Source organism: Halichoeres trimaculatus, unplaced genomic scaffold (assembly GCF_033239565.1).
Source record: "Halichoeres trimaculatus isolate MK-OKI-2021-1 unplaced genomic scaffold, fHalTri1.1 fHalTri1_scaffold_2, whole genome shotgun sequence".
NCBI classification, from domain to species: domain Eukaryota; kingdom Metazoa; phylum Chordata; class Actinopteri; order Labriformes; family Labridae; genus Halichoeres; species Halichoeres trimaculatus.
The window spans coordinates 17,406,042-17,540,799 of NW_027437180.1; the positions used below are offsets into that span (position 1 = coordinate 17,406,042).

General features: G+C 40.1%; 9 protein-coding genes across 11 annotated transcripts; 3 read left to right on the plus strand and 6 right to left on the minus strand.

Moving 5' to 3' along the window:
- Positions 1–858: 858 nt before the first annotated feature.
- LOC141810813 (nucleoredoxin-like protein 1) lies at positions 859–6,828 on the minus strand. The gene is made up of 4 exons (XM_074698635.1): positions 6,578–6,828; positions 2,834–3,099; positions 2,618–2,707; positions 859–2,422 (listed from the first exon to the last, which is right to left on the minus strand). The coding sequence occupies exons 2-4, from the start codon at positions 3,067–3,069 to the stop codon at positions 2,044–2,046; spliced, it is 705 nt and encodes a 234-aa protein (XP_074554736.1). The 5' UTR covers positions 3,070–3,099; positions 6,578–6,828; the 3' UTR covers positions 859–2,043.
- A 4,647-nt stretch (positions 6,829–11,475) lies between these two features.
- Positions 11,476–26,109, minus strand: LOC141785719 (procollagen galactosyltransferase 1-like). The gene is made up of 12 exons (XM_074664161.1): positions 25,557–26,109; positions 19,677–19,787; positions 19,476–19,593; positions 17,669–17,803; positions 16,105–16,309; positions 15,882–16,001; positions 15,054–15,130; positions 14,855–14,961; positions 14,367–14,499; positions 13,816–13,943; positions 12,409–12,615; positions 11,476–12,316 (listed from the first exon to the last, which is right to left on the minus strand). The coding sequence occupies exons 1-12, from the start codon at positions 25,772–25,774 to the stop codon at positions 12,046–12,048; spliced, it is 1,830 nt and encodes a 609-aa protein (XP_074520262.1). The 5' UTR covers positions 25,775–26,109; the 3' UTR covers positions 11,476–12,045.
- Positions 26,110–37,292: 11,183 nt separating this feature from the next.
- On the plus strand, positions 37,293–40,558 carry LOC141785153 (nuclear factor 7, brain-like). Its single transcript, XM_074663311.1, has 6 exons — positions 37,293–37,384; positions 37,470–37,706; positions 37,785–37,807; positions 37,883–37,983; positions 38,064–38,272; positions 39,164–40,558. Exons 1-6 carry the CDS (start codon positions 37,328–37,330, stop codon positions 39,914–39,916), a joined length of 1,380 nt encoding a protein of 459 aa, XP_074519412.1. The 5' UTR covers positions 37,293–37,327; the 3' UTR covers positions 39,917–40,558.
- A 182-nt stretch (positions 40,559–40,740) lies between these two features.
- LOC141807423 (long-chain fatty acid transport protein 1-like) lies at positions 40,741–48,247 on the minus strand. The gene is made up of 14 exons (XM_074693442.1): positions 48,122–48,247; positions 47,873–48,047; positions 47,631–47,769; positions 47,298–47,553; positions 47,038–47,205; positions 46,335–46,404; positions 46,028–46,119; positions 45,060–45,169; positions 44,742–44,951; positions 44,530–44,656; positions 42,063–42,200; positions 41,383–41,547; positions 41,149–41,295; positions 40,741–41,070 (listed from the first exon to the last, which is right to left on the minus strand). Exons 2-14 carry the CDS (start codon positions 48,040–48,042, stop codon positions 40,913–40,915), a joined length of 1,950 nt encoding a protein of 649 aa, XP_074549543.1. The 5' UTR covers positions 48,043–48,047; positions 48,122–48,247; the 3' UTR covers positions 40,741–40,912.
- A 1,359-nt stretch (positions 48,248–49,606) lies between these two features.
- adgre5b.1 (adhesion G protein-coupled receptor E5b, duplicate 1) lies at positions 49,607–70,337 on the minus strand. Its single transcript, XM_074682138.1, has 17 exons — positions 69,858–70,337; positions 64,034–64,108; positions 63,432–63,581; positions 63,225–63,353; positions 60,689–60,832; positions 58,352–58,395; positions 58,068–58,178; positions 57,820–57,973; positions 57,608–57,727; positions 57,323–57,519; positions 57,059–57,226; positions 54,818–55,012; positions 53,002–53,219; positions 52,691–52,849; positions 51,510–51,678; positions 51,264–51,362; positions 49,607–51,193 (listed from the first exon to the last, which is right to left on the minus strand). The coding sequence occupies exons 1-17, from the start codon at positions 69,886–69,888 to the stop codon at positions 51,152–51,154; spliced, it is 2,205 nt and encodes a 734-aa protein (XP_074538239.1). The 5' UTR covers positions 69,889–70,337; the 3' UTR covers positions 49,607–51,151.
- Positions 70,338–88,103: 17,766 nt separating this feature from the next.
- Positions 88,104–91,240, minus strand: sid4 (secreted immunoglobulin domain 4). Its single transcript, XM_074663101.1, has 8 exons — positions 91,083–91,240; positions 90,305–90,451; positions 90,086–90,220; positions 89,547–89,719; positions 89,277–89,463; positions 89,006–89,185; positions 88,654–88,920; positions 88,104–88,560 (listed from the first exon to the last, which is right to left on the minus strand). The coding sequence occupies exons 1-8, from the start codon at positions 91,129–91,131 to the stop codon at positions 88,556–88,558; spliced, it is 1,143 nt and encodes a 380-aa protein (XP_074519202.1). The 5' UTR covers positions 91,132–91,240; the 3' UTR covers positions 88,104–88,555.
- A 718-nt stretch (positions 91,241–91,958) lies between these two features.
- LOC141785476 (pre-B-cell leukemia transcription factor 1-like) lies at positions 91,959–114,306 on the minus strand. Of its 3 annotated transcripts, none has more exons than XM_074663818.1 (9): positions 114,176–114,306; positions 111,169–111,516; positions 109,823–109,896; positions 98,044–98,288; positions 97,677–97,867; positions 97,457–97,592; positions 96,648–96,795; positions 95,728–95,817; positions 91,959–93,295 (listed from the first exon to the last, which is right to left on the minus strand). In XM_074663818.1, exons 2-8 carry the CDS (start codon positions 111,351–111,353, stop codon positions 95,771–95,773), a joined length of 1,026 nt encoding a protein of 341 aa, XP_074519919.1. In that variant the 5' UTR covers positions 111,354–111,516; positions 114,176–114,306; the 3' UTR covers positions 91,959–93,295; positions 95,728–95,770. The 3 variants fall into 3 exon arrangements, with proteins under 3 accessions (XP_074519919.1, XP_074519911.1, XP_074519926.1); XM_074663810.1 differs by lacking the exon at positions 114,176–114,306 and adding an exon at positions 111,856–112,141; XM_074663825.1 differs by lacking the exon at positions 114,176–114,306 and adding an exon at positions 111,856–112,141 and having other exon boundaries at positions 91,960–93,295; positions 95,728–95,814.
- A 1,817-nt stretch (positions 114,307–116,123) lies between these two features.
- Positions 116,124–123,153, plus strand: mvb12a (multivesicular body subunit 12A). Its single transcript, XM_074695329.1, has 10 exons — positions 116,124–116,246; positions 118,084–118,173; positions 120,344–120,427; positions 120,525–120,624; positions 121,023–121,152; positions 121,248–121,388; positions 121,604–121,713; positions 121,794–121,852; positions 121,956–122,021; positions 122,102–123,153. Exons 1-10 carry the CDS (start codon positions 116,124–116,126, stop codon positions 122,186–122,188), a joined length of 990 nt encoding a protein of 329 aa, XP_074551430.1. The 3' UTR covers positions 122,189–123,153.
- Positions 123,154–125,030: 1,877 nt separating this feature from the next.
- Positions 125,031–133,737, plus strand: LOC141785803 (transcription factor AP-4-like). The gene is made up of 7 exons (XM_074664327.1): positions 125,031–125,409; positions 127,602–127,767; positions 127,906–128,004; positions 128,945–129,115; positions 129,874–130,020; positions 130,216–130,383; positions 131,088–133,737. Exons 1-7 carry the CDS (start codon positions 125,321–125,323, stop codon positions 131,241–131,243), a joined length of 996 nt encoding a protein of 331 aa, XP_074520428.1. The 5' UTR covers positions 125,031–125,320; the 3' UTR covers positions 131,244–133,737.
- Positions 133,738–134,758: the final 1,021 nt, after the last annotated feature.

Here is a 134,758-nt window from a genome sequence, read left to right on the forward strand (position 1 = left end):
CTCATTGCCTGAGTCTCCTTCACCTTGATAACTGCTGCCTCCCTCCTCCTCCTCCTCCTCTGTGTCCCCTCGCTCCACCTCCCTCCTCTGTCTGAGAGGGCAGGATTGAACGACAAGGTGACAGAGGGACAAGGGACTTAAAGTGCTCACAGTGTGTGTGTGTGTGTGTGTGTGTGTGTGTGTGTGTGTGTGTGTGTGTGTGTGTGTGTGTGTGTGTGTGTGTGTGTGTGTGTGTGTGTGTGTGTGTGTGTGTGTGTGAAGGCACTGACTGCTGAGCGAGAAAGTATAGAAATTACAGAATGAGAGACGTGCTTGAAAAAAAGAAAAGGCCTTAATGAAGTGAGCCACAAAGAGACTTTTATTATTCAGTAACTAATGGAGGAGCAAAACCACAGGGACCGTCTGGTTAGTGATAGTCTGCTCTACTCTAATGGGAACAGCACAATATGTCCGTGAAGCCACAGCAGAGACATGCACATTATTTGTATTTGCAGAATCGGGAATTCAGTGCTCCATGGAGATCAATACCACATATTGAACTATTCAGTCACAAAATAAAATTCATCTCAAGTGCAGCGCCATATTAAAAAGAAAAATAGCAAAAACAAACTTCTACCAGTGAATGACATACACAGATTATTGATTATGTCAATGCTAAAACACCAGCAGGCGCCTGCGCCTATTCCAGTTTTAAGCTGCAGTTATATCTTTGCTCTGTTTGGGGCATTTCAGCTGGAAACATCTCAGCTTTAAGAAACGAATAATCATCATGAGCTTGGAGACATCTGTGCAACATTTGTTTTATTTATTTTTTATCACAACCAGTAGATACAGAGCCACATCAACTGTTTCTCACTCACTCAGTAGATTTAACTCGTCTTGTCTTGACTCTTGTTTTAATCACTTTTCACAAATCCTGCACAAAAAGCAGAGTCTTGTGGATGTTGGATCTGAAGCGTCAATGCAAAACAGCAACACATGAAAAATGAAGACATGAGTCCTTTGTGGCTCACCTCTGTCCGCACCGCAAGAGACAAAATGTTGGCTATCACTCGTCAAGCTCTGAGATTGTTCTCTCTTGCGCTCTGGATTGGTCACCATCGACTCGAGGGACTCTAACCTCAACTACGTACCAGGTTAGTTTTGATCTGTAGATTATTCAATGAATCTTTTTGGCCTAGACAGCTGCCTGATGTTGAAAGTTTCTGTAAACTAGACTTTCTGTAAACAATAAGCTAAACAAGTTGAGAAAGAGCAGCACAGTCAGGTTTGTTACGTTTCACTACAAAAAAGTTCATTATCGGCGAGTATTCATCCATGGAGTTCATATTGAGAATATGGGTCTTGATGCTTTAAATCATTTGAAAAGTCATCTACAAATACATGTTTGCTTTTGTGTTTGAAAACAGCAGCATCTGCTCGAACCACTGACAATATCCTCACTTTTCATGCATGTTTGAGAAAAGAGGGAAAGACGTATAGCAAAGGGTTTGTGGTCAGACAATCCAGCAACCACTGGGATGAGGATCCTTCCTGTATACACTTTAATCACTTGTGAAAACCAGCGTCCTGGCGTCTTTGCATTAGGAGTTTCCATAGAAAACTTGACAACAAGTTGTTGGTATTGGGCTGGATGACCACTGGCAGCTATAATAATATCAGTCCATGTATTCATCCTTTACTTTTACCACTTAACCTCAGGAGATTTTGGTATTTATGAGCAGTAGACTCTTCCATAAATAAAGTATAAAATGTTATTAATAGAAACTTGTTTCTCTGCACTAAACTTTTATAGATGTTTGAGAATTTTGCTTTATCCTGACAGTAAAAGCCAAAATAGTTTACTTCTTCAGAAAATTCTTCTGTGCAATCCACCGCAGGCAGAGAAATATTTCACAGTGTTTTTCTAAAGAGGCTGCAGCTTCCATAACCAAGAATGAAATATTTATGAGTTTCCACTTGCTGTAACACAATCAAAACAAAAGGTTTTGCCTTATAGACATTTATATATGTTTGTATTCACAGACTCCCTTTGCTTTCTCTTCATCTTCTCCTCCAAAGTCCATGGTCTCCATCCTTTCTCTTCGTATCCCAGTCCTCATCTTTCTCCTCCTCCCCTTCATATGCATCTTTACCATTTTTACCCCAAAACTTCCACCACCGCTTCTTCCTCTTGTCGTCTTCTGTCTTGTACTTGAGTCTCCTCACAGGGTCGGTGGCACTGCGGGGGTTCAGGTTGTCGTACTCCTCGTTGAACATGAAGGTCCTCTCTATGAGCTCTGCTGATTCCTGCCAGTCCTGGAAACAGTCTGAGCCGTGTTGACAGATGTCCTGCACGGCGTTTGGGGAGAGGACGGAGCCATCCGGACGAAGGACGATGACTGTGGGCACGTCGCTGACTTTAAACATGGCCTGTAGTTCTCTGAGGGGCAGAAGAACACATGGACTTAAAGACAAGATAATATTTAAGTATGTTAAGTTAAAGCATGTTGATTTTTCATTGAGTGTAATGGTTTTGTGCCTTGAAGAATGGCCACACAGACTCATCCATAGCTTACCTGTATGCCCAGTCATACACAACAACACCACAAACAAATACTCCTTTTAGCCCACTTACTTCCTGTATGGGTCCTCGAAGGCCACAAACAGAATCAGTTTGTTGAGCTCCTTGAGGAATCTGTCCTGCTGCTCCTCTGATTGGTCCAAGCTGGAGACAGGAGATGGAAAATGGAAAAAATGGAAATCTCATGAATGTGAAAAAGAACAGCAGGAAAGTGAGTGTATGCAATCACATGTGTGAATCAAAGAGATAAAGAAAGAAAGAGAGAGAGACCTGATGTAGATGAGTGCGAGCAGTTTGGGGTATTCGATGTAGGCTGGATCTTTCAGTCTCTTAAAGAAGTCGTTGAGAACAGGTAGGAAGTCCTGGCACTTTTCACACTCAGCAGATGCAAAGAACAGCATGAGGATGCGGTTTTCGAGGATCCCCGTTATCTCCCGCTCTGTGTTGAGCTGATCTTGATCCCAGTTGTTCTTCACCAGAACTCGGTCTAAGAATAGGTCCACCATGATGAGGGGCACAAACGTGGAAATTGTTGTCTGTGGAGGGACAAAGGTGAAATACAGACGAGTTTACCGTCGTGCATGAAAGTGTCTGAAAATAACAAAGATATGCTCACATTTCTGTAAAGCATGGAGGGATCATCACAGATTTTCTGAGCAGCTTCACCGCTGTAGAAAGATAATTATTTCAAAATTGCTCGACTGCACACTGTGCCGGAGATGCATTGTGGTTTATTAGCCCTAGGACACTTGGTTTCAAATCATATTTCTTTGCTGAATTAAACATTCATGACTAAGTGAGCATGAATTTAAATTTCACATCGGGGGAAACATCTCTGGCTAACACTTATTATAAGTTTTACTACAAGAACTCTGCTTCATCAGCACTGACGAGACGTAGCTTGAAACACATACATATTTCAGAAATCCAACCATTATTTTTCTCTGAGGAATCACCGAAAGCATGCCCTCACTTCAGTGGTTTGCAGAGTACAGCCAAGATGAATAAATGGATATCTGAAAATTCAAACTTTACAACCAAAATTCAAACCTCTAAGAGCTGAGAAAAGCAGAACAGTTAAAAAATGTAACAAACACAAACAGAGAGTTTTGTATCATGGTTATAAATGGACCTCTGATAACAATCTGATGAGTTTCATAGACACAAAATGGACATGCTCTGAGAGATCATGTCATTTTTACTGTTTGGATGTGAAACTTGGGCGTTAGTTAAATGTAAATGATCACCAATGGACTAGTTCAAAAAGAGAAGTGAAGTCAGGTGGGAAATATCTAGGTGTAACTTTATAAATAAGAAGAAATAAGTGACTGCATCATGTGCAGCTGTTAGTGACAGCAAACATACTTTTTCACTCAGGATGAAGTGATGACTGAAGTGGTGTCTCTGTTATAAATCTGGGGGTGTAGTGACAAACTGAGCGTTTACTGAGTAAGAGCAGCCACACAGGCGTGTCTAAAGATGATTTTCCTGTTGTCCTGGACAGACATAAAAAATACTGAATTATCAGTTTCCAACAGAGAAGGGTAAAATTGTTCTCCACAGAGTTTCATGCTTAAACTGAAGAGAAGCTTTTTGAACGCAGCAAGCTTTTCAACAAAATAGCTTTTATGGATTGTGCTTAAGGAGAAAACATTGGTGAGAAAAACCTTCGCTTCATAAATGAAGGTACTTTTGTGATAACCACACATCCTTACAAAATAATGGGACTAAAAAAAAGTGAAGTGATCGCCTTCTTGGATTCAAGGGAAACAGTAATAATAACAATGTCCGGAGTCAGAAGCAAACTTTACAAAGGATTGAGGACAAGTACAGGTCACAGGCAACAGGATTTAGGACTCTGTTGGTCTTTACGCTAGGCTAACATTTGATTTGTTTAAGTCTCTTCTTATTTGCCTTTTAAAGTACACCATGAGCCAAGGATTTAGTTATGCTTTGCAATAGCTTCTCTGCAATTCCCCCCCACAAAAGTTTTTTTTTTTTTTTTTTTTTTTTTTTTTTCAAGCCTAAGGCCTTGTACACACGTAGCCGGTATTTTTGTTAGTTATTTTTAACGATACCTTCATCCACACACGCAAATCCACCAGTGAGTGGGGCTTGAAGCGTGCCCAACTCATATTAAGCTGTGTTTTCAGATGTAAAACCCATGCGATCCAATCAAATAAACCCATGTTATTCAGCTGTGACCTTTGAGAAATCAAAAACTCTTTTTCCCGGCGTACAACAAAAACCATGGAACAGAAGTTTTCCACTTTGGCCAGCGTTTCAGAATATATCATTTTAGTTGAAGTAAAACTACTGATTTGTGTGGATTATGGGTCTCAGTGTACAAAGATATATGTGATTCCCCAGATACCCTGTCATAAACTCATAAAGCTCTCAACGATTGTGTACCATCATATCTTTTAGAGCTCATAGTCCCGTTATTACTCCCCTAAATCACTAGCTTTCTGAAAGACAGGCCTAGTTATGGAGCGTTGGGGGACAAAAAATAGTATAGGAGGTCGAGCTCTTAATCATCAGGACCCCTTCCTTTGAAATCTACCCGCAGGGGTCCAGGAGACAGATACTCTCTGTTCTTTCTAAAGTGGGCTTAAAGCTTTTCATAAAGATTACAGGGGCTCGCTCAGGCTTGACCCTGGTTATGTTGATATAGGCTCAGACTACAGGGTTAGACACAATGAGCTCAAGTGTCCCTCTAAACTGTTTGTTACCATTAATTTGTAACAGTTCCCATCACAGAGTCTGTTTCTGCTCAAGGTTTCAGTTCATTAAAAGAAGCATGTTCCAGCAAGTTCAGGGTCACCCCCTCGAAAAAGCGTAAGAAAGGGCATTTATGAACCTGCTCTTTGTTATTGTTCAGAGATAAGTTGTGTTTGGGTTTTGTTCAATAAAACTATCAGCTGTAGAGTTTGCTGCTCCCTCCAGTTGGAACGATCTACAGAAAGACGTGAAACTTTGCAAACTGTGCTCTCTGGATGCTTTTAAACAGACCCTGAATGATTTGGAGGCAGATTCATCCGTCTGCAGTTGTCTTGTCTGATGTATGATGCTATGAATCCTTGAGGTGTTTGTCATGTTTACATGTTGTGTTGTGTGTGTAATGTGCATTTGTGTCTGTGGTAAAAATGTAACTGTGCTGCTGCTGCTGCCTTGGCCAGGACACTCTTGGAAAAGAGATTTTTTATCTAAACCAGTCTTTTCCTGGTAAAATACAGGCCAAATAAAATAAATACTATAAAACTAAAAACAGAACCAATTGAGAAAAAGCCCAGCAGCATCTCTAGCTCTGTATTTAAAACAGAAAATGCTCTGAGTAACAAAACCCTTTGTGTGAAGGAGCTTAAGTGTCCTATTAAGGTTTGTAAGCTGCAGTAGTGTTGTAGACAAAGGATTGTCTAAATACAGAACAACAGCACAGCCAGGATCAGCCGGTCAAGATGAGTCACTCATCCATGGGACACTGCTTTTAGATTTGCAGACTTCTGGCTCAGAACAAAAAGCCGCAGAAGAAATAAATTTCAGATACAGAAATAAAGTTGAGGCCTAACAGCTCAGAGATGTGCTTTATCTGTCTGAACCAGCTTGTATTTCTCTGTCACAGCAGTCGCTGCAGGCTGAGAATTGACAACGATAACCTCACAAATGAGATTTGGCTCTGTAGCTCTGAGCTGTGCCAGATCCATTTGAGACTGAAACTCCAGACTGAAACTTCCAAGGCTAAAGGAGGAGAGAAATGTCTGAAATTGAGCAGCATTGCAACTTACCTGGAGAAAAAAAAAAAGAAGTGGATTTATAGGAAGACTCAGGAAGGTCAGGGCTTAAATCCAACATTTGGAACAAGTATTTCACAAACGTTTAGTTCACTTTTTGAAACTGATCGATCACTCCTGATATAAACTAACAGTGCCTTGTTTTGGTAGAAGCTAATCTTAAAAGCCATCAATCTCTGTAGGTGCTGTGGCAGCTGCATACACCATAAGTAATTTACCTCACCTTGAAACTCCTCGACTCCTATAGGGGAAAGACAAATATCCAGTTCCTGCTCTCTTTCAGGCCATTGTCGTCCCTCTTTGATTTGCTTTCTGCCCACCTCTAAATCCTGTGAAGTTTGTTTCTTTTGGTGGCACCTTTCACTGCCTCTTCACCCTTGTCTCGCTGTAATTTCTTTACTCTGCACTCTGCGGTCAACCCAGGGAGATTACAGATAGCTGGAGGTGTGGCACTGCTGTAATTCAGAGGCAAAGGTTGCCTCTGTGCGTGTGTGAGACAGATCATGTGTGTGCTGTGGCCACTTAGACTGCAGCTCAACAGTAGCAATCTCATTACTGCCAGAGGAAGGGAGGAGAGGAAAGTAGGATGGAAAAGTGAGACAAATTGGATTGCAAAAAGTAGACTGACGTGGGTTAAATGGTGAACGGAAAGGGAGAGAGGAAACAAAGACAAAACAGAAAGTTGTTTAATGCAGGGATCAAGTGAAGCCTCCTAATGACCTGCTTCAAGCTGTCACTCTTCCTCACCCTGAGAGCATCACTGTGATTCTTCCTCTGCTATCGAGGGGATTGAAAGGACAGGATGCAGAAAATCAAGACAATGATGTATGTGATAGTCAGGATGGAGCCTGGTTAAAGTAAAACTCCCAACAGGTCGCACTGTAGCAAAGTGACTATTGATCGTGCAGAAAATACCTGGGTTAATCTCAGAGAGAGGTGAGGTAAATATAGGGGTGGGGAGAGAGGGAGAGAGGGAGATCTAATGGGATTAGTCTGAGTCGCTCACAGACATGTGCTGCTGCATGTGGATGAGGCAGACAAACACTGCCACACACTCACACATGCTCATTCACACACACACAGGCCCTTCTGTAGCAAAACAGACCAACAGATGTGAGCAAACACATGCGTGCTGCAGCATTATTTAATTGGAGTGGCTCTGCTGTCACTGAGGCCTTCATGTCTGACACAGCAGGAGGAAATGTGACAGCTGCTATTTTCAAACAGGACCATGCTGACATGCTTTACCAATGATGATGGAACATAGTAAACATCACTGTTTGCTCACGAGACATTGTGACCTGTTTGGCCTGCAGATGTTAGCATTGAGCTTATAGCATGGTGGTGCTTATGTACGGTTTGCAGAGCCATACGTATCTGACTGCTGTAGAGCTGGAAGGAGTGGTTGGATCAGTCTCCCAAATTGTGATTTATTTACACAGTAGGCTCTAAATATTCACACCACAGGTTTCAAGTCAGCCTTTATAAGTACAAAGACTACATAGTCTGTACCAAACTATTCTACTAAAGCTCCTGTATGAAACTTTTGAAAGGTTATGAAACAGACTGGAAACAACAGTCATGTCTCTATGGCTTGTATACAGTAAGTCACCTAGTCCTTTAGCGCAGTGGTTCTCAACTTTTTTGAGTGACGACCCGATAGGCTCTATGCACATTGGCGCGAGGTTGCGTGGGTATTTCCAGTCACCAGCACAAATGTTCTTGTGATGGCAGAGATTAAATATACAGGGTGTTTACTCCAGTTTCCCAAAGTGTCGGTCAGTGATATACGTAGAATCATCCAGGCATTTAGTTCAACACCACGTAGCAAATTGAATAAAGGCTTCAAGTTGTACCGGTCTTCATTTCTCTACAACTTTGAAGGTAAGATGCTAACACTAGCTAGCTTGTACTAAAAGCTGTTTCACGTATTTTAAGTTGTGACTCCGTGCTGCTTCAGGTTAATACTTAAAAGTAAGTTTTATCGTGTGTGTGTGTGTGTGTACCAAGGTTATAACAGTTAACAAAAATGAAACTTAAAACGAAAACTAAAATTTAAAATACATTGCAGTTAACTCAAAGTAATAAAAACTAGAAACAAAACAAAAACGATAAACTAAAACTGTATCTTGTGTTCACAAAACTGAAACTAACTAGGATTTAAATTAATCCGACACATTTTCCCAACCAATTTTACGAGTTTTAGGCAGTGGTCAGTGCTGCACAGCACCATCATAGCGACGTACTGGGACGTGCTTGTTTACTGCAGTGACTGGCTGTGCTCTGTGCTGCGACGAAACGTAGCAAAACATCTGTAATAGTTTAATTGCATGTGAGTCTGACTTGAATTGTATTTGAGTCTGCCTTTATTGTTTACAGAGCCCAAGTTTCTAATTATTAAAGCTCATATTATATTGTTTTATATAATTTATGTTTATATAATTTTTATTTAATTTATGTTAACATTGTTTTTTATATCATTTATGTATATATTTTTTATACTAAGTTTATATTATTTTCTTGTGTTTAAGGCAGCAGCCAACAGTTCAGTATCAGCATTAACTGAGCAGTGAGCACTATGTTGGACTTGAAAATAAACAGTATTACAAAATATTTACTCTGACCTTTTTGAATCCTGCACCTGGTTTCTTTTGGATTTATGGAAACACAAATAGAAGCATCAGAATAACTCTTTATCATGACCAACAGACCACCAATAGTTGCAGTTAAACCCGTAACAAATAACACTAAACTTTATTTTGTCTTTTAGTTTAAAAAAACAACATTAAAAAAATACTTATTAAAACCGAAATAGAACACAGTGGGGAGGAAAACAGCCCACATTACATTTTTAACAATTACTTTGCTAAACATGAAAAAGAATGAGTCATAACATTTTTGTCTTTCTATACTTCTGGGGGGTCTTTTTAAATCTTACACCGTCAGTCCACTCATTTTGCCCCTTTCCCTGTCAAAGCTGAGCTGTTTCAGATCATACAAACTTAACTGATATTTTGGGGGGAAAAAATGAAGCAGAAAACAAACAAAACAACTCCTCCTTCTAATATTAAATTCTGTAATTTAATATTAGATATTTTGCCAAAATGATTTGGTGACCCCCAGTGTGGTGGAATTTTCATATTGCTTTATGCCTTTCCTTAGTTAATTCTCTAAATTCCTTCTGTATGTGTCACAATAACACCTGTATTTGCCTTAAAGTTATCTGTACACAGAGACAGTGTGTTTCTTAGTCTGGGTTGGATCTGATTCACCCGTTCCTATCTCCTTGAAGGCTGATTCTCACACTGAGTTCCCAAGCTAAGCTGAACCCATTGGCTCATAGATAGACATAGCAATCCCAGTCTCAAGAATGATAAATACTGAGCACACGGACTGGTCTGTTAGAATTGACTCTGCATTACACCCATGTGTACTGTCTGTCATTTTCTCCTCGATTGAGCTACATAAACTATTTCAACTTAAGCCATCTAAGCCATCTGAGTCTTCTTCATCAAGTGTCAAGATTCCTGAAATTTCCTCAACACTCAGAAAACATCTCGCTGCCCCCATTGGGGTCAGGACCCCAGGGTTGAGAATGGCTGCTCTAGTGAACAGAGTGCCATGGTCTATGATGTAATTTCTTAATGTTGATGATCACTAAGGGGGAGGGTGACGAACAAAGAAGGCGGAAACACAGAGTATTCATCGTAAGTGATATATCTGTTAAATAGCAAGATGAGATTGTTGATCAGAAAACTTGATTTACACATGTCACTTTGACCACAGGGGGCGCTACAACTGTCAGAAACAGGGAGTCTCAAAGGAACTTTGATCAGTTATTGAACTTTAAAATAATTTCGTATCTATTTGGTGCTTATGGGTGGTAAAAAATGTTAAACATCTGTTAGTTTCAGCTTATTTAATAAAACCATTCTGCTTCCTGTTGTTTAGCAGCTGAAAACTATTTCAATGTGAAAAGTTGGATTCAGCCATTTGAAGGTGTCAGTTATGATTATAAAAAATCATTATTACCTTTTACAGCTTTGTGTATTTAATGCCAGACAAAACTGTGTAATTAGCAGGAAAAAAAATAATAGCACTCAGTTTTAGCCCTGAATAAAACGTGTTTCTCAGTCTCTGTCATTCAGTGATGAGTTGTCAGGATGCAGCAGGATGAAGCAGTCATTACAGCAGGGTTGTGTTTCACAGGTTTACACTAAATAAGGACTGGTCTGTGTAAACATAGTGATGGAGGAGTGATGGCAACCTGCTGCAGCACAAACTAACCATTATGTACACACATGGCGGTCAAACAGCAGCAGGCACTAATTAGAAGAACCGTCTTGTGGGATGTTCGCATCCAGGCTGCAACAAAACTGCTATGTGCCGAGGAAAAAAGTGCAGAGCGTATTTGATGTTTTGTTCTGGCAAGGAAAGACTCACAATTTGTACAGTCTGTGCTACCATGTTCTTAAAACTGAGCTTAGAGGGACGGACGCTGAAGAACTCTTTATTACAGTCTCGGCTAAATCCACTGGGGAGAAACACAACCAAGCCTTTCATTACAAAAGTTTTTATTTTAATCTTTGGTTAAAAAAAGACAAACTCTGTGTGCCACAGAGAGACAAGACATGAAGTGTTGCTTAAAAAAAAAGATCAATGTTCATTTGGTGTTTTCTTGGATTTGCAACAAAAGCCACGTTTGGGCAGAAAACTGCTAAATGTAGAGAGGAGAGCAACAAAGACGCACTGCTGTCAAACTGTGAACAGGATTTGACAGCAAGTCAATAAAAACAATACATTCATGATTAGATTTATACAAGGTTATCAAATAACAACCTTATGCATGTTCTTAAATAACATGTATGCTACTAACAGTTTAGCTAAATGACAAGATGTTAGGTTCAAAGGAAGAAAAGCAAAAAAAAAAAGAAGGAAAGTGGTTCCCAATCTGAGAATCAGGCTGTCACCAAGGTGTGGGTTGTAAAAGAGAGAAGACAAAAACAGCAAAAAACAACATGATATATGTTTTTTCCTTGCTTCAGTTCCTGGGAAATTACTCGTTTATATCTTGAAATTATTCACAGCGCATACTTATTTTTGTCCTGAAGCGTCCCAGCCACTTGTCTCATGCAGCAGGTAATTCAGGGTCGAAAGATCAGGTTGGGAACCACTGAGTGTAAAAGAAAAACATCATATTTGTATATTTGAGAGAGTCTGCATTCAATACCCTAAACACTCTGTAGCTTTAACATTTCACTCAGTAGAGGTGTGCTGATGGAGAGCTCTTCAAAATGCTTGAAATGTAACAAGGAGTCCTTGGAGTCACTTTGGCTACATACTGTACATTTTTCAACTTTTGATTTGTGTTTCCACAAGTCGGCACAAATTATTTAAAAAATGAAACTATTTTTGGACCGTGTTGAGGTCAAACGGTTTGCTTATTATGCAATAAATAAAATAAAAGCTGCTAGCTGGCTCTTCAAGAGTTAACTACATGTTACCTCCTCTCTTCAGAGAAAGATTCAGCAGTAGAGAGAGAAACGTGCTGCTCTCCTCCACCTCTGCTTACACCTGTTCACCTGCATCCTGCTGTATTCCCTCCCCTTCCCATTCCTCCCACTATCACAGCTTTGTTCTGTCGTCCTCTTCCTCAGCTCTGTCCCTCCTCCTCGTGTCCTCTCCTCTTCGTCACAGCTCGTCTCGTGCACTCCAGTTCTCCAGCTCAGACTGAAGTACGTCAGAGTTCTGGGCCTCAAAGCTCAGCTCTCCTTGTTCCTGAGTTTTCCTCGACTTAGCGCGGTCCCAGTCGGTCTTGACGGTCTCATTGTCCCAGACCACTGATGTTTCCGTGTCACTGATGTAGCCCTGGTCACCCGTGTAATGTGTCGGATACACCAAGAGCGGCTCAGCCGAGAAGGCGTGCAGGTCCCGTTTCTCAAAGTGTTTCTTGTACTCTGAGCTGAGGGGGGGGAGCAGGGATTAGTTAAACATGAGCGCTGTGGGACAGAATCAGAGGAAGACAGAGGAATGGTCATGTGATGTTGAACTCACATTGGGTGTTTGTCATACATGACGGGGAGGAACTCATCGACAGGAAGCATCTTTGATAGAGGTTCAGCCTTGAGCAGTTTCTTGGCTCCTTGTAGAGACAACATGTAGCCGAGGGTCCAGTAGGAGTAATCTGCAACCACTAGATTGTGGATGTTTGGCACTGAGGTTTCCGGGTGGTCCACCTGCATTCGCTTTCGCCCAATATAACTGCATTTAGATGAGACAGAGGGAAAACAAACTCTTGAGTAATGAAATGAAGTCAGTTAGTTCAGGCATTACTCTAATGTTGAGATCAACCAGGCAATCTGACCAATCACCCAGCTGTTTAAAACACTTCAATCTAACAGGTCAAAACCCAATAACATCAAAACAATGGCTGTTTATTCTGACACATGACACATGACAAAGGATCCTAGGTAACATTTTAAAAGATGTCATTTCATGCCTTCCTGTGATCTGAGTATCAGAACACATTGTGGAGGATATCTTTAATAATACTCTCAGTTTTCAATGTATGATGCTTTGTATAAAAGTCGGACGTTTTTTTTTTCACCACGGTATGCATGAGATCACTGTAAGAAGAAGTTAAATAAAAACCCACAGAAACATGGAGTAAGAACAAACTTATCCAGTTTATTTCGGAGAGGTAATACAGTATCAGAAAATAAGATAAAATACTCTATCAATCGATGTTATTTTACACCCCTGGTGGATGATGAATGTCTCAAAGTAATGCAATATCCACAGGCCTTCGACACTGTTGCTATGGAAACGCTGCTAGTCAGGCTGCCAAGAGGAAAATCAGAGTTGTGGCGAATTTAAAACCTTCTTAGCTGTTATAAACATGTTTTCTGAATTTGTCCAAAATGATCTTAAATTCCTGAAGCGACCTGGTCCAAACAGCTGTATGTTTACAGACTCCGAGCACTCACATTGTTCTCAGTTCTCAGCGAGCGGCCCTGAAGCTCAGAGGTGGCATGTTTCCCATTAAAAGGCAGCTTCAGAGCTGTGGTGCTCTCCTCATGTTTTCATGAATGTTTTATTAAGGAAGCAGAAAAAGGATACTTTCTCCCACAGCTGCTCAGTTTGTATGAATTCAGCCGGGACAGTTTCATGCCTATACGAGCTTTGGAAGCGCTGTCACTCACCGGCATTGACAATGCAGGAAAAGATCTTAATTAATTCGTCCCAGTTTGCTGTTCTGTGACAGCGATCAATCTCATCAAAGCTGGAGCGGCTCTGCACTGTGATGTTGAGATGATTTATTCCCTGAGGCGTTTACAGCATCTGAAGAGAGCTGTCTGACATACCATGTGTGACAGATGGACAGATTCCTCTGCAGAGGGACGATAATCCTCTCTGTTTACGACATCATGTTTGTCTTTGGTTTGTTGAAGAGTCACTCACATGAGATCCCAGTCCAGCTTGTGTGTCGTCACCTCCTGCAGCAGCGCCTGGAGACGTCGTTTGAAGAACACCTCGAAGCGGAGGTCGTCCTCGATGACCAGGGAGGTCTGCAGACCACGATCTACAATCTAAAGACAATTATAGCAACACGTGAACATGAATGGGTTGCTGTTTGAACATCACTGCGATGGAAACTTGCCTTTGTTGGAAAATATTTCAAGTATGAGCTGAATTAACATACTAGGCATTATGAAATGTGTGAGTTTTAAATCTTTACACTGATGGTTTTGCTCAATTTCCCTCTAAATGTGTGCATTTAAGCAGCACAAGCATCAAAGCAACCATCCAAAAAGATCAGACTTTAAAAAACAGTTTGAACAGTAGGTTTACTTCCTTTTTTTATTTCTTGAAACCTCACATCACAGTGGGTAGGTCTTCATCACAACAACAGTAGAAGACGCTCACCACCCTTAACAAGCCTGCTTTCTGCTGATGTTTTTAACTTGAACTTTTTGCACATTTAGACCTTAAGATCTGCCTGAGTGTCTCACCTCCTTCCAGATGTTGTAATGAGACAGGAAACAGCCCAGTTCACCCTTAGTGAGAGGTCGACCATGATAAGGGTCTTTGTAACCCGGCAGCATCTTAATCCCCATAGACTCTACATCAGTTGTGTTCAGAGCTCTGTCAAAAAGAGGAGAGATTAAATGTGGGATTAGATGATGAAACACTACAGTATATAAGAGTGTGAATAAAACAGGTCATGTAGCTGTTAAAATAGTTTTTCAGAACTGGGTAGAAGTAAAAAAGAAAGAAGTGAATATGCATAGTATCACAGCCGATAGATTAGTTACATTTTCTTTTCAGACAGGCTGATTTTATGTGTTTCGACAATCCTTAAGTGACAGCATGCAGCCGCTACTCTTCAGCTGGTTGTTTGTCTGAGCACAGCCTCCCTTCATCAATCTACACGGCATGAAGCAGAGACACAAATCAGGACGACGCAGACAGTGGGGGAGGACAAAGATGAAAAACGTACTTGCCATCCACAGCAGCAAAAACCTTGCAGCTGAGCTCCTGCTCGTACAGAGCTCTTAGCATTCGCTTGCGGCGGTCAGCTCTCCGCACCAGATTGATCATAAACACCTGGGTTTACACAAATGCAAAGATCTCACACACATGCTGTAGTTACAGGGTTTGTGTGTGTTAGAGCACTTGTATGGTTTCTGAGTGTGTACCTCATCAAAGCCAATCTTTGTAGGCTGCTTGGGAGGAAGAGACAGGAAGCTGGAGGGCTCCAATGGAGGATTTTTCACTTTTAAGAAACAAACAGAGGGAAGGTTACAATCAGAATGATAAATGTGTTGAATCAGGGGTTCACAAAATCAGTCCAAGGATGTTGAGCAGTCCTCTGGAGCTTTTCAAGAAACTCCCAGGAGGGACTGACGTTGGTTCAACTTTAGCTCTTCTTTCTTACACATTAGACACCGGTGAGATGAGAATAAATATCTGATCATTAATATTAAAAAAGACACTTGCATTGCATAGAGAATACTATTTGTGGCGGTGTTTTTTTAAATATACCGTTTCAGTTGTACTCAGCATTTTTTTTAGGTGACCTTAATACCATATTATCTATATCTGCCATTGCTTTGACATGTGTTTTTCTTTTCGTGCACTCTTTCTCCCCTCCTGTTGAACTATCTATGTAATCTGAACAACCCTCTGTGCTTATCTGCCAACGTCTTAAAAAATCTGGCTACAGATTTATTTTCAGCGCTTTGTTTTGTTTTTTGTTCTGTTGAACAAGCAGACAGTCTAATTAAGGATGCAGTTGTCAGGCAGCTGCACAGTATGTTGCATTGTTTCATCTCGCCCATTACAACTTTAAAACTTAAGACCACTTCCAGGAAACTTGCCCTGCTTCTCACAGTAGGTGCAGCAACAACATTTTTAACAAGGACAAAAAAAATCTGTTGAATGCAAAACCTGCAACGTGGATAAAAACTGTAGAAGACACTGAACTCATTTTGGCCTTTTTGAGCACTTGTTGACCTCTTACTCACCCATGACCTCGAGCTCAGTGTGCAAGAAGCTCTCAGCCTCATCCTGCAGAGTAGCGTGGGAGCGCATGGGGACGGGGAAGTACCCGTATGTTTCTTTGTTGCACACATACATCTGCACATCTGAGGAGATAAAAAAAAAGAAAAGACAGGATGTCTAACACACACCATGCAGATAAAGATGTCTTACAAGACTTAAAGACTACCCCTGTAGCATGTAGCTCACCAGCCATGCGAGCCGAGTACGCAAAGACGATGACATCATCCAGGGTCCAGCTGTACTCGGGGTGAGGTGGATAAAAAGCCAGCTGACGGGAAGCTTCTTTCTGCAGGTCCACTAAGTAGGTAGAGTGAACCATTGGCACGGCGAAGCAGCCACGTCGTTCTTGCTTACGGATGGGCATGTAGGCTGGTGTGCGCTTGTAGTAACCCTGTGAGAGGTGCACACAAACAGAGCAAATCTGTTTAGTTTACGATGAGGACAGGGATAGAGGAAGCTTCAGGGTCAACTTGGAAATATGTGATTGAAATACAATACAGAAAATTGGAAGCCATAAGTCTCTTTGTCAGACGAAATGTTTGATTTACAAATCACAAAATATTAGGTGACTGTTAGTGACAAACGCTGAGTTATAGGAAAAGACGTCGACAGACCATGCCAGCAGCCTTATGGCTAAAGGCCCAAAAACTGTCAGAGAAGAAATGCTGTTTGCTGCGCTCAGAGATGCAGACTCTTTGTTAGAGTTGGTTTATTTATGCTGGAGGGCAGACGATGTCCGTATGTCAACTCTGATTTAATAACAAGTAAGAGTGAGATCTCTTTCAGAGGAAACTGATCACTGGCATGACGTAACAAAAGCCTGATCAGATGTGAAAGAGTGATCAGACAAACTTGTGCTGGCATAATGACTTTTTAAAATCGTACTTTAAAAAAACATCTAATGAGACCAGACCTAAAGATCAATTAGAAGAAGCTTTTAGTTATGAGGATGTGTAATGAGGAGCACAAACAGCAGATGTATGTGGAGCAGCCAGCAGTGACAGCGTGACACCGAAAAGCAGATTAAAGATAATGAGCTGCGTGGACTGAATGTGTGCCAACAATATGATCTCATACGTCTTTTTAAACCCTTTTCAGAGCTAAAATGATGCTCTGATACGTCTGTAATGTTAAGGCTAAGTTGTGAGAAAAATCTTATACAGTAAAAAACTGAGGAGAGACATTTTACTGATAACGTAAAAAGAAAATATCTCCCCTACATCTTCGAATTGACTTTTTTGCAGTTTCTTTAAGTATTATGTGGCACAAATTCATTTTCCTGCATGCAAAAACAAAAAAAATGAAGGTTTTGGTTCCTTCCAGGTGATATGTCTGTGTCATAAAGGTGCAAGAAGATATGATCCATAAATCAGCAGGAGCAAAAACCTGAAAAGTGACATTTAGGTTACTATCTGGGAGACATAAAGTCGTCTTCATCTCAATTTTCCAAGATGAAAAATGTAGTTTTTACAACAACAAAGTAAAAAGTCTCTCTTTGGATAAATCATCTTTATCTTCTGATTCAGTGTTTGTGCCTCAGCAAAACACAACACCAACTATAAACATGGAGGGACTTTATCAGGTGTAGTGACCTACAGTGTTTTTAATATGCACCCTGATCAGAAACAAGTGTTCAGTGTGCTCTGTGTATAATCTCAGGGGCGTGTTATTCAGGTGTTGATGTGTTTTCTTTTTTAAAGAAGGTGTGAATGTGTTTGACAGCATCATGAGAAAAAAAAATCATCTGCACCTGTGAAGTCATGCCGCACCAGAAGTTGGAGTACGCCGCTCTGGACTCCAGCATGGGTGCGATGATAGTCTTATTCTCCCTCATCAGTTTCCACAACACATCCCGGTTGGTGAGCAGGTTGTCACAGTCAGCCACCTGCAGACAAAAGAGAAGGGCACAATATTGACAGGTTTCAGGCACAGACATGCAAGCACACACAAAATGTCACCCGCTGACACTAAATGATTGATTGAACCTCAGCGACATGGTTCGATCACAGAGGAGGGTGAGCAGCTCCTTCCTGAAGCCTTTCATTTCACAGCTGCTCTGCTCTCTGGTCAAACAACAGCTCTGTTTCCCACGTTTACAGGGAAACGTTTCCCAACAACAAAACTCTACTTTTTCATTTAATGTTCCTGACAAGACTCGACAACAACAGCACCGATGAATTGAGGCCCTGCGGGTTCACAGTTATCCTTCAGCCATTATTTTCATCCTGGTATTTCAAACCCTGCAAATTTAGGGCTGTAGTGTTTCTTGGGGTGACATTTGAAACAGTGCATCTAAAATGTGACCAAAAAAAGTATTTTTCACCTGAGCCTGTCTAGTGTTCCGCCCAAAAATGCCAACTTAAAAATGTGTTTTGCAGTCATGATAAGCTGTAGCCAACAAGGGCAGATGTACAGAAATAGTCATTAAGATTTCTGTGAGGGGTGGCGGCCAAAACTCAAAATGGATTTGGGAAAAAACAACAATGAAATCCCAAAACAAATATGACAAAAGATTTGTACCACAAATGGAGAAAAATGCTCCAGAGAGTGGGAAAAGAACAAAAATGTGCTGTTAATACAAGACAAAGTAAAAATCAAATAAACCCAGAAACAAAACACAAAAGGAAGACGCTGCAAATCCAGTTACCACCACCAGAGTGCAAAAGGTCTGTAGGAGGCGACTGACACTGAGAAATTTCCCTGGATCAGTATGATATTCAGGGTTTTTTTTTTCATACTACCTACTACAGACTGAATTTCAGCCAAAATAGTAGTCACTACTAGCGAAGTAGGGGGTTTGGAAAACAACCAGTGCCCTGCTTTTAGACCATTTCTGAGAGCAAGGGGCTCACTATGCACAGACATGGTGAGAATTGTAGGGTGAATGAGGAGCTTTAAATTCAAAGAAAATGTAATTTTCAGACATGATCAACTTTTAAAATAAAATAAAAATTAGAGATCACTGTCCACGCTGAAAACACAAGTGCAAAAACATAATCTCAGGGCAAGCTCTACTTCTTTTTCCAGAAAAAAAACATGCAGAAAACTTTTCTCTGAAGAGCCCCAGTGTTGTACCAAATGCAAGTTACCATAGAAACTAGTTTCTCCTCTACTTTGTAGATTAACATTTTGGTTAAAGAAAAAAAAAACAGTTGTGGGCTAAACACACCTCAAAAAACTGGTTGACCTCAACCACCTCTGCCTCTCTCTGTGTGATTCACTGCCTCCATCTCCTCCAATAACTTAGTCGTGTCAGCAGAGCTTATTGTGTGCACTGTTTTATATGACTTCAATCTACCAAGCTGGAAAAAAGATTTTCTCTTACTTCTTGAGCTTCTCACTAAAGAATCCCTCTTATTACACAGAACGCTAAAGGTTTAATAAAGATGAAATATTGATGACCTACAGGTCTGCAACATGGCTTCAGTTTCTTTTTTTTGTCTTGACTTGTAGTTGAGGCTTATTGGCTCATATATATCTGCTCAAACATCTGACCGTGTATCTTGGGAGCTCAGTAAGAGCAGGTTTAAGATGCTGTCTAATGGAGGAGTACTTACCAAGAGGTAGTCGGCCCAGATCTCTCGGGCAGTCTCCAGCGCTGCCTGACGGAGCTTCATCACATGTTCATATCGGAGATTATTCCAGTGCTTAGGCCCCACCTCGTCTTCAAAGGCACTGAGACAAGCACAAGCCACAACCAGTTAGTGATATACACAAACACACACATGCTCACTCACAGACTCACACACACCATATACCTGGGTTCATCCTCAGGCCTCCACTCCACGTAGTGATACTCATTTTGCACCTTGATGAGCCAGTCCCTGAGGATGGCCGTGGTGTTATCGATGTTGTGATCTGTCGCCACCCTGTGGGAGGAGAAATGGAGCAAACGGAGGGAGAGAAATGGTAAGAGGACTGAGTTTATAGCGTGCTCTCTGTGGTGTTCTGACCTCTCAACATCACATACAGGTCACATTCACCCATTCACACACCAGCGCTGAAGCACCAGGGGCAGTTTTAGGATTTGATGTCAGGGCCTGACATCACAACCAACTGAAGCAACTCGTCCAGAGAGCCATAGCTATCCATCTTTCTCCTGTGGTTTTACAGTTTGAACCGCATTTTCTTTGACTCTTTGTCAGATTTTACGTTACAAAGGAGAAACACTAAAGAGGCATTGATCCGGTTTGCTAAAAGGTTTATTTATAATCCTGTTACAGAAATCCAGCATCAGTTTGTTTGCACACGTTTCCTGCTTTCCACACACATCAAAGTGATTCTGGAGCGATGCTTGTGCTAATTTAATGATGGTGTTGGTATACAATTTGTTTCATGGAGCATCCTGAATCTTTAGCCTGATCACTCTCAGCCTCATCTGTAGGGTGTGGAGCTGTAGGAGCAGCGCTCAGTACAACTGGTTTTCTTAGATTGGAAGATGAGCCTCCTTTAAGATTACAACATCATGAGATACAAGGCCCAGATGTTATGTAGGTCACACTCTTACTGACACGTGTAGACGTGATCAGGTAATCAACCTTCAGGGACATGCTGGGAACTTCATCAAGACAAGCCTGCCTCTAAACAGACAGATTTTAGTGTTTATGATGTTTCCTTTAAGCAGATGTTTTCCTTACATAATACATCTTCTAGAAACCCAAGAGATCCAAGCAGTTTGCAAGGTAGCTGGATAAAACTATGGTTACTTATTTACTTTTGTTTCATATTTATTAGAATGCCTAAAATAGACATTTTTAAATACATTTAACGCAGATCTGCTATCCTCCCAATTTGATTCTCTTACTTTTTTTTTTTTTTTTTTTTTTTGGGGGGGGGGGGGGGTTGAAAAATCGATATATCCGGATTTTTTGTTTAACAGTATCAAAATTGTGTTTCTTTATCAAAAAATCGTTGTTGTTTTTTATTTTTCAATTTCAAATTATTCATTTCAGTCTTTGTTTATAAACTGGATTGGAAAAAAGTTACCACTTTTCTCCAGCAGGGGGTGAAATGTTTCTCTCTGACTCATGTGATGTGCATTGTATGGGAAAATTTGGCTCCTGGTATAGTCTGTAGACATGATCATCACCATTTAACTATTTCACATGGTCTGGCTTTAAAAAAGAAAACTAAAAACTGCAAAAATCTTACATATCAAAGAACCACAATTTAAATCGAATCTGCACCCCAAAAATCGAAACAGAACCGAATCCCGTGAATAGCATAGTGTCCCAGCCCTAAAATTCAAGGAATCTGACATTTCAACTTTTTCCAGCCAGCCCATTAGCAAAGACTAAAATGAAAGGTTTTTTCCTGTGGCTGAAGCCTCTGGTTGCCGGTCAATCACAGAGCGACACACAGAGACATTCAACCTGTCACATGCACAGTCATACCAACAGGCAATTTGGAATCACCAAACCTAAAGAGCCTGTTTTTGAACTGAGGGAGGAAGCCAGAGTACCTTCAGAGAACCCACACATGCATGGGGAGAACATGAAAACTCCATACAGTAAGGCCCACCTTGACCAAACCAGGATTCAAACTGGTGACCTTCTTGCTGACGCAACAGCACAACCACAGCACCACTATTTAGCCCACAGTTTCTTTCTCTTTTGTCTGAGTGATAATTTGACCAAATGTTTCATTGTTGATGTGCCCTGCATGTTCCTGGAGGTTGATTTCCTATTCACCGATAATGTATAATACTTTTTTTAATAAAAAGTTATTTGAGGAAGTCTGCAGACTACAGCATTGCAAAATTGTAGCTAAATGTGCTAAAGACATCACTTTTTATATCAGGTTGAAAAACTCTGCCCCTGAATTGGTAATAAGGTGGGTACTAGTGTTTTACTAGTCAGTCCAGCTTTAATACTGACATTACTCGAATAATATCCTCACACTAGTCACTGTCTGTGTCAAAACTAAGAATTGCCACCTTGTCTTTTCATTTACATTCAAAACAACAGGTGCAGGATTGTTTCTTATTTCACTCTGCCACTCAAACATTTCCACGGGAGCTTCATTGTTTCTGATACTGATCAGCTTCATTTCATTTCTTGCGGAGAGCTGACTCGTCTGTGTATAAATGAATGATTCGTATCAGTTACAAAGAGGTGTGCAGATTTTAAATTAGACGAGGGGGGAAAAAAAAAAAAAACCTTGTATCAGATCGGCACCGTGATGGACCATCACAGAGGCAAGAATCTGTGATACCATCTATTGATCTGTACTTAAGTAAAAAGCTGCAGCAGACACGAGTGACAGAATTTTTAGCAAGAGCAATTAGGTGACTGTTTTTCCTGTGTAAAACCTCAAAGCCAGAACAGCAGGATGGAGGGATTTTGTGGCTTTCTTACTGTTTATTCCAGTTTTTAGCTTCAGTATTTAACAGAGGATTAGACTGATCATAACTGTATGCAGTGACAACAGGTGTAATTCATTATAAGGGTTTAAGGTGTCAACTACTAAGGCTGGGACGATATGCTCTTCTCCTGATTTCATTCTTTTACGATTTTTGGGGTGATGATTCCATTTAAATTGCGATTCTTCAATTTTTTCTAATTTTTGCAGTTTTTACTTTACTTTTTTTAACCCCTGGCCAAGTAAAAAGGGTTAATGATGATGATGATGATGACTATCAGGAGCCATATTCCCCCAAAAAATGTACAGGAATATGACTTCTCGGGTTTTTCCTAACCCAGCTTCATAACAAAAAACTAAAATGAAGGATTTAAATTTTAAAAAAAAAAAGGATTTTGGAACCAAATATTTAGATACTTTAATGCATTGATTTTTTCACTCCTGCCTCTAAAAACTATAAACTGTGATTGGGTGAGAAACACTTTAAGAGCTAATTATCAGTATCAGATAAGAAATTCACACATAAATCTGAAAAGGTGCTTGTTATTTATGCATATGGGATGACAGCTTATACTTGTGTGAAAGTTGTAAGAAAGTGTGAGAACAGACAACAACTTGGCTGTTTGCAAAGCTTGTGAAGCACCGCTGATGCAAAAAAGGTGTGAAAAAATAAAAATAAAAAAAAATCCTGTAAGCTGACCAACTCAATGGGGCTCTAAAGAATCATCATCATAAACAACACCAAGTGTTACTGAAGAGTACGACTAAAAAAGCCTTTATAGAAGCAAACATGCAATAATGCATTTTTGTTTTGCTTCCTTCTGATGACATGCAGCCAAATAATTAGTTAGTTTATATTTTAGGGATAAAGAAACAATAAAACAATTGTTGCAGCTCATTTTTAAGATAATTACATACAAAGCTGTTATATTAAAAAAAAGAAACTACTGCTGGTGTTTTGAGGAAGAGATTTCAAATAATCTGATCCTTAACATGGAAACAAAACATGCAGAATGAGTTCTACTGTTTCAACTAAACACTGTAACACAGCCTTGAAGATGCAGTTTATTGATCTTTTTCTGGCTATTTGAGGGCGGCAGAATGAGCTGAAATCAAACCCACAAATTATCCTCCGACAGAGTCGCTGCGGGGCTGCACTGGAAAACAACTGCCCTTCTACACAAGTATTTAAGTCATTTTTGCTTTTTTTTAGCAGTGGTAAATTAGATTTTTTAAATTTGCCCTCAAAACCAAATCCATAACAACATTTTATTAACTCTGATTCATTTTCTTTTGTTCTTTTTTTTTGCATTCAAGGCCTTGTCATACAATCAGGGTTGCACATCACTAAAGTCAGGGGTGAACGCAGAAGAACAAAGAGACAATATGGGCTGAGGAGGGGCGGAGCGGCATTCGTCTGCTGTCTGTGTTATCATAACAAATCTCAGTGTGTGTCAGAGCAGGCCGGAGACAGACAAAGCCGGGGAACAGTAAAGAATGTGTAAATACGGGAGGAATGGGTTTACTCTCTGCCCCATCCTGTAGTGAGTGACAGTCGGCGTGCTGCAGGTCTGAGTTTCACATCTATCTGCTACGTTTAGCACTGCTGTGCTGTCCGAGCACCACCATGAGACCAACTCACCATCATCTTTTTTTCCTCCTCCTGCTCTCTCCGTCTATCTTTCCCTCTCAGGCTGCTGTAAGCCTTTGAATGAGCAGAAGTAGTGAATTAAAAAGGGTTTATGGAGAGTAAATATTTGAGATTGATTGCATGCCAGGAATTAAACCCTGCCAAAAAACAAGAGTAGGCTGAGGGAAAGGCAGAGGGATGAAAACACAAGATTTATGGATTGCTTATTTCCACCCTGCATGTCCCTGCAGAACAAACACTCATACACACACACACAGCATTAGGCATTAGGCATTTTGCATGCATGTGCATTTATACTGCAACGTGCAAAGTACTTCATCTTAACCTGTCAGGCAGAGAGCTGCAGGTATCGACAGGTGGCCGGCTGGAGGCTCAGTTTATATCTTTCACGCTGAATTTTAAAACTTTATATATCATTTCTATCACTGAGGGGAGAGAGACGCTGTAGATCAAAGCAACCACAGAGAAAAATGAGCTCTGGCTGCCATATGGGTACAGTTAGACTGAGGCACACAGGCAGATTTCTGGCTACAGTGGAGCAAAGTTTAACATGCAGGCTACTTTGTCTTAAGACAAAGGCGTACTAAAACGCCTCATCTAGCCGCCACTTAAATTACTCCATACCCAGAGGATACACAGTCCCATCAAAGGATTAAATCCCAAGAGTAATTTATTTAAATCTTTAATCTTACTCTTACTTCACACTGTGACAATTAAACACAGCTCTGCTTGGGGCTATAGCCTTTATTTACCTGTATCTGGCCCCCAGGGCTGCTAGGGAATATAATCTAACCTGTCAGGTCTGAATGCTGATGAAAAGATAATCATCAACAAGACAACTGCTGGCACAGGGTCAACATGAGAAGAGGAAGTGAGCTGCAGACAAGAATAATCTAGAAGGCTGGAGGGCTGGGTGGCGCAACAACAGCCTGAGGTACAGGGAGATAAATCCAGCAGAGGCTTTTAATACAGACACACAGACACGGTTTGCTGACTGACAATGTGAAGGATTAAGATTTAAAGATTTAGAGAATATTTAATAATACAACAGGCCACTGTTATTTTTTTTCGGCTGAGCTGAGAAACGAAGATGAGGAGGTGGAAGAGGGAGGGGAAAGAAATGGGAGGGAGGGGTAAAAGGGGGGGACACGGAGGGGCGATGAGTGAAGATCAGTGACTGAATGGAACTTTTCACAGGCATGACTCTACTAGCTCGACCCGTCCTCCTCACTCCACGAGCGGGGACAACTCCCCACAAACACCCGTTGTGTTTGAGACCTTAGTGCTCTAATATTCAGTCAATACAAGGCCGGTTTGCACCGTTAACAGCAGAAATGGACTGTTCACCTTTAAAACATCTTGCTAATAACACAGCGGCCCCACCTGGTCAAAACTTCAAAGCGCACGCGCAAACCCAGCCAGAGTTTTCCTCTTTATAATTTGCCGACACGTAATTGACGTGTCCCTGAAGCCACGTTATTAACTGGACTAATAACAGTTTGTCCTCCACTGATATCAAATGTGCATATCTTGTGAAACTTTTCATTGTAAAGTCTTGCGTTCTGTATAATTCATTAAATTATTTTAGCATAGCTTATTTCTGAGAGTTAGGAGCGATGACACTCACCACAGCGCAATGCGGTCCTTCGGGTAGTTGAGGCGCTCGATGGTTCCCAGGAAGAGCGGCAGAGAGTGCGCCGAGTTGCGGCAGACCAGCGCGATGACGACCCGGGGAGCGAGGAGCGGGGACTCGGGGCTCCAGCGCTCCTCAGGGAAATACCCCTGGCCCAAGCCTGCCAGGAGAACACACAGCAGGGCAGGCAGCAGCAAGGCGACCCGGGGCATGGCAAGGGGACAGACACGGGCTGGTGACGCGGCAGACAGAAGAGGACACGGAGGATGTTTGAAGCTGAGGGTCCCGCTGTTGTGTTATGCCGACAGTGGATACATGGCGGAGGAGCAGGCTCAGTTAAAGGGCAGGTCTGTGCTGGTCCAAGGCAAACTCTGAGGTTTTAAAATGTAGCCGTAGGCTTACCTCTCAGCTCTTTCTTCAGACGATAAAAAATGGATAACACAATGTCCCACAAGGCTTACACTTGAGTTTTTGATCATGCATGAATAATATATTGAATTTTGTTCGACCACCGAGCTTCCGTCGCCGACGTGCTAACTTCCCCTTTAAGAGCAGATCCAGTTGTAGTCCATAGGACGCAATGTGGGCGTGTTCACGTCCTCAGTAAGCTAAAAACCAGACACCTCATCAGAAGGGATACAAAATTTACAAGTGCTCAGCTACTTCGCTAACTTGTTTCTTTGATTTTTTTTTCGTGTATTTATTTAACTAATTATTTAATTCAATGTATTTCATTATATTTTGTATTTGAATTTATTGTTCACTTTTTTTGAACTTAAATTTATGTATTATGTTGTCAGAAGAGGGAAAAACATTTCAGTTTTGTTTGTAAAAACTTTCAGTCTTGAATGACGAATGGTTTGGGCTGCCATGTCATCTGTTGGTGTGATTTCTTAAGCCTAGTCTCAACACAGCTGTTTACCAGGAAATTTTGGAGCACTTCATGTTTCCTTCTACTGACAAGCTTAATGGACATGCAGATTTCATTTTTACAGCAGGACTTAGCATCTGCCCACCCTAGCAAAAGTACCAACAGATGGTGAAAGGACCATCATAGAGGTCACACACTTGTAGGACCTGAACGCTTCCATAACACCTCAGGAGTGCTGCAGGTTAATAACATCTATCAGGCCACATTGAATTGTTGCAGTAATTCATGCAAAATGAGCCCCAACCAAGTACTGAGTTCATATGGATTAACATACTTTTCAAAACTCCAACATTAAAAAAAAGAATCTTAATAATATTAGAATTCATATTCTATTTTTTTTTTCAATTCTGATGAAACGAGATACTGAATTTTGGGGGTTTTCCACTTACTGGAAGTAATAATTATCATAATGAAAGAAACATATATTATTGAGGGCAGTTTTCATGTAAATTGATGGTAAGTAACCTCACAAATCCTAGAGTTTATATCTCTGTTTTGCTGGCTGATATGCAACAACGTGTCTCTGTTCAAATCTTGCGAGAAAGGAGTAACATGGATAACTTAACTTGAACATCAAATCTGTAATATTGGTATGAATAAAGGATATTAAATGAAATAAATGATGATCCAGTGTGTTAAGCTTATATCTGTAAGTCCCTCTTCAAACATAATCAATAAGTCACACCAACCTGGGAGTGAAACAGTGTGGGTGATACTCAGGGAGCACAGCTTTTATTCAGCGTCAAGAGGAGAGTCTGGGACTTCTCCAAGGTTGTGTTTTCTCCAGACACTCAACACCTGCTCACAGAAAAAAATACCAAATTTAAACACAAATAGAAAGTTGCCTAAAGAAGCTTTGAAAAACAAACACATTGAAAATGCTTGTCTGCAATATGTGTCACATATTAAAACGTTTGATCTTCTGTGGGGAATTTTGTTTTCGTGTTGATTTTGATGCCCCCTGTGGGCAGGTGGTTTAGTTATTTTTTTAAATCTTTTCTAATCCTGTTCTGAATATGTAAAAGAGTTTTCTTACAGATGTTTCATCCTCATTCAGAATTACAAAATTGTTGAAAAAAATGTTCTGGCAAGTGTAAAAGGGGACTTTTCTGAACTGGGATGTCAGCGGCCTTATCTGACTCTTGTTGCAGTCAGTGGAATTAGACATTTTGTTAGTTACCTTACATGAAGTACACTGTGAACACCATATATTCATAAGCTCAGAGCACACATTTTTGAAGTCTCAAATCAAACACTGCTGCTTTGTGTGAACCAGAAATGATGATTGCATTTTACAACCATCCACAGGTGTTCTTCTGTTATTCATTAATAACAATCATGATACATCATTTTATGCATTTCCTCCCCTTATGTAGCCAAGATAGCTATTGTGAAGGATGAGAAGTGTCTGGTGTCCTACATTCAACTTTTTGACCATTTTGAACTCCCCCCATTCAGAAATCAAACAGCATTAGACTGTCAGTGTGAACGCACTTGTGCACTCAAAATAGTGAGTCTAAGTACAGAAATATGTGATTTGAGACGCAGCTTTTTTTGCCATTGGCCTGTTTTTTCATATAGTTCATAAAAACCAGTCAATGTAAATTTTAGTCAGTTTCATAAACAACTGAAAACTCCTCACAGGAGCTTAATATTTGAGGAAACAGCTGTCATCTAGCTGACGTTTGTAGTCATGATAAGTTCCTGCAAAAGAGGAAATCAGAAAAGTGCAAATCAGTCATAAAGAGGTGTCAGCACTAGAAAGAGGAACTGCTTTCTGTGAAAACGCTGCACAGATTGTAGAAGGTAGTTATTAAAGTTTCCATGTACACTTCCATCAATTATGATATCTAATACACCAAAAGACACATGACACAAGCTACTGTTAAAATATTTCCTGCCTGGGGCATCACATCATTTCACATACCAGCAGATAATTATACCACTGCAAAGCTGCCAATCAAATAATGAAGTGGTCTAAAGACACTATAGAAACCTCTCCTGTCCCCCATGGGCATCAAGATCCTCTTTAAGTCATTTCTTTATGTAAGACTTTCATAGTCTTCAGGATCCCTCAGTCACTGACTAATTGGTGATGATTAAGTTTCAGGATTGTGACGTCTTTATACAGATTATTGGCTAACGGATGAGGTGAGTTGTTGGAACTTCAACCAAGTAGTCACTTTCATTTCTATGATCTTTTTTAAAAAGAACTGGAGCACCTGGTATAAAGTATCTGATTGTTATAATGTGGAGGGGAAACATCAAATTATCAGCTTACAACACATGAAAGAAAGTACGCCAGAAAAATGTTAAAGAACTTTGATGATTCAAGGTCTTGATCCCATCACACATACTCCGGAGGATTTGCAGAGCAATAGCAAATCCTTCATACGTGGGTGGAGCCATTTTTGGAAAGGTACAGTCAAGCCTTTGGGTGACTGTGTGATGGAGAGACTGTCATGTTAGTTCACACACTATGTGTCCTTAAAGGTGGAAGAAACAGCTCTATGTAGATGTGGAAATACGGTTTCATTTTACAATTTTTCTGACTTCACAGACAGAGCAGCTTGAGGCCAACAGGCCTGTTGCAGTCCTGCAGAGATCACTTTCTCCACATCAAAACGATTAAGTGAAAATCCTTCCTCAGAGCAGCCGTGGCAGCTTGAACATCAGAGAGCAACTTACAAGCACATAAACTCAGATACAAGAGGTTAAGAGCAAGACATGAAAGGTGAGTTAGTCCAATACCCTTTTTTAACGTTTTATGAGTATGGACGAGTAGCTTTGGTTTTTTTTGTTTATGTATTTTTCACTCACTTTGATCCAGGCTTCTCTCCTGATACAATGTCCAATAATCCAGAGAAATACTACACCTTCCATCGCTGTGCTTACCAGCAGCTCAAGGGGTAAAAAGATAGAGGGAGAAAAACATCAAAGATGGCTCAGATGATTGGAAAGGAAAGCAGCAAACACACCACATCATGACAGAAACCAACACAAACAGGTAAAAATACCACACATGAAGGAGCAAATAGAAGGAGGGCTGTCCAAAAGGGGTTAAAGAAAAGAGGGAATATGAGATTTATTGAAGAAAAGAAAGTTTAATGGCTGACAAAATGTCTGATGGTTGTTTGCATTTCCTATGTGCCTTTGTTTGACATTTTCCTCTGAGGTCCCTCAAGGGAAAACACAGCATCTGGAGGCTCTTCACTTCTCGAGCATTTTCACACCACGGTGCAAACAGACAATCAAGGGAGGGGACAGAAAAAAGGACCATTTTCAGAGAGGTGTTAAAGCTTGGTTAAGTTTTTGGCTCATGACTGAGAACAGAGGCACTTGTAGTAGACTAGACCCACAGTGTCCACTTCTGGTGACAGGATTACTATAAACATGCTGTATGTGGACAAGAAATGGTTTGTGGCACAACTATGCTGGTTTACCACTTTGTTTAGAGGCTGCACTCAAGCACAAAGGCACATGTTCAGATTCCACAGAACAATAGAAACATGTTCAGACAGTCTGACAGAAGCAGCTGTTATCTGAAAACATCGCTCTCATGTATCAACGTATACCTGATACAAAAATTGATGGTCTTGAGTGGAGGTGCAGATATGTCACTCAGGAAGAACAAACCTTGTCTTGTAAATACATGAAGCAGACAAACTTGTTTCCAACAGATACATAAAGCCATGTAGATGCAGGATCAGGCAACAGAAAAATCCACAGTGTACCTGCTTGGACTTAAAACTTTCAGTTGTAAAACTGCAGGTGACCAGTAGTGAGCCATAGGTCATAACCCATTATTTTATTTCTGCATATGTCTCATTTTTTCAGGTTGCTGCTTGTTTTTTCTTGACCAGGGGTGGCCAACCAGTCAGAGACCAAGAGCCACAAAAATGGCCGTGGTACTACTACAGAGAGCCACGTCACAAACGGGATCTTGCAAACACACTTCCTCTCACACATAAACGAAATGACATAAAATCAGTACATTTCCAATTTTCAAAGCGAGATTTTCTGTGCTTGTGTGTTTAAATTCGTACTAGAGAAGAGAAACTGAAACTTAAGTATCAATCCCAACTGATCCCAACGTTGGCATCCATATATATATAGTTAAGATTGATCGGCACACCACTACTCATAACTATATATATTTTAATGAATGGATCAAAGAGCCACACACCGCAAGGCAAAGAGCCACACGCGGCTCGCGAGCCACAGGTTGGCCACCCCTGTTCTTGATACTCCTCAGAGTATAGACTGAACTTGAACTTTTCTTTATTAGGATATATTTGTACCATGGAGACAGAACACAAAAGACTTTGTGAACTGACATCCACTCTTTTGGATCCTGACTCCACATCCGTCCTATGTGCACCCATACCTAATGTTAAATGACATTACACAGAGTCAACTGTCATACTTAAGAAAATGATGAGTGAGCTGCACATTAGGGTGACAAAATAACATGCTGTAACCAGTGGACCATCTTTGCAACCAATGCTTTGAAGCATTCAACTCACAAAGTATCTTCATAGTCTTCAAACTGATCATATTATTTAGCACCGGTATTATTAAAGCTGTCAAAGAGAAAAGCACAGGAGCCTTATCAATTAAATGTGCATACAACCAAAATATGGGGGTATGCTCATATTCACACACAGATCAGCATTTATCAATCTGGATGTGAGTAAAGGGTATGCTCAACCCCTACACCAAAATCTACCCTGTTCCCACACAAGACTGATAACTGAGGGCCAACAACAGAAGTGAAGGACACACAGTAGAATATATTTAGACGGCTGCTGCAGCTCTCTGAGTTTTTATCATCTCTTCCTGTGCCCAAGTCTGCCGCTCAGGTGTTTTAGTGTTAAATCAGTGGCGGACATCTTATCTGATTATGGAAGTTATGCACACAATCAGTCATGTATAGTAGCACCCGTATAAACAAGTGAATGGACAAGATAACACTTCAACCTGCATGAGACAGAGATGGTAAGATGTTAAGATGGCAAGTACCAGCAGGATAAACATGGATGTGTATGTGTGTGTGTGTGTGTGTGTGTGTGTGTGTGTGTGTGTGTGTGTGTGTGTGTGTGTGTGTGTGTGTGTGTGTGTGTGTGTGTGTGTGTTTCTTTCCCATGGAGAAAAATACTTTTTGCATATTTCTTTTAACTGAGAACAACATTTATTTCATGAGCAAAATGTTATTTTTTTCATCTTGAGCATGAACCAAACTGTAGGGATGGTGGTTAGACAGTTCATGATCTACATAAAGAGTTTTTACTCTCAAGAGTTTGAATTTTTTTTAAGCAAAAGAACCAAGTTTTGTTTTTCAGAAATAAAAGGAATTTTAAAAAATACCTATGATTTTCAAAATAGGTTGCAGCAAAAGGAATTCTAAAACATATGGAAGTTATATTTGGTAATCTGGTCAGTCAGCATTTTGACTCTTCTTGGTTAAAATAAGCAACTTCTTGTGAGCATTTCATCACAAACAAGACACTTTTTGTAATTTCTGCTGCATCCTGGGACATGATGGAAAAGAACAGAAAACCTGCAGTGCATCCTGGGGATTTTTATGGGACTTGACTTGTCAGGTCAAGTATTTTTTGACTTTTGCTAACTTTAAAAGAGTTTCAGTGGCAAATAAAATGCTTCTTTTGCTTCGTCTGCAGCTGAAATCTGAATGTTTATGAGTAGCCAAAGGGGGCTGCCAGGTGCTAGCCATGCAGCTGCCTTTTTTTTCTAATCACAAAGTATGTAGGAGAATTCTTAGACACCGTAACATTACTATAACATCACTATTCAGGTCAATTTTTAAATCTGCACACATATAATGACAATGTTTTGGGGTCCACCCAAAGAGCTATTTATTTCCCATGCCCTAACCTCCCTGGCTTCTTGCAGGTTAATGTCCTCCATATCACTTTGAAGCATGGGATTTACTGATTCACCCGTCACAGCTGAACTGTACTGTGATACAGGTTCCCTGGATCTGTGCAGCTTAGGTTCTTAAAGGCCAAAGACACTGGATCTAATTAAGCTAGCTCAGGCCTGACATACAGAACATGACGTGCTAGTGTGCTGTTCCCACACTAACCAGTGAGCACATGACGTAATGCATTCCTGCTGTTTTATGAAACACTTAATCGAGTGAGCTTCAACCTGAGAAGCTAAAGATAAATTAGGTTAGAACTTTTACACATCTTTACACTGTTATAAATGTCACCTTAAATGAATAATGTTTTATTCTGCTAAAAAAATGTGTCATTCATGATAAAATTCTTTACCCCTGGATGTTGGTGCGGGTCTGTGGGTGCATGAGGTGGTAAATAACAAGTAAAGGCATGAGTCTGGCCTTGGGATGTAAGGATATACCATAAATCACCAGGTCATAGAAGTCAAAGTGACACTTTGGAGTGATGTATGGCTACATCTGGTGGAGGCACGTTGGCTCAGCTCCAAATTAGAGAAGGAGTGTGAAAGCAGATATACATTTTTAACGTCAGTGCTATACATATGAACTGCACATACACTGACATGTAAAACATATGAACATACAGCTGCTCCTGCTCCTCTTTCCATCTGCAGACAGTCACTCTGCTTCACTCTGACACAAACTGAACTGTCTTTGCATTTGGACGCTCGAACCACCAGCAGCCTCTCAATGAGCTGCCAGTCTTTACACCCGGTCTTCTTTCCAGAGGAGCAGGATGAAGGCCTTGACTCTCCTCCCTGGTGTGATGACTCCTCTGAGCTGTGTGAGGAACATGAAGACAGCCTGTCCATGTTCTGTTTGGATGACCTGGAGCCTTTGTGTAAACAGTGTGCAGCTGTGAGTCACGCTGGACACAGAGTTTACCTCCTGACAGAGGCTGCAACAGACTGCAAGGTAGGACCAAAAGATACTTGGATTACACTGAAATCTCAGGTTAAGAAACACAGAGGAACCCAGATTCTCCAACACAAGCTGCAAGTGAGATATATCTATTTTATCAGTTATTTCTAATAATAGTTTTTGAGTTGTTGGTTGACTTGATTAATAGCATCGTGCAGAAACAGCAAAATTCCCCAGAGCAGAGTTTAACAGAGAAAAAAAAAAGTGTCTAACTAAAAAAAATAAAATAAAAAAATCAAGAGGGAAACTATTTTGGTCTCAAAGTGTGAGCAGTTAAAAACAAAACCAAAAAACAAACAAACAAAAAACTTTTTTTCACTCTATTTAAGAAAAATCTTATCACAGCCTCTGTCTGAGACTCGTCACTTTAGCTGCTTTATCTTTAAGGCTCCCTGCTCCACAAACCCCCTCACCTCTGACTGGCCAGCCCTCTGGAGGCCTATTGGGGGCAGGCCTTGGTGTTTGAGGCCCACCCCTTCAACATGTCATGAACCAATTAGGGGCCTTCTGTGATTACCCCATCATTTCAGCAAGTCTCATAAAGATCTTGTGTGTTTTAAGGGAGACGTTTTGGAGGGACTGTTGTATGCATGCCACCAGTTCACAGACCAGAAGAAGTCTTGTTGGCTGCTGAAAAACAAACCTGGAGAAGTGCAGAAGTGAAGCAATGGATGCACATTTTGTTGAAAGGCAGTCCGCCAATGGCAATTGCTCTAAGACTGCAAGGGCAGCTCAGCTTCCCCTTAAATGTCCCTAAAAAAGTGGTGATATGTACTGCTGTGTGTACATTTCATTGACAAAATATGCGCTAGAATTCCTCCATCTTTTGTTCAGAATCAGCTACCTATCACAGGTAACTGGCTCGACCTCCTCCTCATTCATCCCCGCAGCGTCTCAGCGCTTTAACACAGTCGGAGCGTCTCCTGACTATAGCGAGGAAGCGTAGAGTGGGTTGTTCCACTGTGGAAACTGGACGGTCATTGGATAAACGCTGGGCTTTGTCCCGCCCATTGGATGCTCAGCGTCTCTGGGGGTCTATGAGGCGGTGGGCTGGCCTGGACGCTGGGCCTCTGCGTGATGATTGGATGATCTGTCTGAGGCCGAATCCTTTTTTGATTGACAGTGAAATGAGCCAGTCAGCGATTTTGAAGTATAACCCTCCACCGGAGCATCTTCTCAGTTGTTCTGGACTGATCCAGAGGCTTTATCGATCCCCAGCCAGTTTACCTTTCTCAAAAATGATGAGGGTTGAGAGAACACTGGTAAAATCCCTGGAAAAAACATCTGGTTGGTGCAACAGGATCACAGATCATTTTCTTGAAAAGGAACAGAGGGTAGAATTTACGTTTAAATGAAAAAAAAATTTATGCTGTAGGCTGGAAAAAAATGAGCTTCCCCTCCTTGACTGACCAGCAGCCGCCACTGCAGATTCAGCAGCACAAATACAACACGGTAGTCTGTCATTGTTACCATTGTTGTTATCCAGTTTGTGCATGGCAATTTAGGTTGCCGTAATTAATATGTGAAGTGCTGACACCAGCGTTTTTACTGAACGCTCTAGCTTGCTTTTTACAAGGCAACGGTGGTGGTGTTGTTCCAGAAAAATCCCTTTCAGGAAGCTATTTTCAAAAGTTTCTGATTAAGGTCGGCCAAAACGCTGCTTCAGTGCAAACAAGAGGCCGAAAGGTAACAATAGTTTTGTGTTTCATCCTAGATCCATTGTCGTGCATTTCAGCAGTTTGTAGAAGGATTCAGGGATTTCTACAACATATAAATGTGTAGCAGTTAAAAAATCTGCACACGCTTAGTATGGGCATCCAGAAGGTTCTCAATATCCATGGTTAAAATATGGAAAAGTATAACGCCCTCTCTTTGAATCAAAGGAAGACATTCCTCAGGAATTTGCGCCTGTTTGATAATCATCAGTTAGCTTATCTGATTGGTCTGACAAACTTAATTCAAACATAGATCTACAGTTTAAATTATCCTCTGGTAGGCACCTCTCTTTATAACTGAGATTGCTCACATTTCTACATTCAAGCTAAATGTGACACTCACAGATAATTATCAGAACAGAGGTTTGAAGTCCTCTGGTTTCTGTCCAATCCTTTAAATTTCCTGAAGTTCTTCATAAGTTTCTCTTCATGTATTTAACCCAGCCAACATTCTTTAGTCACTAGTCTGTAATAAACTACGAAGAATGACCTCTGTTTGCATCTGCTGATCACGCTAAATGCCGAGAGAAGTTGGTCTTTGCTCTAAGAAGCTTCATCATCATCAGACTCCAGCCAGTGGGTACCAAAAATAAACAGAACAGTGTTCAGAAAGCCTCATATTTACAATGAATAAGTTATCAGACTGACGAGGTTAGAGTAAAGAGCAGCTAAAGACAAAATATATCAAGTTACCCTTTTCCTGTTGTTAAAATATCCCAACATCCTCTGCCAGCAGGAGGATCAGATGAGCTTCTTTCCAGGTACGGACATGACCAGAAACTGAAAGAAACGAATGTGCTTTGAGGCCATTAAGCTGGAAAAGATGACACTATTATGCTTTACTTTAAGACCTAACATTAGCTGCAATGCCAACTAAAACTTTTTAAACCTTTATTTTCCAGCCTCAGTGCCAAAAACTAAATGGTAATATTTGAGAAAAATGGAACAATCAGAAAGCAAGGAGATATGTCCATGTTTTGGTGTAAACAAATGTGTTTTTGATTCTTCCTCCTTTCTTGTGAAGTGCCCGTACAATCCTGCCACAGCTTTGAGGAAACCACTTACGAAAACGACCGGAAATCGTCCCTCTTATTCCGCCTCAGAGGCAATTCAGCATTGAGCTGAAGCGCCGTCTCTGGAAACAGAGCAGCTGGCAGGAATTCACTGTTTTCCTCAAGGACTCTTCAGCAGGGCGCGTGATTGCCAACAAGTGCGCTCAAATGCTGGTTTCCTAGTTTGAGCCGCCTGCTGCCATGAAGCCAAACTAAACAAAAGCACAAAGACATCAAACAACAGCAGAGCTCTCAAAAACTCAGACTCACTCTCTGAAACCTTTTTTCTTTTTTCTTTTTTTTTTTTCCAAGGACTACGGCAGCAGCTTCGTGGATATTTGAACAAGTAAGCAGTCAGGCTTTTTTTTTTTTTTTGATCCCCAGTAAATATTCATCTTCCTGCCCAAACAGATGCTGCCTTGTGTTAATCCTAGATTAGTTTATATAGGCTGAATTTAGAGAGACTTTTAAACAGGCACAAAGATGAAAACACGGCTGGCTCTTCTGTTTCATCAGTTCACAAATACATGTTTGCAACAGAAAAAAAAATCAAACAAATGTGACCGGCACATGTACAGTCAACACAACTCTGAGAATAATCTGAGTGTATGTGACTCCTTAAATTGTGTCATTGCTACCTGAGTCCAGTCTAATCCATCCAAACACATGTGCTTATAACACCTCTCTGCTTTAGTCGCACCGTTTGCAATAGATCTGAAGGTGCTGAAGGGTCTCTATGGCAATTATTTTCACTGTCTCCTGCAACAAAATACGGTATCATAATAATTACACTACAGTATCTCCTGACAGCCTGCCAACATGTTAATACACATTTGGTAACACTTCTGGTTCAAGCTGGCAAAAGGAAATGTTTGTGTGAACGGTGACTAAAGACTTTATTTCAACAAAGATCTTTTATTGAAAGCTTGATATTTTAAAAAGTGCTATTGTTGAGTGTGGGTGAGTCAGAATCAGATTAAAACGCTTACATATAAAGTGTAGAAAGCAGAGTGCTCATTATTCACAGGTTGTCAAGACAGCAAATGATGTAATGTCTTTCTAACATCTATTTTACTTCAGTGAAGGCCGACTGAGTTGTTGGTTGTTTTCTTTTTGTCCACTAGGAGGAGCTAAGGGCATCATTAAATGGACTGAAGACAAAGATGGTTCACTTGGAAAAATCCACCCAGACCTGGAAACAAGCAGCCAGTCATAACAAGGTGGAAAATAATGGACTTACAGAGAAATAAAACTCATTTATAAAACAGCTGTCCTCACACTTCCCTTTTTTTTCTTTCCTCCCAGACTGAGGCCAGTTTCACAGAGATGCAGATAAAAAAACAGTTTGAGAGTCTCCACCAGTTTTTGAGAGAGGAGGAAGCAGACAGGCTTCTCCTCCTCAGGGAGAGCGAGGAGAGGAAGAGGAGCGAGGCAGACAAACAGACAGACAGAGTGAACCAGGCGATCAAATCTCTGGAGGAGAAAATCCAGCTGATTGAGGAGGAGCTGGATGCAGATGGGGATGGGGCTAAATTTCTGGAGGTAACTTTTTGAAATGTAACAAAGAGTTAATCAAATGTGTTTGATTTGACCAGTAACTACACTGTTTGTCATCCACAGGGCTACAAAGACACAATGAACAGGTCAGTGACTCTGCTTTCTTTCCACAAACATCTCTACAATCTCTAAATACTCACATTCTTTTACTGAAATACCAGGGAGCCGCAGCAGATTTGCAGACCTCTTATAGACGTGACTCAACACCTGGGTAACCTCCAGTACGCCGTGTGGGAGAAGATGAAACACGTCACCCCCTACAGTCAGTCCCTTCTGTCACACTTCTTCTGTCCATCCGTACTCCCTGCATCACTCCCTCTGACTCCTCTTTGCATCTTTCAGCCCCCGTGACCTTTGACCCCAGGACAGCTGGCTGGTCTTTGAAGGTTTCTCCTGGGTTGAACAGTGTTTGCATCAGTCCAGGACCTTCACAAGGGCTGGACCTGACTCTGGATGTGTCTGTTCCAGATAATCCTAAGCGTTTTCACCCGTATTCCTGCATCCTGGGAAGAGAGGGCTTTGACTCAGGAGTGCACTGCTGGGAGGTTGAGGTACACCATGTAATCTACAATTTGCAGTACTGGATTGAATTTTTGTTTCATTTATTTATTGTTTGTGATTGGAAAGGTGACATTCAAATGCAAAAAAATGCAAAAAATGACTCAAATCACTGACCTTAGCCCTAAAAACTGATTATTACTGTAAACCAGTTCTTAATTTTGGCATTACAGACACTAACTACAGCCTGAATGACAGCTGATATCAGAGGCTCAGAGATATTGGATTTCTGATGTATATTTTTATTTCTTTGTCATACATCCAGTCATAAATAAGCTAACTGATTGACCAATATGCCTTGTCTTAATTATACAAAGCATGATTGTTTAACGAACAATCAGACTCACCTACAGGCAGAAATGTGAGAGAATGGTAAATGGACCAGCACTTATATAGCGCTTTACCAGTTGCTGAAACCACTCAAAGTGCTTTACACTGCTAGCCTCATTCACCCACACACACACTGATGGTGGCATTTCAGTTTTTATCACCAGTTTTTATCTAATACATTCACACCCAACCACACACCACTGATTAACAGTGGTAGCAATTCGGGGTTCAGTGTCTTGCTCAAGGACACTTTGGCATGTGACTACAGGAGCTGGAATCGAACCTCCAACCTTCCAACAGAGCGGCGGCAACTCTACCACTGAGCCACAGCCGCTCCAGAAAGGCACAGAACAATCACACAAATTTTAAAGCAAAGTTTTGCAGATATGTCTGTTTGTTTGTTGGTAATTTTATTTTAGACTAAAGAAACACACTAAGTTGAGCTTTAGCTGCATCGTAACTGAGAAACATGACTTCCTGAATAGAAAGGAGAGAGTTAATCTCCCTTCCATCCTCCCTGTCAGTCTTCTCTCTTTCATTTTTCATCTCATCAGGTCGTTGACATCAGTAATTGGACCGTGGGTGTGGCGGCTCAGTCAGTGTCAAGAAGGACAGAGTTCGAGGCCTGTCCAGAGGCAGGGCTTTGGTGTATCAGCCTGCGAGACGGACAGTACTTGGCTCTAACCACTCCCCCTCAGGACCTGGATCTTGACGACACAGTTCTTGACCTTAAAAGCATCTGTGTGACACTGGACTGGGACGAGGGGACTCTGGATTTCAAAGATGCTGATACTAACACACATCTGTTCACATTTAGACATTGCTTTACTGAAAAGGTGTATCCGTACTTTGAAAGTATATCATTATTTGGGGGATTTGCTGTGCTGCCACAGAAAGTAGACATCAGCATAGGCTCTGATTTTGTCTCTGCAGAAGACTATGGGGAGGATCAGGTGATGAATGGTGAACTTTCATCTGAGGAAAAGGATCACAGTGCTTCAACTTTGTACAGCAACAGCACCATGCCGGAGTGTGGATCTCTAACTGAAGACAAAAACACAGCAATTTGTCCTGCGAGAGAGGAAAGCAAAACTAAGCCAAAGAGGAACAACGTGAAGGGCAAGCAGGTGAAAATAAAATCTACTGGGCAGGAAAAGGTAAAAGTAAACAAACCCTCAGTGAAAAATCAGAGCAGCAAGCCTCGGTTCAGTGTTACATATCATGTCTCACTAAATAAGGTCCTTAACTTTGTCAAAAAGTTATCAGGAAATCATGAAGCACTCTCAGTTGATCACAACAATCCTTAAGAAAAATCAAACTTTTTTCTTTTACATTGAAAGTAAGATCCAACTGGTAAACTGAAGTCTGAAAAATAATAGTACAAACACAGAGTATGGCAGTGTGGGGATTTGGGGTTCACAAACACATTTGCAGAGCTTAAAGCTAATAACAAAAGACAACTAATACAAGCATTGTGTCAGGGCCTAGTTAACACCTAATAGGTCACAATAAGTAAAAGCATTAATATTTTTAAAGTATTGACCCTGGCTCGATGAGGTAAAAGTATGCCTCATAGTAAAAGCTCTTTAAAGGACATCCTCAGCCTGGTTTGGAGTTTATAAAATTAAGCACAGACATTTAGCACAGATGTAGCTTTGTGCCTCTATGGGTGATTTATAATCAGTTTTTCCAATCCCTTGACCTTTCAATCAGCAGCAGTCCAAATTAAATGTGTCTGATTCTTCGGTAAAGTATAATAAGAGACAGTTCCCATCTGTCAGTGCAAAAAAATCTGTGCAGTGCTTAACAGGCTGACCTGATAATCATTCACAGTCAAATACTAATGAACATGTTTGCATTGTTTCTTCTAGCATCTCAGAGCTTTGCAAAATACACAAAAATATCTCAATATAAATTCATTCATGTTATCAAAAAAAAAATCATTTAGTTTTCCATGAGCGTTATGAAAAAGTTTATCTACTGTGTGTCAAGCTGCATCTAAAGTGATGTAAAAACCAAAGGGATAAAAAAAATCAAATTTTCTTTTTTAAATAAAATTGAATATGTTCTTTTTCCCCAAAATAATTTACTAGCTTTAAAATAAGAAATGAATATACTGCAAAATGTAGAAAAAAACAAAAGTGTTTATTTAGAAAAATATTGACATTCATATTTACACATCCATATTGATGACACTTCCAGTATGTGTTGCTGAATCTCTGGAGAGACAAAACTTTGATCTCTTTCTGTTTCCACTTTCTGACACCTTACATGTAACGAACAGCTGTGGTCTCCATCCTGTCTCAAAGACACACTCTTTCCTCCATGATGTCACTGTACAGTTCATCAGTCACAGCTTCATAACATCCAGCTCGACTGTTCAGAAAATAAATGTTTTCACTCGACTCTTGTGGCCTGAATCCTTCCCTCTGCAGCCGAGTCTTCTGGATTTTGAAGGTGCCTGTCAACCAAAAATAATGAGTAAAGTGAATGCATGCTCTTCAGATGTGTGGATGTCTTTTACATCCATGAGTCTTACCTGTGGTGTCAACGGATGGCATGAGTCGTAGGAAGATGGGGCGTGCGTAGGATGGCAAGGCTTTCTGTACAGCCAACAAGAAAGCATCGAGGTCAAACTGTCCTCCCGAGTGAGCGACTGCTGCCATACCAGCTTTACCCTCCACACCTGCACACACCAGGACAGGGAATGAACATCAAATTCTTAAACTATGTTTTCTTTCTTTAGTGTTTTCATTTCCTTTTCTGTCTTTACCTGGTACGGTTACTCCATAAACAGCGACATCAGCGTGTCCCAGCAAGCCACTGAGGACTCCTTCAACCTCTGCTGTGGAAACATTCTCCCCTCGCCAACGAAATGTGTCGCCGCTGCGGTCTTTGAAATACATGTAGCCGTATTCATCCATTACCAGCATATCACCTGCGAGGCAGACATAGAAACAGACAGGGGGGAGGAATAATTAGCTTTTGAGTTTCATCATCATCATCATCGCTGGAGGGAATCAGGGAGCAGATGATGAATGAGACAAAAAAGAAAAAAGCCCAGGGATGACTCACCATTCCTGTTTTTACTCTGATACACTATAAAACTAAGTCTGCAGTCTGTCAGAAAAATACTCTGCGGAAAGTTGTGAAATAAATTGAGCAATAATGATAATGAATAATAGTATTTTAAGATTTGGCATGATAAAACTGTCTGCGCCTTAACATAAGTGAAATTAAAAAAACACTCATTACTGGGAACAAATGTACGGAGGCTGAGGTCAGGAACCTTCATAGACTGGTTCCCATTCAATCACAGCAGACAGTGATTCACAGTCATTCAGACTGACATGGGCTGTGCTGTCTGTGTGTAAAAATACTGACAACTGACTTCACCCAGACAGTTCGTCAGCGTTATTGTGACTGTAGTTTTATGTGATGACTGAAACACACCTGAGACATAAGCCGAGTCTCCCATCTTGAAGACGTTGTGAGCTATTTTCTTATTGGTGGACTCCTGGTCAATGTAGCCGTCAAATCTCCTGAGTGGATCAGTGTAGTTCAGTCGTCCCACCAACATACCTGGCTCACCTGCATCACAAAGGAAAAGGAGTGTGATTCAATTGTTTATAAGCTTTCACCAGTTTCTCAAGGCACCACTGCTCATAGCAGAACTGATGATATGAATTAACGTGAACAGATGTCAGTTGTCTGTAAAAGAAGTTAACAGCTGTAAAATACCAGAAAAAGACACCAACAGATGATAAATGGAGCTGACAGATGCACCAGCCACCTCCAAAACCAAAAATAAGAGGAAGAAAGAATAAAAGCTGTTCCAGCTCCTCTGCTGCGATAGGAGAAATAGTGAAGGATGAATTAAAGTCTGTGGAGAAAGTTACTCTAATGTGTGATGGATGAGCTTCACAGGACACATGATACTATATTTATATCATATTGATATCACTGTTATCGTGGGCTTTATTGTTCTGTATACAATCACATCCCATGGTGTAACATCACACTGCATCTTCTGATATCATATGGAATGATACTGCCTTGTATCCTTTTTTTTTAATTCATGTTTTGTTTTCATATTGTATCTTTCGTTGTCTCAAATTGTTTCATATAATCTGCATTATATCACTTCATATCATATTGTATACAGTGTGGCAAGTGTGGTACTGGTGTATGATGTATCGTATCATATTGGATTTGTTTCATTGTGCATCATATCCTGTTATATCGTTTCAATCTGTAATGGTTTGTAATGTATTGTATCATTTCTTACAGTTTAATAGTAACGTAGAGTCACATAGCATGGCTTCATATGGTATCATTTCATAGTCTTTCACCAGTGTATTACTTTGTATTTAATACCTTCTTATCGTTTCATATCATATCCCCTTGTAACATATTGTGTGGTTTAGTATATCTTTGTATGGTATGGTTTCATATTTAATCACAATGTATTGTATCATATAGTACTGCATCATATCTTATCATTTTATATATTTTGAATTACAGCCCAACCGATTAATCGGCCCGGCTGATTAATCGGGCCGATTATAGCCTGTCACCGATTAATCAACATCGGCCAAAATGTAGCCGATTATAAAAAATTTTTGCTCCGCAGAGATTCTGTCGCTCCTGCTCCTGTGTGTGAATTAATATAAGGCTACTACACAGCGTCTCACTTCATAACGCCATGCAGGATTAACCTGGGCTTATAAATTCACAAGTTATTGTTTTGGTTGAAATAATTTTTGAAAATGTTTCAATGTATTTTGTTGTAATTGTATTTATTGCATGTTTTGAAAGCAGCTACATTGCTACTTAAAATCTAGTTTAGCCCCATGCATTAAATGGAAGATGGAACTTTTGAATAGCTAGTCATATTTCGTGTTCATACACAGTATTTATCCTGTGTATATCAATGAATTTATTACGTCAGCCGATATATCGGATATCAGCCGATATATCGAATATCGGCCTATATATCAGATATCGGCTTCTTTTTGCCCCCAATATCGGTATCAACATCGGCCCCAAAACTCCCATATCGATCGGGCTCTATTTTGAATAGTTTCATTCTGTATCATTTTAACTTATCCTATGGTCTCAAATCATGTCATATAGATTGGCTTGGTATGGTAAAACTCATGTGTGTCATATGATACCTACAACGAGAGGTACTGCGTTTTATTACCTCTGCCAAGAAGGTTATGTTTTTGGGAGAGTTTGTCTGTTTGTTTGTATGTGAACAACACAACTTCAAAAGTTACAAACAGATCTTGATGAAATTTTCAGGAAATGTTCAAAATGGGATAAGAAAGAAGTGATTAAATTTTTGGAGGTGATCTGGATCACTGTCTGGATCCAGGATCTTTTTAAAGGATTCTTTGTCATTTTGAGATAGGGCTGTTTTCACCATACGTGTAAATAACTCCATGATAAATAATCAGATTGCTTTGCAAAACAATACAAGACAAAGTCACCATAATTTCTGACAGATGTAAAAGTACGATCCAGATCCTGGCAATATTCTGGATGCTAAGAACTGGAATATGAAATATGTACTGGGTCATCATCATTATCAACACTGTCAGGTAACAAATTAGTGTATAAACCTGCAACTAACACCAAATTTTTGCAGACAGTCTGCTGAAACGAAGTATAACATTAAAGTAGGACTAAAGTGTTGGTGACAATCACAATATGCTTGGTGGAGGTCTGCGCTCTCTGAGTTTTTTTCTAATTTTCTATTGTATTGTATCATCATGACGAGACCCCTAGCATCTCTCATTGTAAGTGTAATTTCCTGTGTGTGTGTGTGTGTGTGTGTGTGTGTGTGTGTGTGTGTGTGTGTGTGTGTGTGTGTGTGTGTGTGTGTGTGTGTGTGTGTGTGTGTGTGTGTTCTCACCAGGCAGACAAGGCACACAGAGTCCTTGTCGATCTCTGAGAAGCTCTCCGTTCTCCTCCTTCACCCTCACCAGCCTGATGGGGTAGAAACTGGGCATAATGCGACTGTTGAAGCCACACGCCCCCACCTGGACATTGAGGAAATCAACATGAGACAGAATCCAGTTTGAAAAATCCTTCTTCTACCTTGAAGCATTTGAAAACAACACACACCTGTCCATCTATGTTTATCAGGCTGCAGTTACACTCTGTGGCTCCGTAAAATTCACCAACTCTACTTATTCTGAATCTCTGGACAAACTCCTCCCACACAGAAGGACGGAGGCCGTTACCAACAGCAACCCGCACTCTGTGATGAGTCTCGGATGAACGGACAGGTTGGGCCAACAAGTAACGGCAGATTTCACCTATGTATAGGATTACCTGCAGAAATATACGGGTCAACGGTTAAAAAGAGGTTCAGTATGAGAAACAAAATGCAGCACAGAGATGGACATTTGTTGTCCCCTAATATGTTATTTGTGAACTCACTGTGCAGTTGTGTTTGACACAATCATCCCAGAAGCGACTGGCAGAGAACTTCCTCCTGACCACAACAGTCACACCAAAGAGTAAACACTGACCCACACCCATGATGGTGCCTGCAAACATTCAACATTTATCAGATAAAATCATTTAAAAAAAAAAATAATTCAGTCTGTCTTTTTCCATGAAATGAATTATTTTCATTTTAACAGCCTCATGGTTCATTTTCTGTGGCACTGTTCATACTTTGTACTAAGTGGGCATGCTTCCTCACATTTTATATTCTCTGTTCTCCCATAATAACAAGCCATTTTGGGTTGTTTTCTGGGGTCACAGCTCATTTATTTTGATAGTTTTCCTGTAATCACAAGTTCATTTCAGTTGCTTTCTCAAGATCTTGATGTCTTTTTGATCTCAGATCAAGGCTCCAGTTTTCACTCCTTCTGAAAACACCAATGTGAAAAAATTGATGACTCTTGATAACTTAAGAAAAAAGGAGATGAGCTAATCAGAATAAATTCTAACTTTTCTACTCCATTCCTATACTCAAAGTGCTGCCATAGAGTTGGCACAACAAATGACATAACTAAGTTTTCACAGACAGAAGGATAAGATTTTTGTCAGAAAGCACTGCCTGTTCACATGCACCAGACAAGAATAACAAAAAAAGGGGCAACTTTTTTTAACCAAAGGCGCCAAATATGACACAACACAGAAGTTCCTCACAAGAGCTTTAAGATAACCAGTCAAAATCTTTGATTCATGGGAGCCTATGAGAAGGTGAGATTATGACACATTCTTGGCAATTTCTTTAGGTAACGTGACCAAATTTTTCCAAATAAAGTTTTTTTTAAAAAATCAAAACAAAACAAAAACTGACTTACAAAAGTAAGAGATTCAATGTTGTCTTTGTAAATCTTGAGGTGTGTTAGTGGAAAGGATAAACTTATGAAGAGTTAACTGTGAGGACATACCTGCAGAGTGATACAGCGGCAGGCAGTTGTAGATGATGTCATTGTTCTGCAAACCAAACGAGTGGAAACCAAAAGAAGCAATGCGATAATACCTGAAAACAAACAGGATGCCACATCATCAAAAGCCTCAGAAATCTTTATTCTAATCAGGACAATTGTTCCTGGTTTTTGATGTTTCTGGTGTTGTTTCTAATCAGTCTTTGTCTAATCAGTTTGTGTTTCTGTTTCTAAATTTGGACTGTTAGAGCGACAGAGTAGACACACTTCAGAGTATCACCCCTTTAAATGAGATCACAGTCGCACCCACCGGCTGTGCACCACTATGGCTGCCTTTGGCATCCCTGTTGTTCCAGAGGTGTAGATGTAGAAAAGTCTGTCTGCAAAGAGTGAGAGGTGAGGACAGAGAAAGAAAAGAGGGACAGATTTAAACAGGCAGTGTTACAGGCTTCTTCAATAGCAGATGTAGAACATGTATGGTATGCTCCCCATCATTCCTTAACATGTTTCTGTCTCTGATTACACATCCTCTGTGTGGTTGACAGGCTGTGCAGGCAAAGACTTGAAGAGAATTGAAGTAAGGAATGCAGTGTGATAACAAAGACCAAAACAATTTACTCAAAAAAAAAGTAATTAGAGAAAGAAATGCATAATTAAATCACTTAAAAACTCATAATCATACTGTAGAATAAGTTAAACTGTGGGTAACATTCTGAATAAAAATCAAAACACTTCACACAATTATCCACAATATTTTATCTAACAGAACATTAATGAGACATACATTTGACAGTGGTGTGTGTGCTAACTTGCTATCTTGTACACAAGATTTAGTAAGTAATGATAAAAGGAGAGCAAAGAAAGGGAAATCTTGCAGTGAAATGTTTACCTCGACAGGCAAAGACTTGCTGAGCAAAAGGAAGGTGTTGCAATCCAGACTTTAATATTTGTAACATTGAATAATTCAACAACACAGTGGTATCCCAGAGCACAAACACTCTGCAGAGACTCACCGTTGAATTCCTTTCTGAGCGTGTGGTTTGGTGGGTGTTTGGGTGAGTGATCCAGCAGGGTGTCCACACTCTGAATCTGGAGGCTGCAGAAATCATCTCCATCATCCAGCTCACCACTGAAGAAAAACAACATGTGGGGTTTCAGGGAGTCTCTGACCTCTAACACAGCTGCAAACAAAATGAAGAGCAAGAGAAGATGAGGATAAGATGAAAATCACAAACTATAATTTCTCTGCTTTACCAAAACATTGTGCTCCTACCTCCTCTCATCTCTGTCCCAAACACCATGGCTCGAGCTCCTGACACACTGACACAGTGCAGCAGCGACTGCTGTCGTAGGTTGTGGTTGATGAAGGCAGCTTCGACACCAACCATAGCCAAACCCAACCATAGAGCCACCACTAAAGGCTGACTCTCCATGAACAAGGCCACCACGTCCCCCTCTGCCCACCCCTGTGCCAGTGCCCAGTGAGCCACTGCATGGCACTGCTGCTGAAGCACCCTGAAAGTCCACACCTGCACGAAAAAACACCCAGATTAATGACCCTGACTCTTCCAGCTGTGCACTACTGTAATCATAGATGGGTGCTCACCTCTCCTGTTGCCTCATCAATCAAAGCAGGTTTATTTGGGTGCTTTGACACCATCTGAGCAAACAGAGCAGGGATGGTGCTTCTATTACGTAGATTACGGTACATGGAAAACCTCACTCTTAGGATAACGTACAGACACCTTTCAGAGATAGAGGAGCAGGAGAGAAAGTTTGGTCATGCAGCATGGCATAGAGACGAATAAGGAGAAAAGAACTGGGTACATAGTTACACAGATAACTCACATCAGGTCTCTTCTGATGGTGCAAACAGCAACATGTATGAACTTCCATGAGCCCCTCCTGACCATGCAGAGCCCCAAACCTGCCAACAGGCTGAAGAGCCAGGGGAGGGAGAGCCGCTGGGCAGCCCCAAACATAACGAGGAGCACAATACCTCCATTCATCAGATTCATCTTATCTGTCGGGAAACAAACACTCAGTCCATGTACAGATATCTGTCACATCATGACTTATTGAGGAGAGGAGGCTTACCTTTGTCCTTTGATCCTGCTTTACAAAAAAAGAATCGCAGCTTAAACTCTGTTTGTGCCTGTACACTTCTTGTCGAGCCACTGTGTGAGCAGCAGCTGTCAGAGTTGAAGTGAGTGATGAACAACACGCACTGAGAGCAGGTTTGAACTCATAGGGCGCTGCGTCACAGCGGCGCTGCTCCTCTGCGCGTGGAGGTGGAGAGTGAGTCATGACGCCGCGAGGACTTTATGTCACCTGCTGTCTGATTTATTCACCTGATGGCTGATAGGGTTCATTTAACGAGAAACCTTCACAATTTTACGGAAGAGTTCGAGAGAAAAGGATAGCCGGGAGATAAGGTGAACTACGCACAACTGAAAGAAAAGATGAAATGTCGAGTGGGCTGTTCAGAGGAACTGGTAGAAATATGAACTGAAAGAAAAAGAAGAAACACACTGAGACCAGACACTTTTTTTTAAGTTTTTTTTTCTCGCTTTCATACTAGAACACAGGCTCATTTTCAATATTTTTTTAAATTTTCTTTGCTCGACTTAAAAAAATAAAAAACAAAAAACAAAAAAACAATCCTACTAAGCTAATGGATGCTGACATGTTTAACATGTCTACAGGAACCACTGTAACTTTACAGCTGTCATATAAGGCTAGATTGGTAAAACCTAGCATAAAGTGAAGTATTTTCCTTTTAGTTTTTTTTTTTTTTTTTTTTTTTTTAAATGATTGATTTTTATTTTATTTTCAAATAAAAATTGACCTTTGACAGCATACAGATGCCCTACAACCACTATCTGGCATGGGGCTTGAGAAAACAAAAAAGTAAAAACTACATTTCTAATCCAAGATAAAAGTCACATGAAGTTTTCTGTTTTTATTTAATTTATGTTTTATGCATTTGTTTATTTATATTAAAAGATCACTGAAATACATTTAAGTTTTGAAATCCCTAATCAACAGATTTACAACTGGCTCCTAAAGGGGTAGGTCGACCTTTTATCCCTCCATCACTTCTTTTATATCCTTAGGCAACAGTGGTTGAGTCATCATCCAATTCCTTGGTGATTTCATAACTTTATTGGAAATTTTAAGGCTGTGATTTTAAATGTGAGCTGTGTGACTCATGATATCAGGTGTAAATAACCTGGAACAGGGCTGACTTTTCTCACAATGCAAACTTCTAAGATGTGAAAAAGTATAAGTTCAGACAAAACAACAAACATCAAACTTGATTGCAACTTACACTGCCCACCTGTCAACCTACCCACCATCTATCTGTCACCTGTACATCTATCTGTCATCTTTCCATCTATCCAGGATGAAAGCTTAAAAAAAAGCACTTTGATCAGATTTTTTCAGGAGAAGTTTTAATAAAGCCACGGTGCATATTCTTCAAAGAAAACAGTACCAAACAGCATACTATAAAGTAAAAAAATAACTTCATTTAACCAAAGATCCATAAAATATATTTGACAAAATTATTTTACATTCACAAAATGCTGCATAATGCAAGTAGCTTCTTTCTATATGTATATACAATCGAGAAAAAAATATTTCCACACAAGAGTAATTTAAACCCATGGTCATCAAAAAGTTCAGCCACATGTCTGAGTCAGAGAAAAGCTTAAATGTATATATCACAAAAGAGGCTTTAAGAGGGTCAGTTATTATCAGAGTTTACCAATCAAAGAGAACAATTAGAATTTTCATTTTCTTTTGTAATTTTTCCATAAAGTATCACGAATACCATTTAACTGGTAGATTCATTACAAGTTAACTATTCAGTTTATGTAAGTGTGGCTGCTCTCAAGTCTTTTTGATTATCTCATGTGAGGATGTGCTGTTTTCATCTGACAAAGTAAAAGTGCAATACAATAAAAGTAAGGTTTCTAACACTCCCATTTTACCTCATAACAGTTGTTTTTTTTAGACATTCAATACCTTATTGTCCAATGCTGAAGGCTTCAACCAAAAAAAACATGAAAACAAAACAGAATTTTGTTCCATAAACTGATTTTCAATGCAGGAAGCCAGAGGCTTATCAAAAGGGTGGGTCTGTGTTTGTACAGAGCTCAAGCATCTATTTTAGGCTGGATCTGTTTTCTTGTCTGATAACATCATAAAAAAAAGTAGAAAAGCACCAGCCAGGAAAGTCACAGCTCAACTGCAGTCTGATAACAACAGCCACAAGTGATTAGAAAATTCACTCATTTTGTTTAATAAGAAGAAATAGGAGACTTCTTTCAGAAGTCCTGTAACATCGCGGCACTTTGAGGATTATCTGCATCATCTGTGATCAAACTGTATCTATAAATACAGCAGGTTGAAGCAAAAACACAACACAAGGGTTCCCATAGGAACACACCCACTGTCGTCTTTTTATAAACTACAGAACAAACTGTTAGCTCAAACTTTTAGAGCTTCATTACCATTTCTTACAGCCCACATAATGTGGACAGTTAAGTCTCTACTTTAAAATAAATATTCCATAAAAGTATCACTTAAGACCTCTGGAATACAGCTTATAGTATGACTGTGATATGTTTTGGACTAACCAAAATGTCACAGAAATATTTCAATCCCACTTAAAGAGGTTACTTCTGTTTCTTTTCTGCTCCCATAATCAAAACACATGTCTAGATTTCTTCAGATAAAATAATAAAAAAAAAACTGTCATTATAAAACAGATCTTTTTAGAGATTTAAAGCACTGGTTCAATACATTAATAATTGTTTACATATAGAACCAATGTCTAAGGCTTAACCTCACATTTTGCTAAACACACATTCTTCTTTTGGGGTCACTTTAGGTGGATTTAAGTTATTTCTTTCATTACAAAAAAACAAATTGGTCCCATGTGTTGGTTGCATTAACTTTTAGTATAAGAAATTAATCAAAAATGTTATTTTAACTGACTTCTTGGTGAGAATAACTAACAGTTTTTCTTTATTTAAAGTGATCTCAGTTTTCAAAAATGAGGCAACTAAGCCAAGGTAGGTTGAAGGTGTAATGGTCTGTCTTTGACGTGGATAATTTTCTTCATATATGTGACTCTCCTGTGTTATGTCCACTCCGAGAAGCCTAAAAGAACACACAAGAATCAGGTCAAGCTGTATAATACATGTGATTGTGATTATGAAGTTGTTCTTACCTGTGATTGACTACTGGAGGGATTCGTACTGCTCAGGTCTGAGTATCTCTTCTGTGGCGTGCAGATACAGGACAGGAAGTGGGCATACTCATCTCTCACCTGCAGAGGGCGGCAAAATATCAATATTAATTTTCTTCATTGCAGTCTTGTGTTCTCGTTTTTCTTTCTCTGTCTATCAGTTGTGTTATGTTAACAGGAAGCCTCGTGCATACAGACCCAGACACACACCCTGCTGCTGTGTCCTACCTGTTTGGACAGCAAACAATGCATGACGAAGACCAGTGCTCCCTGCAGGCTGTTCAGGATAGTGAAGATGTATGCCACCACTGTGGGGCCCTCTTCAAACAGGAAGGCACCAAACACCCACATCAGACCCAGTATACACATCTGTGCGATGGCTGTCACTGTGAAAGCTCTGCAGAGGAAGAGGGAGGATGGGGGTGGGGGATCAGAGAAAGGGCAACAGATAGAGAATGAAAGGAGAGATTAAAAAGCGTCCAAACAGAACGATGACTCAGTTACATTTCAGTGTCTGGAAAACCCCCGAAGAACAGATCCTTGGCACATCAGCTCAGAACAGAGATGCTTTATGGAAACATAATTGTCTACTGATAGAAATTAGCCAGGGGAAATTGATTTGTTTATAAGATTAGCTTTAAGGAGAAACATCCTTTAATTGAGCCTTTTAAAAAGAACTATTTTAAAAACACTTTCCCTGTTTGGTGGCGTATCCCTCGGATTCCCATGAATAACATGCCTGATGATTCACATCAAGATAAAGAGGAGATTTATAGCATTTACAGTTCATCATGAAAAACACCACAAGGATTAAGGATTTATCTGTTTTACAGTCCTCTGAGTTTCTCTTAAATGGTTTCCTCTTTAATAACAACCTGTCAGGGAGAAAAATGCATGAAATTAAGGATGGATTACAAATCTTTCCAGTGACAGAAACTACAGAAATCTTTTTATTATAATTTAATGCTTCTGTGTAAACTGGAAAACTGCCCTCTTAGTTTTGGCTTGATATGTTCTCTGTACCAGTTCCCGTGACTAAAATCAACATCACCCTCCGATTAATCATTTCATCCATGTATAATATTTTTTTCTTCATCAGAGCTCTTTATTTATTCGGCATGTTTATACAGTGTTATCCTAAATCATGGAATGCAGTGCAAAATGTGCATCAGAGTAACTTCATAAAGGAGCAGAGTGGCCACTGTGAAAACATTTTCGACATTTTTCTCTCATAAAAACATCACTGTCTTCTAGTCCATGCATTTTTTCACAGAGCAGCCTCTTTCCCTGAACATATGTATTAGCGTAGCGTAGCGTTTGTTTGCACAGTGAGAAGGTGAGGGTCACATTACTCACATACTACAGAGGCATGTGAAGACACAGTAGAGGAAACAAATAAAAGGGCTGACCTGATTTTATGCAGCTTGGAGAGGTCCGGGTTGAGGCTGGTGAACTTCTGGGCGAGCTTCCAAACAGTGACGATAAAGAAGAAGACATTCAGGACGATGATGAAGCACACAGGGCCGAAGAAGCTCCAGATGAGGCCGTCATTCAGAGACAGCCAGCAGCTGTTTCGGGAAGGAAACACATGTTTATGATACCGTTTTTTTTCCTTTTATCATCCAGAGAGTTAGCAGCAGGTCTCTGTAATTCACTGACGTAATGATACCAAACATCTTTAAACATAAACACACACAGACCCACACACTGTAACACTTACTGCTCCTTGGTGCCGTATCCCTCTGGCCTGATGATGGCAGATATGATGACAATGACAAGAGGCACTCCATAACCAGTGAGGTATAAATACAGGGGTCGCATGGTGGCATTGAACACCAGGACTACCATGCGGTACAGCTGCACCCCTTCCAGAAGCATCCAGGTAAACAGCCCCAAGAAGAAGAAATGAAGCATGGCTGCTACAAACCTGCAGCCACCCTGAAATGAAGCATGAACACATGCAGCAGGTCAGAGAAAACAAAGAAAACAGTGACCAAGCCAAAACCATGGAATTGTGTTGCTGCCACGCATAAAGCGTTTTTGGTTTGCACAAAATATTTTCCAAAAAATTAGTCAGTTTTTCTATTGCAACATGTGAAATTATCATGTTTATACAATATGTAATACTATATGGCTTGTTATAAGAGCAGGTGATGATATTTTGTGATGGTGTAGGGACTTTGAAATGCATGCCGCTCTATCACAGAGAGTCCACCACAACCCAAAACCCATCACATTATAATTTAAAACAAGATAAAAAGGATACTTAGATATGAAGAAAAGTATTACATTAAAATGTCACAATGTTTTCACTTTACTTCGTGGTACCGATATGTTTTGTTTTGTTTTCCAAGCAGCAGCTCCAAAAACACCACTTTTTAAAATCAGGTTAAAGGCAGAGTCACTTTTGGGCCTCTACACGTTTGTATCAGTGTCTGTGCCTTGAACCCTCTCCTCAGCCAGTATGTTGATGTTTTGGTTGTATCAGGATGTTTCTGGGCGAGAGTAAGCGTGGTTACCTCAGCCAATCACAGCACATCCAGTGCCTAAGTGACTTTGGATGTTGATTAGCGAGTTGAAGCAGCTATTCCAGCAGCTGGCTTTCTACTGAGCAATTCCATTTAATTCAAAATAAGCTGTATTGGCATGGAGTTTTTTTTTTTACATGTTGCCAAAGCTAATATACAAATAAAAGAACCAAAAAACACATTTGAACAAACACTGAGCAGGTATGTGTCAAATAACCTTGTGATTAGCTTGTGCTAACATGCCAAGTCAGGTGCACGGCTCTCAAGTCTCTCCTACATGTACTTCATGTAGTCATGGTCGGAGGCTGTGGGTGTTCGCTACCACTGGCATAGAGCCGAGGAAGATGGCATTTGAAATTTGTTTTTACTAATAAGTAATGAAAATTCCTGCAGACCATAGCTTCAAAGAAAGATTCAAGGAGTAAAATAGGTTGTAAATTGTCAAAAGCTAGTGTAAAAGTCCTGCACTCCAAATGTTATCCATAAATTACAAATAGTAATTGTGACAATAAGTGCTTATTGATAAACTAAACATTTCTCAAATTGCTCTCAGGGGGCTGTAAATACATCTAGTTGAATACATATACAGCATATGCTTACGAAACAATGAAGATTACACCAATAAGGTTGTTTACATGAGGATTTCATATGTTTCATAAACATCTACTATAATACTGGGACTTCTAATCTGTAACTTAAACAGTGTTGTGGTTTATTTATAATGTGGTTGAGAAGCAAACAGCCTTGAAAAGCCTTTCTTTGCCTAAAAATAACCACAGAGAGTATTTTTCTTCAACGTGGCAGGAAAAGGGTTTGTGGTTGCAGAAACACATTGACATTACAGTGAGGAGTACATCTTGTTAAAACCACGCTCTGATTTGTGGCACGTAAACAGGATGATCATCAGATTAATTAAACTCACTGCAAACTCTTCACATCAAATAGCTTTCCTATTTAGGTTATGGAGATTTTCGGAAATGAAGTCACTGTTTACTACCACAAACATACCTCAGGCTTAGTCTGTGAAATGCCGGCCAGGAAGATGAGGTCAGCCATGAAGAGGCAGATGCAGAGGTGAAGGTGGATGGTGGTTCGGGTCCCTTGTATGGAGCGGCAGAACTTGAAGGTGAGGATGCAGATGATGAGACACAGCAGGGAGAGGATCAGTCCTATCTTCGTCATCAGCTGCAGCCCAAAGGTGTGCTGGAGGGAGAAGTCACAGCAGGTTACGGTACGTTTCATCACAGTTTCAAAGTTCTGGTTTAGATTTCTCGTTTTACTTGGAGCATCAATAACTGTTTTGTTTTGTTTTCTTGACAGCATCCAAGCTGTCGAGAAAACCTTGGTGGGTAACACTTTATATTAACTACACCATGTTTAGCATTAGTTAAGCATCAGTTCAACATTAGTTAAAACTTAACTTATCATCTATAAAACATTGTTAATACATTCATACTCATTTCTATGTCATGTAAAGTCACAGTTATAAATGTTTTATTAATGCTTAATATGACCCTATAATGTGTTAACTCTGTTCATACTTTAGAAATAACTTATTCAGCAATTACAGATGAGCTATCGTGGTCATTATGAACCAGTTATTAACCGTTTAAGGATCACATATTGTGATAAACACAGTTTTATACAGAGGTTGTTTCTTTTTAATAAATACCAGTTTAAGTACCTGTTGTGTGTGGGCCCTTATTCTGTTAAATCGATATCTGTGACTTCTGTGTTTTAAGGCACTGTTTGTCATAAATCTTATTAATAAATGCTTTGTAAAGCATTGGAAGTCCTTACTTTAGATCAGCTCACAAAACAATGAACACACAGCTTAAAAGGCATTTGTGAATACTTGAGTTAATCATGACTTGCTCTGTAATTAGATGTTCACTAACCCTTACTAGCTAAGAGAATCACAATATGTAATTGGTTAATAACTGGTTTATAATGACCATAATAGCTCATTTGTAATTGTTTTATCAATTATTTCTAAAGTATGAACAAAAAGTTAGTTAAAACATTACATAGGGTCATACTTACCGGTTATCAAACGTTTATAACTGTGTTTGTACATGATGTACAAATGAATATTAATGTATGTACAATGCTTTAAAGATGATAAGTTAAGTGTTAACTAATGCTTAACTAATGCTTAACAGTGTGCTGTTAACATAAATCATTATTAATTCTTGGGGTTTTTCAAAAACATTGGTACTAAAGAGACTCGCTTTCTCTGTAGTTGCTATTAATGTGCTATTAACGCTTAAATGCAGATTAACAATGTGCTTGAGCTGCCTTGATAGGCCTAAGTTAAAAAAATTGTGGCCTGTAAGTGAAGACGCTGTATCTATAGTTTTTCCAGAGCAGATTAAAGTCTGCGTTTTGTCTCTAAAGTTAACAAGACTTTCATAACTAACTGGCAGTAGACTTGAGCTTTTGTGCAGACTGATGAGGTCTGGATTAAGGCTGGCGTTTACTAAAATGGTAGTTTATGACACCTACTGTATGTAATGAAAAATAATATCCTGGAATAGAAAAAGAATGATGTAATTTAGCTAATTTCTTTGTGGGTCTTTTAAATAGAGGTCGACCGATATGGGTTTTTTGGGGGACGATGCCGATGCCGATGCTTTCCAAATTTGGGCAGCCGATGCCGATATGCATAGCCGATTTTTCCAATTTGATATTCAGGCCGATTGTTAAATAAATATATATTTATCACATTTTTGTGAAACGCAGCAATTTCTGAGCAACTAAAAGAAATCAATTACAACAAGTCGTGTCCAGTCCTCTGAACAGTTATTCAGCTTTCAAAACAATGAAATATTTTGTCTGAGTAAACTCACAATGTAACAAGCAGTAGTAAACATTCACACTCTTCTTAAAATGTCAAAAAAGAAATTTAAACTTATTAATATAATTTGAACAAAAGTATGTAATGTATCCAAGTGTTTCCACAAGTTTGAGGTGCTCATCTTTTTTGTGCCTGATCAAAAATTGTGTCGTTTTATACAACGGATCAGAAATCGGCTTTTTAAAAAAAAATACGGCCGATGGCCAATAGAGACAAATGTCCAAATAACGGCCCGATATATCGGCCGGCCGATATATCGGTCTACCTCTACTTTTAAATGTCACTGTTCTAGTGAGATAAACGTGGAGGTTTTTATGGTCTGTGTGTGTGTGTGTGTGTGTGTGTGTGTGTGTGTGTGTGTGTGTGTGTGTGTGTGTGTGTGTCCCTCTTACCGTCATAGGGTAGCGTGCCATGAGCACTGCGAAGCTGCTCAGATGCTCACATGTACACACGGTGTGTGTGGTGTTTGAGGCCTGCTGATAGCAACCATCTGTGGACCAGACTCCATTCTTATCCCAGAATGCACAGACATACCTCACCTCAGAAGACTCTTCTGTGCCCTAAATACAAAAACTGTTGTGAAAAAAGCAGCCAGGAGTGTTCATGTATCATCCAGCAGTGGCAGTAAAACACTAAAAACACAACAGGAGGACTACCAGATGTTTGAGGGTGATGTTAACAGGGCGGCTCAGGTTCTGGGTGGAGGGGTTGGAGACCACAACTGACACAACTCTGGAGAAGATCTGAAAGGAGGGGTTGACACCGTCTTTCTTAAGTCCTGAGAGGTTCCCAAAGGAGCCGTTTACAGACTTCTCCAGGTTCTTGTAGCTTAACAATGCAGCCATGGCAAAACCTGAAAAAGACAAAAAAAAACATAAGAGAAGATCTGCAGATTCTGATCAATTGTGAGAGGAGTAAAGACCAGGAAAGCAGAGGTGTACCAGGGTATGGTCCAGTCCCAGCTGCTGTTAACCAGTCCGTGGCTAGACTAGCGTTCTCATTACTCAGATAGATGGGTCCCATGGGGCGAGTCTTCCCCCTTTGCACAGCAATCTCTGCAACTGTTGGAAAAGAAGTGTCTTTTACTGTGTCAAAGTTCACATTTTCCTCTACACAGAATCATAATCCAAGCTAAGCTCATGAAATGCATTACCTGTCTTTTTGGTTTCTATCTGAGTGCGGTTGCGTTTGAGTTGTGGACCGATGACTCTAATGGAGTCCTCCACTGTTTCCAGCAGTCCGCTCACATCCTCACTGCTGTCCAGCTGATCCGGGGTCAGGATGGTATCAGTCGCTGTGAAAAGTTTCTGTCCAAGTGGCAAGGATGAGAAGGGTGAGGTTTGAGCTGAGATCCTTGTATGTTTTTCTATGTGTGTTTGTGTTTTGATTTGCAGTTCTGACCTCCAGTAGTGCCTCTCCATCAGTCTTCCCTTCACTTGCGGTAGTTGGGTTAGACAGAGCCAAGCAGCTGTTTCTCATCATGGATAAAATGTCTGCGAGGCCTCCGAGCGACTGAGGGAGAATAATGGGCTTTTCAGTTTGCTCCTTACTGAAGTTAACACATAATAAACTCTATGGGGCCTAAAGGTGGTCCAGTAATTACAGAAACTATGAGCTGCTTCACTTCACTGGCAGGAACAAGTGCAAAATGCTGCTTTGTCAGATAAAACATAATGCAAGTTTACCTGTGTGGGCAGAATGTTGGTGTTGAAGGTGTTACAGTCGAGCTCTGGAAGGCAAGGGAGAAACTTTAAGTCTTCATCTCAAGAGGAAATGTTTCTTCTTACTTCTCTATGAAAGTAGGTGATGATATCTGAGAAGGCAAACTGCAGCACTGTAAACTGATCCCTATCATCTTTCCAGACGTAGACCACAGATTATCTAGAATCAAAGGAGGCGACTCAGAAAGAGGAGTAGATGCCAGCAAAGTCTTACAGTCACAAAGACTCTGCAGCCCAAAAGTAACAGAGTGCTGGAGCACTGAGCACAGAGTGAGTGGAAAAATGACTCTGCTTTTTTGAGGACACACTATGTGACATATTTTCCTTTCCCGGCAACACAGCATTTGTGTGTGATGTGTAATTGCTGGTATCCTACTGGAATTACTGCAGTGTGTCATTTTGTGAGTGACACTCAAAGGTAAGATTGATCTAAAATTACAGATCATATATGAGAGCAACAAATGCAAGTGAACATGAAAAACAAAATGGCTCAGAGATTAATGCAAAGAAACAAGATAATAAGAGATTCAAAGTTCCTTTGGAGGGGAAAAAATGAGGGCGTGTTGAATAAAAAAGCAAAATCGTGTGCCACTGACAGCTCACCAGAGTGAATCATCTCTAAAGCAGAGCCTTAAGGACGGATGATGGACCAGACAACTGTGGACTGGTTCCCAGGCATTCACAGGAGTGTGGAATAACTGTGGTTAAATATAAACTATTGTTTCCCTCTCTGAACTCTTAGAAAACCCTGTCAGATCACAAAAAAAGGAAAAAAACTGAATAACCTGAACAGATTACAGTTTTTCTTTTAGCTACATGTAGTGTTAAAGCAGCAATCTGGGCAGGTAGCATGAACCTGTGTGAGTAAAGCTGCCTAAATAGTGATAATGTCTCCTTTTCCACTTGAGTAGAGTGGCAGCAGTGTTTTTTTGTTTGTTTGTTTGTTCTTGTTTTTTGTTTACAAACATTCAAATTCAGTTTTATCTGCAATGCAAGTGTGTTTGCGCCAAAAAAGGATATTCAGACACCATAGAGATGGTGCACTAATGTTACGTGACTGTTGACCCTGCTGAACATTTCGATGAATCCAGAAAATGTGATGGATGAAGGGCCAGTGAGCAGTGTAGCAATACATTTCACTATAGTCCTTACAACAGGATATCATAGATGACATCTCAGTCACATCCTGTCTGAACACGAGAAGTCTGTTAATCACACAGAGGTTGCAAAAAATAAAGAGGCATTTGTTGAGCACCCGTGTCCTGGTGGCGTAAAAATATTTTCACTTTTCAAATGAGACAGTTGTCTCTTAGGCATGTATCTGTTAACCTTTCTGTAATGCTTATCTGAAAAACTTAGTATATCAGTGATAGGATATTGACTGTGTGTGGGCCTGTGCTCTCTCTTAGTGTGTGAGTATTTCATATGGAAATTGGTTTCTTTAAAAGTAGATCCCTGTTTAGAGTAGCCATTGGTATTGAATTAGAGACTTTTATAGGTACCAACTGAATTCTGTCTAATACAACGAGAATCGATTCACGTTTAGGTACCTAAACGCATCCTTGTGACTGTGAGGGACGGTAGGCGATTTTTCATGCTGGACATGAACACAGCATTGCAAGTTTATATATTGAGACATAAATATGATAAATTCAAAAACTTTGAGATATTATCAGAAACACACACAGAAAAGTACCGAAAATTGGTACCATTGAGTACCGATACTGGTTGCCAGGCACCATGCATCGATACCATATCGTTTCAGATGTGACCCAATCCTAATTCAGAGAGGGTTGGGCACTCCTTACCTCGCTTGACAGGCTAAATAAATTAGTAACAAAACACACTGGTAATAAGAAGATTCTACTATGTTGGAAAGCTAATATCAATATTATTGTTATCTATTAAAGATTAATGTCATAGCTCTGGCCTTTAAAGCTGTACTAACTAGAGGTTCAGCGAGAAAACCATTGATGCTAATGCAAGCTTTGCTGTTGATGCAGTTACACTTTAACGGTTTTGTGTTATGCTAAAGAAACTCCAGTGCATCACAAACCCATTTTTGGAGCCCCACTCGAAAAAATCCTTAAATTGAAAATGATGAAAATACATTAAATTGTGTCGCTACAAAATTTGTCAGTTCAGTGGACACATACATTACACTTTCAACAACAACTTTCAACCATATAAAAACTTTTAAGACAGAAAGTGTAAAACTCTCTTTACACAGATTGTAAATAAGATGTGTAAAGCCATAAAAAATGCAGAAAAAGAGAAGAGAGGCACAAAGTAAGCACTCACCTGAACATGGGGTCCTTTCGTTGCCATAGTTAGTGGATCCCTCTTGACATTTGCACCAGTAACTCCCATCACTATTCTTACAGATCCCCTTTGCTCCACAGATTTCTTCACTCTGTACTTCAGCTTTGCTGCATTCATTAACGTCTGTGTAAGAGAGCACAGACATCAAAATCAACACTCCTACAAAGGAGAACGCAGCTGTCCTATGAGGGTTTCATTGTTGGCAAGATCTACCATCGTTTCTTTCCAGGCAGCTGGTGACGTAAAACGCTCTCTTGCCAGTTTTAGATAAAAACTGTGATGGATTGTTTTGGAGGGAGTTTTAAGTGTTGAATCATGTTGAAAAATGATGTGACATCTCTGAGCTTAGCTTGTGACAGGAAGCTATCAATTTAGGAAAATTGTGCCTCTTTTTTCAGAAGGGGGTAAACACAACTTTTAAGAGATTTGTTGAAACTAACTAAGCCAATATAACTAAAGAGTTAGCATGGGGGTCATCAGATAAGTCGTTACTGCTTTTCATAGAAAAGGTTCCTGAGTTTTATCAAAGATGATGCGGTTACTTCTATCTTGTGGTTTTTCTACTAAAATGCATGTTTCTAATGGGAAAAAAAAAGTTGAGAAAACTTTAACTTGAACCTTAGTTGGCCTGGTATGACTTGTGACAAACAACAAATATAGCATCAGTTGATGGCTTATTGCCTGCTCTCTGTGTCAAAGACCGTGGCTATTATGTACAATCACTGTGATCAGAGTGTGCACACCAACGTCCTAAAGTTCATACTCAGCCATTATAGCTCAGAGAGTGTTACTCAATGGAAAATATGTTAAAAATCCTCTAAAATAAACTAAACAGGAGACAATCATGCAGCACCTACAATACAAAATTTGAACTCTTGTTTTAGTAAACAACTTTTAAGGATTGATAGACACATCACAGAGCCACCTTTGTTTACTTTCTGCCAAGAGAAGTCATTTTGAAACATGTTTGTCAGCATTGTTTACACTGCTGTGGTACTTTGTGTACTCAAACACAAGCCATGAACGCAAGTGAGCCAAACCAGCAATGTGGAGTTGATAATGACCACAAGTAAGAAGACTAAACTTTAAAGTACTGTTATGGTGTGTTTAGACATGCCTCTGGTTCACACATTTCTGGCCTCTTGTGGTTTTTGTTAACAAGAGTGAAAAAGAAAAAAGATCATGACAGATCCCCAAAAGTGAAGCTAAAATATTAGGAGCTCCCTCTACTGACTGGCTGCAGTATGGGCCATAAAGCTTGCAACCTTTAACACAATAGCTGGGACAAGGGTCAAACTCAAGAGGTAACCTTTAGTGTTAATGAAGCCAATGGTGTGAGCAAAAATCTGTAGTTCCTGGAGTGTCCACTAGAGGCTGGCTACAAAAGCCAAGGAGACACCTAGGGATGGGTACCAAATAAGGTACTTTTAAAGGTACCGACCGAATTCTATCAAAAGTAACGGGTACCGATTCAAGTTAAACAAAAGTTACCATGTTTAGGTACCTAAATGCATCTCTGTGACTGTGAGGGAGTGGGAGAGTAGGTGATTTTCCATGCTGGACATGAAGTACTGCAAGTTTATGCAATGAGAAATAAATATGTTAAATTGAACAGAATGTATAATTTATTATTCAACAAATTGATATTTTCTACCACAAAAACACAAAAAAGTACCGAAAACTGGTACCGTTGAGTACCGGTACCGATTGCCTGGTACAGGGCACTGTGCCGTATCGTTTCAAATGTAAAAGATACAAATCCCTAGAGACACCATCCAGTACAGCTACATATAGCTTCAGAGATCAGACTATGAGCTTAATCAGCACAAGGTCGGACTATTAGGATGCATTTGAACAACTTAGCCGAACCGAAATCAGACAAAGGACACAGCGCCGCCTATCAAAACAGAGTGAGATGTTCTCAGTCAGAAGTCAGAAGATTGTTTTTTTCTTCATGTATACGCAGTCTAGACTACACCCCCCTTGCTGTGACTCTATAACCAAGCTATGACCTTATTCGGACTGCTGTGTGTGTATAAACCCATGGATTGACACTCATGTTAAAACTTTAAATTACTCTGAAATCAACCAAATTTGGTTAGACTAGTCTATGTCATTGCTGGGAGTGAATTTACTGTTTTTTCCTACCTATCTGTTTTAAAGACTTGAGGTTACAGGTTTTAACTCAATTGAGGACTTGGCTGACTTGGTTGATGGATCGTAGCTGTCGGGTCATCGTTAGCCTTCAAACAACTCTTCAGAAACCAGTTGGTGACAACTCAGAGACTGTGTCAATAATGTGTATAGTCTGATAAAAAACTTTAAAAATAAAGCAGAAAATAAGCACTCATTTCAAGTTTTGGTTTTACTTTTGTTTAACATGTCACCCATCTTTTATACAGTCAAAGGGTTAGAAGTAAAAGTATTACATTTGTGATACTGCTGTTTGATCTCTGTGATCTCCAAATCATCTTTAGCCTCAAACTCGTTGATAAATCATCATAGACACACTCACCCACACAACCCACAGACAGGCCAGTGTCGTTGGTGTACCCAGGATTGCAGGTGCAGTTGTAGCTCCCAATTGAGTTTGAACAATACGCACCGTGTCCACATTTATTGGGAACAAGGCACTCATTGATATCTGTCAGGGGAACAGGTCGAGATGAGTTAGAGTTCATGTAAAAACACACAGGTCCTTCACAATGACTGAAACTCTCACCTTGACACTGTCCATCCAGCCCTGTGAAGTTAGTGTCTCCTCTGATGTTTTTGAACCCCTTCAGACACTGACAGTAGTAGCTTCCATTTGTGTTAAAGCACTTTGTGTAATCCCCACAAATATTTGGGATTTCTTCACACTCATCCACATCTGTTGGTAGAAAGACATCAACGTCAGAGCTGCAGGCTGTGAATCTTAAAGATGAAACATTTCACAACTTTATGGTGACATCTTTGTCCTACACTTGTGTACATAATAAATACACATTTCTAAAAAGTATGCAGTTTCTCTCTGTTTTTGTTTTTGTATTGCTATCAGAGCACTTGCTTTTCTTTTGCTGGCTGACTGGATTTTTAAGATTCAAGAATTTAGACTCTTTATCTAATGTTTTCATTGCAGAGCAGTTTTGATCCATGCTCAGTACCTTAAATGGCAAAATATCATGGTATGTCATTAATTAAGGTTAATGTCCTGTTCAACTCCATTAGGAGCTATTTAATAATTTGTTTAGCTGGAGTTTCTGTCTAAACTACAAGAGAAATAAACCTCTGATAGACAGTAGCAAGACGGTGAAAGGGACACAGTAACATGCATGTCCTTACCGATACATTGGTCGTTTTGTTGGTTGAAACCGTGGAGACAGGTTGAGATACATGTCTCCAGCAAACATAAGAAAACTGTGGGGAACAAGACAAACCAATGTCAGACATTTCATAATAAGGTAAAAGTTCATTATAACAACAACAATATAAAGCAGCTCCCACAAAATACAGCAAAGAGGAGAAATGTAAGGTTTATTTAGAGCTTTGTTCGAAAAGTCAGACAAAACTTTTACGCAGAATCATCAACTTAATGCAGCTGTGGCTCAGTGGTCAGTTTGATCCCCAGCTGCATCAGTCTGTATGTCAGGGTGTCCCCAGGCGGTGTAATGAACTCTGGATCACCCCTGGTGGTTCAGCCAGTGGCATTTGAATGGGTCTGAATGAATGTGTGTAGATAAGGCAGTGTTAGGGCATTTTAAGAAGAAGTACCATACAAGGGCAGACTGCTCACTATTTAACCTGGCTCAAGCAACCACTCCACCACGGATGTTGCAGCAAAACTCAACCAAAATGGGGCCCTGACCCGGATACTTGGCTACATTTGAGGCCCTGTTTTCATTCAGACCCTGCCTCTGAGAGTCTTTGTGGCACTGATCATACTGAACCAAAAAATTAACAGAGAACAAAGCTGTTGATGATATGACGCAGACACGCAGCACTGAGGTTGACATGTATAATGTTTCCAATAATGAAGCTTTTAATTTACATATCATAGGATCCCTCTGAGGTTTTCAAAAGGTTTTGCTTGAGAGGAAGCTGCTGCACTAGGCAAAGATTGACGGTCATGCTTAACCAGAGCCATGGCAACACAACTTTATCAAAACAGCAACAGAAACTTTCAAACCACAGGTGCTGCATATTCTACTTCTCTACAACGCTTCCTGCACAGCTTTTAATAACCCCCTGTGGAGTCTCACCTCAGCCACACTGATGCCTTTTCACCTACTACTTAATGATTTTTAGCAGAACGAGCATGCACAGTAACAGCTATAGTGTTTATTCTGATACCAGGACTCATTTGACTTTTCACAGGGGAGGGTGTAGACTTTTTTGGCTGGGGGTGGCCAAACTGGGTTACTGACATAGGCATGGGTGGTCTTGGTCAGTACCACCCCTGGTGACACCTCTGGAGGAAGCCCTGGGCTCAAGGTAACTTTTCCAGATCAAGCTTTGTAAGCAGCAATTACATTTTATCTTGAAATTTTCCCCATAGGATGAACCCTTCTATATTGAGCCAACCTCTTTCACATTTTATCTTACACCAGCAAAGGTGAAAGTTTTCTCCTCTCAAATGAAATTTCTTTACATCCAGCAAACTTTCACAAAAGTCTTTTCGAGACATGCTTGGTTTCAGGAGGACATATCCAAAGACACCACAGGCATCAAATACTGTGTAAGAGCTTTTACGAATACTGGGCCTTTAAGCATCAGCCATCCTTCAGAAAAATTTAATTATTGAACCTCTTTGGTTTAACTACATTAACTTATCTGCATTAAAATCTCTGTCTGCTTATGGTGTGTTTATCTGGCAAACATGTGCACATGACTCATTATGTGTCTCTGTAACCTCATGTTCCTCTTTTCCACTACAGACTCACGCATGTTAAACAAAAAGTAAAATTCCTGGTTTACTTTAATCATAAGTTTGCAAAGATAGTAAGTTTTCTAAAGACTTTTTCACAGTTTTGTGGTTTGGTGGAAAGTGTTGAAAGATTTCCTCCTTTTTTTTCTTTCTCTTCTCTGTTTTTTCTTCATGCGTTCATGTTTCCTCTTAGTGTGATTTTTTTCTTCCTCTAGCTGATTCCCACCCACTTTTCCAGCCCTCACAGTCACGTTACACACACATCACAACGGACACATGTCAGTCACATTTTTGGACCCATGTGTCACCAGCTAAGGAGACAACAGCGCCCCCTTTATAAAGTGTTATAATCGCTCCAGTTCCTCTGCTGTGTTTCTCTCCCTGGATCACAATGAGCTCTCTGTTGTTGAGTGACGGAGCTCGGGCTCCCACAGTAACTCCACTTTAAGAAAGCAGACACAGTTGGACTGAGAGTGTGTGAAACTGTGTAACTGAGTCTGACTTTATGACTTAATAACTGTGGACGGGAAACAAAGCTTGGAAACTTACAAAGGCGGACTCTGTGCTCACTTGCAGCTGACTTTCATTCAGCAGAGAGTGGAGAGCTGAATGAGAAATGTTTTCAGTCACAACGACTGTCCTCGCTGTACATCTGCTCTGTTTCACTTCTCTGTAATGTATTTTATTCCTGTCCTCCTCTCATCCTGTCGCACTACATCTGGGCAAGACACAGCGAGGAATTTATAAACGCTGCCGAACTATAACTGTCACACTCACTCTGCAGCTCATCATCACTGTGGTAAAAGTGCTGCAACCTCCATCTATTTCCTTTTTAATTTACCAACAAAAAATATTAGTAAAGTAAATGTATGTCCAGATGTATTTCCTTTTGTTTTGTTTATTTTCATTTTTTGTTTTTTCCAAGTCACTGACATTTCCTGAATCATACTTTTTTCCTAACCAGTCAGTATCATAGATGACTTAAATTTGACATCTGAGCTGCACACACTGCAATAACTGAAATTTATGGATGTGTTTATGACTTATTTCTGGTAATACATATCTTATTGGACTGAATATGAGTCATGTGCACCTGGCAAGTCCAGAAAAATGTCTTACTCTAAGATAATAAAAGACAAAGAAAAGGCCTGATTTGCTCATCATGAGTACAAAAAACAATCGGACCACGGGTAAGAAAAAATGACTCCTTTAGCTTCTTGTATCAAGGCATTATTCTTATTCAAGAAACTGAACAAGTTTCATTCACAGTTTTTTATCTTAAATCTTAAGAAGCTACTCAGGCATCATTTTTGTCTTTAATACCTTAAAGATAGGGTCTGCAAGATTTTCATAAAAAAGTAAAATGTCTACTTTAACAGGAATAATCCTGCTCAATCACCTCCTACGGGCGTCTATACATGTATGTCAGTGTCTGTCTGCCTCAACCACCTCCTCGGCCTGTACGCTGATGTTTGGGTTGCCAATCACCAAGTGAGTTTGCGTGTTGATTAACAAGCGGAAGCAGTTATTCCCAGCAGCTAGGATAGTGGACATAGAACAGAGCAAAAAAACATAATCAAAGTGAAACAAACCGCTGAACAGATAAAGCTTTTTCTTTAATGAGGGTGAGTCTAGGCTCGACTTTTACTTGCTTTAGGGAACTTGGAGAGCAGCTCGGGATATAGAGCTACACAAGTTGGTATGTGTCAAACACCCACAATTAGCTAGTGCTAACATGCCAAGTCAGGAGGCTGTGGGTGTGTGCTGCCGCTGGCACTGATCCAAGGAGGAGAAGCCTGGTTTGAATATTGTGTTTACTAACAAGTAGCAAAAATTTCTGCATATCCTGCCTTTAAGTAGATCATGATAAGTCTGAAAATATAATCTTTATTAAAAATAGTACATAAACATGTGCTTAGATTTCAGTTTTTGCAGCTCATAGACTGAGATTCAGGTAGGAATCTTGAGCAGCTGTTTTGTCTCAGTGCAAAAAAGAGAGAAGTTCACTCTCTTTGGGTTACACTCCATGGAGGACTTCTCTAAAGAACTTCTGTTAAGACTGTTTCCTTAATTTGAAGACATTGTTGACTCATTACATGTAGTTTAAATAATTGACACTGAAGCCTTTAAAGTTCTAATAGCGCATCACACTGTTTCATACAGACACTGGACCTACCACAGGAAAAGCAAAAGACACAAAGATGCAACAACACTTTGTATCAAATAAACTTATTACTGCTGACATACAAACACAGTTACTCTCCTAATTAAGAGGTAAATGTTGAAGTGCAGTCAAAAGTTTTGTGCTGACTTTGTCTCTACAGCTTCTGTATTATGTGTTAATCAGACTCTGTTGAGTAAAGTGGCTGCAAACTGCTTGAAATGAGGTTTATAAGAGAGGTGAGAACCACAACACTGTGAGCCTGAAAACCAGAACAATGAGCTCTGAAGAAGCTCAATGTCCAAAGCAGAGTGAGACTAAGTGTAAGATGAAACATCGGACTGTTTGTTGCTCTTAGTGACCCCTTACTCAGAGTCATGTGATCAAATGTTTCCCAACAATACTGATTAAATCTTCTCGATAAGTTAAATTTAGTATGTCTGTTTTGCAGCAAACTTGACCAAAACAAACGACCACAGGTTTAGTTAAAAATGTAACCATAACACTCACGACACTAACACAAAAACGTGCTACAAAAAAATAGAAAAAAAATGAATTATTAATTAAACTGCTGGAAATCCATGGGTAATGTTATATACCACTAAAATGGTGACAGATTTTAGGTACCAAAGTAGTTTAACACAACCAGCTGTCACAAATTAATAGATTTAAATAAGTTTTTACAAAATTAACAAGAAAGAAGAATTTTTGCATCATTTTACTGTATTAAAGAGGCATTCACCTGGGACATCCAAATGTAAATCTCAATTTAGAACACTATACAGCAAAGACAAAATAATAATAACAGTGACAGGGTAAAAACACAGCGAGTAAAATTTTTTGATAAATACTCAAAAACAAGATATTTGTTTTTGGCCTGCTAATGCAGAGTATAATAAGAATATAAGATATTCTGATGGGAAAATTTAGGTTGAACAGCACTGTTTTAAAATCTAAACCTTTCAGCATACCAGGACTTTTTCCTCTCACATAAGTTCTCCCAAGCAGCCCAGAGTCTTTCCTGTCCTCACTATTTTACAGCTTCTCTCTGTGAATCATAATAGCACTTAAAATACATTACCCATGGTGCACTACATCATTCTTCTGACCTTTGGTCAATTTATGATGGTCACTGCTTTGTTTTTCATAGAGATTAAAAAATATAACCAAAGATAACCAAAGCTACTCTTACAGATCATAATGGAAAATGTGGTTGGGGCTTCAAACCGTAGGCTCTTTGTTTGTGTGATACACTGAAGTAGTTTTTTATTCATGTATGTAGTGAAAATTGGATTTATCATTTAGCTGTAGAAATTTGGAACATGATAGTAATGATTTACTGATGCAGGCTGTACAAGACACATGCCAACAAGTGAACAAGAGGGGGCTCCTGGCATCTTTTTCCCCTTTAAAGCACTGATGTATGCTTTTTATTCAAAGCATTTGCTTTAAACTTAAGTATTATCCACATAAGATTTGTGGATTACTTGAGCAATGTTAATTTGCTGAGTCATTTATGCCTTCAGACCTGACTATGGGCTTACTTTATCCCTTAGAGACGAGTCAGTTCTTGTGAATAGTCCAGGGACAGAGGTTCTTAAAACACATACATCCCTTTGACCCCTTTCATACATCATAACAGATGACACAGCTGACAGGCAGGACATGGACCTCTGCCCAAAGTGGCTCTGTTATTAACTGTATACGGCCCATGTGCAACGAGGTGGAATAAAACGTCAAACCAAAGTTAACTAACTGTAAACTGTAGCTTAAGTTTATTTAAATAAGACATATATTAAGAAGTAAAATGTAAAATCACTCTCTACAATCTCTTAAAAATACAGGCTACATGTATTTTGTTGCAGCAACAGACCGAAACAAAAAGGGAGAAGTACATCCACTGAAAACTTAGGTAACTTCTAATCTTCCCCTGGACTTTATTTTCCTTTTCTCAGAGACCACAACCAGTCTCTCTTACACACACACACACACACACACACACACACACACACACACACACACACACACACACACACACACACACACACACACACATTGTGCTCTTTCATTGATAGACTTACCGAAAATGAACAGCTCCTTCCCAGACCCCATGGCAGGCAAATCCAGAATCCTTCACAGCAAACGATTTGACCAATAACTGTAAATTAACTGTGGATCTGGAAATCTACGTAGAAATCTGTTTCGATTCCAGAAATAAAAGTTTAAGATCCAGGTCCAGGCTGCCAAAAAAAAAACCTCAGAGGAGATTCCGATTTTTGTGGCTGTTGTCCGCAAAACCCACGGAGATAGAGAGGTAAAAACGGAGAAAGATGATGATGGAGGTAAATCCACGGGATTCCTTGTGGAGGACAGAAAGCGTGGCTGGAAAAGTTAACGGTGAACCCTCGCTGCTGTCTTTCCCTCTCAGACTCAGATTCAGATTCAGACAGTCTGAACACGCCTCACTCCCCCCACGATTCCCCACCCACTCTCTCTGCCTCTCTTTCACTTTATCTGTGTGGCCTTGTCCCTCTTTCGTCACTCCTTTCTTGCTCCTTTCTTTCACTCAGTATCTTTGCATGTGAGCACATTTCTCTCACTGCCACCCTATCACATTGCCTGCCCCCCTCCCTGTCTTTCACATTTCCCCTTTCGCTCCAGTGGGCTCTATTTCAGGAGCTATTCACAAGGCTCCCAGGAGAGGAGGGGGAAACAGAGACTGAAGAGGGGGCGATGAGTAACGTTCAATCTAAACAGCTGCTGCTGTACTTGGGTTTTGCCCGTAAGTAATCTTATATCTGTCTCCTTTTCTCCCTAAATCCCACTCACCATTTCCTACTGTTCAGCCCTTAACCCAGTTCCAGTGAAAAAAGTGTCTGTGTTGTTCAAACCCTCTGGACAGAAAGAGGGCACACTTGAAATAGATACAGCATGACTTTTAATGCAGTGAAAGCCCTCTACAAGACCACATTGATAAAGTGTGTTTACATGAAACCATTAAAGCAAGCTTTAAAACCACAAAATATGAGCAAAAAAGTCAAACAAAATATTCAACAGAAATAGTTTTCAGAATATTAATAAAGTGCATCACTAGTATGATGCAAGTGTGTTTGGTTACTTTGGTTTCACAAATGAGTTCAACATTGTAACCAAAACCTCAAATTTGTTTTCAGCCGCTTCAGCTTTAACCATAAGTTTCACCCTTCAGTAACTGCTGCTACTTCTGTCATACACCGATGTACGCACGGTGACTCCATTAATAAAGCTACAGAGGTCTGTAAGGTGTAAACTATTTTTAAGTAATGAAAAGAATCTACTGTGTTGTCAGATATCTGGTATGTGTCTCTTGAGTGGCAACTAACTCCCAATGGTTCAAAGCTAGCTCATTAGCACTAGCTTGATGTTGGTTTACAAATAGTGTATTTGTTTTTTGTTTGTGTCTCTAAAGAGGTATTGAATAGGTTTGTCAACACAGCCACAGAGCAACTGACTAATAGCTTATCTTGTGTCACAACAGACAAATGACTAAAGCTGCTTTTGCTGCTTTGCTAGCATGATGCAAGGAAAAACAATGGCTCATGCAAACTAAAACTACTGGTCATTTGCACGTTTACTTTCATTTAATAAGAGGAAATAGGAAACAGATAAATAAAACACGTCAACCTGGCTGTATTTGTGTTTTTCCTTAAGGTGAGTTCAACTTTAGTTCAGTTTGGCTGTTGATGTCACAGTCTGAACCATTAGCAAAGAGGTGTGAGTGGACAGTTAGCACTGCTCCCTCTCACTACAACACATTTTAAAGGCAGTGACATCTTAGGCCGTGGTCAGTTTTGATTTGTCTTATTTTTGACTTGTGTACCGAAAACAAGATCAGGACAAAGCAGGTGAGCAAGCTGATAATAAAAAAGGACTGACTCACAGATAGCCTGGTGGTGTTGGTCTGAGGAGTTTCACTTAGGCTCCAGAAGAAACTTGTAGTGCGTCCCAAATCGCATACTTCCATACTCAAATACTCAAAATTTTGAGTATACTGCGTCGAAATGAAAAACAGTGTGTATAGTATGCGAAAATTGAGTATGCAAAAGTACCAGGATGATGTACTCAAGTCGTCCCGGATTTTGAGTATGCAGCTGTGGACACTTAACGCACTCATTTCCTTCTCTGGCAGCAATGTATAAATGTAAGTTGTTGATATTGTTTTTTACACGTGTTGTTTCCACCAAGCACCATCAGCTGTTGACGTTGTGTATGTGGTGTAACTTGTTTTTGTTTGTTTTGTTCCGCGAATGAGAGGCTATGCCAGCGTTTCTCAAATCTGGTCCTGGGGCCCCCCTGCCCTGCATGTTTTAGATGTTACCCCACTCAAGCACACCTGATTCAAATGAATGGCTCGTTATCAGGCTCCAGCAGAGCTTGATGACGAGCTGGTCATAGTTAAATGTAGAAGAACAGTTCTACATCATGTCGTCATTCCCGGTAAGTACGGCGCTGGGCAGTATGCGATTTGAGACAGCAGCCAGTGAGTATGTAGTATGCTTAGTACACTCAATTTGAAAATTTTGAGTACACAGTATGGAAGTATGCGATTTGGGACACACTATTGGTGTGCACATAAAAAGCTACAGATTCTAATGATTAAACCTTAGAGTTAGAGTTGGGGTTGCAAAGAGGTTTTCAGTTTCTTGAAAATTTCTGTTGGAATTTAGGCTCACAAATATTTGAATTTTTTTAGGGTTTTGTTGTCGTTAACTTAAATTTTTCTAAAAATAAATAAATAAATAAATAAATAAATAATAATAAAAATCCTTGGAAATCTTGGATTTTTTTTCTTTTTTCCTGCTATCAACTTAAGTGAGGTTTTCAAAAATAACACTGGTTAAAACAACATTGATGAGTGCAAATTCAACTGTCTACCATGAATAACTACTAACTAATCTAGAAGTCCTGTCAGTTTAAGTTTTGATGTTTGTCCTGTGGTAAATATATTTTATGGTGTGGTTTAACTGAAAGTAATGGACACATTCAAGTTAAACTAATAAATGCCCGTCAAAATGTGTTAAATCTTTAGTCGAGCTACAAATATTTATGCCTACATTCATGAAAGTTTGACTCTGTTAGGAAAAAATCCCTAAAATCCTCTTGAAATTTATTTATGTCAGATTGCGTTAGACATGTTTGCATGCATGTCTTCTTATGACAAACTACTGTGTTTACTATTCATACCTGTACATGGCCAGGTTAAAACAGCTAATGCAAATTCCAGTTGATTCCCATTTATTTTCAAAAATTCCCATTGAAAGTTCACATAATTGTGCAACCTTCATTAGAGTTGAATAACCATCTCTGTAATCCAGGGGTGGCACATGTGGCCCTTTGCCTTTTTTTAGTAGTGGTATGCCAATCAATCTAAACTATATTTATATGGATACCAACGTTGGGATCAGTTGGGATTGATACTTAAGTTTCAGTTTCTCTTCTCTAGTATGAATTTAAACACACAAAGTAAATCTCTCTTTGAAAATTGGAAATGTATTGATTTTCATTTTATGACATTTCGTTTATGTGTGAGAAGAAGTGTGTGTAAGACCACGTGTGTGACGTGGCTCTCTGTAGTACCACGGCCATTTTTGTGGCTCTTGATCTCTGACTGGTTGGCCACCCCTGCTGTAATCAATGTTTTTAAACCCTCCAGTAAAAAGTTAAACTGTGTTTGGATGTGAATGCAAGGAGCAGTCCTCAGTGAGTTAATTTGTATATTGCTGATAATTTGTGCTGCAGTGTTGCTTCACTGTGGTTGAGTAATTACTGTCTGAGTTAACAGTAAGTTTTCCTCTTCCCCTATTTCTGATGCAAACACAGCAGCTGTGGGGGAGAAGGTGCATAAGGTAGGAGATAAAAGACAGTGAGCTACACGCTGAGGAGTCTGACATAAACACACTTCTGTGTAGGAGATTTCATACTTTTGCCAGATGTTACAGAGGATCTCTGTTGTCATGGTTGCCATGAAGCAGGTGAAAACATCATCTACCACAATATCTTTGATCCACGGTTAACTCTGCTGAGTGTGGCATAGCTGGTTGTAGATTCCTCTGAAATATTTCGACATATTGCACATCCCAATTGTACATAAGGAGAAATGTTTTAACAACCTCTCCCTGTTGCTAATGGCAGAATAAAGCCAGCATCATTTTGACATAAATGGTTAAACAACAAGCTTTCTCTGTATTTCTTTTTTCCTCTTCCTCTCTAAAAGCTGGAGCTGACGAGGAGCCTTTTCCTCCCTTCTATCACTGCCTTAAGAAGCATTTTGACTCTCGTCGTTTGTCATCATATTTGCCGAGACAGTGGACCAGACGTGTAGAGACAGCTGAGCAGACACACGGAGACAGAAAAATCACTGACACATGAGGACAGGAAGAGGATGAGAAAATGAGAGTTCATGGACCTGCCCCTGCAGCATTTATTCTTCAAAGATAAATAATAGCAGATGCTCCTTGCTAACAAAAAACACATGTGTGAGTGAGTGTGTCAAAAGTCTTTGTTTGTTTTTTCTGTGCTTCGGTGACTTTCAGGCTGTAAAAAGAAAATGTATCATCATCTATCTTACACACTTGAATGTTTCCATACAGATCCAGCCAGTATGTGCACAAACTTGTTGCAGTCCATGCACATTAATTCCACATGCATTAAAGAAGTGTCCACCCATCGTGACCTTCAGTCATTCAGAGGGAGAAGCTGTGTGGGAAAAATGTTGTCTGTCAGAGGAATAATGGTATTTATGACTGCTCAACAAGCAGCTGGGATCACAGGCAGCCATAACATGTGGTTAGCCCACAGTTTACTTTTCACTTATAAGCTACATGTGTGCATGTGTGTCTGATAAATGATTTATTGTAAATAGCCGAGCTGATACATTTCTCTGATTCCTTTTTTAGTTTGCATTTGTAACACAGCAGTAGATTTTTTTTTACCTTGCTGTCCACTCACAATCAAAAGAAGTTGGACATGTCTTATTTTACAAGTGATTTTTTTTTCTCAAACTTGACACTTTGCGGCACAGTTTCTTCATTTTTTGTTTGCACAATTATGATTAACCAGCAATTTAAGTTTTGCACTCTCCATGTGACTAAAAGGGAATATTGAGTAGAATATCCTCCAAAAATGTTAACCAATACTTTTATGTCGTTGTCTGAAACAGGCGGTGTGTGGGCTCAAAAGCAGCAAACAAAAATACAGAAAGTACCAGCAATGTCTTGAAGTTGAAGAAACTTCAGGGATTAAGAGTGCCAAATAGAGCAACACCACTGTGAGGGAGAAGACAGAGAACATTGTGAGGAAAGCAGCTGGATCAGAACTGGAAATCAGTCCATAAAAGCATAGTCTCCAAAGAGGGTAAGGATGGAGGACAGGTGGAAGACGGGCAGAGGGCCAGAACCGGAAACCAAAACAGAGCTGAATGTTGGAAAGTTTTGCATGAATGTTTAGAACAATCAAAGAACGAGTGGAGGATAAAATACTGGCCTGATGAGCTGCCTCTGGGTGCTCAGGTGCTCTGAGTTTCCTGGACAGACTGGCTTGTCCAGCAGGCAGAGAGCCTCAGAAAAGAGGTGAGTGGGAATAAAAACATTCAACCTTTGGCCACGTCCACACGAAACTACAAAACCAGAGTTTTCCAAAATCTTCATTTTGGCCGGAGTTTTCAGAAAACATAGTTTTTCGTGACGTAAACCCACAGTTTCATGTGGATGACAGGCCTGAACATATAAAAATATATGCAGTTTCCCAAATACCTGGCTACCTGTGGACATATCCTTAATCAAACCCAGGCAAAATATCAATCAAGGTTAGAATGAAGTTCTCTTAAAGGTCCCATATTTTGCAAAAATCACTTCATTAAGTCTTTCAGTGAAATTTTTGGGTCTTTGGCTTTCCTCCTAGCCCACAAAATGTGATATTTAATGACAAAACCTGTACTTAGTAGTGCTTGTGAATGTAAAATCCTGACCTAAAACGAGCTGTTTGGATTTTGGGGATCTGCCGACATCAGCAATTCCCTTCTTAGACCAATCAGGAGCAAGTCTGACCTTGGTCCACCAGAGCAGCTACCCCGAACTTCCCGCTGCTGGAGAGGAATCTCTCCAGCAGCAGGGAGGAGAATGCTGAAGATGAAGAGCCATCACTGCTCTGTTTTTGGCTGTAAACAGCCACATAGCTCCATACACAAGCTTCCCATCTCAGAAGAAGACAAGATTAAGTGGCTAGAGTTCATTTATCAAGGAAATGTGCCAGATACACTCAGTAAAAATGTGCATGTGTGTGCTAGTCACTTCACGCCGACTGCTTTTCCAACTTTGGACAGTACAACAGAGGTCTAGCGAATAGACTGGTCCTGAATCCAGGCGCATTACCGACCATCCGCCAACAAACCTCAGACCCTGGAAATGTGAGTATTTTAAATGCTGTGTGCTGTGGAGCAGATGTAAGAGCTTTTCCTCAGTGCCCCCCCTGTCTCTGTGTTAGCTTTGGGATGCCAACTTTAGCTGCGGTTAGCCTGTTGTTCTAGCCCGTAATGTTACGGTAAATGAGCTTCGCTGTTTTCTAAACATTGTGCACTCAGAGCTCGAGGCGCCGCTCTCAGTGACGCAACAGAGCGGGGCGGTATCAGCGGTGACTCATTTACATATGAAGGCCACGCCCACTGAATCAGACTGTTCTGAACAGAGGGGCTATGAGAGCCTGGAAACAATGCTGCTGTGCTTGATTTATTGGCTTTTTGGACCGAAACATGTTACTACCATTTCATGAAGACATCAATGATCCATATTAAACTGCAGAAAAGGAGCAGAATATGGGACCTTTAATGCTGCCATGTTAAAATGTTTTATTTTCTGATGGCTTACTCTACATTATTTAAAAGGCATAAAGTTTATCTCCATCTGCCATAATCAGATGTTCCTGTCAGTTCATTAAGTAGCCATTGTGTGGTGTAATGCTGTGACAGCTAACTTTCATCCCCGCTTCAGGATGGTGAAGAAAACTGTCTGTTTTGTTTAAAAGAGATGAGCTTGTTTATGGGTCGTGCGAGCTACCGCTTGTATAAAAGTAAAATTGTATCCATCTGTGGGAAATCTGTAACATCACAGACACTTGACATGTGTTGTGCAGATTTTTCATCTTGGGAAAATTACGTAACTGACGGGTTTTTTATTCAGCCGCTTCTCCAGAAAAACATCTGTCCTGGATTAAGTTGAAAAGTACTTTTACATGTGTGTGAGCCTCTGTGTGCAGGTGCTTGATTGAGCCTTAACAAAACTGTGGCATCTGCTCTGGTGTTTCTGCGTGTTTGTGTTTTAATACCACTCCAGATTAATTAACCATCATATGCTGACAGCAGTTAGGTCATGAGACATGGGGTCACACTGACCGCTCTGCTCCACAGAGACACACTGATCTTCACCTCTTACTGTTGTTTAACAGAGGAACTTAAAAGCAAATGTGACGTTCAGATGTTTTGTTTAGTCTATTCTACGAGACGCCTATGTTCTCAGCAGTACTTCAGTTATAGTTAGATCTTTCACTTTGGGAGACTGAAGCTGAACTTGAGCAGATATAAACATAAATCTGACAGTGGGTAAACTATAAGAGCCTTTGGGCATGGGAGTCTAATGTACAATGCCACTAAGCAGCATTTTGGGAATTGTGGATCCAGCGCTTGATCCAAACTAAGAACTGAGAACTCGTAATCTTCCCATACTATAATTTTATTTACATTTTAATGACAGTACCCAGAAAGAGATTTAGTAGATTTAAACTGTATTGTGGCATCATTATGTGGGAATGGAGTCATGGTTCTCAGTCCAGATTACATTCAGTCCTTAGCCAATCTTGATGCTGCTTCCAATTGATTTCTTAAGTGCTCTAGGATAGCATTTGATTTAATGAACCAAGTGCTGGAATTCAAACTTTGACACAGAGATTGTTGATTTACCGAATGTGTTATATCTGAATGTGTTATCCTGCTGGAAGTCTCCATCAGAAGATGGGTACACTGTGCTCATAAAGGGATGGACATGGTCAGCAACAATACTCAGGTAGGCTGTGGACTTTAAACCATGCTCAGTTGGTACGAAGGGGCCCAAAGTGAGCCAAGAAAATAGTCCCCACACCATTACACCACCAGCAGCAGCAGCCTGAACCGTTGATACAAGGCAAGATGGATCCATGCTTTCATGTTGTTGACGCCAAATTCTGACCCTACCATCTGAATGTTGCAGCAGAAATCCAGACTCATCAGACCAGGCAACGTTTTTCCAATCTTCTGTTGTCCAGTTTTGGTGTTGCTGTGTGAATTGTAGCCTCAGTTTTCTGTTCTCAGCTGACAGGAGTGACACCTGGTGTGGTCTTCTGCTGCTGTAGCCCATCTGCCTCAAGGTTGGACGTGTGGTGTGTTCAGAGACGCTCTTCTGTAGACCTCGATTGTAACCAGTGGTTGTTTGAGTTACTGTTGCCTTTCTGCCAGCTCAAACCAGTCTGTCCATTCTCCTCTGACCTCTGGCATCAACAAGGCATTTTGGCCCACAGAACTGCCGCTCACTGGATATTTTAATCTTTATGGGACCATTCTCTGTAAACCCTAGAGATGGCTGTGTGTGACAATCCCAGTAGATCAGCAATTTCTGAAATACTCAGACCAGCCTGTCTGGCACCAACAATCACATCACGTTCAAAGTCACTTAAATCACCTTTCTTTTCCATTCTGATGCTCGGTTTGAACTGCAGCAGATCGTCTTGACCATGTCTACATGCCTAAATACATTGAGTTGCTGCCAGGTGATTGGCTGATTAGAAATTTGTGTTTATGTTGGACAGATGTGCCTAATACAGTGGCCTGTGACTGTATATCATAACATAAAGTTAAAAAATATTGTGATGTTGGTTTTAGGCCATATTGTGCAGCCCTATTTTGATGTTATTTAAGCCAACAGGAACACTGAGTTATTTCAGCCCAAACAAGGACTGTTTTTGCCACAGGCGCACACTACAGCCTTCTTGTTCACTCACATTTTGCCTCATCTTTGGTGATTTATAGTTACTTACTACACAGAGCTGTTCAACCATCCCTAGGGCACCATTATTTGTAGATATACATTAAGCATAAAGCAGCCTTGTTTTCATTTTATGAGCAGCATATTTGTTTGTTTGTCTTGTTTTGCATGTCACTGCTGTAGTGCTGAAAGCAAAACTCAGATCACTGGGCTGGAGTCATTCACAGGGCATCAGAGAATATAAAGTGAAGACTGATTAAAACTGTATCCACAGGCCATAAGAAAGAGGGGTCACGGTCTGGTGGGGTTCTGGTATCTTTTGAGTCCTTATACAGGAGCATTGATGGTTTGTCTTTGTAGCCAGATTCTCAAAGAAAAGGATAAACACCAGTCCAGAAATAATCCCCCTGATGTATTATTTATTTCGAATTGAAATGAAAGTGTCTGAGAAAAAAATGTTGTTTCCATGTTTTAAAAGTTTCCACACTATTTCTCGGGAAGGAGGTCAGATTGAAAGGGGGAATGTTTGTGAGATGCATGACGTGAATGCATGCTTTACAGTCGAGGAAAAGGGAATGTTAAATCACTGTTTTTCAAAGTAAGGGTCACATGCTCGTCATGGGTCATGGGAGAATTTAAACGGATCCCTGAGCGGTCACAGACACATGCTCTTCAAACTGCTGCTGTCAAGTTAATAAAAAAAAATCTCAGAAACCTAGTTCCCTACAACAGCTCTGCTATAGCAAAAATAAAACATATTAAAAAGCTGCTTCATGTGCCTCACAGTGAGAGGATGTAAATGTCTGAATGATGTTGTAAATGTGTAATGAATCAGTTTAACGTTGTCAAATGACCATGACAAGAGCTGCTGGTTGACACAGACACAGCCCCACACACACAGCCCCACACACACAGACACAGCCCCCCCCCACACACACACACACACACACACACACACACACACACACACACACACACACACACACACACACACACACACACACACACACACAGAACTCTTTCCGTATGGAAACAGGGTAAATGGACGATAATCACACAGTTGCAGTTGCTGTTTACATCCTGAGGCTCGGCATGGGCAGAGACACGGTTAAACTCACATTTCAGAAAAGAGCTTTCTCTGGTTTTTCACCAACTCTGGGATCAAATTATTTTATTTCCAGCAGTCCAGGACTAAAATGTAATTATAATGAAGGTTTATGACTAAAGAGATTAACTTTCTTAGCTGCCCTCCGCTCTGCTGCCACATGCTCTTTCCTCTCACATCCTCTATGGACACTCTTTTTCCTCTCTTTTCTTCTTTAGTGTCAGTACTTCTCTTTAGTTTCATGTGTTTGACTTTACTTCACTTTTTCATGTTTATTACATCTCCAACTTACAACTTCATGAAATTAGTGTGAGGCAAAGGTCAACCAGAAATAGGCATTACCTCAAGGGTAGATTGTGAAAGTCATAGTTATTGTGAAAGTTATCTGGAACAAATTAACTAATGTCGAAACATCAAATGTTTCCATAAAGCTTTATTAATTCTCCCTCTGTCAATATGCATGTGAGACCTCTGCTCACTCTGTGTGTGTACGCTTCTGTCTGTTGCTTTTATACCTCATATTTTTAACCCAAGGAGCAACAAGCGCTTTTTTTCGAGCCTAGTTGCTTATGCCACAAACACCACAATGGGCAAGATGTACACACACGTTCACACTCACAAGTACACACATGTAAACAGATATGAGCACATTTGCGATTTCGATGCATGCAGGTTTCTGGACGTTTATCTGCTTCATTGTTCTTACATATGCAGGATTCACACCTCTGTGCAGTGCAAGGAAAAGAGCGAGGTAGTGAAAGCGTGTCAGATGTAAATGACAGAATCTGTGGTTTGAGTTTCAGGCTGAGACGGAAAAGCCGTGATCACAGGACGTACCGACACTGGTTTGTGTTTATGGTGCTCAGCAACAGCAGCAAGAGCAGCTGCAGCGTCTCTTAAGCTTGTGTTTAAACGCCAACCACTGCTGGCCCCTACCAACATCAGCTCTGTTATTATGTAATCCCCGCCTACAAACACCCTGCCATTAAACTCTGCTACAAATATAAATAAAGAGAGTCAGCATTTACCTAGCATATGCAGCGGATAAAGTCAGTTTGAGGCTTCTACAAACAGTTTACACCTCATTCATCATCTCATGAGTTTTTAAGAGTGAATGGAAGGACAAAGGCCCTTGTTTTGAGCTTAAAATGTGATTCAAGCTTAGCCAGGCTAAAGCCTAAGCTAACATCAGACAGTACCTAATGTTAGCCTGCCACTAGCTTACTGCTATTATTGTTAGCTCAGGTTTCAGATGTAAACATTAATGTTAAACATGCTACACAACAAGGAAGAAAAGACAAATTCAAAAGTAGCTGTACGAATATCTTTAAAGTTGTTTGATGCTAAGTGACCGCTTGTTAGCTAAAGTGTATCTTTTTTTCTTTTTTCTTCTTTTTTTTTACATTGTTTAGTTTGTGTATCCTTTTTGCATGTTTTTTGAAAACACTGAAAATGTTCAACCATTTTCAAGTTCGCATTTGGGCTATCAAGAAGCTACCACATGCTAACTGAAGCTGTTGTCAAACAACAGGACACTTTAGCACACAATAATCTTCTTCTTCACTCAGTTTTTGCCTCCTCCTCAGTGATTTATTGTGACTTACAACAAATAGCTGTGGCAACCATCTCCAGGTCACCATTGTTTAAAAAAAAAAACATTTAACATAAAGCAGCCTTGTTCACTTTATGAGCAGCATGTGTTGTCTTTTTTTGCATGTCACTACAGCAGGGCTGGCAGCAAAAAAGGAAAACTCAGATCACTGAGCTGGTGTAACTCACACACTGTAACTAGAATGGACATGGTGGCTCCACCATGTACAATTGAATGGTTCTGAAGTTGAATTATCCCCATCAGACTCAGACAGAGTCTGTTGGGTGAGATAAATAATGTATAATAATATGAAGTGTTTTTCTTTCAAGAGTCTAACCTCATCTTGGCTCTCCCTACCCACGTATCTTACAACTCATGAAAAAGAAATACACCAGAACAGCAGCTGTCAATTATTGTGAAACGTGGCATAAACCCCAGTTTTTAACCTCTAATAACTACTGAAAAGAAACTTTTGGGATACAAGAAGACTGGAATGATATCTTTGTACCACCACAGCAATTGGATGTGAGAAACATTTCTATGATATGTACAAATTTTTTAAAGTTTGACCACAGCTCATCTGGAATGACTGGGGAGACAGTTTTTGTTTTTTGTTTTTTTACCTGTACTGCAGCCAGCAACCAGGGAGGGCAGTTTTTGTGGCAACCTCACTTTGAGCCAAACAAGATAACGTCCTTTTTTACTTTTTACACAGTAACTTAGTAAATATCACTTAACTGTTGTCTAACAGTAGTTTATAGGCTATCAAACACAATTTCTTCCCATGTTTCCTTATGACCTAATTTTCTTTCAAAACATCTGGTTTAGGCTGAATGGATGTTGTGTGGATCAAACTGAAAAGAAAAACAAAATAGGCATCTATAGGTGGAATTTAGCCATGTAATAGTACAGGTTGAGTAAAAAGAAGAAAAAGTCAATGGAATGTAAAGGTCAAGTTTGTTTTTAGCTGGATGATTTGTAAGAAGACAATGATTATCAGGGTCCAGCTCATTCTCTCAGCATTCCAGTCTGCCTCATACGGTAGCTCTTATCTTTACAGATGATTGTGGATCAGAAAGTAAAAATGTGAGTACAGTGTCAGGTGAGAACGGCAGTCTTGTGATATGATCAGTTGTGCTTTCTGTTTTGTTGTGTGCTAAGCTGTGAAAACTGTTGTTTGAAAAAAATTAGGTAAAAGTTGAACTTCCCTAAAACATTCTGAGTCCTTTGCTGTTAAAGTATTATGGTGGTTTGTTCCACAATAATAAAAGTTGCTCTTAAATTCAATACTAGTCAATCAATAACACTGAAAGTTGAGTTTGAGAGTGGAAGCAGCTGTTCTGTAATATGTGGAGAGGATTGTCGTAGATGACTGTGAATTATATTGTTAAATATCCAGTTACCACATCACTGTCATGTGTTTCTACAACAGCATTGTTAAACCCTTTGACAGCCCACAAGAGACCAGTAACTGCTGTCGATGCTGCATTTAGTGAGACCGTGTGTCTCTTTTAAGAAGGGCGGTCATTGACACATCACAGCAGAAGCAGAGACAGTTGTATCACACCTCATAGTTCACACTCACGGCCACAACTGGACAGCACTTGCATTTGACTTAACACAACCGTCTGGGAGACTTGACATCTAAGGTTAATTAAATAAGTTTAAAAAAAAAAGTCACACCGTGAGGTCTTCCTCTTGGCTCTCTGCTTGTGACGTCCTATATGAGAGTTTTTTTACTCTTTTGAGGGGTTTGGTCCAGAGGACTTAAAAAATTACCATTAAAGACTGAGGAGTTGTCCAAGGAGGTACGTTTTTCTGAGTCTGGTTTAAAACAAGTCTAAAATTATCTTTCCTTTTATCACTGTTTTTGGTCACTACCAACCACCCAAGTTTATATCTGACACTTAAGCTGTTCATGCAATATTTTCACAAGCATATCAGCAGGTTGTTTATCAAAGATGTCTGCAGTTTTTTTTTTATCCTTAAAGATTCCTTGTTAGAGCCCAAATTGTACCAATGACCACAAATCTAAGGATAAAAAAATCAAATAAAATCCAAAATGTAACTATGCTGAACCCAAAAAGTAATCAACTTTTACCCAATTTGTTACATTTTGGGTCAGTTATTATATTTTAGGTTTTATTACAATTTTATTACATTTTTGGCTCAGCACGTTTGTAATATTGTTGCAAGTTGTTACATTTTACCACATTTTGGGTCATTGTTGTCAATCAGGCTCTTATACACCTAAAAACATGGTTTATGAGAGTAAATCAGAGAAGTTCAGCATTTGACCACAAAACCAGGAATGCTAAAAAAAATTTGGAGGAAATAAATTAAATGACAAACATTCTTACCTGACAACTGCAAGTAACTTATATGATTTGTTTTAGCTGAAATGAATTTTAAAAGTATGAAGAAGTGAGTTATTAGGTATTTTATGAGAACACGTAAACAATCTCTTTCCCAGGTTTGTGGGTCTCAAGCAATGTTAAAAATCTTTCTCTTTGTCTAAGAGGATTGTTAGCATTACAACTGATTGGTATGTCACTTTTACATGTTATGCTTATGTTATGGGATGTTATCTGGGTTATATAGTGTGTTATTTGTACAGATCAGAGTGAGGAGCAGGAAAAATAATAGTGTGATGGAATATTATGCCTTCTGCCCCCTGACATCAGGTCTGCTCTGTTTCCTCTGAGCGATTACTGACTCTTCCTCTTTCTGTCAGCTGATTTTAATGAAAAAACTCTGTCTCAGATCTGCAGGTTGTTGCGACTTCCTGTTGTATCTGAACATTTCACTGACTTGATAAAAAACAGATTAGTGTGAAGAGTGTGAAATTATTCACCCTGTGCTCCACTTGGCTCTGCGGCGCCGCAGTACAGGAACTCTGATCTCTATCTCCTTTTGTCCTGCAGAAACTGTTGTTTCCACAGCGCTGCTGCCCCGCCACAGCTTATCCTCGTTCCCCAGGTGGAAACCATAGCAACAGACTTGACAGGCGCCCTCCCTCCACTGATCATTTCCTGAGGAAGCTCTCACCTCATTGGTTCCTTCCTCAATGATCTGGTTTTCCCACATTATTACTGCAGGGACATCACATTGGTCTTCATCCTTACACTCTGACACATTTTGATTTCTCTGGGATTAAATGGTTTAGAGGGACGTTTCACACTCTTTGTGCCCTGCTGCAGCTACGAGACAAATTGCCTGTTATGTCTTTTCTTTCCTCACCTCTTAAGGCTAACATAAGCAGAGCGTGCTCCAGAGTAAATGTAACTCGACTGTGTATTTCTAATGTATTATAAACTAATGTGGTGCTGTTGAAATGGTGACAAACTTTCTTTGAAAGTGTGTGCGCACATCCTTTCTCTGAGACGTCATCTGAGCTCTTCAGTGTTTATATCAGACTCTAGTGGAGTCCATATGTTCACGTAGAGTTAATATGTACACAAAGGCACAGACAGAGAGGGTGAATAGGTTTAATCCACTAAACTTTCTGTCACTGAGACATTTTCTCTCTGTTCTGAATTAATCAAACTTAAAATGTACAAATGTTTCCTTTTTCTGTTATCCTCCAGAGGCCTTTTGTTTCTTCTTCTTCTTCTTCTTCTTCTACTTTTTCTTCCTCCCTCTCTCCCTCCCTCCTTCTGTCTGTGAAGTGAGGGGGTGGCGTGAGGTGACAGGGGGCAGATGTTTCCTCCTCTGGCTTTGAAGATGACGGTAAAGATGGAGGGAGTACGAGTGAAAAGGGTAAAGCTTGTTTCTCTGTGGAGGTGGGGAGCTTTTTTTTTTTTTTTTAATAAGGGAGGCCACAATCACAAGCAACAGATATAGGCTCCGTCCTGGCAGCGGCTCTGGAAATGATCTCTCTTTCTTTCCAACCTTCTGCAGCAGCCGCAAACTCTAAATGTCAAGCTCACACCTCATTAAGTAGGTGCTACGTTCAGTTTTTACTCACAACACACCCGCTGGTGTGTGTGCCATTTTGCAACAAGTTTCTCTGATCCAACTAAACTTTGCTAAAGTACAGTTCACTTTACAGTCGCATGTAGATTCAGAGCTGCTGCCCAGAGTTTTTGTGATATAACATAAGATCATTAGAACAATGGTTTAACTGTGCAACACAGCTGTCCCTCAAGAAGTGTGTGTGTGTGTGTGTGTGTGTGTGTGTGTGTGTGTGTGTGTGTGTGTGTGTGTGTGTGTGTGTGTGTGTGTGTGTGTGTGTGTGTGTGTGTGTGTGTGTGTATGCTAGACAGAGAGGAGCCTTAAAGCTATATATTGCCACCATGTGGTTTGAGAAATAACTGATCTATTCTGGTTTAACCTCTTAAGACTCAGCGTCCACATATGTGGACTTTACATTTCTGCCTCTCAGACCCATGATACTTCATTTTTTAAAACTTTGACCTATTAGCCACATTCAGGGACACTGCCCACATCATCTTTTGGTGAAATTACAACATTACACTCATTTCAATAATAATGATAATAATAATAATAATAATAATAATAATAATAATAATAATAATAATAATAATAATAATAATAATAATAAAATGTATTTCAGTACGATAACACTACTAACAAACAGCTAGTAGAAAACTCATAACACAAATAATCAAACTTCCAGTACAAAGACCAAGTTTGGTTATTATACTCATTGGTTTTTTCGTATCCCAAAGAGCAAGGTAAATTGAAAATTGCACACCAGACAAAAGCTCGGATCTTCAGGGGTTAATGTCTTCACTGAAAACTACCACCAGTAATTATTTTAAAGTTCCTTTAAGGAGTTATTAAGTTATCCTGAAAAAGTCTCACTTCTAGATAAATACCTGGGCGTTATCCAAACTTTTATATGAGATTATCAACGCCAATAAAGGTTATTTTTTCAAGCTATTTCTTAGTTTCCTTGTGACAACACGACAGCAGCTAAGTCGAGCAGTACGGAGCAAGATCCTTAATTTTTCTTGAAGAAAAGCATTTCTTGGATTCATTTTAAAGAAATGGCAGACACTGAAGCTGGACTGGAAAAAAAAGAAAAAGGACAGAGAAGCAGAGGACAGCTGATCAGGAGAGTGATAGAGCACAAGCTAAAACAGGGGTTAATTTGTTTGTGACATGTCTCAGGGCACCAGGCTGTGACTACACTAAACTGTAGTCTGCCACCTTCTGTGCCCCAAACAACACTACAGACTGAGTTTGCAATTGGCATCGTGAAGCTAACACAGAGACAGGGGGAGACACTGAGGAAAAGCTCTGGCATCTGCTCCACAGCACACAGCATTTAAAATACTTACATTTCCAGGGTCTGAGGTTTGTTGGTGGATGGTTTGTAATGCGCCTGGATTCAGGACCAGTCTATTCTCTAGACCTCTGTTGTACTGTCCAAAGTTGGAAAAACAGTCGGCTGTGAAGTGACTAGCACACACATGCACAGTTTTACTGAGTGTAGCTGGCACATTTCCTTGATAAATGAACTCTAGCCACTCAGTCTCATCTTCCTCCGTGATGTGAAGCTTGTGCATGGAACTATGTGGCTGTTTACAGCCAAAAACAGAGCAGTGATGGCTTTTCAACTTTGGCATTCTCCTCCCGGTGAGGAAAGCTGGCGCGGAGGGGATTCGGGGGTATCTGTTCCAGTGGACTAATCAGGTCAGACTTGCTCCTGATTGGTCAAAAAAAAAGGAATCGCTGATGTCGGGAAATCCTGGAAATTCCAAACAGCTCATTTTAGGTCAGGATTTTACATTCCCAAGCACTACTTAGTACAGGTTTTGTCATTAAATATCGCATTTTGTGGGCTGGGAGGAAAGCCAAACCCACAAATTTCACTGAAAGACTTCATAAAGTGATTTTTGCATAATATGGGACCTTTAAATGGCAGCCTAATGGTTATAAACATCAACATACAGTCTATGGTTGAAAAACTAAATGCAAAGTTTGCCAACACAGTTCAGGGTGTGTTGGTGGCAGTAGTGTGCTAGCAATAGTTCTGAGAAGCTTATATATGGCTCTGAAAAGCTCCTCATGATGACATAACTTGAGTCAGCATAAGCTGGTTTGGAAGCAAGTGACAGCAAGAAAAACAGATTAACAGGGTACAAACAAAAACCACAGCAAGTGCTGGAAAAGTTCAGTCTAAAGATTTTTTAAAAAGTCGCGGGGGAACCTAGCTGAAACTTACCTGGAACATATGGATTAAAGTGAGACCCCAGAAAAACAGGCTAAAAAAAGACAAGACAGACACCAGAGAAAGGCAGACTCAGACCATTTATACATAAGGTTAAGGGGCACAGGTAAAAACAATGAGGGCGAGGACGACAGAGGACAGGACAACTAAAGGCCAGGCTGAACAAAGTGTGAGCTTCACATATTCTGATGAGACATAACACAACAGTGATAGACTGAAGTCATCAGCAAATGATGAGAATCTCCAAACTCAGGCACACACAGAATCTATAATTTAAACTTCTTGTCAACTTTTATGACTAAGAACCACAGAACAATAACATAACTAGTCTTCAAGAAAAAGTTTAGACCTTTAATTTCTCCACCTAAAGTGACGTCAAACAGTTATCATATGTCAGACAGACCCGAATATCTAGCGGAACAAGTTTTTCAGTTTTTTATTTGGCCCTTTTGTTATTTTAAAAATTGTCACAACTGAAAGCTCAATAGCTTGGAATTAGCATGAAACAATGAAGAAAAGTTCACACAGAAGAAAAGTCCCACAAATACTGCAGGATGTCCAAACAATAAAGAACAGGGAAGCTTCCTGAAGGCAGATGTTAGACACAACCACTTTTCTATAAAAGTACAAAATTAACCCTCTCACATAGTTATGACATTGAGTTAAACATTGTCTGTATTTTTGCCATTGATAGGTCAGGACATATGAATCAAAAAAAAAATCAATTCACCCTTTTTTTCTCCGGATTAATCCTTTCTCTTTCTCGTTGGCTATATCCAGGCATGCTGAAGCTATGAAAGATGCGACAATGGCTTGTTGATCAGACACCATGACAATGATCAAGCTGCAAAAAATCATAGCAAAAACAAGGGAAAAGGTTAAAAGATCAGCAGACCATTTTCAATCATCTATCAGCTTAATCCAAACAGGGGCTCACCTTTAACGACCACTTTAACCACAGCCTCACTGGTTCCGACATGGTTGGTGGCAACACAACTGTAGGTGCCGCTGTCACCCTGTTTAACGTGAGCAATGAGCAGCTTTCCATCCCTGGTGGACTCAGCTCCCGCAGGCAGACTCTGTCGGCCCACTCGGCTCCACTGAAAGCTGATGGGATGAGAGCCGTGGGCCAGGCACTGAACCAGAAGAGCATCTCCAGGCTGGAGCCTCACCTGATCAGGCAGGCAGGTGGCGTACGGAGGACCTGCAGAGAGGAGGCAAACTCCTGTAATGAGCTGTGACACAGAGTGTGGATGGATCTGTGTTTATTATCACCACTGAGCACTCACTCTCCACTTCCATCTGTACGTATGCCTCACTGTAGCCGTGCACATTGGTTGCGTTGCAGATGTATTGTCCTGAATCTTGACGCCCCACACTGGTCAGTGTCAAAACTCCATCAGCCATTGTGTGTTTCCATGGCAGCGGGGCTCGTAGCTTGGACCAAGTGATGAGGGGTGCAGGAGAACCTGGAAGTAAAGAGAGGGAGAAGTAGATGTAGTGGGATAAACATGATACAAGCAGAAGTCAAAGACTTTCATACCCATATGAACATCTTACCACTGGCCGTACACGACATTGTGACTGTTTGTCCATCCACTGCAGTTATTTCTGTCTGGCTCACTGAGGCCACAGGGGCTCCAAGCCCCCCCTCAACAATCACATCAATTTTGACCTCGGTCACCCCCTCAGAGTTTTCAGCCTGGCAGATGTACACCCCAGAGTCCTCTGGGTGCACTGCAGCCCACTGAGCATAGTCACAGCAGTGTTACATTTTATCAGTGTTTCAAAATCAGAGATAAAAACATAAAACAAAATTTTAATTGGTACCTGTATTGTGTTGACATCGTTGATTTCCTGAGTGACATACTGCAGGGTGGAGCCTTGGCGTTTCCAGGTCATTTTGGGGCGTGGTTTGCCTGCAGCACGACATCCCACTGACACAGGGTCTCCCATCCTGACACGCAGGGGCCCTGCTGGTGTAAGCCGCACCTTAGGAGCATCTGTGTGAAAGGATGACACACACAGACAAACAAAATAATCTAACCCACAATGTTTTATTGACTGTGTGGGTGCAGCAAAGGCTTGTTGTGAGCTCTGTACTAACACACTACAGACTGGTTCACATCAACTCTGGACAGATCTAAGAGTTCAGGTCCAGGATGTCCGTCACACAGTTTGCTGATGATGTCTGCTGCAGCCAGCAGCTAGCTAGTTATATCATAACCAACAGTGTGAACCACAACAATATCCTTTCCTGCCCAGCAGCTGTTAATTGAGCAGACAGAGAAAACTACTTGCTGGATTTTAATCAAAAAGTTGGAGAAATAAAAAGTCTTCTGTTAGAGGGGACATCAGAGCAGGCTTACATTTGACATTGAGCACAGCATTGGCAGTGCCTCGGCCTGCAGAGTTGCTCGCCACACAGCGGTACTGTCCCTGGTTTCCAGGACGAGAGTTGGCAACTGTCAACACTGCACCTCCAGGACCGACTTTTACGTTGTCTGGGAAGATAAAAAGAAGAACTCAGTGACACTATATGAAGGTTCATGTTGTTTAGGCCTGGCTCCATATCTCTCCACCCTGACCTTGTAAAGCTTGGTTATTGGCTCTCCTCCACTCCACTTGGATGGGCTGTGCTCCACTCCCTACTTGGCACCTGAAGCTGACCGACTCCCCTTGGCGCACCGTAGCTGTCCGGGGCTCCACTGAGACGACAGGAGCCTGTCCAGACACTGCACAGACACACATAGATTGGCGCTCAGTGAACCTTTAGACAGGTCTGGGTAAAATACTGAGTGAACGAACACTGACCTCAAAGCAAATAAGCTGAGTAAATACGCAGACTGAACACAAGGGCTTTAATGAAAAAGCAAAGTTTCAAAAAGCAGTAAAACTTAAATGAATCTCTCTGAGTGGTCAAAGTGTGTTAGAGTAGGATATCTCTTTATTTTAAAAAATATACACATTAAGGGTTTCATTACTGATGTTACAAAAAGGTCCTGTCATGTATATGCATTTGTTTTGCTCTCATTACAAAACGTCTTCATATTTTCTGCTTCTCTTATGTTAAAATACCTCTTTTATTCTGAATTATGCACCAACAGTGTAGGTGTTAGCGTTACACTGGATTATTGAGAGAAAGTAGGTTTGACGAAAATAGGCGTCATTGACACCAGGCGTCATTGAGGCCTGTGGACCATCCAGAATAATCAGTTTAAAAATAGAGTATGCACACTCTGAATCTGTGAGAAAAAAAAATCTATTTGTTAGATGATGTTAAAAACAATCATAAATTCTGCTAATTATCAAAGCAGTGTCTACCAAAGCTGGCACGACTATTTAAAAGAAAGTTGAAATTTTTACCTGAACACAAGAGAGACGACAGGATCAGAATCCCAGGTGAGAAATTCATGATGAACAGAAAGCAGCCTCACCTTCTCCCAGCGTGTAATCTCTGCCACTCAGTCTACCTCTGTCTCTATGAGCGATCACTGTCAACCTTTGACCCCTCCCTCTCACCGTTTACCCTGGACTCTATTCTGGCTGCGTACAGGAGCTGGTCACGTAGTGTCCATCAACGGCCAAGGCCTGCTGTATGTATCCAGCCTTCCACTCCTGCTGCTGGTTTTGCTTCCTCGTTGCAGGTATCTGTGGGAGGAGTTTAATCTGATCGAGAGTTGGTTCCTGACGCAGCACGCCTGGGCAGGCCGGGCTCAGGTTTTAAAAACTCTTCCCTTACCTGCAGACTGCCTTCATCTGAGGTTATATTCTCTGTTACAGGATTTATCTACAGTTCTACACACACTGCCCACACACACTGATTTAAAATATAATAATCCTCATCTCCTTGTCTGTTATTTATGTAATTAAAATACATCATTACAGACTATGTGTGGTCTCCCTCTTTTGAGCCAGGTTTGTGACACTATGAACTTTCAACCTTGAGATATGGACACTGATTTCATTTCTTTAGTCCTCTTGGGTCAAGATTTCTCTTCAGTCTCGACTGGCAGGCCTCTGGATGATCAAAGGACTGCGAATTACAAATGTCCCATCCTGGTTGTCAGAATTCACCTGCAGTAATACTCAGTATTAACTCTTGTAATTGAGATTTATCCAGACTAATCAGACCAAATAGCTAAAATGTCCAAAAAAAATATTTCAGGAAAGAACAAGAGCATGCCAAAGGAACTGTAGCTGTCAACTTTAATAACTCTTTGCAGAATAACAAAACATTAAAAAATTCATTTTAACAGGGTGTGAGTCACAAAAGCTGTTTCTACAACACATCTCTGAATTGTGAAAGATAATAAGATTATTATAAAGAAGGGCTGTGAAGTTTAAACTACTGGAATAAGAACTCTAAAAGACAAAAAATGTTACAGATTTTTTTTCAAATCCTGATCCTTCTTCACACATGCGGACATAATCACAATTCATTTGAACTATATTTGCAGTGCTTACTTTCTTTTTCAACACTTGTTATCTTTCAGTTGTGACCAATTGAGGCGCATTTCTCTAATTTACACACTAATGCATTATTTGGCACTCTCTCAATGAGCAGATACTTTTTCTGTGACATTTGTCAAACCTCCACAGCAGACTCTGAATCTGCTCTTTGTAGAGTAGGGCTCACAACTTCCCAGCATGCAATACTGAGAGCTGTCTCAAAAAGAGTGACAGGGGTGGAAAAAAGAAAGTCAAAATAAAGGGGGACAAAAAGGAAGATGGCAAAACAAGAGCTTGAGGACCTCTCAGGCCACAGCTGTTTAAAAAATATCCAAAGAGAAACAGGTGCAGTGCCGCTGCTCTGCACTAGAGGGCGTCAATGAGTAAAAACACACATTTTGATGTTTTCAGTTCGACGTGCACTGGATCTGAAACTGAACAGAACTATAAAAAGTGATGACAAAGTTCAAGTGTGCACACTGACCTCCTGGGTTAAAGCCTCTTTGGTTTGGTTGCTTTAAAAGCATTCAAGAAACACCATTCATACCTGACAAAGCAATCATTGTACTTAAAATGTGAACTTACAATGTCAATTTACAATCTTTCAGATGGAAATAAACACAAACCTCACTCTTGTCTGAAGCAACACCACAGGATAACAAACATTTATTAAGTAACAACATGTTTATTCAATTTTGGTCATGTCTTCTGTCATGTTTTTATTGTACCCGTGACAACCTTATTGTTAAAAAAAAGTTTAATATCTTAAAAAAAGACTATCTCATGCTTTCTTTTTGTCTTTTATCTTATTGTCACTCTGAAATAAAACGTCAACACTTAAAGGAAGAAGAAACCAAGCAGAGGTGAGAACACTTTGATAAAGTAAGAGCTTAAACACACATGGGAGTGGAAAGAAAGAAAGAAAAAAATGTTTTTGCAGATATTTGCAGAGTCTGTGGCTCGGCTGGAGGTCAGCCGGCAGTCTGGGTCGTACTGTACTGAGGAGCAAAATGAGGAGCAAGGCTGGTGGGTAGAGCCTCAGCTGGAGGTGACGTGTTCGCTGTCTGGTGTTTAGGGGTCAGGAGATGAGAGAAAGGGTCTCCATGGTCCTGTCTGACATCAGAAACCTACAGGAAGAGAGTGGGACTGGTGTCAGCTGTGAAGCTGAACATGCTGTGAGGAGGATCTGTTTAGATTTGACTGCAGCGGCACCTTTTGGCAAGGAGCTGCACACACACTGTCATGAAGATGTAACTCTAAACAAGGCGTGTTTGTTTTGGAATGACTGGAGATCAGATCTTCTTCATAAAACAACTTTTCTTTGTTCAAGACAACTTTTCACCAGATACAATGCAAGGATACAAGGTAAGGTATTTATCAACAGTTATGTAGCATTGTGGTTTGATGTGTCCGTAATGTGTAATGTGTGCTCATCTACCGAGCAGAGCTAACGTAACCTCACTCTTCATTTTATTGATGGACTCTCGAGGTTGAACAGACCACTGCAGAATAACTGCTGACTGTGGGTTGGAATGAACATTATCACAAATAGCTTAGGTATTGGTTTAGCCTTTAGCTCGTGCTCTGTCACTTTCCTGTTCAGCTTTCTTCTGCTCTTCTGTCCTTTTTCTGATTGACAGTTCAGCTCCTGTGCCCACCATCACTACAAAATTAATCCAAGAAAACATTTTCAGTCGAGAAGGACACAGAAGTCTCTTCTCACTGCTAAACTTCATCTGCCGGCGTGGTGTTGTCATAGAGACTTAGACGTGCTCGATTGACCCACTTGGGAAGCTAAGAAGTAGCATTTTGGAATAACCTATTACGGCACTGATAATCTCATTTTAAAGTGTAGATTACAATCTGTCATATATCTAGACATGAGACTTTTTCAAGTTAACTTAGAAACTCCTCACATTCTTTTTAAATAACACCCTTAAAGTGATACTCCTGGATGGAACAGGTTGGGTCCTATCACAAGGTTTAGGGCAGAAATTACCCCTACAGCAGTGTTTTTGTGCAGCAGAAGCCCAGGGCGCTCACACCAAAGACCCCCTCCCTGCTCCTCTGCCGGTTTCCTCTGCACTCAGACAGAGCCATTTTTTACTTGACCAAAAACACAAATAAACGGACTCCCACCGTAAAAATCTGATATCGGTCTGCATTCACGCTTTATACAAGTGAACGGCAGGTTGTTCTTGCTCTCATAATCACTCATCTTTACGTTGTTATTGCATAATTCATCCTGGCAGACTACCTGCGTTTGTTTATATCTGGCACGCTGCACGCGCAGAATGATACACTAAGCGGCGAGCGCCTCATAGCCGGCTGTTGCTCTGCAACGGAGGTAGCGCCGTTTTACGACACGATGAGAACTAGAGCCTTATTTAGTGGTGTTTTGTGTGAAAGTAACGAGCTGAAAATTCTCTACATAAAGCGTGAATGCAGACCAATATCAGATTTTTTCGGTGGGAGTCCGTTTATTTGTGTTTTTGGTCAAGTAAAATATGGCCCCGTCGAAGTGCAGACGAGCAGGGAGGGGGTGTTTGGTGCGAGCGCCCTGGGCTTCTGCTGCACAAAAACACTGCTGTAGGGGTAATTTCTGCCCTAAACCTTGTGATAGGACCCAACTTGTTCCATCCCGGAATATCACTTTAAATGCATTGACAGGTTTTATACATTTTAATTATCAAATTTGTTGAAGTAAAAAATATCCATATTGGTTGAAGATCCTTCACATTTTCTTGTATTTTGTTGCTGAATGTTCACTGATCACTGTCTTTATGATTGTGGTTTCTGCTAAACAACAAGCAAGTTTCACACTATGTTGGTGCCACAGATAATAAAAATAATAATAATAACAATAATGCATTTTATTTATAGAGTGCTTTTCAAAATCTCAAAGACGCTTCGATAAAGGGGCTACCATGTATTATAACACTTAAGTAACAGCTTAATAAAAAAAAAAATCCTGTCATGTTAATATAAATGGATTGACATGAAGAGTTCAGACACTTTTTCTATCCCAGATGACTGTAATTTAATGCCCTGTGCTGTCCAGGTCAGGCTCAGTGTGAAAGAAAGGATCTCCATCAGTCAGCTTTACTAAAGATGTAACACAGTGAAAAGCTGTCACCATGGCTGCTCCTCATTGCATCAATTTGAACATCCTCACGTCTTCTCTCATCCACTAATAATTATGGAGAGAGGAAGCATTTGGAGGATCTTAAAGCTCGACCATTACATCCTTTGTTTTTTTACCTTTCCCTGATCTAAAAAAATGTCATTTTAATGTTGTGGCAGCAAAATATATTGACTTAAATTACACTTTTGATGTTTGTAACACCTAAGTGTGATGGCACATAATGAAGTCAACCTGATGTCTTTCATTGGGAAAAAAAACACACAAAAAAATCCTCACCAGGAGGAGCTAAGACGTGAGAAAAAGACACAAGTGGGGGGATGCAGGGAGACAAATTAATAAATCAAGGAGCAGCGCGTGACTACTCAGCTGGAGAGAACGTAACCATAGCAACAGTGTGTAACCATAGCGACTCACATGGAGACAACGAGGGTTGAAGTGAGTAACTTCAGGTATGTCCTCATAACCTCCCGTCAGGTGTGAAACACGGAGCTGGATATCCTCCTGCTGGCACAAACAGAGATGGATTTAACACACGAACACAAAAACACTTTGAATTCTAACTTCAATCACATCAGACGACTCATAAACCTCAACTCATTGTAAAACTGTGTGAGGCCACACATATAAAGACAGATCAGACCCATGTTTAACATGAAAATCCTTGGACCACACATTGTTTGATATCACAACCCGCCCACTAGAGATTTTTAGTGAAGTTTCTCCATGAAGCTCGCTCACAGAAGCTTGCATTAGAAAACGTGACCTCAGAAGATGAGCAAATAAGGTAGGTGAATAATATCCTCAAGCAGACGCCATGGCATTCAATTTTTAATGATGCAGCAACAAAAAGAAGGAAAAAGACTATGGATTAATCAAGCCACAAGCTTGTCTTCTTTTTTAGTGTCCCACTCAGTTCTGGGTAAAGTTTTATCATCGTTAGCTGTCATGCCTGTGAGCCGTAACAGCTGGTTGACGACACTTCCCCGTCTGCACCTCTTATTAGTTTTGCAGATATTCTGTTGGAGACAGTCTGGCCAGAAAACGTAGATATTAAATAGGTTTGAAATAGTAAAATAGTTTCATTATCACCGCAGGCCTTAGATTTTTGGAGACAAACCATCAGTGTGATAACTAAAAACACCTCTTCCTGAGAGGTTAAGGGATGTAAATTACACAGAGAGGCTCCTGGCTTCTCAGTTTGGTGTCAGTATCATTCCTGACATATCCTGAGGTCTAATAATAAAGTACCAGGTTTGCCTCATTTAGTCTTATGAAGCCAGGCTGAGGGATTGGGGTGTGTGGGGTGTGATGAAAGCTAAGATGAGTGTGTGTACCTGAGTTTGGCGTTGCTGGGGAGTTTCCTTGGCTGGCATGTGAAGACGCAGAGGCAGCTGTCTTCATCGCGTACATGTTGGCTTCCTCCTGGAGCTTTGAAACATTCTTCTTGTACCGAATCCTCTTGTTTCCAAACCAGTTGGCCACCTGAGGGAGTCAGAGAGGCAACGAGTGACAAAAGTTAATCAAGACATGCAGCAGGGGAAAAAAACTGGACAATCCCCACCAACTGGCAGCTTTTGAGCTGGATATAAATCTTCTTTTTTTCCAGAGGCTGCTTCCACATTAGACAGATATCTGTAAGGCTTAAAGTAGATTCTTCTTTAAATATTTCCATTGCTTTCTTAACTTGCTATTTTTGTTGATAGCTAAATTTTTTAATTTCTTTTGTGCGTGGATTTTTGATATTTTTGAAATACTTTTCAAAGTGTTCCTGTTTTATTTCCCCCTTTTTTTGCTGATCTTTACTTTGCATTTTGTTTGGGCAGTTTTTGAGTTTCCTAGACTGCTCTCTGTTTGTCCTGAAGATGTTTACTCTATTGTCCACCCAAGATCCTCTTTTTGCTTCGTCTGTCAAAGCCCTTTGTGAGCATTTGCTGTCAAAGGTGCTTTGACATTCGAAGCCAAGACAGGAACAAATGAAGTTATTACTGTAAGTGCAGAGGAAACTGATTGACAAACTCTTCTTTGTGGCGCAGAAAGCTGACAGCCGTTATCCTACGTGGTCCTCTTGCTCTCTAAACAGAACAGCCCTGCTCTTAACAATGTCCAAGTTTCTCTTTATCCAGTGTGTCTCTACTATTCTGACCTGAGAAACAGTGATTGAACACTTCTTGGCCAGCTCCTCCTTGGCCTCCTCACTGGGGTACGGGTTGGCCAGATGAGAGTAGAAGTATTCATTCAGAATCTCGGCTGCCTGCTTGCTGAAGTTTCTTCGTTTCCGCCTGAGGACGAAAAAAAAAGGACAATGCAACTCAAAATCATCACTTTCACCTTTTTCATCAGTGTTGATGGGAAAAAAAACCTACCTGGCATCCAGGAACCTGGAGCGGAGGATCATGACAGCCTCACACGTGCTCTGCTTTAGCTGCATCTGGATGGTGTTGAACTTGCGATGGATGATTCCCACCATTCGCTCGATCTCTTTGGGGGAGACAGGCCGGGTACGAGACTGTTCCCTCAACAGGTTCATCACGTGGTCGGTGAATTCATTGCATGCCTTTAGGAGAGAAGAGAAGAAGAGAGGTAAAAGGTCGATTTGACACACAGGAAGAGGAACTTTATTCCCCCTATACAAGACGACTTGGTTTTATATCAATGCAGCGAACAGTCGGCACTGAGTCTTTTCCTGCAGAGAAATCCCTGTAAATCCTTTTCCTTACTCAAATGTCCCACCTGTTCATATTTCTCCAGCTCAGCATGGTACATCTGTCGAATCTGAGCCAGCTTCTCTCTGTACTCGCCGTGCTGTAAGCTCCCATCATTGGGCGACACTCCAGCAGCCAGAGTAGCTGCAGCTGCTGCTGCAGAGGCCCCGCCTTTCTCCAGACCAGCGACACCCTCCGCTAACAGCATATTGTCCAGTCGCATGATCTGAGGGTCTGGACCATCTTCTTCCTGGATGCCTCTGATACCCAGACCTTTGGAGATGAACAGAATATTATATAGAGAGAGCATAAAAAAGTTTAAAACATTTAAATGTGGAGTTTTATTTAAATGTAATGCACTCAAATATGAAGACATCAAAGGGGAAAGAGCTTAAAGCTCTGGAAAGCAGAATGCAAAGTTGGTTACAGCAGATTATATAACACAGTCATCATCTTTCAGAAAGTCTGACTCAGCCCGGTTCAACAGGACAAACTGGTTTTGCACTGGTCGCATACACATGTAGTTACATCTTAGGGCACATGACCTGCTGGCTTTCAGTCAAACTCTCATCCCCTACTGAACCTAAATCCCCCTGATGATCAGTGGCATGTTTATGATGCAAAGCTGAACTGGTCATAAATATCTCACACATCAAGCAGCCAAGTTTCTGACTGATTTTAATAACATGATCGAACAGAAGTTTCTTTCCTATGTCAAAACAAAGTTGTGACATGAGCAGAGTCTGTGAATGTTACTGGATAACCAAGAAACTGGATGGAGTCTGAAGCTGTTCTGCTTCACATATGGTGTCATTATATCCCCACCATGACATGTACATGATATTTCACTATAACAGCCAGCAGAGAGCACTATCCCACAATAAAAGACAAGCGACACACATGTAGTGTTTGAACACTAGGTTCAGTTAACTGCACTACTAACTTTCTCCACAGGCCTCAAAAGCAGACACTGAAACATGAGGTAAAAACTCAACCAAAAGATTTTTGTCATTTACATTTCATTTCCATCACACTACACCACTGTCTCCACTTAAACAATGTGTAGAAAATAAGTGAAAATTGAAGATGCTCTAAGATGTTTTTCTTTGTTGATTCCCATGAAATTAATCAACATAAACATTTGTTCTGAGATGGAGGGCAGTAGAAGAAAAACCTGACACCAAAAGCCAAGGCCCTTTGATCACGCAGAAAACTCTACATTTAGAAAGCTTTTACACACTGATATTTGACATTTCCCCCCAAAAGAATGCACACCAAAAGGCACCTGTCTAGCCAGGGAATTAATTCAGGTACTGTTTTGCCACCTTTAACACCCCGAGTGGTTGGCACCATAGACTGTATATAGAGTGGACAGTGTGGCTCCACCATTTATTATTGTACGGCTTTGAAGCCAAAATTCCTCAGTCACAGGCTCAGCCATTGCAGCAGTTTGGAGCCAGAGTCTGCGCAATTGAGACGATGAGGGATTCTGGGAGAATCTGAGTGGAGCTCAGACAAAAATAATTATTATTTTTTTCTTTCGAGAGTCTAATCACTTCTTGACTCTACCTCCTGACATATTTTACAATCCCCGAAAAAAATACACGAGAACGGCAGCTGTCAGTCATCTTTAAACATGATGAAAGCTCGTTTTGAACCTAGTAAAACTAATGAAAAAGAAACGTATCAGAAAAAAGAGGACTTGAATACAAGACAGCCAAATAATATCTTCAAATCACCACAACAATCGAACATGAGAAACATGTCTACGAGGAGTATTAATTTTTTAAAGTTTGACCACAGTCCATCTGGAATGACTGGAGAGCTGTTTTTTTAACCTATACTGCAGCCAGCCACCAGGGGGAGCAGTTTTTGTGGCGACCTCACTTCGAGCTGAGCAAGCTGACATCCATTTTTTCTACAGTCAATGGTTGGCACAGCCTTACGCTTAAAGGAGTTATGCGGGCAATTTGGTGTTGGTTTTGTTTTGTTTTTCTTTTTTTTTGTTTTTGTTTTAAAGTTATTGCTGTGGGCCTTATGCAGCTTCATTTTAGAGAGGACAGGAAAGTGTATGGAGCAGGACGCATTGTAAGAGTGGTGAGTAATATGCTGGCAAGGTGCCACAGGTTGGATTCAAACCAGGGCTGCCTGCTCAAGGACTTGCCTCATGGGCAAGCAAACCAGATCACAGGGCTAGGTGACTACTAGCCCCTGGAATCCGCAGTGTTTTTACTGGGTAAAGACTCTGTTTACCATGAGCGCTATTACCAACAGTCATGATGATGTGACTCTTACCAAGGTATGGGTTTGTTTTGAAGCAAATGAAAGAAGGCCTGATCTTCACTTGACACAACTTTTCTTTGTTCAAGAAAACATTTTTTCCGGATACAATGCAACAAGGTCATGTATTTGTTTGTAGTTACGTTAGATGTTGAAATATGACAATAAGCTGACTTTGTGAACTTAGTTTATTGTAGGGATAGACCAATTATCGGCCGGGCAAATTATTGGGGCCGATATTTGGCATTTTGGGGCATATCGGCATTGGCCTTTATTAAAATCCGACGGCCGATACGAAACCCATACAAACTTTGTTGTTTTGGCTCTGATGCTTCTCTGCACAGATTTTCTCCCTGTCTACTCTATGGAAGCCCTAGACAGTCAAAACCTTTAAAATCAGTCATGTAAAACTAAACAGAAAATTAATTCAACTGCATTACATGCCCATAAAAAGCAGCAAAAACTAAATTCTGTCCAGTTTTATTACAGTTACATAACATTTTTTAAACTTTATTTACTGTAGAAAACTTAAGTCATTTAATTTCTAAGTTTTAATTTAACTTTATAAAGTTACATGGGACCTGTTTAATAAACATATGCTTGAAGGCATTTGACTGCAGTTAAGTGTTGGAGTTTGTATTGTTCAATTTTTTTTACACCAATATTTTTTTTACTTTGACTGCAAATGAACAGACCACTGCAAAATAACTGCTACATGTGGGTTTGTAATGAATATTATCACAAACAGTTTAGTTCATGTTTTTTTGCTCTATCACTCTTTTTTTAGCTTTCTTCTGCTTTCTTTTACTTTTCCTTTTTCTAGTCCAGCTCCAGTGTCTGCTATCACTACAAAATTAATCCAAGAAAAGAACAGATCTTGCTTCTTACTGTGAAACTTTTTCAGTTGGCGTGGTATTGTCAGATGGACTCTCAGGTTTTGTGAAGTTGTGGTCAAGACTATTGTAGATCACTCATAAAGTCCACACACTGCCTTAAAGAGAGAACATCAGAAGACTTGGTCTCGTTCAAGCTCAGCAGAGCCAGCTGGTTTCACATGGAGGAAAAACATTAGCTGAAGCTCAGGATGTGGTGCCAGCTTTTCTTGGCATCCTCACAACCAAAGAAAAAGAGACACATAAACACAATTATTCCTGCGCACACAGATACATATACACACAGACACACAGCTGTTAATTAATGGCAGCTCTTAAGGAGCTACTAAAGACCCCGTGAAAAATGAAGGCTCATTTGAGAGGTCGTTAATTTGCACAGTTATGCAAATTAGGAGGCAATTACAGTGCAGTTCCAGAGATCGTCATGCATTCATAATCCTGCAATGAGGGCAATGACAGCCCCCGCGTCTGTCTGACAGACACACAAACACACACATGTAAACACTTACACTACCTACACACTGCTGTGCAGGATTAACCAGGATTAAAACATAATCCAACAACTCAGAAAGTCAGAAGCGATGGTGACGCTTTTATCAGCTCCAGCAGAAACATGTATATGTGTGTGTGTGTGTGTGTGTGTGTGTGTGTGTGTGTGTGTGTGTGTGTGTGTGTGTGTGAGTGTGTGTGTGTGTGTGTGTGTGTGTGTGTGTGTGTGAGTGTGCTCCATGACTACAGATCACCGGGTCTGAGGTCGAGCCACCTGTTTGTCAGGAGAGGAGACAAAGAGAGGGAACTACCAGATTAGAGACAGACTCCTTGATGTCACTGATTTGTCCTCTTCATTCAGACGTGTGTGCTGTAAACACATTAACCTTTCTGTTTTTAAATCTTGTTTCCTATCCTTTCCCTTTCCCTATCCGTTACTGGCATCGTATGAATCAAATTATTGAAAAAAAAATCACAAAACTCTGGCAGCAAATGTTCTGAAAACACAAAAAGGGAATTTCCAAAGTTGTAGTTGTAAAACTTATAACAGAAAACAGATACATTGAGATTTTTAAGTTATTACTGTGTTATTTCTAAACCAGATGATCAGAGGGAGTGAACTCTTCTAATGAGTTATGGATACATAGACTGACTTAGACAGAGGGTAAAATAACAACCTTTCCCTCTTTCTGGTGTTTCTACAGAGAACTGGACTTGGTTGACTGTCCACAGAACATTTGTTGTTTCTTGTTGTTCCTCTTCAACCTCAAAAGCTGCAATGAAAAACTTTTGGCATGTGACGATTCCCTAATGAGACGAGTCATACAGCCACCCTCCAGTTACAAAAAGTCTACCAGGTTCAGTTAGCATACTGGATCAAGCTCAGCATGATCATGATGATCACCTGATGACTGAGAACCTTCACAGACAAACTTTGACAGGGTCAGTCCATTTGTGTTTGAAGCATCCAGACCTCCCATGAACCAGAAGATCTACCAATCAAATGAAGGGTGGATACTACCAGAGCAGAGGAAGAAAACAAAAGTGTGATCAAAAGATTTTATCAACGCTCATGTATTTGGTGCTGTCAAAGTTTCCAGCAGCATACACAACCAGCCTGAATGGTACATCTGGAAAATCAGAGACCAATCAGCCAGGATTGATCTTTCAAATCAATATCTTCTACAAGACATTCTCCTAGATGCTAAAAGACAGGCTGTAAAATGTGTTAATCAGCAATGCTCAGACTTCACGTAAATTTTACATCTTCACATCAGTGAATGACGTTACTTTTTAATTTCTCGATGGCATATACTAGTTTTTCTACCACATATTTCCCTCCAATCATCACACTTCTTTGCATTACTTTTTACATTTTTCCTCCTCATGTATCTGTTCAAGTCTAAAGACAATACATATTTTAGCTTGTAAATTTATGATGTTGATTGTCTTCTGGGGAGTTTTTTTTTTCTTGCTGTCCAACTCATAGGACTGTTCACCAACCAACTCTCTCCAACCTTCTCTTCATTTTAACCTTTAAAGCTGCCATGAGAAACTTTTCGCAGGAGCGATTCTGTCAATCCCCAGGGGGGATTTGGATTTTGGGGATTTCTGGATGTCAGCGATTCCCTTTTTTGACCAATCAGGAGCAAGTCTGACCTGATTGGTCCACTGGAGCAGATTTTGTTTTTGGCAGTAAACAGCCACAAAGTTCCATGCACAAGCTTCCTGTCTCGGAAGAAGACAAGACTAAGTGGCTAGAGTTCATTTATCAAGGAAATGTGCCAGCTACACTCAGTAAAATTGTGCATGTGTGTGCTAGTCACTTCACGGCCGACTGCTTTGCCAACTTTGGACAGTACAACAGAGGGCTAGCAAATAGACTGGTTCTGAATCCAAGCGCATTACCAACCATCCACCAACAAACCACAGACCCTGGAAATGTGAGTATTTTAAATGCTGTGTGCTGTGGAGCAGATGTAAGTGCTTTTCCTCAGTGTCCCCCCTGTCTCTGTGTTAGCTTCAGGACGCTAACTTTAGCTGTTGTTAGCCTGTTGTTTTAGCCTGTAATGTAACGGTAAACAAGCTTCGCTGTTTCTAAACATTGAGCACTCGGAGCTCGTGGCGCCGTCTTCAGTGACGTGGAAGAGCAGGGCGGTATCAGCGGTGGCTCATTTACATATGAAGGTCACGCCCACTAAATCAGACCGTCCTGAACAGAGGGGCTATGAGAGCCTGGAAACAATGCTGCTGTGCTTGATTTATTGGCTTTTTGGACCAAAACATGTTACTAACATTTCATGAAGACATCAATGATCCATCCATCCTTTAAAGATGTTTTAGTATAAATATTAGAAATCGAGCCGATCTCCTTAATTTTGGGGAACAGTAATCAAAGATCCTTACATATGAAACTGATCTTATATACCTTGGGTAGGTCTGACAGCCAGCCATTGTTGCTTTTTGCGATGAGACCTAAAACTCAGGACACTTTATTGGTTGTTCAAGTTAAAACTTAAAGATTTTATTGTTTCAAAAGTATTGTTTAATGATTTTCAATAAAATAAGCTTGGAACATTGAAGGCATATGCTGTCAGTTATAAAAAATAAAAAGTAAAAATGGGTATCAGCAGGTCAGGCTTTTTAAAGATTGGTGATCAGTAATCGGCCAGAAAATTGTGATCGGTGCACCCCTAGTAAATATGAATCTGTTTAAGAGGCAGATGAAAATTCCCAAAATACACGTCGTCTGCCACCACAGTAAAATAGTGCAAAGTGAGTCCAGAGTTAAGAGAAGCCTTAAAAATTAAACCACACAAAGTAGAGGTGTGATGCATCACTGAACAGAGTGCTCTGACAGAGTAAATCCAGCTGTTTGAGGTCATGGGAGGTAAAGAGTCCCCCTCTGAGAATCTGATCGCAGTGAAGTCTGACGAGCTTCGGGGTCTGGAGATTATCAACCGCCTGTCAATCCTCTGAACACAACGGTTACAGCCTCTCCTCCAACTCATCCATCATGCTGTCCCTCTTCCTCTCACTCTTATCTCAACTTTCTTTACATTTCTTCCCCCGTCTCTAAAGTCACGTGTCTCTTTGTTTCTTGCCTTTTATTCTGTTTCATTACTTTTTCCTCTTCCTGTCCTGTTTTGAACTTTCAGGAAAAGAAGGGGTTGTTAAAAATAGAGAGTTATATCTGGACCAGGGAAAAAATGACAGAGGAAGTCAGGGAGGAGGGAAAAGAGAGGCAGATAGAGGATGACAAGTGGGCAGTTTTTTACGACTGCTGTCATGTGAGAAGCTATTTTCAATGGATCTAACATAGAGAAAGGAAATTGTGACAGCATGAAGCAACACAATGATGTACAATGAAGTGAAGGAAACAAAACTAAATTCATTCAAATCTAATTCTGAGTAAATGATGAGACAAAGACGTAACCAAAGATCTGTGTACCCATCAAAAATGTTACTTCATTGTCCTAAAAGTTGCCACCAGACATTTTGAAGTTGATTAGAAAATGAAGTTACAAGATCCTTAAATTGAGAGCACTTCTCTATTATCTTGCTAATCTAGCATGATTTAATAAATTAATGGAATATCTGAGTCTAAACATGACGGTTCAGCATGTAGAGAAAAACAAACAATACGAGCCTGTTTTGGAGACTGAAATGCAATTCATTGTGCAATAAACAACACTGAGCCACAGCGTTACATGTCATTTCTAACATTAATTTTTTCACTTTTCATTTATTTCAAATCCATTCCTTATGTGATAAAGATATCCTGATGAGGGTTTTAGCCCTTTCTCACAAATTAAGTAATTACATTCAAGTATCTACTTGTATAAAGTCTGTAACAGAAATGTGTAAAACTATATAGAGATACAGCTGCACTTAAAGCAACAAAAGCTATAAAAATCAATCCAGTGTGTCTGCTTGTGGAGGGAAAAGCAGTACAGTCCTACTTGAAGAACAGTTTCTGTGTTGCCCTTTAATATGGATACTTATTTTAGCAACATTTGAACAAAACATATAGACTGGATGAAAGCAATGCATCCACCCCCAATTAAACATTTTTGATAAAAATAGAATCTTCTATAAAAGACAGACAAAGGGGATCTGTAATTTTTATCACTTAGCATATAAAGCTGAGATGAATACAGACATATCACAGGACTTATGGAATTTAAGTGAGAGGTTGTCACAGGATTTTTAAGGACACCAGCAATTGTTGCTAAATTGAACCTGACCAACTCACAAAGTTGCGGAGTAACTGCGGTGCACAGCTGAGCAACCACACACACAAATTCACAGCATGCCCCATACTAAGGATATTCTGGTACGGCGTCTGTCAAAGACGTGTTTCACCAAGACTTCCCCAAGGATCTGAGGGTGGCATTGTTGGGTGTTACACCAAAGGGAACTGATGGAAGAGGGAAGAAAGTATGTTCACAAATGCTTCTGACATCAGAGGTTAAATGCACCACCACTAAACCCCCATCACTTGGCCTGTGGTCTGAGAAAGTCTCTGAAAACTATTCACTGGAGGAAATAAATTAATATTTGTGACTGCAGAAGGATGAGTTTGTGGGTAGATGGGACTCTGCCTTGGCTGTGTTGGTGAACTAAGGCTGTATTAGGCTTTTCACACCAACGTGATGCAAAGAAATGAGATGAGCAGAATCAGCACGAGAAAACGCATGTGGCTTTTTAACTTTTTAACACTCTGTGAAGCATCCATTCACAAATTGCAGGGTCTGGTGTATCACAAATACATATCTACCACGTACTGGTAGTTCACATAGTGCTGACCTAGAGTAGAAAAAGTTGTTTACACTGTTAACAATTCCTCTTCTCTGCCAAGTTTGGCCACTATTTCAACCAAGGAATTGTTCGTCGCACAGTTATCGTGGTGATCTCTGTGTGATGTGTCATATAAACGCCAGTATTGTTCTGTACATTTTTACTTGTACTGGACACTAGGAGCTCCAGCTCATCTGCGAATCACTGTGTGGAAGTTGGAAATTTTCAGAGTGGCTCGACATGGAACTTTTCCGCCCTAAAAAGGGGCGGCACAGGGGGGCAAAGCTGCTAAAATGGTATTTGTCTGCACAAAGCCAAATGGACCTTGCAGACATGTCAAGCATAACCAAGCTTTAAAGTGCCTGAATCCCACCCAACCTGGAGCATAGGAACCACCAACCCTTTCATCTCCTGCCTTTTTTCTCCCTTCTCTCTTGTACTTATTTATTAATTTGTCAACTTATTTAACACAATGAATGCGTTCATCATTTTCTATTTTATTAGTATTAAATAATTATCTGTGAAATTTTCTAACAGATTTAGCAAAATGTATAAATGACTGCTTAAGTTGCCTGAAGTAGAACTTAAAACTTAGTTTGAAAAATTACCTCAGATATTTTGGTGTTCAAATGTTATTTTTCTGTTTGATCCTCGGCGTACAGAACTTTCTTTTAAACAGGTTTGTGCAGACTGAAGCCTTAAACTCTCATATTTTATGTCTAAAGAAGTTTCAAAAATATTGACACAACCATGTTAAATAATGTTCACCCAAATTCAAAACACACAACTAACATAAGTGCACACATTCTGGGTAGGTTTGGGTATATATAACCAGATCAATTTATTCAAATTTCCAAAATCGATGGACTCAATGAGGCATGTGCACTTTGTGACAGTGATATAATTTTTCCTTGATGAAGTTTAGAGAGAATTCTACAGTCACTGTAAAGTTTTTCATGTCTTCTGTGTCTTTGCCACATGTAACAGCATTAACCACATTCATCGTTTTGAAAAATGGTCATGGCGAACCCCAACACCAGTCTGAAGTTCAGCTAAGCTTCGTTTAAAAAGATTCTGACACTGCGAGGAAGCAGGCACATCCTTTATGACACTAACTTTAACACAGCGTGAGTTTGAGGTAATGCGCTATTTCTAATGTCTTCACATTTAAACTCTGCAGCTGTGGTATTATATTTTGTCATGTTCACAAAAAATATCATAGTTTGGAAATACAGTAAGATAAAATTTGCAATTCAAAAATCTAAATTTATCTTTCTTGAATACCAATTTAGAGCTCAGCCCGGCTCGTAGTAATTTTTGAGAAATATGAAGTACGTTGTTTGTTTTACTTTCTTATGTGTTTTTTTAATACATTGTGTTATGTGTTGTGCATTACTCATCCACGTAAGAACGAGAAATGTATAATAGAAACAAAAGAGAAATCATTCATACAGTTAACAGTTTGAGAGTCAGGGTGGTCAAACTGGCTAATTTCTTTGGTTATCAACATATATTACCTTTTAATCTCCAAAAATCATGGAATCAATAAAAAAACCTGATCTATAAAATTAAAACAATAACCATTAGGGATGGGTACCAAATTAGGTACTTTTATAGGTACCATCCGAATTCTGTCAAAAGAACCGGGTACCGGCTCATGTAAAATCAAAGGGTACTATATTTAGGTACCTAAATGCATCCTTGTGACTGTGAGGGAGTGGAAGGGTAGCCAATTTTCCATGCTGGACATGGGCACAGCATTACAAGGTTATTTAATGAAGAATAAATATGTGTAGTCAAAAAAAATACATGTATTTTATTACTAAACAAATTGTTATTTTTTTACCACAGAAACACAAAAAAGTACAGAAAATTGGTACCGCTGAGTACCGGTACCGATTGCCAGGTACCAGGCATCGGTACCGTATTGTTTCAAATGTGAAAGGTACCCATTTCTAATAACCATCCCTATCTTACTCTTCTTTAATTTAATATCTATTACCAAGCGCAACTTCCTCTATTTACTTTGATCTTTAGCGAGAAACAGCTTTAGACCCAAACCTTTTGCTGGTTCAACGCCCGCAGAAGCACCACACCTAAACCCTTTTTTGTTCACACTTGTAGTTGCACTTTGTTGACAGATAGCAAAGCCAAGTCGTGTTAACAGGTCAGAGCAACGACTAAAGCTTTCAGCATCTTTTTACTTTAGATTCTTTACGTGATTCCATCTCATTGATTAAGTCAACAGGTAGAAAACACAGGCCAGCACACATGGAGCAGTGACGAGTTAGAGGCTTAAGACTCAACACTCCATGGAAATGAATATCAGTATTAAAGCACAAGCCTGAGTTAACAGCATCACCTGTTTTGCCATTGCTTATTTTCACATTTTACTTCCTTGTGTCTTTCACAGAGCTTTTTGGAATTTCGTACTTGGTGTGGCAGAGGCAGTGTGGTTGTCACTTTTGTATCTCTAGAACAATCTTCTGTTCTCTCCTTTAGTTGAAACAAACAGCACCTCAAACTATCTACTCCATAACAAAACTAGGAATTTGTAATTTTTTTTGAAGATTTAGCTACTCGGTAGGAAAGGTTTTGTTTCGGTGCCTCAGTTAAGTCAAAAAATCAGGAAGTGGAGATGGGCTAAAGAAAGCTGCTTGACTTATCCTTAGGAGATAAAAGATAAGGAATAATTAAATCCATATCTTCCTAAATCATCACAGCAGTTCTTAAGAGGAAAAACATTTTGCAGCCAAGCCCGGCCTGTTTTGGCTAATGAGTAAAACTTGTATTTGGGAGGATAAAGCAATAACAACACACTTATCAGCTGTGTTATGACAAATATACCACTGTTTACTCTTTAATCTCCAAAGTTCATCTTTCTTTGACTGACATTTTTTTCAAAGTGAGTCATTCCCTCCTTTCTTTGTTTGTGATCTATTCTACGTTAGCTGTTTAAGTGTGAAAAAGCTGAATGAGTGTAACTCAGTGACGTGACCAGTTGCCTTGGAAACGCTGTATTGGTCATGTTGCCAACCTAACACTTCTTGTTCTTTGGCTTACGAAAAGAAATCATCTCGTTAAAAGAGTTGGTGAGAAGCTCACACTTGTATATGCGAGCACTGAAGCCCTTCAGTCTTTAAAAAGGTTTCATATTAAGACCTTAACTTGATATCAACATTTCTTTAGGTTCAGTCTTATTTCCATTTCAAGTCCTTTCTTTATTTTAAGGAAAACATCGAGATGTGAAGTGTTGATTTTGAGTATTAATTAAACAGTTCACTGTAAACTCAATCTGTGATGAACTGTGTGAAAATGCAACAACAAAGCAAGCAGAAAACTTACCCATCTTTTCTTTCATCTCACACAGGACACTGAAGAGGGCGGGTTTCATCCTGTGGCAGTTTAAAGCATGTTTCCTGTTGTGGAAAATAACAGAAAGAATGAAAAATTGAAAAAATTACTAAAACAGAAAAAAATTCAAAAAAATTCAAAATTCATATAGATCTATCATATAGATAGATAGATAGATATGGAGCAGTTTTCTTGTTTTTCTAAGTTTCCAGCAACCCACGTCCATCAGCAGCTGATCAGGTTAACACAGAGCCAGTCAGTGTCACCTGTGTGCAGGTGAGTAAGTGTTGAAGACTGCACTGAAATCAGACCTGGGCTCACAACTGAATGATTCACCTCAATGCACTGAGAGGAGACAAGAATGAATGTACTGCAATGCGAGGACAATTTGGAAAGTAAGGAAGGAAAAAGTCTGCGTCCACTTACGACAGGACTGAGAGTAATTAATCAACAGAGCCGTATGATGTCATATTTTCTGCTCCATCACAGAGGCACATGTTTGATCCTTTCCAGCAGACATCCAATCTGAAAATCTGAAACTGTAATCCACCTCAACACATATTTCTTCCCAAAGTTTACATATGTAAAAGTAATTCAGCAGGATGAGATGCAGAAATGTGTAGATTTATGGTCGGGTCATGTGACTTACCATGTGATTTCAGCTCTACTATGCTCCCTTTTGCACTCAACACTTGAAAGCTAAAGCTATTAGGTTTAGCCACAAAACCATATGACAGGGATCCCCAACCTGACTGTACTGTAATGTGCACATGTTTGTGAGTAGAATATCACAACAGCCAGCTTTGGATCAAACAGAGTGACAACTGTTAGCATGTTATTATTCACACCAGCTCCTTGGCACACAACTGTGTCCCCTCTTCACTATTCAAAACAACTGTAAGCAATGCATGCATTGAAATAATTTATGCCAAAAGTCCAAATCATGAGGTGTTTTTGTTTGATTAGTCTAATCTACAGCTTTACAGTTCATAAAGGTTTGTTTAGTTGCATCTCTTTCTGGGGAGTTTTAACTGCTCATAAATCCGCTCTGTTGATCAGCAGTCACTAACATCATTATAAAAATATCAGTTTGTTTCAGTTTATTGCATGGCTATGTTAAATAGTTGAATAGATTAGCCAAGACTCTATAGTAACAGTCTGGTACTTCTCTATAGCAGCTCTTTGCTTGAATAATGCACTGCTGGATGTGGCTTAGCTGTGGTATTTTTTAAAATGGGACATAAAGAAGGTGTTATAAGTGTATAACAGTGTTTAATATCTGTGTAAGACCATGTAAGCTTGTTGCAGAGCTCCAAGTGCAGCACTGACACTTTTACCTGGCCTGGGCCTCATCCAGACTCTCATCTGTGATGGTCATGATCTGCTGGAGGATGTCACCGATGTCCTGCTGCGGCTGGCCCATGTTCTGATGTTTCCTCATGTTGTCGGGATCCCCCACATCCTCCTGAGACAGTCCACTCAGTCCAATATGAGCCAACATCATGCCTGTTTGGTTCTCCATATACTCCCAACCAATGTGCCACTTATTGTGTGAGGAGGAGATGACAGGAGAAGTATTTCTCCAACTTCTAGCACTTGCTGTGGGGTTGAAAGTTTCCAAAAATAAAAATAAAAACGTCTCGGGACTGGTAGCAGGCCAGTTACAGCAACCTCCTTGTCTTGGGCTGAATAACAAAGGGGAAGAAGAAGAAATGCATCAGCCGTACCATGTAGTCATCTAAAGAAAGCGAGAGTACAACTCAAACAGGGCTCTGCACAATGTGTCTGTTTCTGAGCAAATGAAAGCATGAGAAAAAAGCTAATATCAAGAAAGCGATGTTTTCTTTGCAGCCAATCCGAGGGTCGCTTGTCTCTTAAACCTTGAAAAATACACACATAGAGGAAAGCGCCGACAATGAGCAGAACTGACTTGTTAGAAAGGCATTTTTTCCTTCACTCGGGCACTGTTCCGCCCATCAGTGTTAGATAAATGTATAAATAGTGCTATAGCCGCACATAATGACCTGCGAGTCCTTTGATGTCGCCGTGTCCGCCTGCTCCCCCTTTATTCACGAGTCCAGTACGCCTCCACGGTCATTAAAAGTCTGAACCCACAGGGTCCTCTAAAGCACGGTCCAGGAGAGCTGTACCCGGTAAACTTCATCTATGTGGTAACGTCCAAGTCCCACAATGCCCGTTTTGTACCATTAGTTGGGTCTTGTTGCTGTTTTCTTCGCCTGTTCGGCTATGAGCCTACTGCCCCACTCCTCTCCCAGAAAAAAACATCAGCTAGGAGGACCGCCGTCCATCGTCAAGTTACACAGGAAAGGATAACACCACTTCCGCTATGTGTCAACTTAAACACTGTTGAACAATTAGCCTAACAGCAGGGCATGTCTCACTGTTTAATAAATGAAAAGAAAAAAGAAACTTAAAAAAAAAAAAAATAGAAAAAAAACTGAAAGGTAGCGCACCAGCTGTTGGCGAATAAGGAAGGGCATTTGCTCCACAGCATAGTTTGATCTTCCGCTGATAACATTGTCATTTATCATTTTTATGATTACAAGGGGCTGGGAAAGCATTGCAATCTTTCATACAGGCTATATCAAACTATTCCCGTATCTTAATTACTATTCAGCAGTGCACCCTAAGTAAGATAACCGGCTCCTGTGTACACTTAGATAGGCTACACCAACCTGCACACGAAGCTTCAAGTAATGTCAGCTTTTAGTTTACACTTTCTCTTAAGACTGGGTGAGTGAGTTGTGGTTTAAGTCAATTAAGAATCAAAAATTAACAGGTACACAAATGAAAGAGAGAAAAAAAACATACATTCCATGAAGAATATTTGTCATCAGCAAACTTGACTTGACCATTTATCATCATACTGATATTAAATATGTTACAGATATTCATACTTGACTGATGAAAGAATTCACTAGATTAAAAATCACAATGTTGCAAAGGGTGGAAGAGTTGTTTTTTTAATAGCCTTTATATTCTAAACTTTCTATTTCAGTAGACTTCTTTTATTTTGAAAGTAGCATCAATAGATTTCCGGTCTTATACTATGTATTCCAATAATTCCTGTGTGAATTGACAAAGCTCTACAGCAGTGTGTCGGCGGGCTCCAAGGAGTGCTGCTCTTTGACTCAAAACCGCGAAGAGGCCATCTTTTTTACCATGGAAACACTGTTGTTGTTTATCACGATGATGCCACCAATACTAAAAGGCTTTGAGTGTGTGTGTGTGTGTGTGTGTGTGTGTGTGTGTGTGTGTGTGTGTGTGTGTGTGTGTGTGTGTGTGTGTGTGTGTGTGTGTGTTTGGGGGGGATAATCACATGGAGACCTTATTTTTTTCTCATAACCTTGTCTAAAATTCTTTAACTGTGTAATGTAAAATGTTCACAAGTTTAATTTTGGTTAACCAACTTAAAAATGCTTTACTTCATATTTTCATGCAATTTTCTTAGGAACCTGCATTTTCAAAGATAGGAATAACTTTTAATTTAAAATGTATGAGTGCATTGTCAATCAATTTCTAGTAGGACCACTGCACTGTCATGTCACAAAACTGTGTTTCTGCGTTCAGGACAGATTGTATAATATGGCCATATGTTGACTTAAAATCTAAAATAATGATAATAATAATTCATTTAAAAATGGGACAGAGCAGACTTTTGGTAATGTTTATTTGGTAAATGTTGCAAATACTCTTTTTAAAATACGTTCATCAACTAGTAATGAACTGGTGGCAGAGGCAGTGTGGGTGAACTGAGCAAATCTCTTTCTTCAAGTCTTATGTGAGTTTGTAGCTGCTTGGAGCATTCTTTGCCTCAGATAACTCCAACACACATTGACAACACAGTTTGAAGCTTTACCCATGGTTTATATTCACATCCAAATTTTTACTTAACATTAAATGGTAAAATATAAAACAAAAAAAACGTCAGTATTCTTTGATGTCACCCTTCACACACCTACACCAGTGCATGGGTTAATGTACGTCAGGGAACGAACAATTACTTTTCTAAATGTACTGTGATAAATGTGCATGTCATGCTCTGAGATAGGCCTGATGTGGTTTTGAGTGCAACGCCTGCTTTGCTGCTGCTTTCCTTCTTTAGAAAAAGCTGACTTCACTGAAAGGATGAATGAATCCCCTCAGCAAGTAGCAGAGCGACTGAACCTGCTCTCTCACTCTATCACTCTCACATTTACTACTCCTCACACACAGACAGCTGCATGCTCCCCCAACACGCAGACACACAGATGTGCAGGCATTCAGACACACACACACACATTCACCACACACTGGTAGGCAGACAGACACAGAAGCACTCACTGGTAATTTTCCTCTTCTCCCTGTGGTCGTAGTCTCAGCAGATTACAGCTGGCCCAATCTCATTAATTAGCCAATCATCCAATAAAGCTAAATGCTGTGAATAATCACTGATTTCTGTTTTTGTGGATGTGGAACCTCCCACCACCTCCATCCTCCCCCCTCAAAACCCTCGCCTGTGGACTGCTCTACATGTTGCCATGCCAACAGGGACCTGAGCACCTCTGGAAGCTCCAATCTGTTGTCTTACTCTCAATTTCACACATGTGCACATACTACACTACAGCTGATTGAGAGGCGTCTGCATTTACCATGCACATGTAATGTGCGTAGTCATTACACAGCCCTAAAGCTATTGACAAATTTAACTCAAGTCTCAATGTTGATACATGTTAAACATTTTATTTTTAAAGGGTTGAAGGTGCCTCTTCTGGAGGTAGTAGTTAGCCTGGCAGTTTGAATGCATGCCCCGTACTACTGTTGCCATTGATGCAGGAGTTGCTGGTTTGACTCCTGGCCACTGGCCCTTGCAGTATAAAATACCTTTATCACTTGTGTTTGCTAGGAGAAGATTCAAAAAATTGAACATGTTTGACCCCCCAAAAGTCTTTACAGCCTAATTCAAAACAAGGCCAGTTGTTGTTTTCCTTAAAGAGATACTGTTTGAAAAGTCTAATCGTAAATGATTTATTTTTTTATTCAAGAAAAGGTTTCAGGAAAACAATAATAAACAAATCAGAATTTATTGAGTCAGGAATATGCCTCAATACTATTTTCTACAGAAACACAAAATATGCATATGCATATTTTACAGAAAAACAAGTTGGAAAAAAACACACAGATGTATTACATCCATGTGTTTTTTTCCACCTTGTTTTTCTGTAATAAAGAGATATTTGTGGTTGTTTCCACATAAACTCATATTATTTTCTCAATATCTCTGGGATAACACAATGTATTTCATTATCACAAGATTAAAATTATTAAGTTCTCATGATAATAAAATCCTTTGGTTGTGATTGGCTAGATCCCAACATGCCCCATGCTCCCATTGCCCCCACTGATGATATGATACATGTTAATTGGGATTTTGCAACTCTGAAGATATGGCATCATCTTTTTTGTGAGAATAATTTGAAAATAACTGAAACCAATTTGTTAAAAACAGAGAAAACAAAATGCATGAATGTATCCTTTTTATGGTTTCTGCAATTTTCAGCCCAGTACTTTTAGTAATGTATGTGTTCCAGTTTGTGTTTTATATGAATAAACGGAGCTCCTTAACATGATGAAAAATGAATAAAGATTAGCTATTAGAATTCTGTGAGGGTATTTTTCCTTTATTTACTTTATCAAGATCTGTTTACATATGCAATATCATCAAATAACTTTAATGTGTGTAGGGCTTCCATTACCAGCTTCATAGCTTCCTGACTTCCCTTTGCCCTCTAAAAATCACCCAGCTCTGTGTTTATCTCTGTTCCCCTGCTTTCTCCCTGTGCTGTCTGTCTTCTCCCCACCTTGCCCGCCTCCTCCATTTTTCATTAAACCCCCTTCACTTTCTCCTCTCCTCCACGTCAGCCTGCCCCGCTCACCCTCATTTTCATGTAAATGACCATCGATCCTCCTCTCAGCACCTCTGCCTACACCAATTCTGTAGCTGTGTCGACGAGCTTTATTTATTTATATATTTATTTTTTATTTTTTGATACAGTACACAGTTAGTTCTTATTTTGGGAGTAAAAAAAAAAAGTACTCCACGGGGTATGAATTATCGTCAGAAAATACTTGATGTCAACAGCTAGCATACAGAACAAAAACCATTGTGGTAACTGAGGTTTGCAGCATCAGGCCATTTCTCTGACTGTAGTTATGCCGCCATCTAGCGTTCAGACTGGAGCTCGGGTTTATTTGTGACGTACCTACGCAGGGTATGACGGGAGTTGGAGGAATGATGGATTCAGTACTTCCTGCTTTGAGAAGGAAAAGCAAGACATCTCGGCGGTGGACAGAAAAGTTGTTCTCCTGCCAAATTGTTTCATCTCACAATCACCGAAGTGAACACGGAGACACAGTAAGTTTGTCTTTCGATTTTATTAATACGTAATCAATAAAGCAGAGGCAATACTGTAAGTTTTAAACAAGGAGGAGCGAAGTTTTGCCAATGAATAGTCGCTAGAAATATGTGAGTCCGTCTTGTCACAATATGGGAACATACTCTCAAGAAAGTTTTTCTTTAACGTCTCTTGTTTTCCCCATTTTTCCATTTTTCTCTACATAGCCCATAGTAGTTTTCAGGAAACATAGATACACACGAAGTGTTCTGACAGTTTTTTAAAGGAAAGCAATAAAACTGTCACTGATTTTAGTTGGGCTGTCTGAACTTCTGTAACAATAACAATAGGTGTGACGTAAGAAACAAACAACCACATTTCCCACACACATACCTCTACAAAAGTTTTTGACAGTTTAGTTCAGTAGTCTGTGGCAATGGAAAGTTGTGTTCATCCAAGCTCAATGATCTGTAGTAATCATCTTCATTGCTTTGTCATGTAAACACTGACAACAGATCTACATATTTAAAACTGGACTGTGCTGTATGAAACCTTATACAAGAGACTTTTCTTTTTGGCATGAAAGCTTTCAGAGTGATGACGATGAGGAGAATTTATACCAGGTATATTGATATTAACAAATATGAGATCTACTCAATTCTTCTTTTAAAGAAGGACAATGCTGAGAGAAGAAAAAAAACTGTGCAGTTACTGTTCCTACAGACCTGTGGAGCCAGGAAAAGCTGTGAATTTAAATCATAAATCAGGGTTTTGTCCCAGAAGAGTGTTTTTCCACCAATATACAGAACATGGCAACTAACATATGTTTACAGTCCATCTGATACTCCTCTCTTCTCTCCGCTTGAAGAGCGAGAATTGAATTTTACAGTATAATGTGCATCCCTAGCAGTTATCATTATACTTTATACTTACGATTCAATAATCCACTGTTAATTTCACACAGCTGTGTCAACAGATCAAGACTTGACTGTTTTTAATAGTGCACACTTTTAAAAAAGACTCTTATTAATGTCTATGTATTTCAGGATGATTGAATGGTTTGTTTGAGATTGTTTAAGAGTTAACGATCTGAGAGATCTAAAAACCATGAGGTGTTATACATCTGCTAAACAGTTGGGTAATGTCTCATATTAATTTTAAAGAGTGTCTGATTTTTTCATGCATTTAGAATTCTGCTTTGTTAAATCAGACACAGATGCCAATTATTACAAATTCTCTGACAAAAACAAAGATTTCAGAGATAGTATAAGTTGTCTGTTTATTTAAATTGCATTGATAATGCGATATAACACACTAAAAAAGGGATATGCTTAATCCCCTTTGCTGTGGTCAGGGAGTTTTTACCATGAATAGTTCTTTTCTATCCTTGAACATTCGGAGATAACTTGTCTGAGAATGGCTGGTGAGTCTGAATAGGATCCTTCTCTCCTAGATTATTTTGCACAGAGATAATCCAAATTCCTACATGAATGGGAGCTTATTTATTTCTGTCTGTCCTCACGTTGTCACATTAATGCAGAATGATGGTTTTCGCAAAGTCAGCAAAACCAAGACAAAACACATTCTCACATTCTGAGCAGTGTGGAAATTAAAAAAAAAAAGTGGGAACACGTGCTGCCACAGGGGTATGGTTGAACAACAAAAGCAGTAAGAATTGTTGATTTTTGTGTCAGGTCATGCACAAAACATAGCCCTCTAGGGTTCACAATCACACATGAGAGAGAGAAAAAAAACAAGCACACCTCCAAACAGTGTCAAAACAAATATTGAATCATCTTCACTTCCAGGCACCTCCCCTCTGTAGAGTTTTAAATCTTTTGCTCTTCTCTTCTTCAGATGTCGATGATGGAGCGAGGAACTGTCCGGCCAATCACAGCAGTGGCCTGGACTTCCAACACCAGCACCTGCCCCAGAGATTTCAGCCTGGTAGGAACACAGATGAACTAAACATAGATTGTCCATTCACAGCGTTACGTTACTGGAGTGACAAGGTTAACACAGTGGGAAAACCAGCAAATAATTACAAGACAGATATTAAAGAGGGGGTATTAAGTTTTCCCATTTTTCAACAGTGGCTGTAAAGCACCAATAATAGACGTTCATACTTTATGTGTGCAAATTTGTAAACTGCTACAGATCCATATGTTGGGGAAATCCCTGAATCTGTAAACTGCTCAAAATGGCAAGTCCCTTTGGAGATCTTTATGAGACCTTCATGAGACTTGTTAAGATTACGAGGCCCTGCACAAGGATCTCTTAACTGGTTCATGGTGTGTTGGAGGGGTGGGCCTAAAACACTAAGGTCTGCCCATAGCTCTTCCCCTAACATGCCTCCAATGGGCTGGCCAATCAGAAGGAAGGGGATTTGTTGAGCATGGAGCCTTAAAGAGACAGGAGATAAAAAAAAAATAAAGCACTGAACAAAGGATGAAACATGGGTTTGCTAAAACACCAGTGTGAGAAAATAGGTTTTTTTTTGAGCTGTAAATCATATAAAGCTGCTACATGGTTAGCAACAGGACACGATATAGCCTAAAAAAAAGCACAATACCCTTCTTTAAGGTTGTGGTTGAGTTACAGCAGACACTAATATGGCCTAGTTTTGACAAAGCCTACAACATTCCTAACAAACTTAACACCTGACATTTTTTTCAATTTCACATCAAAATATATGGTAGTTTATAATATATAAAATAAATAAATAGAAATGAATGAACACGATGCAGCCTTATAGCTGGAAACACCTCCTGTGTACTGGACAGATTGGGCCGTAGTCGTGTTATTCCTGTCTGGACACATTTCAGTCAAAATATATTCAAGGATGGTCAAACACTAAGAGGACACTAAAGCCTCAAGCACCAGGCCATATTTAAGGGTTTTGGAGAAGTAACGTAGGAAAGTTTGAGTGTTTTAATGGACTGACCTTTAGAGAGTTTTTCAAAGTGAGGTAAACTGGCAATAACAACCCTCCCTGAACCAGAAAAGAGCTCTGAAATTTTCCATTATCCACTGCTTTGAATGACTTGTACATTATATTGTAGGCTTATTCCATAATGTCTTCAAAAGGGACAGAAATGTAGGGAAAAATAAAAAAAGTGAAGTGCCAGGGGGCTGGAAAAATGTACACTTCCTCTATAAGACCTGTAAAGGCAAACAGATTAACAAGGCCTCTTTGTAAGTATAGGGTGGAAGAAGGTTTCTTTTTTGAATAACGGGATTTTGCATTTAACATTTTATTTGTTAAATCTGACAATTCTGAATCTCCTCTGCTTAGATTATAACTATGAAACATGATGCAGTTATCTATTCCTTAAAACTGACAAATCTTTAAAATCATTTGAATCACCTTTAGTGGGCAAAGATAACCAAACATCATGCAGAATTTTATATTTAGATGCTTTTACAAAATATTTAAAAACGTTTGAACAAAACTCCATCACATCAAAACATGTCAAAGCAACAGCACTTGAGCACAGTTAGTGATCAGAGCAGTTCTGAAAAGGACATGAAAAGGATTTGTATCCTGGCAGTCCAGTGCAATCATGATCTGTTTGGTTTAAGTGTAAGTGGGAGAGGTCAGCAACAGAAAAGGCTCTGTTCAATTCAGTGCTTGGTCTGCAGACTAAACTAAGGTCAGTTCTGCTTGACAGCAGCGGTCACACAGGAAGCAATACTTTATTTGTCTATTTCTGTGAGGTAATCAGAAGGCTAGATTTTGCTTATGGAACGCCAGTTGACGAGGTTCGATGCAATGAAAAGCTCCCGTGTACTTATTTTTATTATTATTATTATTATTATTATTATTATTATTATTATTGTTATCTATAAAGTTAATCCCTTCATCTTGCTTTTTGTACCTTTCTCATTCAGAAAGTACACACTGCTGTCAGGAGTTTCAAATAGTTATCAATTCAAGATTTTCATTTCCATCACACCATTTCAGGGTGGACCAGTGTTTTTCTTAGTTCAGTCAAAAGACCCTGTTTTAAAACGCCCCTTAATGACCTAAACTTGCCAAATTACCTGTTCTTAATGTAATTATGTTATTGATAGAGGAACTATCTTAATATACCTCTAAATCTCAATCTCTCTGCAGATCAGCATCACAGAAGACGGGGCCTCAGCAAACTTTACTCGCAGCTTTGGAATGAAGGCTGGATATTACCTCTGTTACTGCAAGGTATCACACAGAGATACAGTAAGAGTGGACACCAGGCCTTTGTTCTCTTTTGCCCCGACCATCTGTTCACAGACTGTTTGTCTCTGTCTCTCTACAGGACCTGGCAGGTGGTATGGTTGTCTCAGACATTCAGCTTATCTCAGAAAAGGACTCTATTCCTCATGGTTACTGTTATATAGCAGAGTACCTCGAACCAAGTAAGTGCCAATGATATGTCTTTTATTCTTGTCTTCAAATAGTTGTTTTGACCTTTTAAGTTCACACTGTAGCCCATAACCCCTGATCCTGACCTCCACTACTAATCCCATCGTTCATAGAAACATGAAACTTCATATGAACAAAGTCATAACCCACACTGTACTATTTGATATAAGGTTGTGAGGTTCGGCACAAATGTCCTCACTGTGATGGTTTAAAGCAGCATTTGGTCCTCACAAAGAGAGTAGTACAAGCCTATGAATAAACACTTGTTTACACATTCCACATAACATTAATATTTGTTTCATTCCCGGTACTGGTGCTGTATTTACTCACTGCAGGTTTACTTTGCAGTCAGATGGACTTCATGTGTATTTGTGTGTTTGTGTGTTTCCAGAGGCCTCTGTTTCCAAGAAGAAACGGGTGTGTGTACGTGTCGTCCCGGTGGGGAGTGTGGACACAGCTGTGTTAGACGTCAAACTCACGGCCAAAAGCAAAATGATGCTGCAGCACTACACATATGTGGGGTTGGTATCATTCACATATGCTTACATTTAACTTGAACTTGTATAAAAGTATTTGTTCATTACCATACAATCACTATTGCCATTCATTTCTGCAGAGACATCCATGGGTATGTGTTGTGGTGCAGAAAGGGTTATTTTACCAGCCCCATACCTCAAGCAAAGCCCCGCAGCGTCAGCCTGGATATCCGCAAGCTTTCACTAGATCAGCCGTCTGCTCCTCTGCCCCTCAGACCCAGGTACACTACTGAAGTGTTTCAGTGCTTTTAAAAGATCATAAACAGTGTGCCCTGCATCAGGACGCATGTTGTTCTTAGCTAGTTTGAATAGCTAATTGGAAAACCAGGTCTTACAGTTTGAAATGTGTTGCCATAAAAAGGGGGAATAGCTTTTCTAGCTTGAGTGCAGAGGCTGTAAGAACATGTGTTTAGGCTTGACTTCTTTATCACTGCAGTAACCCTCCTCCTCCAGTACCATTTGGCAAACTGAGTCAGAGGCGTCGCAGCCTCCACACCAAAGACAACCAGGATAAACCTGCTGACAGCAGCATCCAAGGAATCACAGGTGCTCACAGCTTCATAATGAGGAAACTTATCGTGCTTTGCCACTGAAGAAATCCCACTAATCTTTGCATTTTCCTGCAGCTCTGGATGGAGTTCCCTTCAGCCTTCACCCAAAGTTTGACATCCAGGCTAATGGCACGGTGGGTTGGTAAATTACTAAAGTGATGGGTTGTATTTCTAAAAGCTGTGTGCCTGTGTGTTTTTCCAAGCCCCCAATCAAGTATGACACATCTCTTTTACCAGGCTCTTCAGCTGAACTCTCAGTTAAACAACATCCGCATTAAGTCTCTCCAAGACATTGAAAATGAGGTGGGGTCACGTCTAATCCTCCACATTGTTCCAATAATTCTCAAATTATGAGTTTACTCACTTTGTCTCCGTTTTGCCAGTATAACTACACCTTTGATGTGGAGGATTTAGCTGCCAAGAGGACCAGACCTTCAGTGCCAGCCAAAGACGCACCTTCAGATCAGTGAGCCTTGGACTTTGACATGAGCTTGTCAGAACCTGCATTTCATGCAATCCAAAGGTGACTGGCTTTTTGTACCATGTCTCTGATGACAGATGAGGATGATGCCAGTATGCAGCTCTTTCATGGTAGGCTTTACCTTGAATTGTGATAAGAAATAACCAAAAATTAATGAAAAGCACATCAAGAGGTCAACCAAAGGCACAAGCATTTTACACTAGTCGGACAATCATGTTACAGCACAGTTTTTGGTGGTTTGGTTATTCAGTCACCATTTTTTTTCCTTTAATTTTCTTCCTACTTATTAACTTCTTCAAGCATTCCTGTTCTACTTACTTAAATCAAAACAAAATAGTAGTGATGGCATCTGAACAAGTATTTTGAAAGATTTCTGCCTATAAACACTGTTTTTGATATCATCATCCACAAATCTACTCTATTTTTTCTACAAGATACAACTAATCTGCTACATCAGGTTAGCTTTCTTTGTTTTAGTATGATTAATTTATTAACGAAGATTTGTAATATGCCGTAATGTTCAGGTGTATCACAAACATGCACTTACCTCTGACCATACTCTAAATGTTTTTATTCCATGCTCACATTAAATACTACAACCCTTTAAATGTGAGCACTTATATAAAGTCTTAATCATTTAAGTGTACTGTGCTGCACATTTTAAACTGACCTAAGTTACTCTAACATATCCAAAAGTCTGATGCAGATTTTATTTTTTCCAAAGAGAAACTCAGCATCAGGCTTGTACTCTGGCCAAAAGTGGTTTATACTTTTATTTAGGTGAATGGAAAAGTGTTGAGAATTTAACTTAAATGTGTTGAAAGATGGGAGATATTTTCTTTTGTTTACTGTCAGGCGGAATAATGGCCGAATATTTATCTTTTTCATTGCACACATAACAACTTTATCTTGTTTTTATGCTTTGTCTAGCAAATTTTAATTGCATGGAAAAATAAAAACAAAGAAGTACCATTCCATGTGTGATGTCTTTAATAATCTTTCATATTCATGTGATTTATAGAAAAAAATAAACAGTATTGCATTTTATGTTATAAAAAGCAACAAATTGGCATTACATGTAATAAATTGGGAGTATGAGAAAATAGTTAAGAAACGGGTGGCTTAAAAAGGCAAAATGGTATATCTCATTATAGCTCAGCTGCAAAGTGCAGAAAATTAATGTTTGAATTAAGAATTAACCTAAACATGTGTTCGTCCCTCATCAGTGATGTACAGTGATCTGAGCTCTGGTGTCAGCAGTGTGGGCGCCAAACCATGCAATACAGTTTCACAGAGAGATTCCAAATGGCTTGGCTCACCGGCTAAACAAAAAAAAAAAAAATTTAAAACAGATCTGAACAAAATTTAGTTTTTGTTTTTTAATGTCAACATAAACAAACAAGTCTAGATCGTTTTTTTATAATACAATTCTTTCCACAAGAAAATTGTGATTATCCTTGTAAAGTCATGACATTACAGAGCCAAGCACAACAACTCCTTTACAAATGTCTATGTATTTTAAAAGATTTTTTTAACCAGCAAATTTCCATGTTAACAATCCTGCTGTCTTTTTATGGCAGCTGGAGAACCGAAATGTATGGTGTATTGCTGCCACCTGCTGTACATGTTAAAGTGTTAATAAAAAAATATGTTAGTTTCATAAAGTTAACTTGTGCATCCTTAAATTCCTGCAGCATAGACTGTGATGCAATCTATCTTACATTATTGTATGGCAACAACTTTTTAAAAATCTGAATGAGCTTAAATACTATCTTATTGACAAAATATCTTACTTTGAAAGGCTTGTAGATTTTTTTTTTTTTTTCACTTTTTTAAAAATTATTATTCATTTAAAACATGCGTTTTTAAATCATAATTCAACTCAGAAAGTGGGGGGGGAAATGCACAATTAATAGACAGGTTGTGACCTGACTGTCTGTATAGAATTACAGATTTAATATGATAAACCTGGGCCAAATATTTGGTCACTACCATCAGTGTAACTCAAAATTTTAAGTGAAAATAAATCATTATAACCACATCACTGACTGCCAATTTTTTACTTAAAATAATTTTTCTCATTGCTTTTTATAGACACAGTAAATTAAGTATTATTTTAAATATATGTATCTATTTCGAACCCTTCCCTGTGTTTGGGTTAGGCTACGTTTAAAAGTATAAGTGAAAAAATGCATGGAACAAGATGAAATGGGATTATTTTTTTTTATTTTTTTTTATTTTTATTTATTTTATTTTATTTTTTTATTTTTTTATTTTTTTTTTTTTTGGGGGGGGGGGGGGGGGGGGGCACCGGAAATGAAAAAAATCGGGTCTGGATTGTTGTCGTTCGGGGACCCTGATTTGGCTTCAAGGTTAACATTTTGTCATATCTTTTTAATTTAGTGATGCGGGGCTTGACAAAGTATTGACAAAGTTACTCACAAAATCCGACTTAAACAGTTTAGTCCTTTGGCTGCCAATGTACTGCACAAGAAAAAGCATACTAAATAATCTGAAAGGATTAAAGTCTCTTCTTCTTCCTTCTGTTTCTTTGCTTTGTGAATTTCATTATTTTTACGCAGTCTAAAAGGTTTTGTTCGCTGCTAGCTGGCTCGCACTAGGTGTGTAGTTGTGGACTGCAAAGCTGCAGCTACACACAGACTCTCCTGCAGGTCTGTTTGTTCTGCTCTCCGGAAAGAGGGCTCTGATTCCAACCAGCTGTTTCCCGCCTCACAAAGATCAGCTGCACACACACACACACACACACACACACACACACACACACACACACACACACACACACACACACACACACACACACACACACACGGTAGGCGGAGGCAGTAGACATACACACACAGACACGTAGTAGGCGGAGGCAAAAAGCCACACACATACATTGGAGGGAACCCCATCAGCTGAGGGAAGCAACACAGCTTCAACTTACTTTTATTTTTCTGTCTATTATTCATATTTCTTGATTTTGTCGCTGTATCTTGGAGATGCACCATTGAGGAGTTAAAACCAGAGCTCTGTGCTTAAGACGTACTTCATTATACTTTAACAAGGACCGCAGTGAAGGAAGAGAAAAACACGGACTACATAAGGTGGCTTTGAAAGCATGGAATATTTCATGATGCCGACAGAAAAGATACCGTCCTTACAGCAGTTTAAGAAGACGGAGAAGGATGTTATTGGAGGTCTTTGCAGGTGTGTAGCTTGCTATTTCTTTTGTTTATCGGAAACTGATTGCACAAATAATCCCTCGTGTGGCTGTTGTGCGTGTATGTACGTGTGATGCAGTGTGACTTCAGTTAGCATGCTAGCGGTTAGCCGTGCTGCGATGTGTTGCCAGGAGGCGCATGGTGGTAGAAATTAGCAGCTTCGTGGCCAGATGCTGATGGCGAAAACGAAATGATGCAAAAACCTTTAATGTCATTACAGTTACCGGCCGTTTGACATGTAACAGCAACGGAGGCATGTTCGAAGTCATTCAACTCAGAAATATGTAAATCAGCGACGCGAAATCGATACATTTGCGTCCAGTTGAACATCAACCACGTGGTAGTTAACGTGCTCCCTACCCCTTCACTCCTACAAATCTATTAGCATGGTGGCAGCATTACAGTGTCCACCATATCTTAATTTAGACGGAAAGCTGACCACTAAACGTAGTTAATATTGTGTGTGTTTTAAATTAATGTGTTTAACGTGGTTTCAGCCATGCTTTGTGCGTAGCAGGATAACGCTCTGCGCAGCAACCATGGCTGTGTCGCGTGCTACTCTTAGCTTAGCTTAAGCTAACGACATATCGCTCTACGTATTTCATTTTCCTTTACCCGTCATGTAATTGTTTTGTTATTTAATTCGCAAAGAGAATTTAAATGGAAATGCGTCGTACTGGGTTGTAAAGACCAGAAGTTATTTGTTTCTGTGAACGGCAGACCCCTGGCCGTTGCTAGCTTTTGCTAACGGTTCAGCGCATTGTTCTCCATGATGTCAGGGGGCCTGCTGCTGCTGCGCGCGGAGTCAGATTACATTAACGCAGCAGCACCTCACGCGCCCTCCGGCGGCCATGTTGGAGGTCCGCAGCTCATGTGAACTGCAGCTGACAACAGCTGATTACAGCCTGAACCTGAGGCAACACGACACTTGTAAACCATGTGTTCACTTATATAACCTGGCTGAAATGCCTTTTATTGAAACCATGGTCAATGTTTGTGTCACAGGGGCGAGATTTGTAAATTTTAAGTTGATTTCAAACTTGCCGGAGGATATGCAACCGCGTGTCAAAGTTTGGAGACTGGGCTGAGTGCGAAACAGATTGTGTAAACCAAATTGTTTTTTACACCGGATCAGACAGAATATAAAAACTAGTGTTACGAATTAAAGAGAACATGATTTGTTTCTTTGAAAAGGAGCGTGTCCACAATGTAGCTGAATGCAGGAAGTCTGCTGATGATAAGTTGAAGAGATCTTTTTGTTTACTGGGCATTAATGTGCCCGCATGTTTATGGGGTGACAGTTTTGGACTGCAGACAGGCCAGTTCAATACCTGCATTACTTCACTATGCTGTTGTGCGATAGAATGTGTGTTTGGAATCGTCTTGTTGAAATAGGTCTGTTATAAAAATACAGTCTACTTGGCAGGACCTGTTTCTCCAGAACCTTTACAAATCCCTTACAAATGTGCAGGATATCATTGCCATGAGATCTATTGCATCCCCATACCCCAGTGATATTGATTCCTTTGCTAGTAACAAGTTGGATGGCTCCTCTTCTCTTAAGACGATCTTAAAAATTCCTATAGTAGGGGTAAGGGTATATTCATGGCTCCCCAGCCTTCCCAACACAAGTTTCAAAAGAAATTTCAACATATGTGCAGAAGAAAAATATTTTAGATGGGACATGAAATTAAGCAACTTGTGTGTAATGGTTTGCACCAAAGGGAACTTAATCTTATAAATAGATAAGAATTTGTTTTCTTTTACTTAACATCCCAGATCTTGTTCTGAAGACCAGTCGTCGTCTCTGCTCTGTGGCCAAATTGAGCTCTAATGGTTCACACATTCTCCCCAAAGTAAATATGACGTAAGAGTTTCAGCCACTATGACATCCTAACCTCATGAGACAGAGGTGTGTAAGAGGGCGTTGGGTTCAGCCAGACTCAAAGACCTTCAAACTGTGACAGAGGAATGTAAAGAGGTCTTGAGTGCCTCATCAAGTTCCTGGTTTAGGGTTTATGGAGCTCCTTGCACATGTTACCGTTGCTGTTTGTCAAAACCTGAGCTAGAGAAAAGATCTTGCATGTATCACAAAGAAGCTTCTACCTTTTCTGTTCAGACACAGAGCCTGCGTGGACAGAATAATGATTATTTGTCTTTCTTAACCTCTGCCCTTAGTCTTGCCAACATCCCTCTCAGTCCAGAGACGGCCCAGGACCAGGAGAGAAGAATCCGCCGTGAGATCGCCAATAGCAATGAACGCCGGCGCATGCAGAGCATCAACGCAGGCTTTCAGTCTCTCAAAACACTCCTGCCCCACACAGATGGAGAGAAACTCAGCAAGGTACAGAAACATGCACACACACAGACACATTGAATACACCGTCATTGGTCTTAATTTTACTTAACATTTTGCTTCTGTGACACTTTCTTGAGAAATGTTAAGTTATTGTTGTCTTCTGCCTTTCTTATTCCCTGTCAGGCGGCCATCTTGCAGCAGACAGCAGACTACATCTTCACCTTAGAGCAAGAAAAAACACAGCTTCTAGCACAAAACAACCAGCTGAAACGCTTCATCCAGGTGACCACATGTTCCACTGTGTTTGATAATAGATATGCTAAACCCATTCTGTGTGGACATTTAGTGCTTACTACTACATATACCAGTAAATTAAACTCTTGAAATGTTATGTATTAATTTCATGCAGTCAAAAACTTTGTGTAGTGTTGACATTGTCTTTCGAGTGGTCTTATCGTGGCATGTTTACCATAAAATGTCTTCCAAAAGCATTGTTTTTACATCCAAAATGTAGTATTTGAGATGAAGATTTCTTTCTCTGGCTTTTGTTATCTTCAGAATGCATTTGCTCCTCTGCATGCTTCAATCCTTATCCCGTATACAGACACCCTTTCAGCTCAAAAGTAAAACGATTGAACGACAAGTTAGCCAGAGGCAGACTGGTTCCATGTCCAGCTGTGAAAACATGTTAAACTTTATAGCTTTAGCTCTTGTGTTTTACCTTTATTCTTTTTTTGAGGTTTTGTTTACTACCAAGCTTTCTTTACACATGAATGCCGTTTTACTTTCAAATTTAAGCAAACTTGTGATTATTTGCAGAACGCCCTGGTTAGTTCAAGTCAAACTGAGTTAGTGGAAGAGAAAATGTATTTTGTAATTTCCTGTAGACCACTATTTGTACTAACATCTTGGCTGATTTTTTTCCTTATATCTAATTCTTCGCCCTTAAATGTCTTAATTTATCCCCTTTAGCGCCCCTCTTGGGATTCTATGAGTTGCATTAACTCCAGTCAATATGTGTTTACTAGTCTTGTTAACTTGTGCTGTCCGTTTATTTACTTATAATTTGCAGCAGGGATTGTTATTACATGAAGCCGGAACTCCTCAGAGTCCTCACATCCCTAAAAAACCACACCCTTAAGGGCACTGGAGCAAAGATGTATACCAAGCTTGAAATGTGTAAATGTTGATCTGACCGTACATGATGTTCATGTCATTGCAGGAGTTTAGTGGCTCCTCGCCTAAGAGGAGGCGAGCAGAGGAGAAGGATGAAGGGATCGGGTCTCCAGACACACTGGAAGAGGAGAAGGTGGAGGAGCTAAGGAGGGAAATGTTAGAGCTGCGACAGCAGCTGGACAAGGAGCGCTCAGCCCGTATGCAGATTGAGGAGCAGGTGAGGATGAAGAAGTAGTTTCAGAATAACTGCACGGCTCAGGTCTTCTTCCTTGTCCTCTTAAGTAGTGCAGAAATAACGAGATGATGAAAGCACAAAAACACTCTGATTCTCAACCACTTCTCATATTTTAGTTTCTGCTAATAATATGTGATCATCAGTCAAAGATGATGTTTTTTACTTGATACTGTGACTGTATGTGAAGACCTGGAACTAAATACTACTAAGCATACAAGTCTGAAAACAGTCCACTCAGATAAGTAAATAAAAATCATAAAAGATGTTCCTTGGTGATGGTGTGTTTTTAAAGGAGGCCGTGTGGATCAGGGAAATACTCAGCATCTCTGGGCAGTGATATTGTGTCACTGGAGGTAAAGGCTTATCACAGGTTATCTGACTTAAACCATCCATTCGACTTTGTGGTGATCAGTCATGCTAACAAGCAGTGAGATGTGGTGTTGACATATTTACCCACTCACCATGCAGTTCCTGATTGACATCCTGGATCTACCTGACCAGCAGGTTGAGACAAAGAAGACAAAAAGAAACTTAGAAAGGCTGTGAAAGAGAGTAAACAGTGGTGGCTCTGTGGTCTAGATGCTCCCCCTAAAACAAACAAAAGGTTTTTGTTTCAGAAACCAACAAATACGTTAAAATGAAAAGCTGTTCTTCTTGATTATTTTGTAGTATAATGCATCATTTAGAGTTGAACTAAAAGGATTGAATGTTTAAAAACAAGTCCCTGTGTTTGTGTGCAGATGCGATGTCTGGACACCCAGCTGCACCCTGAGCGTCTGAAGGTGATCACCCAGCAGGTAGAGGAAGAGCAGGTGCTTCTGCAGAGCCAGGCGCTGTTGAGACTGCAGCAGATCCACGCCGCTGAGGGACAAACACACAGTCCAAAGGTCAGAATTAGACACACACACCCACACACAGAGAGCAGGAGTCTGTAACACAGAGGAAAGAAAACAGAAGGCTTCTGTTATTATTTCTTTTTAACCTTTAAAGGGACTTGACTCTGAAAGCTCTGTAGAAAGTGGTGTTGGATTTATGTTTAGCAAAATGACGATTCAGCTTTTTCTATTTTGTTCCTCCTTTAGGTGCTGACTCCTACTCCCCCCGCACCAACCCACCACCCCACGGTCATCGTGCCAGCCCCAACACTAACCCAGCACCCCCACCATCATGTCACTGTAGTAACCATGAGCCCGTCTGTCCACACCAGCACCGTGTCCACGTCTAGACAGAATCTAGACACTATTGTGCAGGTAAGAGCTCGCACACAGGATTGAACTCAAAGGGCCAGTACCAGTTCTACCACTTAGCTCTCGGCTCTGCATGTTCACAGCTAGTGAAGGCCTATCTCAATTCTCCATTTAGTCAAGGGGGAGGGGCACACAGTCCTCCAAACAAAGACAAACTGTGATGTCACTTGAAAGGAAGGGGTATGAGAAATTACTTATGATACCAGCACTGCCGGGAATCATGATACTCGTGTTTTCATCAGCTATCCAATAATTTTCTGCTTAAAGTAAATATTATCCGTGTTTTAAATAGTTGGTTGTATTTTAAAATTGCTTTATATATCAATCTAGTTGATGCTGCTATAGCCACAGTCATACATAAAAGCCATACTGATATCAGACCAGAGTGAACGGCAAACAGACTTCACTACTATGACCTGCAGTATGTGAATGATTTGAGAGCTAGGCTGCATTCAGGAGCTGCATTAGCTACATAAGCTATAAAAGTGAACGCTACAGTGTTCAGAACCAACATAATATAGGGTCTGAAAACTTCCCTTTCTCCCTCAAAGCAGAGGGCCTAAGGAAAGAAGTAGACTCAGGGGAAGGGGACAACTGGGATTGGCCCCAAGACTTAGATGTTATTACAGTCTTCACTTTGCACTTTGAAGCCATAGATGAAACTTGTGTGTTTATTTTCTGTATGTCCTCTCATCCTCTGCTCACAGGCCATCCAGCATATTGAGCGCGCGCAGGAAAGAAGAGCGAGCGCAGAAGAAGAGCAGAGGCGAGCGGTCATCGTCAGCCCCGCGCATGTCGCCATGGACACCGCCTGCTCGGACACAGACACCGACACAGAGGGCGAGGACTGCTCCATGAACTGATCAAACCCATTGACAAGCGCACAAACACACACACACACACATACACTTAAAACAACTTACTCACTGTAAGATTCCCTCCAGGAGCTTGACTACTTTTTAAACAGAAATCCTTCTTTGGCATTATCCAAACTCTTAAATCCAGTGGTTAAGCTCTGCGTCAGTCTCGTACTGTAAAAATTCTGAAGTTTGAGAACACAGGACGGTCAGTGTGTTTGAGGAGGAGGCCCTGTGGGGTTTCTGGAGGTTGTTTTTCAGTGTCAGAGCCGGTCTGTGGCCACTTGAAAACTTTGACGGTCTCCTCATGTAAGCTCTCAGCATCAGTCCGTCCTAGGTGTGTGTCAATGTGCTCCCTATAGTTCCAGTGTCACCGTTTGCCGTCGTCACCAGCACGCTGACAGTGTTATTTGTGCTACAAATTGACGGAGAGTTGAATGTATAAACACAATAAGTGAGCAGCTCATGATTCTGTGGGGGGAAGTGGATTTTTGCGGTTTCCCAGTCTTAATTTGTTTGTTTTCTTATTGACTTGCTGATATTCTTGTGCAAGTTGCCACAAAAAAACAAAACTTAAACTACAACAGAAGGCATTTCTGAATATGAAAGTTTGGGAAAAATTGATCCCAAAGCTAATTTGAGGAAAAATGTTGAATGAAATTGTGTCTGATTTACTTGAAACATGTTTTCATATCTAAATAAGCCCTTAGAAAATAAGCTGTTGAACAATTTACATTGATCGTCTTATTTTGTCTTCATATTTTTCTGTCAGGTTACTGAATCTTGAAGGTGGACATTTTGTTATATTACGTTAAACAACTTTATACCAAGTCTTTAAAGGGGAACCACAACCTGAGAGACAAAATCAGACTGAAGTCTTATTTCCGCCAGCTCATGTCAGCCTGGTGTCTGCTCTCTACCACAACCTGTGGTAACTACAAAAAGCAGCCGTTCAATGGGATGTTTATATTTTGGATCGATGTCAGACAGTCTGACTGGAACTCAGTTACTCCTTCACTTTGTCTGATGAAAAATCTGCAGGCTTCTGGTTCTCCTCCAAAGACATCCAGTCCGTCTGCTCTCATTGTTTCCTTGATTTCAGTGACTATGCACTAGAGTTTTTGGTATTTATGCAATTCCATCTTCAGTCAGTTTTGTTGGTTTCATTTCTACATGAGGTGAAGTTATCTATGCACCGTCGATAGGTGTGCACATTACACCTACAGTTAATGTCTGAAACTTGACCTGTGTTTATCAAAGAATGTAGTCTCTGCCTGCATGGTGCTCTTTGTCAGCCGGTGCTCTGCTGACCTTAACACCTTTCATATAACTTCACACCTGATCACGTTTGTCGCGTGTGCCTGAAGTTTGCATGAAGGTGTGTCATTTACACATGTATGAACAGCGTACAGTGAAGGGGAGCAGAGAGGTTTTTCATTTGTTTGTGGTCACTTAAATAGAAATAAACTTCAAAGTACAGCCTGGTTACATCTCTCACAACTAGTTTAACGTTCAAAACTCTAGAAAATTAACACAAAGTGGATCAACTGCTATGAATTGAAGCTACACACTCATCAATAGCTGGATGTTTGTTTTCTCTGAATCTAACAACAGAATACATAAAAAAAAAAGAAGAAGAACAGAAGTGACTTGTGAGATCTGTCTGTCTGTCCACCTCCTGTTCTGTTGCTTATGTTTCTGTCGGGGATTGGACTGGAAATCTCTGCTCGGAGCCTGCCTCCTGTCAGACTCTATTTGATCCACAACTTGATGCTGTAAACATTCCTTTTATTTGGATCTGTATCTGTCTTTTGATCTCTTATATGTTCTCTTGCCAATTGAATGCATGTTACTAATTGCTGTTTTCTCTTGTCTAAATTGCGCTTCTTTTGTTTTGACATTTTGTTTATTTTTCTGCGGGGGTTCCAACATTTTCCATTAACTCAATACTGATGTGTTCAGTGTGAAGCTGTCTCCTGTGAGATGTGTGGACGCTTTTCAATCACTTACACTGATTTTATATCTGGTTAGACTAGTTGCTTTTTTCATGCTAAACATGGGGGAAATTTTGCATATTACGTTTGTGAAATTTTGTTGAAGGGTTTGGTGTTCTTCTGATGGATAGTGAGTCTCAGCCTGAATCAAGCTCAGCTGAGGTTTGCTGTTTGTTGGTCAAACACTGTCCCTAAAGTGTTTCTGTACATTGTGTTGCAGCACTGCTGTCTTTTGATGGAATTTGAGGTATTTGATATGAAGCACTTGCTGTTCTGTACTGCCTGATTCAGTGATGAGGAACTTATTTTTGTCATCTATTTTTTGTGAACTCTTTTCTTGGACACAAGTCAACACTTTTCATTGTGTTCAATATTTTTTTCATTCTTTATATATATCTGTCATTCTTGTCCTGTTTTCCATTTTTGGTGACAAGCATTTTTTTTATATTTTTGTGATTTTTTTTCCCATCAGTCCAGGTCGATGAGAAGCTGTTATATTTTGTTTATAAAAACTTGGGTAAACAGGCCTTTGTAAAGATGAAAAAAATAAATTTGTACCTTTTTTATTACAACCCGTCTGTTTCCCGCTTTGTGTGAGGTGCATGTTATGAGCTGTCCATCCACCAGGTGGTGACAGAGAGCAGCTCCTGCTGGCAGTGGTGAAGTCTCTGCTGCCTGGAGTTCTCATTTCTGATAAACACAGGTGGTACACAGACATCTTTAATCCTTTGAGAAGAAACACAATTAACGGAAAGCTCCAGCTGTGCCTGCTTAACTGAAATACTTCTTTTAATCTCCTGAAGTTTGCAATAAAACTACTCTACTCTTTAAGTGGTAATCACAAGTTAGAAGTTGCACAAAGATTGGCAACCAGTGATCGGGTTTGGACCCTAAGTTGAGATTGCTTGGTTTCTCTACTATCTCCCAATTGGTGCACTCAGCTGTTCAGACACAAAATGGCTGATATGGCTGCAGTTGCAGGGTGCCACCTCCACTGTTGTGCCCTCTGACCTTCAGCTGAAGCGGTATATATAGCAGAGAGAGATGAGTGGAAGACCCCTGGCAGTTAAAATGAAGTCTCTGCTGTCCGTGTGTGGCTTGCTGTGTCTGCTGGCTCTGACTGCTGCAGGTATGGAGGGGATCACCGGGGGTCTGTGGGTAATGGGTTCAAGTTTTTATAAAGGTTGGAATTATTTTTGTGAGTGTGCTGTGTTAAATGGGAACACTAAGCTGTAAAGTAACACATGTATTTGATTTAAGTCTTTTAAAGTGTAACAGCTTTTGAAGTCTTGCTGCATGTGACTGAAGAAGGATTTTATAGGGAAGTAACACCACAAAGGCTAAAAAGTCTTATTAATAATGTACATACAACCACTCAACATGAAAAGATTGAAAAACTAATTCAATTTTTCACAATGAGAAAATAGCTCTTAGAGTCTCGGGTTGTGTCTTTTAAACAAGTTTCAACCACCTCTGTTGCTTCTTGTCTGCATCCTTAAGTAAAAGTGGAGCATGTATTAACGCTGT

Coding starts and splice junctions, on each gene's coding strand:
- LOC141810813 (XM_074698635.1), bottom strand. CDS start 3,069: ATGGTGGACCTATTCTTAGACCGAGTTCTGGTGAAGAACAACTGGGAT. Junction 2,708..2,833: donor CTCGCACTCATCTACATCAG/GTCTCTCTCTCT, acceptor TCCTGTCTCCAG/CTTGGACCAATCAGAGGAGC. Junction 2,423..2,617: donor TTCGAGGACCCATACAGGAA/GTAAGTGGGCTA, acceptor TCTGCCCCTCAG/AGAACTACAGGCCATGTTTA.
- LOC141785719 (XM_074664161.1), bottom strand. CDS start 25,774: ATGCCCCGGGTCGCCTTGCTGCTGCCTGCCCTGCTGTGTGTTCTCCTG. Junction 14,500..14,854: donor TTTGCTGCTGTGGATGGCAA/GTACGTTTTTCA, acceptor TCTTTTTGACAG/AGCTCTGAACACAACTGATG. Junction 12,317..12,408: donor ATGTATGACAAACACCCAAT/GTGAGTTCAACA, acceptor CCCCCCCCTCAG/CTCAGAGTACAAGAAACACT.
- LOC141785153 (XM_074663311.1), top strand. CDS start 37,328: ATGGTTCACTTGGAAAAATCCACCCAGACCTGGAAACAAGCAGCCAGT. Junction 37,707..37,784: donor ATGGGGCTAAATTTCTGGAG/GTAACTTTTTGA, acceptor TGTCATCCACAG/GGCTACAAAGACACAATGAA. Junction 38,273..39,163: donor TGCACTGCTGGGAGGTTGAG/GTACACCATGTA, acceptor TCATCTCATCAG/GTCGTTGACATCAGTAATTG.
- LOC141807423 (XM_074693442.1), bottom strand. CDS start 48,042: ATGAATCTGATGAATGGAGGTATTGTGCTCCTCGTTATGTTTGGGGCT. Junction 42,201..44,529: donor CTGTGTGCCTTGTCTGCCTG/GTGAGAACACAC, acceptor TTTGTGATGCAG/GTGAGCCAGGTATGTTGGTG. Junction 41,296..41,382: donor TTATGGAGTAACCGTACCAG/GTAAAGACAGAA, acceptor TGGTGTGTGCAG/GTGTGGAGGGTAAAGCTGGT.
- adgre5b.1 (XM_074682138.1), bottom strand. CDS start 69,888: ATGGGGTCTGGGAAGGAGCTGTTCATTTTCG. Junction 57,728..57,819: donor GATAGAAACCAAAAAGACAG/GTAATGCATTTC, acceptor CTTTTCCAACAG/TTGCAGAGATTGCTGTGCAA. Junction 53,220..54,817: donor TTTCACAGACTAAGCCTGAG/GTATGTTTGTGG, acceptor GCTTCATTTCAG/GGTGGCTGCAGGTTTGTAGC.
- sid4 (XM_074663101.1), bottom strand. CDS start 91,131: ATGAATTTCTCACCTGGGATTCTGATCCTGTCGTCTCTCTTGTGTTCA. Junction 90,221..90,304: donor CAATAACCAAGCTTTACAAG/GTCAGGGTGGAG, acceptor TTATCTTCCCAG/ACAACGTAAAAGTCGGTCCT. Junction 89,464..89,546: donor ACGATGTCAACACAATACAG/GTACCAATTAAA, acceptor GACTATGCTCAG/TGGGCTGCAGTGCACCCAGA.
- LOC141785476 (XM_074663818.1), bottom strand. CDS start 111,353: ATGGAGAACCAAACAGGCATGATGTTGGCTCATATTGGACTGAGTGGA. Junction 97,868..98,043: donor AGCTGGAGAAATATGAACAG/GTGGGACATTTG, acceptor TCTCTCCTAAAG/GCATGCAATGAATTCACCGA. Junction 97,593..97,676: donor TCCAGGTTCCTGGATGCCAG/GTAGGTTTTTTT, acceptor TTTCGTCCTCAG/GCGGAAACGAAGAAACTTCA.
- mvb12a (XM_074695329.1), top strand. CDS start 116,124: ATGATGGATTCAGTACTTCCTGCTTTGAGAAGGAAAAGCAAGACATCT. Junction 116,247..118,083: donor GAAGTGAACACGGAGACACA/GTAAGTTTGTCT, acceptor TCTCTTCTTCAG/ATGTCGATGATGGAGCGAGG. Junction 120,428..120,524: donor ATTACCTCTGTTACTGCAAG/GTATCACACAGA, acceptor GTCTCTCTACAG/GACCTGGCAGGTGGTATGGT.
- LOC141785803 (XM_074664327.1), top strand. CDS start 125,321: ATGGAATATTTCATGATGCCGACAGAAAAGATACCGTCCTTACAGCAG. Junction 127,768..127,905: donor ATGGAGAGAAACTCAGCAAG/GTACAGAAACAT, acceptor ATTCCCTGTCAG/GCGGCCATCTTGCAGCAGAC. Junction 130,384..131,087: donor ATCTAGACACTATTGTGCAG/GTAAGAGCTCGC, acceptor CTCTGCTCACAG/GCCATCCAGCATATTGAGCG.